The 144,179-nt window shown below is 42.5% G+C and overlaps 1 long non-coding RNA gene across 1 annotated transcript; it reads left to right on the forward strand.

Moving 5' to 3' along the window:
* The first annotated feature begins 16,071 nt into the window (after nucleotides 1-16,071).
* LOC129062784 (uncharacterized) lies at nucleotides 16,072-111,003 on the forward strand. The gene is made up of 3 exons (XR_008528306.1): nucleotides 16,072-16,183; nucleotides 78,168-78,288; nucleotides 110,103-111,003. It is a non-coding gene; the product is annotated as an uncharacterized LOC129062784 (long non-coding RNA).
* Nucleotides 111,004-144,179: the final 33,176 nt, after the last annotated feature.

The raw sequence follows: 144,179 nt of genomic DNA on the forward strand, positions 1-144,179 counted from the left end.
TGGCAAACCTCTCCTCTCACTAAGCTTGTCTCCTCCAACTTCCAAGCACAGATAGGCTGGAGCGGGTGACAACCTTCTCTGTGGCCTCATTCCTTCTGTCACAAGAGAGCATTTTCCCTGACTTGTTGAAGAATTTGAAGGCATACAAGTGCTGGGGGGATTTTATTAAGCAGGCAAATATCAATACACGTTTACTTAAAGTTGGTGGCTTTTCTCTCTCTCAAAGCAGCAGAGTTTACACTTATTTCTCCTCTGAAGCTCTTTGGCTACGCAACTCTAGGCAGGGAGTTTGAAGGGTATTTTGTTTCTAAAGTGGGCAGTCTGTAAAATAGTGGACCTTTTAACATCGCCCTGACAGACACTTTCAGGCCTAATATAATTGATGTATTCATAGGAGCTTAAGCAAAAGAGCTTTCCAAAAGGGAGAAAAACTTGTCTTTTCACCTCAGCGCTGACCGATTTGTGGTTTGGATGCTTGCACGAGATATTAAACAGACTCGATGGAAAAGGTTTGTTCGCCTCAAGTTTGACTTTCCCTCGTCTTGTAATTGTTGGCCTCGTGTCAAGTTTTTGTCCGTTCCCCTGCTCTCCTTGGGTCGAGGCCAGCGCCACGGGCTTGCTCTCTCCATGGTGTTGACAGAGTGTTTTTCAGCTGTACCAAAGGCCACAGATTTTATGTCAGACTTCAAGATGCACAGCTTGATAAACATGTCTGCCTCTGGCGATTGGCAGCATTCTTTCTGGAAAAGAAAACAAAAATTGTTTTACATAAATAAGGAAAGTGGCATGAATAGCATAGAATAACATGACTTAGAAGGTGCGCCCGGGTCTTGAGCTTCGTTGCAGTGTTTTACTCTTCAGATCGATTTATTTTTGAATTCGCTTTTCACCCCACCACTGTCTGATTGCTTTCAGCAGCTGCATGTGTCTGGTTCTGTAACAAATAAACAAATCAACAACTGATTTGTTTGGAAAGTTGGAGAGTGGTTAATAACTTCAGGATGGAGATTTTATTTTTCATGCTGGGTGAAGGAGCTGACACAAAACACCTTCCACCCACTGTGGTTTCAGAAACTCCGTGATGCTACGTCTCTCTGATACTTTCTAATAGGATTTTCTTTACATTCACTTTTTTTTTTTTCCCTTGGCTGGGTGTCCGGCCAAGAAATTTGGGTAGGGGATCAGCACACGTGTATGACACAGAGCTCAGCTCCGTGCTAGCTGGAAAGCTCATCTTTTTAGGCCTGCAGCCAGCCCGTTGCTGATTCCCACAGTCGGAGGACGGGATCACTCCTGACAACTTTCGATAATCGGAGAGGGTTCTTAGCTTGCCACCTGGACTTCAAAGTCTCTTGATGAGAAGGAAGAGGGAAATAGACTCTCTGATCATCAGCGCCCTCTTCCTAAGCTGCTTTGCCTTTGAGCAGATGCCCTGGGAGCCTGGAGGTGACGCTGACTGCAGGGTGAACCTCCTTTTGGAAGATTGATGAGATGCTGACGGGCTCTTCGGCGGGCCTGTGCGGACAGGCGGCTCGGGGCCCAGAGGGAGCTGCCAGGAGTGGTGTCGGCTCACCCGGGTGCCGGCCGCGGCTGTGGGGATGCTTGGTGACCGCTCCCGGGTGCCTCAGTGGCACTTCACATGGACCACCCCTCCCCCAGATCCTGCTGAAAAGCCCAGCGCCAGGCTTCTGATGTCACGCACACCAGTGATTACACACCAGCTCAGACAACAGCCCGGTGACAGGAAGGGCCATCAGTAATGGGTCTGAGAGGGGTGTCAAGGCCCAGGGTAATATTTTATTCATTATCCATGTCGGCTGAGGAGCTGTGAGTCTGCTTGTTGGGTGGTAGCCCTTTATCTGACACCTCTCCAGGGTCAATGCCAGATTGCAGTTTTTGTTTGATGAGTGTGTGTGTGTGTGTGTGTGTGTGTGTGTGTGTGTGTTTGTAAATACCCGCTATTGTCTCTTATCAGGTAACAGAGCTGGATGGAGGTGAAACTATTCATCAGTCTTAATCAACTTGAGAGCTGCATTAAACATAAAAATGGTTGATTCCTAGACTTGGTAATTCATACGTACCTGCAGAGAGAGACACATGTATATGTATGCTTGTATATATACACACATCATATTGATGCTGTTGTGTCTTGATGTTTTAGAATGGCCTCTGAATGCAGGACGTCCTGTGTGACATCTTGAAGAGGCCTGTGTGCATCGGTTCTGTTTGCAGGGGGCAGGTTCCTAACCTGTTTCCGTGCCCAGTGGTCCCTGGGTGGGCCTAGGGAAGGTCTGGGAAGCCCTACAGCCATAAGTACATTTTTGCAAGGAGGCTGAGGCAGAGCTACTCAACCCCTCTAGGATTTTTAGGCACCTGTAAGGTGGGGGAAATAGTGCCTGGCTCATTGGGTTAGTGTGAGGATTCAATGAGAAAATGTCTGTAAAGCGCTTTAACACACTACCCAGCCCCAAAGTGTTCTTTAAATATTAGACACTGTTGTTATAATCAGTGTTGTTACTGTGATGTGCCCATGTGAATTTTTTTTAAATAAATATAAGAGCCATAGATTTTTACTGAGTTTTCAGAGGGAGCTTTGGACCAAACACAGTAAGAGAGCCACTGTCTTTGACATTTTTGCTGTCAGAGAATAAACTTTTCAGAGTCAAACTCCCCTTGTCAGAAATGGAAGAGGAAGACATATGATTTGTGAGGTTGACCAGCCTGGGGAATGTCCTGTGGTCCCCAGGAAACAGGAAGGCTTGGCTAAGGTTTTATGTCACTGCTCTTTTCCTTCTACTTTTTATTAATTAAAACAAATTTTTCCCCCTTACTCTCTCCATTTCATATTTTTCTGAATAAAGTCCATAGAGTCCTCTCTTTTGCACATAAACAAATCCTGTTTTCCCAAGTCTTTCTTTCTTTTGTGACAGGAAAGGCTGTCAGTTATGGGTCTGAGAGGGTCATGGCTATGCTACTACTATGATGATAATAACACGCTTTTATCATTTATTTCATTTCATAATTATTAAAATAATTTCCACTGGAAGCTGTAGTTTTCCCTGAGACCTAAGGAAATGTTGCTATTTCCACTTTACGGGTGTGCACGTGGAGCCAGAGCAGGGCCCATTTTTCATATATAAACGAAGTCAGAAATAGTTACTTTCAGTTCAGGTTATGCCAGACTCAGGTGCCAAGTAAAACATCACCACGGGGACTTCCTGCGGTCCAGTGGCCCCAGGAATCTATTTACCACAAAGTCTGTTGGGGAGGAAGTGTCTCCCTCCTGTCATAAATCTGCGGACCCTGAACATATGGCCGAATGGTTGGAAGTAGAGACCTTGCAAGCTCTGTGAGTTTTCACATAGACATGAAGACCCATAGCTGTGAAAGTTACAGGATACCGAGTTCCATGCAGTAAAAATGGACAGTCCAGCCCTTCATCTAAAAATTAACTTAACTGCTTGAGGAAAGATATGGCCATAAAGTTAAATGGCGTAATTTCGTGTATGGAAATGGCTGTCCTTTCTTATATTTAAAATGTACCTTAGGACATAATTACCTCTCCACAAAGCCAATTTCCAAATGAGAAACATTCCTCTGGCTGGATGTTCTTTCCATTTCGTGGGGCCTCGGCGGAATAGCACTACTCAGTGATCCAGGGAGCAAGTGTCAGAGCTCAGAAGCAAACTTCCTCAATGAAAGCCTCGCTGGAAACGGGCCTCATTCATTCATCATTATCTGCTCTCATCTCCAGGCAGCATGCCAGCTCTCCGTCCTATGGAACCGGGCGAGAACGCTCCTCTGAGAAGAATGTTCTAGGGGGTGAGAAACTGACCCAGTGAGCAGAGGGGCCTCTGTTGGAGCTGCCAAGGAGGAGGCCAGAGGGTTCCCTGTTTAGACAACTCACTTTGGCTTCCCTGGTATCTTCTAGCTTACGTTAGGGTCCAGTGCTGTTCTGAAGGCAGGGCCCTAGCGTGCATAAGCAAGACACTAATTCAGGATCATTTTGCAAATGGCATTCTGTTTTCCTATTTGCAAGTACGCTCTTTCTGAAATTCAGTTCATCAAGACATCCTCGTTTCCATAGCTCTTCCTTAGCCCCATAGAAAATCTGACATTGATGTTGTCTGAATTTTTCTTATTATTCAGAAAGTGGAGGTCCTCTGTGTTCTTCTAATCATAATTGGAAGGGAAATCCCAGGTAGTAACATTACGACACCAGTGCCAAATATTTGTGCTTATGCCGGTCTCCTGTGTCCCAGAGACAGAGGTAGGAGCTGCTTTGCTCATTCCTGACATAATTTTCCAGCCCCCACTTGCTGTGAGACACTGTTCTGCGTGCTATGGAGACTGTGAAGATGGATGGGACCTGGATCCTACTCTCAAGGCTGTAAGTGAGGTGGGGAGGATGGGGCATGTGTGTAAGCAGAAGGCAAACCCGAACGTAGTGTATTGAGAGGTACAGAAGAATTCTTATGGGTCAGAGTCAAGAGAGATTGTGCCTAACTTTTTAATGGGGCAAGACTTCCTGGAAGAGGTGGTATTTAATTAGGCGAATACTGTGGGCAGATCCGGAAAAGATGATACAAAGTGGGAATGGAATTTTGACTTTATGTTCTTTGAAAGAATAATTCTAGGTACTTTTATTTTTTATAGAAATTAGGGTTGGATGATGATCAGAATGGACCTTATTTCATCTCCTAACCTTAGGTTCTTTTGTATAAATAATGTGACTTTAAAGCAAGAAAGTGTATAAAGCAAAAATGCAAGGAAAAAGAGCAAGTCACCATGGATGGTATGTATCATAAAGGGCGTCTCTTCCTTGCTGGAGTAATTTGTCAAGTCATTGTGCCAGATATATGAGGTCTGTCTGGAAAAAGTCCAACTGTTTTTAATATAATCAGAATGCTTGTCCAACATTGATGTAAACTGGCAGCCAAGGAGAGTGGACTGGAATGTGCATCCGTGAACAATGATGACTTCACTGTACCAATCAGTGGGGGTGGTAGATGCCACTGAGTGAGCATGTGTACTGTGTGGTCATTGCATTCAAAATGACTGAGTGAGTAGAGCAATGAATCTGCATAAATTTTGCATTAAGCTTAAACATTTCTCCAAGGAAACCATTTGTATGATTCAGGAGGCCACAGCTATGGGCAACTGATGATTGGAAGCTTCATCACAACAATGTGCCCGCTCATGCATCACATCTTGTGCAGAGTTTTTTGGTGAAACATCAAATTATCCAGGTGACTCAGCTCCTATACAGTCTAGATTTGGCACCCTGTGACTTCTGGCTTTTCCCAAAACTAAAATCACCTTTGAAAGGAAAGAGATTTCAGACCATCGATGAGATTCAGGAAAATACAATGGGGCAGTTGATGGCTATTGGGAGAACTGTGCGAGGTCCCAAGGTGCCTTCTTTGAAGGGGACTGAGGCATCATTGTCCTGAATACAATATTTCTTGTATCTTGTTTCTTTTTCAATAAATGCCTCTATTTTTCATGTTACATGGCTGGATACCTTCTGGACAGACCTCATATATAATCTTGGGAGTTGAAAAACATGACCCAGGTTTCAAAGCCATTTCCAAGTGGCTGTCACGTGGCCTTTACCTGTTTACAGAAGGAATCACAGTGGAGTACAGCAATCACTTTCCCGGAAAGCAAGAAGGATGCATTTCCTGGTGCTGTCAATAGAACCTCTGTGAGTCTGGCCACCTCCTCTTCTCGGTAGACTGCAGACGGTGGATGGTAACAACTCCCGTCTTTAGGGGCAGGAATAATTAATGGAGTAAATGTAGGTTTGTGGCTTGCGAGCAGCCAGGGTGAAACTGCTTGTCCATTTCAGCTTTAGCTTAAACCACCCGGACACTTACTTCCTGACTCAATGGTGATCCTGCAATGCTAACAAAAGACCCCCATTGATTACTGCCCTCTGGTAATTACTGTCAGTGTGAGGCTGTCACTCACAGCTTGTTGACATCTCTTGACAATTTAAATATGGCCCATGCTAAAGGCCTGAAGCCATGATAACTTAGGGTGAGGAATGAAAAGGCAAATATGGACTTTTCCAGGAAACTCAAGCTCAGGGTGCAGAAATATATCTCCAAGGATGAAAGTTGAGTTGTGAGTTAGAAGGCTTTTCAGGGAAGCTCCCAGGTTCTGCTTGTGCCGAGAGGACCCTGGTAAGCTTACTATTTGTAGTCTCTATCACATTTCATAAATAAGAAATCAGGAGGTGGTGATGTGTCCGATGGCACATGACTATCCCCTTGGATATTAACACAAAGGTGTGTCAGGAACCACCAGAAGGAAAGGTTTCATAGCAGGGGTGGGATAGAAGTTGACAGCCTGTTCTATGATTCATCTGGGCTCCACACTCAGCTAACTGTCTCGGTGGCTCAGCAAACTGTGGCCTTGGGCCAAATCTGCCCAATGTCCGCTGTAAATCAAGTTGCTGGAACACAACCACACCCATTTGTTTACTTATTGTAAAGGCTGCCCTGGTTGCTTTTGCTCTATAAGAGCAGGGTTGAGTAGCTGTAGCAGAGACTGTATGACTTGCAAAGCTGAATCTATTTCCTCTCTAGTCCATTACAGAAAGTTTGCTGACTCCTGCTCTAAGGAATGAGGCCCAAAGACAATCTTTTCTTTCTTTTTTTTTAAAAAAAATATTCTTTTTATTTATTTTTTGAGAGAGGGGAAGGGAGAGAGAGAGACAGGGAGAGAAACATCGATTGGTTGTCTCTTGTATGTGCCCCAACTGGGGACCAAATCCAGGCATGTGCCCTGACCAGGAATCAAACCAGCGATCTTTTGCTTTTCAGGACAACGCCCAACAAACTGAGCCACACCAGTAAGGGCCTGACGACAATTCTATGAAGTCACTGAGCTGAGTGTTCAGTAGGATGTTCTTAGAGAAGGGGTGTATTTAATTGTGGGCTTTGAAGCCTAGAAAACTGGGCCTGAGAGATATGGGACTACAGTCTAGCTCTATTATGAGAACATTAAAACTCTTTTGCAAATCCCGATTCTATTTCCCAAGGACACTAGTGCTTAGCTAACGGGTCTGGCTTCCTGTGACTTCAGGGAACATGGGAAAACTGGAGGAATCTGATGTCCCTTGGAACCCGCATGGTCTACACTACTGATTTCTTAAATAGAGGTGTAAAAGTTTAACACAAGCTTTTGATTGGCATTTAGTTTGGAGGACTATAAACATTTCCAGTGCCACAGGTAGATGGAGTAAAAGTTAGGCATGCTTGTTCTGGCATTCCGTAGTTAAACATAAACTTTCTGGACTGCTTAGAGAAAGAATTCTTTATAGCTGGGGAGGAATTAATTTTTAAGGTGCCAGATTGTGATAATTATTAAATTTTTAGTAGTTGTTTCGGTTGAAAACTCTCTAAAATTTACTATACTCTAAAAACTATATATGTACTCTGTTCTTAGTGTGAAGTCCCTGATTTAGGTCTTTCACCGACATGGGCACCGCATTGAGATCCAGCACCGGAGGCTCCCCTTCCTGTTTTCTTCAAGACTGTACTTCTAACCGCGTACAACTTTTCACCAACACAGAGAAGTCCTTTGGCTTGGATTGAAAGCCAGAGGGTTGTGTTGAGAAGGATTCTGAGGATGCATCCAGCAGCAGTAGGCAAGAGCAGCATAATCTATGATTGATGTCTATGATGATTCAAGAGGGGGAGTTACACAGCTCATGCCGCATAATTCTTATTCTTGCTCTGTGGCTTCAAGGACTTTGAATTACAGAGCAGTCTTGTTTCTCTATTACCAGGTCTCTTCTCTGTTGTCAGCAAGTCTGAGACTCAATGTTCCCGCCACTGGGACTTATCAGCACCTCATATTCTGTTACCTCTGGTTACTTCACTTCCTCCCCACCCCTCACCCCCAGCTTTCTATATTTATTCACTTCTTTTGGCTCCTCTGATTTTAATGACTTCTCCCGAGAAGCCTGTCTTTTGGACACTTCTGGTCAGTAAGGGTGCTTCTTTCTGCTCCCCAGGGGCACCGCACAGAGGTGTGCCGGTGCTGGCCTGGGCAAGGTCTCCTGGACAAAGGGTGTGAGTGAGGGCTGAAACCCAGGGTGCACCCCTTTCCTTTCACATCTATTAGTCTGAATTCCCTTCTCCTTCTCTCTCTGTTTTATCCATTATTCATTGATTCCTATTTTATTAAAAGGACTATAATCCATTTGTTTTAATGCTGAAGTTGCTCTAGACTTGGCCAGTGGGAACTCTTTCAAGCTGGTTCCTGTATTCTTTTGACACATCTCTATCATTTTTGTGAGCACTTCTTTCCTTTCTGGCACAAGAAAATATTTCAACTTTGTCTTTACTTCCCCTGCCCCAGCCCTGGGGTCAGCCATTTCTCCAAGAGCTTCGGTTCCTTTTAGTTGGGGATGACATTGAGAAATCAAAACTGGGGTACCAGCGTGCTCACAGATAACTGGAGTGTAATTTCCTTTTAGAAGTCAAAAAAATTTAAAAAATTATTAATGATATCATGAATTGATATTGACACTTCTAATTCCAATCCAACCCCGTAGGTCCTTCCTTGCTTTCCTCATTCCAGTTTTGATATATTTTTTCTCTACAGTTAGAAGCCTGACTTCCAATAACACCAACCCATTTACTGATTTAATCAATTCCATAATGCATTTAATTTCCATTTGAGTCTATTCTCCCTTGGGCATCTTGTAGTTTCTGTGATGGTTTTTTCCTTTTATTTTTATTTCTGTCTTTAGTAAAATAAATTCTCATTATACTTCTTCCTGTTTCTCATCCATTTTTATGCTTAGTTTTTGAATATAGGTATCAATATGTTCTCTTGAAAATACTCAGTTCAACATATAGTATTATGTTATAGGTAACTGCTGCATGGTTGGATTTTTGGAGAGAGTTTTTATTCACTGGAATATTTGTACATTTTTGTTTCCTTCTTACAGGAGTGTTATATGCAGTTGGTTCAATTTTTTTCTATTCCCATGCATTTTGTGGACAAGTTTTATATATCAAAAGCACTGTATTCTGTTACTGTAATAAAGTTCAGTACCTTTCATAGGTGATGACGGTGGTGGGGTAGACCAGGAGTGCCTGAGATGTCTTATTTCTTTTTGTTTCTGCAGGCTTCTTGTTTTCACTTCCTTACTTCTTTCTTGTCCTTTATGCTACATGCCCAAGAGATACTTCTCCTTATCTATCTTCCTGGTTTTTTCTATAAACAATGATTCTTCAAGGCTGATACCTCTGTCCTGCTCATTTCAGGTCCCTTCTGAGTAACAGGTTCCCTGAACTACCAAGTGCCTGATCACTGTTTATAATATTTTGGCAGTTATTGTTAGATTTACTGTTTCTGGGACTTTTTCTTTTGTTTCCAGATCTGAAATTTTCTAACATTACTTTTTGCTCCTAGGTCTGTAGGTCAGCTCTAGCTGGACTTGACTCTGTCGAGTCCCGCATTTCTTTCCACTGTTGGATCTAGATTGAAGGGCCAGCCCCTATTTGATTCACACTCTGCTCATGGCAGATAACAGGAACAAAGAGGTTGCCCCAAATTATTCAAGCACTTTTAAAGCTTCTGCTTAGATATGGGGTACATAATATTTGCTCTCATACTCCATTGAAAAAGGTAAGTCACATGGTTACACCTCTCAATGGGGTCAGTAAGTCTATTCCTTCCATGTGTGAGCAAAACAAAGCTGAGGAGTAGATTATACTCTCACAGGGAAGGGAGATGTTAAAACACTCCAGTGCTTACTACATCTTCAAGTGGGAGATTTTATTTAGCAGAATTTCCCAAATAAATTGGCCACAGAACCCATTCTTTGAGGTACGTTCAAATTCCCCAGAGAACACTCTGGGAGATGCTGCTCTGGTCCATCTTGAGGTGTTAGAACTAATCCTAGAAAAGGCATTCTGAAAATCTGAGTTAAATGGAATATGTAGAATTCTGAAATTTATGTGTCAATAAGTGAGAACCAGACATTAAAACCTTCCCATGTCAGCAAATCCAATGCCTCTTTACTAGCTAAAGAGCTGTGAAAAATAGATTTAGAAAATAATGCTTTAAGTTCTCCTGTGTTCTGATCCTTATGGGTCATCAGTGGTCTTGTTAGGAACCCCAAGCCCCACCCCCACAACCATCTTTTTTTGTTCCTCAAATAATCTGTTGCTAAGAAATTACCATTTGTCTGTCTTTAAATAATAAAATCAAGTATGTTCATCTGGTTTATGTCTCTTTCTGTGTGAGTATTGTCTTTCCCAGATTCCAACATCAGTCAGAACTGGTTTGTTCAACTCATTAATTATAACACCCAGCTTGGTATCAGATATGTGACTAATAACTTGCTTTCAATGATGAAAAATTGCTAACTGAGCATGTGGTGTGGGCAGGATTCCTTAATTCTGTGGGCTTTGGCTATATGGAAAGCAGAGAAATAAAACCTAAATTAGGAACACATATTTTTTTATAGCATAAGGTAAGAGTCTTATAACCTTGAAGTTATGAGATACAGATCATTGGGCTAAAGGGATAGAAAGAAGGGAGTCCTCATTCCAACGCCAAGCTTGGGGTTAACTTGGGTGAATTATTATTCTTTAGTCTTGTCATCTGCAAAGTCAGAGATACTACCTGAGATCTTGAAGAAATTTTGCTAATGAAGGCTGAAAAGGCGAGTTGTGTTGTAGAAAGATGAAAATGTGCTACACAGTATTAAGTTGCATGAATTTTATTTTTATCCCAAATAGGTGATCTTCAAGCCTTTTTGCTATTTACAACATAAAATTTATTATTTTAATAATTAAAATTTAAGTGTAAAGTTCAGTGGCATTAAGTATATACATACTGTTGTGTAACCATCACCACTATCCGCTTCCAGAACTTTTTCATAATCCCAAACAGAACTCTACCCATTAAACAAAAAAACGAACTCTCCTCATTAAACAAGAACCCCCCATGGCCCCCTACTCTCAGCCTTTGGTAACCTCTATTCTACCTTCGGTCTCTATCACTTTGCCTTTTCTAGGTACCTCCTGTAAGTGGAATCATACGGTATTTCTCCTATCGTGTCAGCTTATTTCGGTTAGCATAATCTTTTCACAGTTCATCCATGTTGTTGCCTGCATCAGAATTTCATTTACTTTTATGGATGAATACATTCCATTGTATGCATATAGCACATTTTGTTTATCCAGCCATCTGTTGATGGACACTTGGGTTGTTTCCATGGTGGTTGGGAACAATGCGGCTACGAACACTAGTGTGCAAGCTAACCCTTTCCTGGAAGGCGCAGGCCCACCTCTGCACTCTTAAAGTCCAGACACTCAGCTGGGTGGAGGAACAGCGTCTGACAAATAGAAAAGAACAACTGGCAGCAGGCAAAGGGTTAAAAATCGGCTTGAAATTTTATAAGCTTCGTTTCCCTCCCTTTATTTTCTCAGGGCAGACCTTTTCTTGGAATCGGGTTCAGCTCTCAGAACCACCCCATGGGTGGCTGATGGACAAAGCAATAAAGCTGACCCAGCCCTGCTCCTTTCCATATTAATGGGGCCATTTGCTCTTGTGGGATTGAAAGTCTTACAACTGAGTGACAGTTGTTCAATATTCTAATTACATAAACTTTATGTGTTATGGTTTTGCCATTTGACATATTGGATTTCATAATACGATTGAATTTGTACGTTGGAAACATGTTTATTAATGGAGACTGACACGGTTCTAGAAACAATTTATGTTAAGCTGAGTGAGTTTTATGGGAAACCCACAGTAATAGTATGGGGAAACCTAGAGTACAAACTGACCAGAGTCTTTTCTGTTTAAGTGTCACAAGAAAATTTCTTGGAGGTGAAATACATGTTTTCACTCATTTGCACACATTGTGCAATGATTGGATGTGAGATGAGGGAAGACTGGCTCAAAATAGGAACTTGCTGAGGTCAAAAGTCAATGGAATTGCTCTGTAGAGATTGTTTAAGGGTGGGGGTGGGGCACCGAAAAGCTCTTAAATAGTCTGATTTTATTATCTTTTTCTTTCACAGTGTTTTCCTGGCTGTGGCTTTAAATATTGTACTAGTTAGCAGAAGCTTCAGGCTTATATTTTTTTCTGGAAAATGACTAAGGTCTGCTCATTCCGATCTAGATCACTGGGTCTGGCACCATTTTTCAGGGCAGGTATGGCCTCCAAAGCGGGAAACGTGAGTTTTGCTTCTACTCAGTTTAGATCTGAATCAAACTGGGGCCCAGCCAGGAGGTTTCAATAGTTAAGTGAGGTTAGGCTTGCCCTGTCTCAAAAGGTGGTTTAAACTGGGTTTAAACAGATTTATGCAAAACTCCAGAGCAATACTAGTAACATCCAAATAAATCACAGAATGATAGTTATTTTAATCTTCTAGGATGTTACGGTTTTAAACTAGCAGAGAGCATTTGTATGCTAGCAAGGTTAACATTATAAAGCAAACAGATGGGTCAATTTAAAAAATGATTATATATTAATTTTTAAAATTATGAAGGTAATATATTATGTTATAGAAAATATAGAAAAGAAAAAAGTCTTCTCATAATTCAACACCCTAAAGCAGCTACTAATGTATTTTGGTATTTTTTTCCATAGTCTTTTCCCTTAGCATAACTATTTATTTTTTTTTTACATCTTTGTCATCATAACTTAAGGACACATTTGTTATCTTATTCTTTTCATTTAATATTGCATTAAACACTTCCCATATTTCTGTAGTGTCTTCATAGCCATAATTTTAAGTGGCTTAATTGAGGGAAAACATGCAAGGCAGAGCATTCACCTCATTCCCAGTTTTAGAGTAAAGTAGACTCTGGACATTTGCAAATTTATTATTCAAGATTGCAACTGTTCTCAAGCAATTCTGAAGGCCTAAAACCTGTGATAATTAGTAATTATATTGAAGCACTTGAAAGAATTTGAATCACAAGATTGGAGTCCAGGAGCTTGCCAGCCACTCCATGAACTGACTGCTCAATATCAGGATATTAACTTAGTTTGTCTATTCTCTATTTGTCCCATATGCATTTCACAGGGGAAATTCTTGTATTAGTTTTTGCTGCATAACTAACCACTAAAAATTTGGAGGCTTCTAACAACACCCACTTATTTTTTAGCTCATGATTCTATGGTTGGCCGAGGTGGCTGAGGGAATTCTGGCCGGTGACTGGGTGGGGCTGGATGGCTGGCCCTGGACGGATTTACTAACATATATGGGGGTGGCAGGCTGTTGGCCAGAGTGTCTTGGTTTTTCAACACGTGACCTCTCCAGCAGGCTGGATTGAGTTCATGGTGGGGTCTCATGCTTTCAGGTCCAGAAAGAGAAAGCAAAATTCATGTGCAAGCATTTCTCAATCATTTTTCAGTGAGCTTGCACCATATCTGCTAATGTTCCACAGGCCAGCCGTATGGCCAGGGCCAGACCAAAGGATAGATATATAGATGTTACCCTCTTGATGGGCAGAAAAGCAATGTCACATTGCAAAGGGGTGGGTATGCGTATTGGAGTGGAAAAAATCACTGTTTGCAAATAAACTAACACAATTTCGTATAAAAAAATATGGTTCCATTTGGGAATCTGTGCAAGTCTTTGACAGATTCATCCAGCTATCCAAGGGCTACACCACTTGTGACTTCTGGGAAGGGGGAGCTTCTAGATATGGGCAAGAATTATAAATAATACTTTAATGAACTTCTCTGTGTATAGTTAAAAATATTTTAAGTTACTTGGTCATGCTAGATGATTCCCAGAAGAGGAATGAACTGGGGCAATGAGAATGAGAATTTTTGTGAATTGTGTGCTGTCAGCAGTATTATGATTATAGATGTGATTACCTGTTTTACTACACTTCAGTTAGCACCGAATGGTATCATTAACAAAATTTGCTAGTGAAAAGTTAAAAAATGTTTCCTAATTTCTAGGGGTGTTTATTGGTCTTCTAGGGCTACCGTACCAGAATACCACAGAGTGGGTGGCTTCAACAACAAGTACTCATTTTCTTACAGCTCTAGTAGGTAGAAGTTCAGGATCAAGTTGTCGGCAGGCTCCTGAGACCTCGTGCCTGACCTTGCAGATGGCGGTCTCCTCGCCGGTGTCCTTAGGTGGCCTTTCCTCTGTCTGTGGGCCTCTCTGATGTCTTTCCCTCTACTGGTAAGGACATCAGAAGCGCAGTAAAACAGGTAATCAGGGGCCCGCCTTTAGAAATTCATTTAACCTTAATCACTTCTTTAAAGACGCTATTTTCAAATACAGTCACATTTGGGGTTAGGGCTTCGACACATGAATTTTGTGGGAATTAAATTCAGTCCATGGAAGGGCGAACCTAGGTTTTTTGGGGCCTGAAACTTTTATGGTTTTTGAGGGCCTCTTTACAAAGAATATAAAATCATGAAGGCCAGGTCCTTTCCCTGGGTCTTGGAGGGGCCTGTGCAGCAAAGGGCCTGAATGAAGCCTGGGCTTCCTGACCACACGGTTAGCCCGCCTCTGCTTATTGCAACACCCGCCCTCCCCCGCCCCCTAGTAAAGACACATGCTACTCATTTGTATTTGCTGGGTATTTACTAATGATACTGGTTTTGAGTAAAGAATGGCAGGAGAGGGGTGTTCTCACTTAGCACAAAAAGTTCTCAGCTTTAAAGCTTTGGGTTTAAGCAGACATGGAGGGTTTAAGGAGAAGCAAACCACTTTTGTGTGCGCTTTGGTGACAATGAATGTGTTGTATTGCCTGTAATCTGACCTCTGCCATCTGAGCACCAATGGCTGACGTGTGATTAAGAGGGGACATATCTTTATTCTTTAGTTAAATGTGGGGCTAGAATCTAGGTTCCCCTCGGTGAGGGAACATGCCAATTTAAGTTTACATTAAGAAATAAATGTTCAATTGGTGAAGAGTGTGGAAGTTCAAAAAATTAAATATAGAACTGCTCTATGTCCCAGTGATTCCACTTCTGCGTATATATCCGAAGAAACCCTAATTTGAGATTACAGGCACCCCTATGTTCAGCGCAGCATTATTTACAGGAGCCATGAAATGGAAGCAGCCCAGGTGCCCACCAATAGATGACTGGATAAAAAAGCTGCCATACATTTAGACAATGGAATACTACTCAGCTGTAAAAATGAATGAAGTCTTACCATTTGCAACAGCATGAATGGACCTAGAGGGCATTATGCTCAGTGAAATAAGTCAGTCAACGATCAACAAATACCATATGATCTTACACAGAAAACAAAATAAATAAGTGAACAAACAAAACTGAAAGACTCAGAGATACAGAAAACAGATTGCTGGTTGCGAGAGGGAGGGGAGCTGGGGAGCTGGGTGAAAAGGTGAAGGATTAAGAGGTACAAATTGGTAGTTACAAAATAGTCCTGGGGATGTAAAGCACAGCACAGGGAATATAGTCAATAATACTATAGTAACTATGTACGGTGCCAGGTGGGCACCGAAAATATCAGGGGGACCACTTTGTAAAGTATATGATTGTCTAGCCACTATGCTGCATTCCTGAAACTAATACAAAATAATATTGAATGTCAACTGTAATTAAAAAAAAAAAAGATGTAAATGCCCCATGCTAGATTTTCTAAAAGTATTCATATAGGGAAGCAAGATGGCATTGGGTACCTTCCCAGTGTATTTGTAGAGAGGTACTGAAAAATGGAGTTTGGGGTGCCAATGACAAGTTTTGCTCTTAGAAATTGTGGATGGGCCAGGGCTGGCTGTGGAGAACGTGAGTCCTATGTCCCAGCAGAGAGTTTGCGTGGAGAATCTGCTGTTTTAGAAATGTGTTTCTGCTGCTACTCTTGCTTCCTTCCCTGTTGGATACAGGGACCTGAGCACAACTTGGGAGTTGTGGGAAGTGGGGGGAGGGGGGTGCGCGGCGGGGGCTATCACGTGACAGGCATTGCCTTAGACCAATGAGAACGTAGAAACAGAGGAACCAGGCGGAGATCATTAGCGTTAATGGTTAATGAAACGTGGGTCTTTAAGTAGAGGTTGAGGGGAGTTTGGAAAGTTGGTTTGGCAGTGGGCTGGATGGAAGGCGCAGGAGAACATGGGAATGGAGGTAAAGGAGAGAGAAATTAAGAAGAAACACCCTCATGAAATGATACATTTAAACGTACATTGATTACCTATAGAAAAGGTAAGTCTAACTTTTTTTTCCTCTTGCTAAAAAATACAGATAACTCACATAGCTATGGAGATCATTATTCAAAATTACCATGAACCTTCTGGCTCCTGGAAGTCGGCCAATGAGATTCCCAGAGCTGAAAGGAGGCCTGTCTTAACCACTGCCCTGAGTTACCACTGACACCGATACAAAACATGTAGAAAAATATTAGCATTTCCTATTCAAACAAATAGGATATAGTCTGGGGACATAGGGTTATCTAATTTTCCTTTGAAAAGATAACATTGAAGAAAGCACAGAGTTTAAACAGGAAAATCACTTTGCACAACGTGACCACCGGTCCGAACTGGAGTAGTTCCCATTGCGTGCCAAGAACAAGCAGAGTATTGTCTCAACGATGAAAAGAAAAACAGCATCTGATTTTCTAAGTTTGTCCTGAACCAAATTCTTGGTGAGAACCTAAAGATGTATTTTCTTTGTCCTTCTTTTGCCTCCCTTCTTAATTTTTTTAACCTCCCATTTTTTAATGAGGCTATCTAAGTGGATGTTGAAACAGCCTGAATGTTCAGAAAGAGTACATTTCCTACGTAAACAAACACAACCCAGCTTAGGGAGAAAGGAAAGCGGCCTTGTCAACCCTGAAGGATCCAACACATGGTAATTTTTGTAATTGAAGTATTCCAGGGATTCCAGAGTACAGGAACAATCCATAAAACGGGGACTGGACCACACAAAAACACACCCACGGCTCCAGGCGGGCATGTTTGAAAATAAGCAGGCCTTTAGCAGTGGGAAGCAGGGGGCTTGCATCAAATGATCTTTATAAATGTGCCTCTAAATGTAAAAATCTCGCCAAGCTTCTTCCAGGTAAAGATGTTGGGGGCTGGGGGACTAGAGGCTGTGAAACCCTAGCGCTGTGGAGAGGAAGACAAATAGACTGCTGAGGTCAGGGCCAGAATGACACGACCTTGGGGCTTTTTGTTTTCTTTCTCAAGGTCTTTTACATGCCTCGTTAGATTACAGTCTCAAGTCTGGGATTCCAACGGAATTCATATCCATTGAGAATTTGCTGTGCTCTAGGCACGGAACTAGATGGTTTTATTTTATACATATTCTCTCATTTGGAGTCTTCAAAGACAACATCTTATTACCCCCAGAGAAGTCGTGGCTGAAAAGATAGGATGGTGAGAGAGGTCCTAAGTTGATATGAGAGATAGTTTTCTTTGGAAGTTTCTGCCACAGTCAAAGGTGCTTTCTTGCTCACCTGTTGGTAAAATCCTTGACTGTCCAATTCTCTAAATAACTGTAATTGGGTCATTCAGATAATTTTTACAAACAGCAGGAGAGTTGTGTTTTAAAACACAGTTTATCTGTGATTTCTGTGGCGTCCATTCTAATTCCAGATGGAGTCCCGTGGGTGCCAGGATCCAGATGAGAATTTTGGCACCTCCAAGGATAGGCAGGACCTAGGAAAAGAAAGACCCTGTTATCTTTCCATAGAGGCGGCCATTTAACCTCTCGGGGTTGGAAGGCAGGATTTCCTTCGGTGTAAGTGGTAGCTTTTGACTGGCTGCAAGGGCTCCCTCAGTTTGTTTAATTTGGAGTAAAGTTTTATGAGTTAATCTCTAGTGAGGCAGAGCAGCAGTAAACACAGAACATACTGGTCATTATTCTAAGTATTTCTACATTCTTTCTCATGCATGAAAAGAGAAAAAAATTTCCAAAAGAAAATGGGGAGGCATAGTGCTCAAACATGTGTGTGTGTGTGCGCGCGCGCGTGTGTGTGTGTGTGTGAGATTTTTGTTTTGACCAAACCATCTGGTGTACAACATATCCCAGGAGTATGAAGGCAAACATTTACCAGGAGATTCACATGGTTTCTGCTGTGTATAAACATATTTGTGGAAGACTCTTATGTTTCTAGAAAGTGGAGATAAACATAGATCTCCTTTGCATATCTTAGCACAGTTCAGTCCTTTGCAAACCGGACTGTTGTTTATTTTAGTGGGCTTTATAAACTCAGGTGGGTTCAAATGCCAGAGAGACGCACACAGGCTGGAAACGATCAGCGGCATACCCAAGGAAAACTACCTTTCTCCTCAACTTTAATAATATGAGCAAGCAATTCAGGGATATTGTGATACGATTGTGTGCTGAAAAGTGGATTAAATCTCTATTAAGTCACAACATAAATAAAACCTAAACGAAGAATCTTAAAAGTGAACTTGAAATGCTCCTAAAAACAAAGGAGGTAATTTACCTGATTTATTAGGGGAGAGAAAAAATAGCTTGGTGTGTGTTCTGTGGATTTCGTGTTTAATGGGACAGACTTTAAGGGAAACGGCTGGGAATTGGGGAAGCTAACCCAAGAGCCCCTAGCATGCCAGCTGGATTTTTAAGGCAACAGAAGGAGGGGAAAAAAATCATGCGTCCATCTATTCAGTCAATTAACCAAACAACCAATCCACCAACCAAACAAACGCACGCTGAGTGCCCAGACCCTTGCGAACACGGCTATTGTTTCCCAAGGGGATCCTGGCGATCAGAACGCCATCCTGTAAGGGAGCAGAACTTCAACTTCAAAAAGGCAAAGGGAGATTTATTAGGAGGCACGCAGGAGGCTGGAGGGGAAGGTTGCTTGTAGCTGGACCTCTGCTCTTCTCATTCCCAGGACTTTGTATTGTTGAAAACCCTCCAGTGAGATCCAAATGCAACTTTGGTTCCTGTCACCTTAGCTGCCGCTAGTGCATTTTGCACAGCCATCTCTCTGAAAAGTTCAGGATGGAAGGCACTCCCTTTAAAGGTCTCTCAATTCTCCCTAAAGAATAGGCCACCTCTTCAGCTTCGTTGTGGGGTGGCGACAGGGTTGCTGGGAGGCGTGCTTTTGGCTGGTCATGTGTCAGTGGGCAAAGGGTGTCACTGTTTCCTCATCAGTAAAGTGGGGCAGCTGCACTGTAAGGCCCTTTCAGCTCTGAAGTCCTGTGATTCTCAGTGGACCAGAAAACCTAGCTTCTGAGCAAACACACTTCAGTGGAGTGGAGTGGGAGAGCCTGCCAACGGTCATGCTGCAATGGATCGTCACTTCCAAAAAGGATTCGAGACAGCCTCTCTCTTCTGACAACTGGACTCTGACGTCTGATAAGGCTGTGGGCTTTGGGAGGGCACCGGCCATGCTGTCTTCCTCACTGTCGTATGTCCAGTGTGCCAGGCACAGAGCAGGCAGTCAAAAGGTGTTTATTGAGTCAATCAATAAATGGGTGAATAGAAACAAGGGACTTGCTAAGAGGAACTTTGTTTTGAGAGTGCGGCTCGCTCAGTTCTGTGGCATGGAACCCCGTGCAGTCAGTAAGCATGAACATCACAGGGAGGTGGGCAGGTGCGCCAGCATGTTAGAGGAGGGGCTGGTCACTTGCAGGTCCAGGACAGAGGAGCTGAGGGCTCTCTTCATGCAGCCTTCTCTGAGCAATGGAAGGAAATCTGCCTCAGAGGTAATCTCTTGGCCTGGGCTTTCTAGGACTTAACATTGGCTCTAGCCCCTGAATCAGTAGCAGCATCTGTTCATACTAAAATGAAGTGCCAGTACCCTGACTCTGTTAGTGGACAGACCGTCCAGAGCGGACAGACTGTGAGCCTGGCTATCCCATAGAGAGCTATGTATAAATTCTCCAAAACCAAACCAGACTAAAACAAACCCCCCACACCGTGATACTGCCTCTTAATGACAATATTTAAATGTGTTGTATTATGGGAAAATTTAAACATAGACAAATGTAGAGAGAAAAATATAATAAACTCTCTTTGTACCCACCATCCAGGTTCAATAATTACAACTCATGGCCAATCCGGTTTGGTATATAGCTCCCCAATTTTCCCCATTCCCTAGAATATTTTGAGGGAACTCTCAGACTTGATATTATTTCATCCATACATATTTTAAAAGGCCATTTAGAATATTGAACCACAAGGTGAATAGTAAGAGAGAGAAAACAAAACAAAACCCAACTGAAAGTAACCAATGTGCCTGTGAGCTAATGAGAGGCCTCTATAAAAAAAAAAATTGGTGGAGAAATATCCATACTCTACTCATTCTCCAACTCTGAGGCAGCTCTTAGGGATGCCTCTGGTCCCGAGTCCCCAACTCTTTGAAGCAGTAAATCAATGAAGAGGTAAACTTTCTCTTTCTTTTAAAAAAATATTTTTTAAATTTATTTTTAGAGAGAAGGGAAGGGGGGGAGAGAGGGAAAGAAACAACAATGTATGGTTTCCTCTCATGTGCCCCCAACTGGAGCCCTGACCCACAACCCAGGCATGTGCCCTGACTGGGAATCGAACCAGCAATCCCTTGGTTCACAGGCTGGCGCTCAATCCACTGAGCCACACCAGCCAGGGCAAAAAGTGCACTTTTTGTTTCCAGTGTTCTATTGCACTTCAGTAAAATTACAACGTGACGAAGAACATGTTAACGGAGGAATAAGCTAAGCTAGAATCTGGGATCCTGGTTATTGTCTGAGAGGGGATTCTGATGTTCCCATCAGCTTAGATCGTGCGTTATTGGCTCTTGGAGTGTTAGAATCAGTTCTTCAGATAAATCAGCCAGGGATTTTTAAACTTCTGGCAAAAAATTACAGGATTGGTATAGAAAAAATACTAATGACTAATTTGCCTTCTAAATAGGGATCTGGAAAAGTTTTCAGTGGCTTGTAATTTGCTTTTAATTGTCATCCCATATAAGAGGTCCATCCCCTTCCTCACCTCAGCATGAGAGGTGCTGGGGACAAGGCACGTGCATCGGTTTTGAAAGGTTGCCAACTCCTGACAGAGATTCAGCCTTAATAAAGAATGCCCAGGGTCATTTAAAAAAAAAATCCTCACCCAAGGATATGCTTATTGATTAGAGAGAGACAGAGACAGAGACAGAGAGAGAGAGAGAGAGAGAGAGAGAAAGAGAGAGAAATATTGATGTGAGAGAGAAGCATTGACCAGTTGCCTCCCACATGTGTCCCAACTGGGCATCAGACCTGCAGCCTAGCTATGTGCCATGACCGAGAATCAAACCTGCAACCATTTGGTGCACGGGATGATGCTCCAACCAACTCAGCCACCTGGCCAGCGCATGAATCACTTCTTTTGATTTTGTTTTTGTTTTTGTTTTTGTTTTTGTTTTTGTTTTTGTTAGGAACTTGAAATTCCTGAATGTTTTATCCTGCATTTCTACACATTCATTTACTTCTTGGAGATCCTAAACGATTTCTTTATATTACACATTTTTGCTCAAACAATTCTATTCTTCTCTATTACCGCTATTCTAATATATCAGGTTCAACCTCCTTTCGCTTTTTTGTTTGTTTGTTTTGTTTTAATAGTTTCCACTTGGTCATCAGTGCCACAGGAAAACATACAGTTTTAACAGTAAAGCATTTTTTTTCTTTCCTTAAGGACAATGGAAAGGAGAAAAAAAATATGCTTTTCAAGAGCCATTTTTTTTTCTCTCCACTGTATCAGCTCATTGCAGATGGCATATGTACAATTCACTTTTGACTGAATCATAATAAATGTGAGACAATATGCTATTAACCACTTTTTAAAATGCAATGCTCGCCAATAAATTCTACTCATAGCCTTAAATCAAATTGGTGCAGATGCAAAAATTATGTAAAACTGGTGGTACCTGCTCTCGACCTTGTGCGAGCCCTCCCAGATTCGACTCAATAAACTTTGTCTTCCCTAATGACCTGGCAGTTATTCCTATCAGGAGAATACAGTGGGGGTGCCGAGAAGTGGGGAGATGCAGCAGCAGTGATTCAGAGACCACGAGGGCCCTTAAGGAGATTAATTTGTATGAGGTCCTTGAGAAGTTGGAAAAATATCAATGCACTCTGAATACACATATTCATTTTGAGCTGATTTCTGTTCCTCTTGTGCCCTGTAAAATTTCAAGGAATGTAGTTGAGGTCTGGAGAGTTCCACAAAGAGACTAAGAGAGGCTATAAACCGAAGAAATAGTGGTTTTGTATAACTGTTGGGCATGAAATATTTTCAGTACCAAGATGTCCTAATTTTCAAGATAGAAACTGAGTAAACACCTTATAAACATTCAGGGTACATTTCTATGGAGGCTCTTAATAAAAGGGCACATGAGTTTCCGTTTAAAAACGGCCTGTATCTGTTATCTTGACTTGGGAAAATGTGCATGTGGACTTTTAAATTTACTTCACAAACTAGTCAGCGAAATGGCTAAATTCTCTGTAACATTTAGGCCTGATTTTGTCATGTGTTTAGGAACCAACCCATTTTTAGGCGCTCAATAAACACTGTTATTTCTACTCACTGGATTTCATGATACAAAATACTTATCATCTCTTTACTTTGAAAAGGAATTGTGTCCTCTTAGCCCATCTGAAATTCTGAAATGGCAGGCAGCCAACTTTACAGCAGGGCTAGGAAGACATTTACTGGATCATACTTGTAATCTAGATTCTGGACTGATTCTGCTACCACTTGGAGGGAGGTGGGGGAGCTAATTTATTTAACAGTTTTGGCTAATGAGACATGGAAGATGTCTATGCAGACAGATTTACTTCCCAGATAAAAAGAACATATTGAGGAACAACCCTCGGACCATCCCCTTCTTTCTAACTGCAACATTTATGTGAGGGCATGATGCTAGAGCACTAGCAGCCATCTTGCAACCATAAGGCAATTACCAAGAGGATGAAAAGCCAAAATGTTGAGGTTGGAGAGGCTGAAAGAGGAAAAAAGCATGAATTTTCAATTGTAAAATTGAGCTGCTGAAACAGTGTTGAATTCACCCTTCCTGGACTTAAAATTTGTGGGTTTTTTTTTTTTTTTTTTTTTTTTTTGTTTAAAGCCACTATTAGACAGGTTTTCAGTTATTTGTACATGAGCCCACTGGATACTATATGCAATATTCAAAGGGGAGCATAAGAAGTGTGATGTGGGGAGAACAGAGAAAGCCTTTTTGAAGTTAGGAAGGGCGAACAGTAATTCAACAGGGAAGGAAGAAAGGTCAGATGAACATTTCAGTTGTAAGGAACAGAATATGCAGCAATCGAGAGGCATAGTATTGTACGGAGTGTTTTAGAGGCTGTGAGTAGTCCAGCTTAGTTAAATGCAGTAGTTCCCAGCAGGACTACCTCTCAGGGAGAATTAGGAAGTGTCACGATGCCCAGGAGGCGATTCTAGTGTTTTAGTGGGATGTCCTGCAGTGTGAGTTGTGAAACTGATAAAAATATCAAGCAGGAAATCACCCATTTGAATGCAAGATCTGGGTTGTCTTCCTTGTTGCTGTAATGTCTCCTTTTGAGGCAAGGGGGCTTCCTTTGTTCAAATGCTGAGGAAGAGAGGGGGTGATTCCCTTTCTTGAGGAGAGAGATTGTAGCCATACTTTAAGAATGGCTGGGGCACTCTGACAGCTACCCTTTTGAACATCATTGGAATTGTCTTCCTAAACACCTATTTCTCATTCAGAAATTTGTCATTCTTGTCATTAAAAAAAAACAACCCAACCTATCAACAAGAAATTAACTACCCACATGAATGAGAATTTGTTTTCATGGTGAGAATGGATCCAACTTTTCACGTAGTGGATCTCTTCTAGTAGGAAACTCCCAAGCACAGCTGTAGCTAGCGCAGCCCGATCCTTCAGAAGCTTAAGGACTAAAAGAGTGGGCATATTTATAAGTGTAAAATAGGCTGAAAATCTATATTTTCCTGGTTACAAAATAATATGTTCACATTGTAAAACCATAAAATCTATAAAGTGAAAGTTTCCTACGATTTCTTCCAGATAAACACTGTTGATAGGTTGATGGATTAAAATATGTTTCTATTGATAAAGCAACACATTTACTTCCATTTTTGAAAAAGCAATATGTTTACTCCCATACAAGAATGAGTAAGACCTAGTTTTTCCTTTTTTTATTGTATTTTTTCCATTATCATTTAACCCCCTTATACCGTCCCCCCTGCCCTGCAATCACCACGCTGCTGTCCATGTCCACGAGTCCTTTTTCCTTTTTGTTTGGTCCCTCCACCTCCTAACCCCCCTTTCCCTGCCCCCCACCCCGCCCCCGAGCTGTCATCCTGCTCTTTATGAGCCTGTCTCCATTTTGCTTGGTAGTTCAGTTTGTTCTTTAGATCCATTTTTAGGCAATGTGCTATGTAACAGAAGCCATCTCTTACATGCATGTAGGAGATTTTTTCCAGAAGACCAAGAGGAGGACTTTCGCTTCTTTTGTGTCTTCCAGCTGGCTTTCTGCTGGGGGGCCCCAGTCCCGTTGGCATCCGACCAGATTTGGCAAACGTCTGCTCTGATAGGGTGCTGCCTGCGCCCAATAGTTAAATTGTTTGAATATTATTTCTCCACTATAGACTGAATTGTGTCCCTCATCCCCATTCATATGTTGAAGTCCTGACCCGCCAGTGTGGCTGTATTTAGAAATAAGGTCTTTACAGAAGTAGTTCAGGTTAAATGAGGTTGTGAAGTTGGGGTACTGATCTCGTAGGATTAGTGTCCTTATGAGAAGAGATGTCAAAGATTTCCTTCGCTCTTTCTCTCCCCTCGCCCTCCATCATGCGAGGACACAGCTAGAAGGCAGCTATCCTCAGTCCAAGGAAAGAGCACTCATCAGATACTAACGCTGTTGGCACCTTCATTGATCTTGTACTTAACAGCCTCAAGAACTGTGAGAAATAAATTTCTGTTGCTTAAACCACCCAACTTGTGGCACTTCGTTGTGGCAACACAAGCAGGCTAAGATACCCTCTTAACAAGTATTGATTCCCCCTGAAAATTTCATTAGTTCATTTAGTTATCTTTAGGGTATGGTTGCCTGAAGATTTTTTTTTTTTTTTTGGTGGCCATTTGCAGCTTATCTGTCCATATGCAATTACATGAAAGCAGATTCCAAGTTCAAATTTCAATAGCCTCTGCCTTTCAAGTGCAGTGTATCCAGGGTGCCACTGTGCCTTCTCCGATACCCTCTGGGAGCAGGAAGTCCTACTCAGGAGGGTTTCCTGGCTTAATACTCATCCAGGGAGAACCCAAGCCACAGCCCACAGACATCTTTCCTTTTCTCCTATTCTCAGCACCCTAAACCTTGGGAAAAGGAACAAAAAAAATCTTCCCCTTGGAAATATTGCTGCTCACACTCCCTCTCATCCAGATATAAGCCAGGCAATCATTTGGGACAAGGGTGTTCTGGAGTGATCCATAGGAGGAGAAGCGGACAGGCAGGAAAAAAATTAATTCAAGTCATAGTTGTTGTAGGGATTTTTAGTTGTCCTTAATTTTTTATTCAAAATATTTGGTTCTGGTTGTCCATGAAAGGTATTTTTCTTTGTATGTTGAGAAACAGGTGAATGTGTTGACGTAACAGGGCACTTAGAAGAGGGGTGGTGTTGGAGCTTCTCGTTTGTTTTGTTTTCAATTTGAATTTATTCAAAAACTTGAGGCTTGCCAAAAATATTCTCAGAACGAAATTGCTTAACTTTCTTAAGAAAAGTTGGTCTTCTCATGTTTCCCCGAAGATGAATTTATTTTACAACTTATTAGAGTTCTTTCTGGATATGGTTCTTCCATATTTTTTATTAAAAAGTTTATTAGTTCTTTTATTTATTTCATTTCAAATAGCTTTTGAGAGATTCCTTGTGTAGATATGAACTCTCCTTGGTTACACTGAAATTTGTTTTAGTACATGATACGAAGCTACTTTTTACTTTTTATTGGGAAAATCCAAAGAATAGTTTACTACATTGGCATCCCCAAGTCTTCCTCAGTTGGGTAATAGAAAGTCCTAATGTTTCCTTGCCTATGTTTATACTATGTGTAAATTAGGATTTGTCTACAATGCATTTAAGAGACCTGTGCACCTTGCTCCCCCAAAGGACCACACCATATCTAGAATGAAGGGGAATATTTCTTTGCCCTGCAGGACAATGACTGTTGGACTTTACTAGTGTGAGAAGGATGAAGGAACCAGGTTGAGACATGGGGCAAATGAAAGGTAGCAACTGAATTGTTTCATGTCATGGTGACTTCACTGGGATAATCCATTGTCCATGTCCCTTCTTATGTAGCACAAAGCCAGGGAAGACCCCTCCCCCCCATTCCCTATTATCAGATGGAAGTGTTCCCACATCCCATTCCAGACTGATTATATTTCGTATGTTCCCTTTTTGAATTAAAAAAAAAAATCTTAGTTGAAAAGTCATATTTACAGGCCGTTTATCCTCTCGAAGAAAACAAAGCCGCAGAATGTCAATGCTGTGAGCGTGTGGCCTCAGACCATGGTGGGTGTTTTGGGAAAGTGCCAGGAAGGTTGTTTCTGGAGTAGAAACATCAGCATTTTTCCTGTGGAACTTTAATTGCAAATAGAATGGTGGTTCAGCCTAGACAAGAGATCAAAATGAAACGAGCTGGTGTTTTCATCCTTGTCCCTTAATGGACCATAATTCTGGTCATAAAAACCCACCACTTAAACTTTGGCAGTCTTGCTTTCCCAGGAAGCTTTATTACTAAGTATTAGCTTGACTCAAGGCATAGCTTCTCCAAGCCAGGTTTGAGCCAAGGCCACGGGTGAAGAGAATGTGTTTGTGGGCAAGTCAGGGCTCCCCTATGGTCCTGCAATAAGCTATGCAGTGGTCTTCTGAGGCCTCAGGATATTTTTCTGGGTGGAGAAAATATGCTTTAGCCCATTCCATACAAACCATACCTCTGGCTTGGACACAAAGGGAGATGGAGAGAATTCTGAGCCTCAGGATTTTCCGAGAGTTGTAAGCCAACACATAATCATAAACCACTACAGGAACTACCCCCCTACTCCCAAGTGAATCCAGCGTACTCTGGATAAACTCATGCAAAAGGGTCAGGACCTGCAGGCCTACTGGGAATGGTGTTCCTAACCAGTCGTTGCTCACTTATGCCTCACGCTCTGTCTATTTATCTTTGTGCCAGTCAACTTCGGACGCTCTTGACCTTGGCGCTTGGCCCTGGATGTTTTATGATCAGACTGATCTGTTCCATCCGCCCTGCCAATCAAGTCTTCTCCTATGTAGGCAGTTGCATGCTGAGCAAGCATCTGAGGTTCTTGCTATGCTTCTCAACTTCCCCCTCTAGTATAAGAAATGAACTCTACACCAGCAAAAAAACCATCCATGGCTGCTTTATGTAGCCTTGGTGTCAAAAGCGGACCCAGCCCAAGGGCTACCTAGTCTGGTGATAAGCCATATCTCTATGATGCTAATAAAAAATAATTCACTTCCAAATTAAAACTTTTAGGTACAATAAACTTTTTATCCGTCTTGTAGCTTAAAAAATGGGAGACGAAGTGCTTCCTTAAGATGACTAACTCTTATTTTTCCAAATATAATATTAAAACAGATTTATGCCGCCCACCTCCCTTACCCCAGAGCACTTTGTAGATTCCCCGGAGGAATATTGCTTCACTACCCTGTGTCCATACAACAGCACTCAGGTGAAAAGCCAGCATAGCCCTGCCTGGCTAGCTTTCAGAGAATGAAGTAAAAATCATTTCTGTGTCTGAAGCGAGAGGGGGGATATTGTGTAGTCAGGAGGCAATTATCCAGGCTGGACTTGGGCCAGGCCAGTAGGGTTCATTTGCTCCTCTTGCAAAAATTACCATCTGGTCTTTAATGACCCAGAGCGGTCAGGCTGGCATTAATTTACACCTCATCCCAGGAAGGCACCTCTGAGAATGAGAATGCCTGGTAATGCAATACTGTTCCTTGGCTTCCAGGGCTGGTGCTAAGTGGAGATGAGAAAGAACTGTTTGCTTATAAGACAGTGTATTCCAGAATGAGGGCAAGAGTTCACAAAAAGGCTACCCTTTGAAACAGAAGCCTGTAAGAGCCAGCACAAAGGGATGAACCCAGACCCTAGTCATTTGACACATCCTAAGTTGTGCTGGGTCTATTGCATCCTTTACCTAATCATTTGGCAAAGGATTCTGGGAAGCTCATTAAGCACCAAGTACCAAGCACTGAGCACTGTGCTAGCCTCTGCTCACAGCCTAGTGGGGATGTATATGGATATAAGCATGTGCTTTCATATGCCTGTTCAAGGTGCTATCACAGTGCGGTAGAGGCAAGAAGGGATATTTTCTGGGGGGCGGGTGTAGAGTGAATTATAGTAAGGTGTTTTTCAACATCCATTGAAGGTAACCCAAGTGTAAGGTTTATACAGTATTTTTAAAAAGCTGTAATAATAGTTTACATTCATTTGAGCTTTACCAATTGCTATTCTAAGCACTTTATACTACTAGATTAACTCTCCCAAGAGCTCTATGAAATAGAGGCTATTATGATTTCCACCTTCCAGTTGAAAAAAATAAAGCACAGAAAGATGAAGCAAGTTGGCCAGTGAGCCTTGACTTGAACTCAGAACAAAACAGAATTATATATAAAAGGATATGAGAAAGAAATCGGTGTAAACCAAAAAATTACTTGTAAAACAGTGACATTTTGGTTATTAACAATGAAGTATACTTTCTTAGTATTAAATATATTCACAAGGAGACAAAACTACTTTGTCATTCTGTCCTTTTAACCAATGGAATATTTCTTAATATGTTGCTATAAAGAGAAAATAATACATGGTTACTATAACTTTGAAGAAATCATATTTTAATAGCTGTTAAAAACTTATTCCCAATATAGATTCCTGCAAACTCTACAAGTCATTGAAAGAAACTAACTTTTAATAAGTCAGTAAATTTGGAGAATTCAAATGAGTTTGGGGCATTTAGATAAATGAATTATTTGGCAGTTGATTTCCTGTGGGTTACGAGAGTAACCTGTTTCTGAGCACAGTGATTGATGCTTCACGTGGCAACCGAAGAGACCTGCCAAAGTGACATGATGACAAAGTGACGTAGGTTCTGGAATGGGGAATTTCGTGTCTGCAACTCTTTATGACTTGTGCAGGTTCAGAATTCAAACCTACTGCTAACTCCCAGTTTCATGTCTTTTCTACAATGCTCTGTTGCCTCATGAGTACATGATCGTATGCACATCAAGATCCCAGAGATATTTTCAGATCAAGCTCTGAAGTCTCATTATGGCTCCTTCCTGGGATAGCTTTGAGGAACTATACTGTAGTGCTTTATCTCTTACAAATTTCAAGCAAGAAGCCTGGAGGCAAATGTGAAGGAGATAGAAAATGAAACAAAGCAACTAACCTATCTACAGTCTTGCAGTGAGTAATAGATGATGTTAAAAAATATGGTACCAAATCTCTTGACATCCTACTCGAGGAAGCAGGAGATAGGCTGGGGAGTCTCCATCAGTCCCTCCTGGGGTTGTGAGCCTGACAGCTGCCGGATTTTGTGTGATGCTTGTTGTTTGTTGGACCAATGACTTGGCCATACTCTCTGTAAACACTACTAGGTATATGGTCTTCCTGACATATTTCCATAAGATCTTTCCATGTTAGCATTTCCATACCCACTCTCTGTGGAGTTTCCTAAAGAAGTTCTTTGGAATATGTTCTTCTGGTTTTCCAGCACATCGTTCCCATGTGCCCAAGGTGTGCCTGGCACTGCCACACATCAAACAGATGTTGTTGCCATCTCGGCACAAAGTTAGCCCTGCCCTGCACGGACCGCACATGCCTGCTTTGTAAACATAACAGTGCAGAGCTTTCATTAGGGTGGAAGGCACTCACTCTCCTGCCAGAGGCTGTGATGGTAATAACATCGAGGTATTAACATCATCCTGGTTAGCATCTCTAGAAGACAAACCTCCTTCCAAGAATGTTTGTAGTGTGTGGGCCTTTCTCTTGGGTATTCCTGCATTTCATATCTATTATGTGTGCCCCGTTGTTAATCTCTCCTTTTATTTCCCCCATAAAACTTTTAATAAAGGATGACGTTGTTAAAACAAAGGATATTTTCTCCAAAATCTTCTTTGGTGGCCATCTAATAATTTTTTTAAAGCCTAAAAGTGGGCTGTTAATATTGGACACATTCTTTAAGCAGGGCTGCCACTCACCAGGGACCCTGGTGAATTTGTATTTCAAATGGCAGGACTGTAAGGGAGGAAGATTTTGTGGCTATAAGAGCTATTCTGCTTTATAGTCGTGAAAATTTGTTTTTGAAACAGGTTTTATGGATTAATAATACCGCATCAGCCTGGCAACCAGGACCTTATACAGTTTGGTGAGAGTTTGCTCGCTCCCCTTCTCCCAATACCACCTTCATCACGGGTCACAATAGCTCCAGGGTTCCCATTTCTACTGATGTGGCAAAGTATGGTACAAATTAAACTGCCCTGGTGGTATACAGAGAACTGCCAACTTTTTTTGGGGGGTGTTTTTAGCTTCAAAGGGGCAGAATTGGCCCTAACCATGTGTATTTTATTTATGTCTTATACATACATGGACAGGAATCATTAACCAGAACTAAGCCATAGAGTGTTTTTCCCACCACAGACTTGGCAATATACACAGACTGTAGCTGCCTATAGGTCTGTTTTGCTTTGTAAGATATCTTAGTGGACAAAGTCCTATTTTTTTTAAACCCTCACTTGGGGATATGTTTTTTATTGATTTTAGAGAGGAAGGGAAAGAGAAAAACATCTATATGAGAGAGAAACATCGATCAGTTGCCTCCCACATGCACTCCAGCCGGGACCAAACCTTCAACCTAGATATGTGCCCTGACCGGAGAGCAAACCGGCAACCTTTTAGTGTAAAGGATGAAGCTAACCAATGAGCCACCCGGCCAGGGTACAGAGTTCTATTTTTAAGCTAACACTTTGTTTTCATTTGTCAGTGCAATTTTGGCCTTCTAATAATACTTGTAATAAAACTGAAGTGTTTTTATAGTGTTCCAAGAACCATCAAGAAAATAATTGCAACTTTCAAAAATCATCATGGGCTTCCAGTCCCGAGAGAGTAATTAATTAATGTTACCAACTTATTTTTCATCACAGTAACATTCGGTGTGGTTGTTTGGCCATATACTGATTATTTGAAAACAGAAATGGTTTGTGCATGGGGTGTAGCATCTTTTGGAAAGAGATCTTCCTATGGGTGATCTGGGAAATGATGAGTTGGTGTGCATTGCAAATAAATAAGTCAAAGGATGAAAAAATGTTTAATGTGTCTGTGAAGGAATAATTGAACTTGAGGAAACACATATTGAGAGTTTGGGAGGATAGGGAGGTAAGTAGAAGACCTGTTCCAGAAGAAGGGGACTTTCAGGCAAACAGCATGGAAATGATTTCATCTCAGGAAGTCATATAATGATAGACGCATAACGGAGACTGGTAGTATGAGCGGAGGCGTAGAAGGAAAAAATCCGGGTGTAGATAAATGTTTTAAAGCTGTGGTTGGATCTATTAATAAACCAAGAATAATAAATGCTCTTGTGCAAAGTATACGATGTGTTTGCAAAAGTCAGCTGTATATAAGCCACAGCTGTCCTCTAAAAACTTTGCTCTAGAAAACCAAGAGCAGGAATTCCTGCTACTTATTATTGAGAAAGGGACATTGGAGAGAAATGCAAAGCCTTTGTCATGCGCTTTAAGCATCCCTGGCTACGGCCCAGCTGAAAGGTGGAGGGAGACTCTCTGGGGACAGAATTTCCAAAGAGATTCTTTGCCCATGTTGAATAACATCTCTAACCACAGTAACGCATCCCTACACTTTAAAATAGTCTCAAAAGAATGTTCATTTTCACAGCAGAAACCATTTTTGCTGAATTGAAACACAGATTAAATCACTATGTGTTTTGCTCATGTTTTATGGTCAATCTTCTATGAGAAAATCCTGAAGTTACTTGCTGCCAGAATTAGTAGTGATCACATCTTGATACCATGATTGCCCGCTTTGCATAACACATGACAGTTAACTCAGGAATTCACCATGTAGGCATTCAGGTCGAAACTGTCCCTCTTAGGGAGTGAATGCCTCCGGTACTTACCGGAGTCTTGGAGAAGACATCCTGTTTCATCGCCATTTGGGTGTGGCCCTATAAAGATCTACAACTAAGAATGTGTTGTGGTGGGCTCTCCTAGAAACCTCCCCAATACAGGCACGTGCCAGTTGATGAGGGGGAATACATCCTGAGAAATGTGTGCTTGTGCAATTTCGTTGTGTACACTTGCACAAACGTAGATGGTAGAGCCTACTAGTGTAATTGCAGGTGCTATATTTCTATGTGTTGGCAGAGCAGTAGGGTTGTTTATACCAGTAGGATATTGTGACATTACAACGTTGCAGTGGCTGCCACCTCGGCAGGCGATAGGAATTTTTCAGCTCCGTTATAATTTTATGGGGTCAGTTGGATATGTGGTTTGTCGTTGACCAAAACATCATTATGCAGCACACGGCAGCATCCATCCTCCCCTTCTGACTTACTGGGAGGGTTCTAATCCTGTCTGAGGTGGCAGTGTACCCAGCCACTGGATGTCACAGCCTCCCCAGTGAGACATTAGTAGAAATTTGCTGGGGGATTTTGGGGAAAGATTTTGCTTTGCCACCGTAGGCTGCCATCCCTTTCTCTCTTTCCCCTTTTCCTTCTGTCCAGATGGGGTCCTGGAGTGGGCCGCCGCCTTGCGACCATGAGGTAAGAAGCAGGAAGATGAGCAGAGAGAGGCTGGGCCCCGGCTGGGGCTGGGAACTGCCATGCTTGCCCCTCGCTGCTTCGGGACTCCTGTTATGTTTGAGAAATAAAGCCCTTTCGATTCAGTTGCTAGAGTCAGGTTTCCGCGGTGTGCATGCAAGGGCAATTTCAAAAGAACACATGCGTAACATCCAGACAGTGTTGCTGTTTTTTAAATCACAATCTTGGGTAGCATCCCTTGAATTAGGGAAACTTTCTCAGAGAGACGTGAGACCAAGACTCAACCCCCAGGCAGTGCATATGCTTTTTGAAAACAGCCCATATTTTCTTCTAAGGGGGCACTGAAAATGTTCTTTAGAAAAAAAAAGGCAAAGGAAGATTCTCCTTCCGAGTCTGTGCTCACAGGGTGAAGCGGAGAACTGAGGAAATTGCCCAGAGAGCCCTGACTTCCTATAATGAAGTCATAAATGATTTTTAGATATGTCATGGGATCATCTTTCTTTGCTGGTGTAGATCTGCTTTTAATATTCATGTGCTTTGCATAAATGATCTAAGAAATTTAGATTTGTGGGGCTCCGTGTTTAAAAATGCTTTTGGTGTTTATCTGAGTAGGTGCCGAATGAAGGTGGCTTATTCTAGGGTAAAAAAAAAGCCAGGCATGGGATGGTCTCACCAAAGGGCCTTCGCAGGCTCAGAGAGAAATGTGTGTAGGAAGGATATTAAAGACTGGTCTTTTCGAGAAGTGACAGATTACCTAACACAATAATCCATGCTATCAGACAAATTGGTTTGAAAAGGAAGACAGCTGGCTTTGTTCCAACACCAATAACACCATCAATAGCAGCGACAGAGAGATGTGGGGAGGGCAGGGGAGTCCTGCGTGGCAGACCTGGCTCTGGGCCAGCTGCGGGGAATCTGCTCAAAGAACTTTTTGTCTTGTTTCTCTGTTTATATTATGGCACTCAGCAGCCACATCAGGGCTGTTAATGTTGGATGTTGTATAAATCTACACAGGTAAAGAACAGGACCAATGTTTAAGATAGAGAATTTTCCAGCAATTCATCTTGAACACAGAACTTCGGCATTCCTCATTCTCCTGCTCCACCAGATAATTTATGACTCCCAGGTCTTGGCATTTCATTAAAACCCCCAAGCATTTGACAAACTATATTTTAAAAAAGGTTTTCCATTAGTTGGTCTTCTAGCTGGAGGAATTTATGATACGTTGACTTAATCCTTGTTTTTTGGAGATGTCTAAAAAGGGTTCCTTGTGTAAACAACGGAATCGCATGTAGGGGATCGTAGACCAAGCACCGGGTAAGATGTTAGGGTTGCCTCGTGAGAGAAATTCCACCAAATGACTCCTTAAAGGCCACTGCATGCGGCCCAGCTTTGGAGTCTGCCCTTGGAGCTCCGTGCGCTGGGCTGCCTGGGGATTGGCGGGCTTCCAGCCTTACCTGGACCAGTTCCGCTCCTGAGCCCAGGTTGCCTGCCTGTGTATTCACTTATTGCAACTAACCACTGTGAAATCATTCACAGACCTGGGAAATCACATATGTAAGGTGATTTATTTATATATTTTGACTAATAATCTTAACTTGTCATTTCATTTTTAAAATTTGATAAACGGACTGAAAATTTGAAGAGGGAGCTGTTCGTGTTAAATTTACAACCCAGCTTCCTGGCATTTTAGGATTGGTTATTGCTTTTGGATTCCTTTTTTTTGACAGAGGTAAGTGTGTGTGTGTGTGTGTGTGTGTGTGTGTGTGTTTGGGGGTCCCCTGCTCACTCCCTTCAGTTTTTTCCCAATATTTCAGCATGATGTTACACAGAAATATTTGGAGAGGTATTGGTTTCACAGAATACATGGTATTTTCCAAATTTTGTACATTAACCAAGGAGAAAACGGAAATCTATTGTTTTTTTTAAAAAGACTTTATTTATTTATTTTTAGTGGGTAAGAGAGGGGAAAGAGAGGAAGAGAAACATCACTGCGTGTTTGCATTTTGTGCACCCCCTGCTGGGAACCTGGCCTGCGACCCAGACCTGTGCTTTACCTGGGAATAGAACTGGTGATCCTTTGGTTCACAGGCCAGTGCTCAGTCCACTGAGCCACACCAGCCAGGCCTGAAATATATGTTTTATGTGCAACCTTTTCTTTCTCTTGCTACACTACCCAATATAAAATCAAATGGGGTTTCAGCTACCCTTTGGCTATTTGACAGGCGAAGCAGAAGATTCAGGCCCCCAGGTAGATTTCCTTGTCTGTTTCATCATCTACTGCTATCTACATGGAATTCAGCAAGAGTCACAATTTCACTTTACTTTGACCTGAAAAGACATCAAATCTTCATAAAACTTTCTTGTTTATTTCTATAAGCAGAGAGAAATGAATGGAGAGATGTGAGATAAGTGTTTGGATATCTCATGTTAAGGTTGCAGCTGCTGGGGGGAAAATATGAGTAATGTGGTTGGCTACTTATTTTGACTGAATGCCGTTGACTGATGGGTTTCCTGCTCGTCTCTGCCTGTGCAGACATAGGTCCACGTGGCTTTGGGTCAACAGCAATAGTGCTGGCAAAGAAAAATTAGAGAGGTAGCAATTATCTGGATAATTCAGGTCTAAAACTATTTATTTGAAAGTGTTTCAAGGGAAAAGTGGTTTTGTGGGGACCTTTCTGTAAAGGGCCAGATATAAATATTTTAGACTTTGCAGGCAATACAAACTCTGTTGCAACCACTGAACTCTGCTTTGTAACACAAAAGCAGGCATAGGATATACTTAAAAGTATAGGCATGACTGTGTTCCAATAAAACTTGATTTCTAAACACAGGCAGTGGTCTGGATTTGGCCTGTGGGCCAGTTTGCTGACCTCTGATTTAGTCCTACTTCCTTATTTTACTGCTGGGCAAATGGACCCAGTGTGATGAAGCACATCACTCAGAATCTTTCTGCCAGTTAGGGGAGGCCAGATTCCTTTGCTCCTGGCTCCCAGATGCCACGATTCCTCAGCTTCCCTTACCCAGACAGCTTCCCTTAGTTACTCGCTGAGGATCTTCATTCTGGAAGTTGTGTAAATCTAGGCAGCGGGTGATTGTTCTGCCTGGTGGAAGTGGCAAATACCTGTGTAGGTATGTGTACACAGAGATCGGATCAATGTTATTTATGGATGTTAAAGTGAATCAAAATGTAAGAAATCTGGAGTGTCTGTAAGCGACTTGTTTTTCAGATTCAAAAGTGTTTTACGTAGTCTTTTCTCCCGTCAACCTTTTTAGTTGTTCCAGGGCTTCCTGTGTCTGTGCCGGTAGAGCTCAGGGCTCAGGACCGGCTCCGAGTGTTGACAGTCTGTGGGAAAGGTCTCAGAGGCAGAGGAGAAAAATGGAAAACTGACACCTTATAGAAATCGAAGAGGATGACATGATTATGTCTGGAGAAGTGAATAAATGGGGTGTTAAAGCAGCATTACATGGAGAGACCTTTTTGTGGTTCTGAACTCATCTGCTGTGCACAGTTACAGCTTTGTCTACCCCATGCCTGCTCCATGGCCATAATGACATGGGCAGGTGACCTAGCACGAGCCAGGTGACTCTGAGGCCTTCCTCAGAGTGTGAGAAGGTGGTTCTGGTAGTGAGGGTGTCTCACTGTCAGGTCTAAACGGGAAGGGCACAAGTCAGAGCTGTCTATGTCCATGGAACGCAAAAGACCCTTGGCAGGTAGAGAGAATGGCCCCAGCAGATACAAGACACAGAGAGCCGAGATGAACAGACAGGGTTCTGGAGGCCAGATCCCCCTTTGGGATGCCCAGGTGAGCTCTGTGGACCAGCCCGGTACCTCCTGATTACCTCCCTTTATTTTTTTGCTTGAGTTATTGTTCGGTGAGTATTTGGCACCCACAATCAAACAGTCCTGTTTTGTTTTTGTTTTTTGTTTTACCATCTCACTGGTAAAAGTATCTGTCTCCATATGTCAAGTTGTATATAAAATCCACATTTTCATAGGAAATAATGTTTCTTTTTAAAGAAAACCCATGCCTCTGTATTCCTCTTACATTCATTATGTTCCCAAGAGAAACAAAGGTACCATTCAATGTCTTTTTAGGAAGACATGTATAATTATATCCAGAACTTTAAGAATTTATGTACACACGCTCACGGGACACACATACACAATCACACGTACCGCTCTCTCTCAGTCTGTAGGACAGGTTGCTATTTTGAGCCACAGCTACCTTTCACAAAAAGAGCTAATAATAGAACAAATACTAAAACTCTCACAGAGCTTAAAGCCACTATAGAGGAATCCAGCAGTTGTTTTAAGAGTGTTTTCATTGCTTTGGGGAATTCCTTGAACTTCGGATTCATAAACCAGTGTGGCTGGCATCCTCTGATAAAGTGAAACAGAAGCTTCACAACAGAAAGTCAGGTGGAGAACTGGAAATGAATATAACCAGCGTTCACAAAACAATACACTTTGAGAAAAATGTCTTCATTTGATATGTTAATTTCTGTAAGAGACAGTCCACAACAATCTTGATGAATAGCCTATTTCAAAGTATTTAACTGACTGTGCCATGGCTGTGCAACCAACCCAAAACACACACATTTGTGACAGAGAATTTCAATCATTTTGATAGTCGATCACCATGATATTCTTTTGATTTTTAAGAACTTACATACCGTAAAGTTCACAAGTATTAAGTATAGAGATCAATGAATTTTGATATGGAATCACCACCCAAATCAAGATTTACAATATTGCTAACATTCCAGAAAGTTCCCTCATGCTCACTCTAAATAAATTATTCCCACCAAAGGTAATTGCTATTCTGAACTCTTCACTACAAGTTAGTTTTGCCAGTTTTTAAACTTCATATGAATGGAATGATTCACTATGTACTCTTTTAGGTTTGGGTTTTTTCACTCAACAATATTTTTGTGAGAACCATCCATCTTGTTCAGCGTAGGACAAACTATTGTTTTTTCTTCTTTGTAATATTCCATTGTATGAGTATATGATGATTTATTTAACTTTTGTTAATGAAAATTGGGTTGTTTTTAGTTTGGGGCTATTACACATTAACATGCTAAGTATATTCTTGTACCTATTTTTGAGTGAACATATGTATCCTTTATTTCTGTTAATATATCCAATTCTTCATAATATCCTATCTTTTTAATATCCATAGGATTTGTAGTGATGTCCTCTTTTTAATTCCTGGAATAGGTTACTTGGGTTTTCTTTCTTTTAAAAAGTCAGTCTTGTTAGGTTTTTTATGAATTTTATCAATCTTTTCAAACTACTAACATTTGAGTTTGTTGATTTTTCTTCATTGTAAGTTTATTTTACATATCATTGATTTCTGCATTTATCTTTATTATAGCTTTCCTTTTATTTTGGGGAGTTTAATTTGTTGCTTTCTCCCTCAGCTCCTTGAAATGGAAACACTAATTTTCAACCTTAAAATATATGCAATTACTTCTTATATTTATTTATGTATTTAATATATGCATTTAGTTATATAAATATCCCTGTAAGCACTGCTTTAGTTGCAGTTTTGGTATGTTCAATTTTCACTTGTTTCAAAATACTTTTTAGTTTCTGTTTTGGTTTCCTCGATGGCCTAGGAGTTATTTAAATGTGTGTTGCTTAATTTCCAAATGTTTCTGGTTTTCTATTTATCTTTCTGGTATTGATTTCTCATTCAATGCCATAATGGTCAAATAAAATATTTTGATTGTAATCTTTTTAAAGCTGTCGAGACTTATTTCACAGTGCAGTTTATGGTTTATTTTGGTAAATGTTTCATAAGCACTTAGAAAGAATGTGCATTCTCTAGAGGTTGGGTCAAGTGTTCCGAATAGGCTGATTGGGTCATGTCGGTTAATGATGTTGTTTCACATTGTCTGTGCTTTTTACTAGTCTTTGATCTGCATGTTCCTTTGGTTACAGAAAGAGGTATGTCACAGCTGGTGGCAGTTTGGTTCTGGAGAAGGTGGGCAGGTCTTCATTGTGCAGGGAGCGGTGGGGTCCGTAGGTTCGGAGGCTGGTCCTGCCATTGCAGAATATGTGAATGGCACACCCTGGAGGCATAGGTCTGAACTTCTGCTGAAAATAAGTGTCATCCTGGACCTGGGCCTCAAGGTGACCTCAAGATGGGCCAGAAGCCTGTGTTGAAAATTCAGTGCCATATTTGAACAACAACAAAAAAAATCAAACTGTCAATTACATAACTGACTTCTGGTTGGGTTTTTAATTTCTTTGGCCTGCAGCTTTTCCTTCTTTAAGTCAGGTCGTGAAAATGCTCACTTTTTCCAGGGTACGGGGCACACACTAAGGTCCTGGCTGAGGTCTGCGGGAAAACCCTGAGCGATGTGGATGTGGCAGGTGTAACACACGCAGGGAGGTCCATGGTAAATACTCGTACCTTTTACCTGTGGAGATTTGCCTCTTCAGCAATTTCGGATTTTGGAAGTGGGGCCTGGCTCTGTCTGAGGCTTGAGTTCAACCATCACCCTAACCCACGTTTAAGAGGAGAGCCTTTTCTGGGTGGTCGTGTGTGCTGACTCCAAGCTCTCTATGACTCTGGGCTCAGTACTGCTGAGGGCTTAACTAGTGAGCGTGGACTTTTTTGCATTATTGGGTTCAGGAAGAACAAATATTTTTTTTTTTTTAAATTCAGAAAGTACAAGAATTGATTCCTATTCTTGTACTTTCCAGCTATGTGGCAAAGGAAAACCACAATCTCTCCAAGCCTCAGAGTTTCCCTCTGTAATATCTGATTCATAGGCTTTACCATTAGGATAAGTAGGAAGCCCCTGGCACTGTGTCTGGCTACACAGATAATCAACACAGGCTAGTTCCTTGTTCTCCTTTCCTACTCCCTCAAGCAAAAGAAACAGGAGATGGGAGGAAAAGGGAAAGGGATTAAGGAGTATAAAATGCCAGTTATAAAACCAGTCATGGGGATGTAACATACAGCGCAGACTACACAATCAGTAATATAATAACTAGGTACATTGTCAGATGGGTAGTAGACTTATCGAGGGGATCACTTTGTAAGTTATATAAATGCCTAATCACTATGTGTACACCTGAAACTAACAGAATATTGTATGTCAACTGTAATTGAAAAATTTTTTAAAAATTTAAAAAAGAATTCCATGATCCCGATTATGGGTTTAGCGTTAGAGACTGAGTTGTGGAGTTGGCCGAGGAGCCTCGCACTGGGGCGAGGCTGGCATAGGGAGGGTTGAGGCCCACAGGTCCAGGGCCTACAGTCCAGTGGTTTTCATCACCATTTAATCATCACCAAAACCTCATGAGGTAAGTACGGCTGAGTGCCTACTAATGACAACAGATGAGATGATGATACCCCGACATAGCTTATTCCACTTTTATATAGAAACAGTTTTACTCTTTATTTTTTAAAAAAGATTTATTTAATTTTATTTTTCAGTTACAATAGATGTTCAATGTTATTATTTTATATCAGTTTCAGGTGTACAGAATAGTGGTTAGACAATTATATAATCTACAATGTGTTCCCCCTTATAATTCAAATACCTACCTGGCACCTACAGAGCAATGGTACAGTTTTCACACAAAATGAATGGATACTGGTTCATTAGACTCTGTCTGTTACCCTCAGTTTACGCTGATGTACTTATACATCCCAGGAGAGCTGTAAACCAGCTAGGAAAGATATGACTGGCACTTCAGTTCTTGCCTAAATGTAGACAAGCCCCTCACCCATCAGAAGTGACCCAATATAATTCCAACATTTTCCTTTCACACAGGACTGGGATCTGTTAGCACTCATCGCTTTCTGAGATTCGCAGTAAAGCACATTGTAGGAAAATGTTATTGCCAGTGGCTGAAGGAAGGCTGGTCGTGTTGGCCCAGCAGGAACTCCGCCAGAAATGGGAGCATTGGCTCACGCTGGTGGGAGGGCAAGTCAGGAGTGCTGGCCTCCCTCTGAGGGCCGGCAGGGGAGGTTCTGGGAGCTATAGCGACTCTGATAGGTCATCCAGGTGGACTGGAGTAATGGAGAACAAGAATTCTGGGCGGACAGGCGCCCATCTAAACTGTTGAGAACAAGTCACAGGTCTTACCCCAGGTTGGACTTTATCCCTGCAGGCCTGCAATGAGGATTCCGGAGGCCTCTCCTGAGTCGATGGGCGATCAGACTGAGGCCGACTAGTGATGTCTGCCATGAAGCCTCGAGGGGTTGGTTGACTCATGTGCTTCTTCTTTTCTGACTTCTTTTAAAAGTTGGTATTAAATTTTTTCAAAAGGATATATTTACGTAAAGGGAAATGCAATGATGACGCAGGGCTTTAATGAATACCCAGTCCCTGGCCTCACCTTGCCCCATGCCCAGGCCCTGCCTTCTACCCCGTGGTCCCTTCCCAGGAGCAAATTCTTTCAATTTTTAAGGGCTGTAGATTCTTATGCCCCTCTTTCTTTTTTCTTTTATTCTGGAAAATTTCAAACATACGTGGACTTTGAAAGGGTAGTATGAGGAACCCCATATTCTATCACTGTTGTCACATGCCCGATCTTGTTTTATTTATCTCCCTCCCCTCCCAGATTCTTTCCAAGAAAATCTAAGTCACTGATTTATTTCATCTCTAAATAACTTACTATGACTCCATAAATAAAGAATCTTGTTTTTAACATAATCACATACCATTATCTCCTCAGTGTCATCAAATGTCCAGTGTTCTCGTTTACTTGATGATCTTATCATTTAAATAATATTTTACTTCACTACTTCTAAATAATATGCTTACATTTAAGTAATTTCTTATCGAATCCAATAGCCTGGATGCTCTATTCCAGGGATCCTCATCTCTATAGCGCCAAATAATTTATTTAAAAACAACAATAAATGACAATGGCCATAAGCACTTACATGTCAGGCACTATTCTGAGCACATAACATACCCATTTAATCATCACCAAAACCTCATGAGGTAAGTACGGCTGAGTGCCTACTAATGACAACAGATGAGATGATGATACCCCGACATAGCTTATTTCACTTTTATATAGAAACAACTTTACTCTTTATTTTTTTAAAAAGATTTATTTAATTTTATTTTTCAGTTACAATAGATGTTCAATGTTATTATTTTATATCAGTTTCAGGTGTACAGAATAGTGGTTAGACAATTATATAATCTACAATGTGTTCCCCCTTATAATTCAAATACCTACCTGGCACCATGCATAGTTAGTTATTACAATATAACTGACTCTATTCCCTGTGCTGAACTTTACATCCCTGTGACAGTTTTGTCACCACCAATCTGTACTTCTTAATCCCTTCACCTTTTTCATCCAGCCTGCTCAAACCCCCTCCCTTCTGGCAATCATCAGAAAACAGCTTTACTCTGAAAAAATTTTTACTTTTGTCATAAACAAGTGGATTTGAAGTGATATCACACCAATGCGCAACACCTGGCATTTACAGGCATGAATAGCTCAGTAAGCGTGACACCGGGAAATGCCCAGGCTCAAACCAAATCATCGCAGTAACTTCCATGGACGTCTTTCCTGGGGCCGTACCTGTCCAGGGCCTTGTTGGGAAAGGGGAGGTTGGACTGCAAAGAGTCAGTCTAATGTTAAACCAGTGAAACAGCAAGGCAAAATTATTCACAGAGTTTCCTCACATCAGCATAATCTGAGTGAACCACCCTGAAGGACAAGCTAAAATGGGCAGGCATGGTGTATGGATGAAACATAATCATCAGAGGTCGAGAAAAAGACACAAGAAATCAACGAAACCAGCTGAATGACATTTTCTGACCAACTTTGCATCATACTTTTGGCTACACTGTCCACAGGCACACCCCGAATCCTTAAGTCCTTGAAGATAACAAGGAAGAAACAGGATGTGTGTGTGTTTGTGTGCATACTTGAGTGTGTGTGCACGTGTATAAATTCATGGCCAGCAATGCTGTTGTATGTGTTAAATGGCTGAAAAATTAAGAGAGTGTCAGGCTCTGCTTTAATTGGATTTTCTAAAGCATAAATAAAAGGTAGGGGAGGGACATGCATTCTTTGATTGATGTCTTCCTTCAGAGCATGCACAGCTGGTCCAGAGTCTGTCTCTTGCCTAATTAAAGGGCCTTATTCTGCTCATGCTTGGAGCTGCTGCCTGAGTGCTGGTCTAGAAGCTGGCATTGAGCTCATTTGGCCAGAAATGCCTTCAGAGGTAGAGTGGGCTCAGAAGACTGCACCCCGAAGTGTTACAGAATATATTTGGGAACAAATGAGGACAATGCATAGCAGAGAAACGTGATGCAAAAGCTCTGGTCTGCAGAAAAGGTCCCTAGAAAAATGCCTTCGACTGAGACTTGGAAATACACCCAGGGGGCTAACTCTTAGGATGCTTCATGAAGATGAACACCCAGTGGCTTCCGAAGATCCGCCTTTGTCATGGGGGCAGTGGGGTAATGTGGGTTTGCCCAGGCTGGGAGAAGAGAGAAACTCATTTCTAGTTTAGCTCTCTATTGTCCATTTTCCTCACCAAGGCCAGGGCTATGGAGAGGCAGATTAGGCACTTGGGGCACAAAACTGAAGCAGATAATTCACTCACAGGGACCTGCAGTGCAACAGCCAGAAGAATCTTCCAAACATGCAAATATGAGGGCCACAGAGATGGGGTCCAAAGGCCTCAACAAGGCTTATAGCAACGTCGCTCCACTTTAATGTGCCTACAAACCACCGGGAGAGCTCCCGAACATAAAAATGCAGATTCTAGGTAGGGCAACAACTTTAGATACCTTTGTTTTAAGCACACTGAACAGAGAGAGATCTTGACATTCCAGAGAAATTTAACCCATTCTCTTTCCCAGTACTGGCCCCCTTGAAGAGGACAAACTACTCAGTGGTTGCCTGCCTTGCTGAGGATGATTCTCTCTCTCTCTCTCTTCCCCTCTCCCTCTCCCTCTCTCTCTCTCTCTCTCTCACACACACACACACACACACACACACACACACACACACAAACACACAGTTGGTTTTCAACTCTGGTTCCTGGGTCGGGCAAAGAACTTTCATACCCTTTGAGATGAAAATATTTGTGAATTGAAGAATGGATCTAATTTTTCCTGGAATCTTCTGCAGTGGGATACTTAAGAGCTGTGGTAAAAGTTTTAGCCAGGGGGAGAGTAAAACTCTTGCTTCTAATGATTCCTGGATTGTCCTTATCCCCAATCCCCCTTAGCAGAGAGAATGGAAATCCAGTTCAATGGGCCATTTCAAGAAAGTAATCAGCCATTAGGTCCATTGCCTCTTTCAGGAAGCCGTGGAGTGGTTTTCAAAAAGCTCATTTCCACTCAGCAGGGCCAGGAGAAGGAGAAGGGCCAGTGCCTGCCCAGTGAGTCACTGTGGGCCAGCCTGGGGTCTGGCCACTGAGGACAGGCCCCTGTAATTCCCTGAGATTCCTCCATGAACAGCTCAATATGCACTTCCAAGGTGGCCCTTCCTCAGGAGGGAGCAGGCATCCAGTGGCGAGGCTTAAAGACTTTAAGCCAACCATCGATTGAAAGTTGGTAAGATTATCTGGCTGAGGTGGTCTGAGCTCACCAGGTGCACCTCAAACCACTGGTTCTTTAATTCTTCCCTGAGACGTTTAAATCATCACCACAATGTTTGCACATCACAGAGCATTTACCTCTTTTCCTCACATTCTTTATTTCTGCTCATTTATGGTCAGTCCCACCAGGCCCTGTTCCCTCAAGTGCCTAGTGAACGATCAGAACCTATGTACATCCAATGCCATTGCTTTTTTGTTATCATGGATGAGTACTTATGACTTTTTAATATCATAGGCATTTCCTCTGCAATCTCTCTCACTTTCTTTTTGAAGCGAGAAAAAAAGCTCCTTAGGAGAGATTATGTAACTCTAGAAACAACAGCCAGCATTGGAGAAATCCTGTGACAGTGAAAAGTCAAATTCCAGATGTTGGGTTTTGATTCTCCAAAGTAATGTGTGCAAGGAAGGGAGGCCTTGGAGCCGGATCAGGAACTCATTAGAGATTTTCCTGATTTCCTTCTCTGCACAGTTAAGAGTTCAAGGCAGGCAGCCGAGGAAAGATTTGGGAGGCAGGTCAAGGCAGGCAGCACCTTTAGTCCCATCTGCTGAGCAAGTGACGGTCCTCTAATTTTCAGATGCTTGGCCTAGTTTCCCTCCTGATGCTCTCAATAAATGTTTACCGATGACCACTTGATCTAGGACAAACAGGATGGGTCCCTGGAACATTTTCCTTTGTGCACTCAGGATACTATATTGAATGAGTAACCTCTGGATTTTTTTGAAGTCTGACCTATTTTATTCCCCCCACCCCACCCCTTTTAAAACAAGAAGTAGCTGCTCATTTCTCTGTTTTGGTTTTGTCACAGTTGGGATTTTTCAGGCCACACACAGACATACTTTTAGTTTTGGCAAGAGGTAAACAACCAAGGCTCATAAATTACATTCATAAATATTTAGTGTACTTCGATGTGTTGAGGGGTTTTAAAGGAAAGGAAAGAAACCCAAGACTGGTTAAAAACAAGTTTTACCCAGAGGAAAATGAAATCCTTTATTTTATTGTTTGAAGACTTGAAAGCCGTCATCAAGAAACAAAAAAAATGAACTTTTGAAGTTTTCAAAGGAATCATATTCTGCTCCCAACGTAAGGGCAAGGAAAATATCTCTCGATTTCAATACAATTTGGGATTAAGTGTCCCACAGTGACAGGGTGAAGAAATAGTTCCATTTAAGAGTCGATGAGTCATGAAGGAAAAGAAACCATGATCCTGGAACCAATCAGTGACCGAACATGGAGCTGCCCCAGGGTCAGAGAGTGGGCAGGAGTCAGGGAATCTGGCTTCTTCCGTTTCTGGGGGAAATTTGCATTGCCCTCCTGCATCTGGAAGAGAAAATCAGGTCACCCCTTGTTAAGAGACTCGAAAGCACAGCTATCTGCATTTATTAGAACTCATTCTGGGTAGGAACGATCCTTGCATTGAGAAAGGATTCTCTGCTTTACAACAGTATTCACCTCTGGATTTATCTAGTAGGATTCCAGAGCATTTAAAATAGGGTTTCATTTTTAAAACGTTGAGTGCCAAAAAGCTTTTTAGGAATCTCCCTGTTGCATAAAGTGAGATAGCCTTGTGCTGGCTAACTTCCTGTCTGGTTGATGAGGGTACTGGCACCAACATTATTTGTCACTTCCCTGCTCAGAAACCTGCGTTCGGTGTCTCTCCATTGTCTGCTGCAATCCTTCTCAACTTTGGCATTCTTGATATTGGGGCTGGATAACTCTTGTTGTGGGGAGCTATCCTGGGCATTGTAGGATGTTTAACAGCGTGTCTGCCTTCTACCCACTCTTCGCTGCCACTGTCAATATGGCCCTCATTATGGTGCTGGGCTCTCCCTGCCCTTGGGGCCATCTGATCGGGTGCAGAACATTTGTTGTCATGAGGTTCTACAGTCATGCGGAATATCCATACAGTCATGCGGAATATCCATACATTTGAGTGAGTAGGCAAATGTTCCTTTAGAAAACACCTGCGTTCCAGATAATTTAGGTGGTTAATCAGGGTGCTGTAACAAAACAATATGAGCCAACAAAACTCATTTAATTGTGTTTATTTGAGTATTTAACCATGAAAATGCTTGTACTGAATTCTAGTCTCATACATTACAGACAGGCCCTATAACTGCATAGCTCAGTTAATGCTCCCCAAACACTGGCTTTCTCATCTGTAAGACGGAGGTAATAGTGCTCAGTTTGTATCAAGTGAGGTGAGAGCATTCTGAGAAGTGCAAAATGTTATGCAAATTGAAGTCTCTGTACTGAAAGTGCTTTCTTTTGTTGACTTAAAGAAAAGAATATTATGTTAACCTTATCCGGGATTTGTGTTCAAAATCTTACCATGCATTAGCACTCAATTTCATATATGTGGTATAGTTGTTATTTTTGGCTAATGTCATCTAATTCACTGCAGTCCTGAAGTTTGTACCCCGAGGCAGCACATGTGGTGTGGAGACAATGGAATTTTCTATCCTTGAACTCATTACCTGCCATGGGCTTCACACAGTGGCCCCTTGATGGTAACTCTGAGCCTTAGGGCTCCAAAGAATAAACTACTACAAAGTATTTAAAAGCCTTATTTCAGATGGGCAGAGGCGATGTCACCTAAACCCAACCTCAAAATTCAAGCTCAAAAGAAAACCATCAAACTATACTTCCTATGTGATGGTTCGACCTAGGTTACTGGGCTAGGTGTCACATGGGCTGTAGGGCAGGGCCTACTTCCCTTTCTTCAGTAGCATTTGTGGTGTGGAGGACATCATGGAGGTCATTAGGGTATGTATGTGTGCATGTGTGTGTGTAGGGGAAATGGAGGAGTGCAACAGCTTTTGAGTTAGACTAACATGGGTTCAAAGAGCTCTGCTCTTTACCTGTGACTTTGAATGAATAAATATTGAATTAGTAACAAAGATAGTAGTAATTATCTTATTATTCTGAGATGGCAATGCTGTCTTTACATCAAGGATGCCCACCTGGGTGGCTCACGATAAAATAACTCAGAAGGATGCTTGTGGAAAGATGATTCAGGACAGGAAGAATTCCCTTTGGCCTCAGTCTATCAGCTTGTCTCTCCTGTAGGAGAAGAATCAATTGGGGAGTTGTGGTGTGGAAGCCTGGTTCCCAGTGAGGTCGATTGGTAGAAGGAAGGACAATAGAAGAAAATTGTCACATAGCATTCCATGCAAAGGTGAAAATCCCTCAAACTGTGTGAATGGAGAGAGTTTCCAGGAGCCATCTGCAGCCAACCCAAAAACAGGCCTGCGGAAAGATGGAAGGTGGGCTTCAGGCGGATGCCTATTGCTCCTCAGGAGCCTTGTCTTCCAACAACTCCAGATTGCTCAAGTGTGTCCAGATAAAGCATATTCTAGGCTATGGATAGAATGCCCTAGTCTTTCTGTTCCCCTTGTACCCTCTCCAGGATCCATCCACATCACAGTTGCTCTCATTTGTTGGAAGACAGCCCATCCTTTAAGGCCCCCTTTCAGATGACTCTTCCATGTCATCTGAAATTTGTAGTGACCCAGCTGGAGGGTTCTCTTCCCTCTCCAGTGATAGTGCCCAGACTATTGGAGTAAATGTAAAAAAATAGAATTAAAACAAAAGAAACAAACAAACAAACAAAAAAAACAACGTGGGGATTTGGGAAGGATAGATTTTGGATTGACAACTTTTATTTCTCTAAGTAAGGATATTGGAAAAAATGTACAAACAGAATTATTTTCTTTTAATTTTATAAACATGAATATGTTAATTTCAAAGGTAGGAAGGGCATGTTTTTAGGAGAAACAATGACTTTTGAAATTGAAGAAATTTAACCTTACAAAGAAATCTGTCTACATTATTCTTTCTTTTTATATTTTTGCCTCATTTCAGCTTTGATTTCTGAAAAATTCACTATGGCCTTAGATCCTTTTGCCGGTCCCTATTATGCTGGCATTTTTTTTTTTTTGGATTCATGCCTATTGTATCCTAAGCTCCCTTAGGGTAGGGCCCAATTCTTTCTTGTTTCTGTATTCTTTGAAGCTCTTGGTCTTGAGTCGGTCCCCAGAAAAGTTTGACTATGTGGATGCATATGCTATGATTGAATGAAGTAGACTTCAGGGCGGGCCAGAACAAATGACAGGGGCTTTCCCAGGTGTCCATTGCTGTCCTAGTTTCTGAGTGTTCCAAACTGGAACAAGACCTATTGTAAAGTGGTTGCATTAACTGCCCTTGACCTGCAATCTTGTAATGCCTTACAAGGGGCCCAGCCATATGGCTTATTTGGGATAATTAGATTTTAGCAGATATGATGCAAACGGGGCTTTAGAAGGTACCTGTATATTCCCACTTGGGCTCTTGCATTCTGCTATTGCCTTGAGAAGAACATGTGTGAGCTACCTGCTAGGAAGTGAGATAAGTGAAGAGAGCCAAGTTATCCCAGTCAAGACCAACCTAGATTAGCCAGCAGATAGCCACATGAACAAGAAAACCATTATTATTGGTAGAGGCAACTGGTCAACGAGTAGCTAACAGTAGCCTCTTGAGAGAGTCCAACCAAGATCAGCTTTGATGAAAGCTGAAGTAGGCAAAAAGAATACTGAGCCAGCAGCGGGGTTTGGTAGAGAAGGAAATCTCCAGGGATGTGAGGGGTCAAAGATCACCTCTGCTCACTCAGCAATAATCACTGACCCTGGACTTAGCGGCAGCACTTGTATTCCTGGGGGCCAGCTGGGACGAGTGTGTCATTTAGAATACAAACTCAGGCTCCCAGGACATACTCATGTATTCCCCAGGGGTCCTATCCCTGTAGTCCCATCCTCCAGCAAATGATTTTGCTGGTTTAAACTACACAGGTGAGCAATCACCTATTTCTGACATTGTTAGTTAGACACATATAAAATGCATCTAAATTTTTTTTTTAAAACAACACACAACAAAAATACCAAAGTTTTGATCCTTAAAGCTAAATCAAACAAGTCAGGCATCTTGCCTCTTAATGCTCAGCCACAAAATGCTTTGTCTTTTTAAACTTTCTCAGTCAACAGCAGAGGGGGAGGTCTTCTAAAGTTTGTAAATGTATTACCAGCTTTTCTTAATTCCCTGATATAGAAAATGCTTTGCCCAGCTCTGGCCACAAATTTTCCTGCCATCTTGGTGAGATGTATTGCTTTCAACATAAGCCTCCAGTATCACTTATCAAGCCATAGGTCAGGTGCAAATGAACCATTTCATTCTGCCTTTTCCCAAGTTTTAAAGATTAAACCTCCCATCTAAGATAGGGAATTCTGCTTTGAGAGGGCTTGGGAAGAGAGTAAACAGTATACATGTTGGCCATTTATCAGAAACCATTTGGACCCTGCACCCAAAATGTGATTGCTCTACCTACTTTCTAGAAAACCTATGAATGTACATCTTGCCTATACCAACAACTGTACCTACAACCAGATGACCCACCTGGCAGATATTGGACTTACCAGAGTCCATAATCTTGTGATCCAGTTCCTTAAAATAAATCTCCCTCCTTATATGTACACACCTTATTGGTTTGGTTTCTCTGGTGAACCCTCAGTAACACAACAACCATGTCTGAGCCCTGTTCTCCTGTCATTCTGATGCACTTGGCCTGGGATGGGCCAAGGCAGTATCATTTTTACAAGGTCTCTGAGGGACTCTCATGCACCCAGTGCTGAGGACTAGTGCCAGAGCCTCTCTCTTCCCCTCAGATAAAGTAGGTCCTGGTTCAGTCATATCACTGTCATTTGAGTCTTGACTTTACCTTTAATTAGCTGAATAACCTTAGACACATAACTCTTAAACTTTCTGAGGCTCAGTGCTCTTATCTATAAAGGAGAGATAAAAACACCAGGGCCACCAGATTGTTGTGAAGATGACGAGATGTCAAATGAAATGAGGTATGGAAAGGCACAATGGTTCCCTTTTATTAGGTGGGAGTGAATGTGTGTTGTATGCCTGTTACTTTTGTAGTCACATGTTAAATGAAAAACAAAACACAGGGCTCTGTAAGTAGTGTGGGGCTTTTTTTCATCCTTACGTGTTAACCTTTGGCCTCTCCTCCCTGATGGACAGCTCAGTCTCTGCAGTTGGCCTCATGTGGCAAAAAACCCTGGATCTGATCTGATTTCAACATAGCAGGGGGCCAAGTCAGGATGGGTGGGACCCTGGATATTCAAGATTCATCAATTGTAGTTGACTTGGGTTCTCCAAGTGGGGGCTCTGTGAAGGGGGAGTAGCTGGGACTTTGGATAATGTCATAGGTCGCTCTGCAAATGTTGGTGAAACAAATTGAAATATTGTGGTCAAATCGAGCAGTGGTAAGAGACCAGGAGACACATGTAAGCGATTTTCATGGTTAGCTGAGATGCACACTGTCACCTGGGGTGAGAGGCCTCAATGCATGCCTGGGTGAAAATGATCCCCCTTTGGCTCTGGGAGGCCTGCTGGCGCTGGCGTGTTACTTTCAGGTGGCCACGCTCCCATTCAGGTATGGGAGGCACGCTCCTCGATGCAATTTCATACCGGGACATTTGAAACGGTTATGGGAAACCATGTTTCCCTTACTCTATCATCCCGAGTGAAATGGATTCAGAACATGTAAAAAGCATGTCCTTTAATTTATGGCAACATAAACAAACCTGAGCAGTCTGGTACAACTACAAAGACGAGAGTGATGGGGGAGAAGCCTGGGCGTGGATAATGCGGTTAACATCCTTTCACCTCGTGTCACGTGAGGCAGGGTGGATGGCTTTGGCATTGAGGCCAGTAGCTCTACTCACATTAAAATTGCAAAAATAGTGGGATTTGTTTACATCCTGCTTCATAAGAGGGCATTTTTAATAGCTTAAGGAAAAAGCTTTATTGGAAAGGCTTAAAGAATAGGAAACGAGCCTATATTCAGAAAAGCTTAGACCGAGTGTGCAAATTTTTTTCTCACTGGGAAAATAACCTATTCAATGGCCAGCAGTGGAAACCAGCTGCAAGGTCATGAAACTCTTGATGGTTTCAGATACAATCATTCATTGTATCAGATACACATAGGCTGCCTCTGGGTAAGGCTCTGTGCTAAAGTCTGAGCAGGTATAAAGATGTGTTCATCCAATGTGAACCCTACAGGGACTTATATTAAAATGCTGTGCAGGGCAGTGATTAACACAGTACACAAAGTTCCATATTTTACTAGTGGTGTAGCTGCTTTAAGACTCAGTTTCCTCACCTGTAAAATGGATCTGATAATGGTAATGACCATGTGCTAACCATCATGTATTGAGCACTTACCATGTGCCAGACTCACAATAAGTTCAGCTGTAAGAGCTTTTCATGAATTCTTCATTTAATGCTCACAATAACCTGATGAAGTAAGTTACTATGATCTCCATTTTTACTTCCTTTATAGGATAAAGTGACAATTAAGTGAGTTAACATAGCTAAAACACTTAGCACAGTGCCTGGCATTTGGAGACTTTAGTGAATGTTAGCAATAATAATAATGATGAATATTACATTTTCACTGGTTGATAGAAGACAGACCCCAAATAACTGCAATAGCTGCGCTAAGAGAGGCTTAAGCAGAACGCTATGAGGGTTCAGAACGGGGAGCGAACACATCTGGGAAGGGTGATGTCTTCACGACAGAGGTGCTGGATCTTCCAGAAAGGATGTGAGCACAACAGACAGTGCGACCACAAAGGAATGAAAGCAGAGACACCCGCATGAGCATGACCCAGACGGCGAGCAGGCAGCCGGACAGAGCAGGGCATGTGTGAGGCAGCTCTGACTAGGCCGGCTGGCCAAGGGTGGAGGAAACATATAAGTTAAGACTGAAACTGTTAAGTCGGATTGTGGAACACCTCAGATGCCTCCCAAGAGTTTACACTGAATCTGGTAGGCAAGGAAGCCGCGCAAGGATTGTAAGTGGCAACCGCCATGGTCAAGGCTGTTTGCTTCTTGAACACAGTGACGCTCCCAGAGTTACCCAGCAAACACATAGGACCCTGGCAAAGCCATCGGTCCTGGGATGTAAAAGGAACTCAGAGCCAGGCCACAGTCCAAAGTGGATTTGAGTTTGGCTTTAAGAACGAAGATTAGATCAAGCTTGAAAGCTCAAAGGGGCCAGATTTAGCCAGCCTGGTCCCGGCAGCAAAGGCAAGTGCCAGTGTTGTATCTGTTTTTGAAGTGATTCCACCTATCTTGCTTTTGCCTTTTTGCCTGCCTGATAGAGACACTTACAAGGAACATCAGGGAGCACCAGCCCAGAACCTGAGACAGGATCGTGATGGCAGGAATTTATATAAAACTTGCCACTAAACACTTCCGCATTTTCTCCCCCTTCCCTGTTACTTCTAAATGGGACAAAGGGGGATGCAAGGACAATCAGTTTCTTGTGTATTTCTTGTGTGCTTTCATGTGCAAGGCACGGAGCTGGGATGCTGTGTCACATGGTCCCTGTCCTCTCAGCTTCGAGTGTAGTGCAGAACCTAAGGCGCGGGCATAAGTAACTGTGAGGGAAAGTGAAGAACAGAGCGTGTGAGCAAGTGCAGACAGTGTGCTTGGGTGGTGATGGGGGATAATGGTGCAGAGGATAATGATGGCTTTTCTTTGGGGAAAGACAGCATATCTCAAACCCCTTTATTTCGCCCTTTGTAAGAGTTCAGTGTACTCTCTACTACGGGCAGTTTTATATAGTGTCTTGAGGTTCAAAGAGACCTTGGTTTGAATCTTGGCTCCACCTTTTGCTAGCTAGGACTCCTCTGGTAATTTTCTGAGCTTCAATTTCTACAAAAGAGCGACGCTATTAGTTACTTCCTATAATTGTTGTTGGGGTAAACAAGATAACATATCAGTTAAGACAGGCAGATACCTCTGCCTGCAACTAGCAGAAAACCCAATCCAAACTGGCCCAGAGAGGGAATTCACTAGCCTAAGAGTGGAGCAGCTATAGTGCTGAATCATCTCGTCAAGAAGTAGCCTCCTCAGTCTCTGTTCTGCCACCCACAGTGGCTGCTTTCCGCAGACCTACTCACTCGTGTTCATGTCAATGTCCATGTGTCCTCATCTATTTGCGCTTCAGTTGGGCTAACTTAGGCCAGTGCCTGCCTCTGAGCCAGGAACAATCATCCTTAGTTCCTGTGTGAATTGCTGGCAAGTTGTGTGCGACCTTATGTAAGCTGCCTAACCTCTCGGGGCTGTTTCCTTATCTGCCACATGGACTTTATGATACTTCCTCACAAGGGTGGTGTTAAACTCTAGTGAATCATGGTCACCTTAGATTAGTGCTGTTTTCCAGACTAGCTATAGTAACCTTTTGGTAAGTGATGAAATAAATTTAGTGGATTGTGGCTATCTTTAAAACCACAAAATAAAACAGTAGTGAATAGAGAATCCAAGGGCACGTTGCATGTGCGAAAGGTAAGTAATGTTTCATGAAACTTTTATTTAAGTTTTATGTATATTCGTGCATGTATTTAGTTGGGATAGAAGACATATCTCATGGACTTAATTTATGAAAAATAATAAAAAGTTGAGGAACATTGACTTGGGCAAATCAGTGTGAATGGCTGAGGCTGGACCATTCCTGTAACTAGGGCAGTGGGAGAGAGAAATAAATGTTGGGGAGAAATACAAATCACATGCCAGGCATTGATTTAAGAACTTTACATATATTAACACATACTACTTTCACAGCAACCCTACAAATTAGGCACCTTTATTAAACCCATTTTCCAGATGAGAAAACTGTGGTAGCGAAGTGAAGTAACTTAGACGATGTCTCACCACAAGTGGCAGTGGAGCCGGGTTCAGACCCATGTGATCTGGTTCTAGAGCCCACGTTTTCACTGTGCTGCCCTGAGAGTCAGCACTCAGGGTCCCCTCCCTTGGACGGACAGTGCTCTGAACAGCACCAGGCACGTAGAGCGAGCGTTCCATAAACAACAGCCGTCATCAGGAATATGATTTTGGAAAGGCTGATTTGCAATAATGAAATGCCCCTCCTTGATGTTCTCCAGCCTGAGGATGTGCAGGCAAGGGAGGATAGAAGAGCTGATTTCCTATTCTGCATTGCAGGCTTAATAAAGGGGATACCTTATTGTCCTCAAAAGATGTTTAAGGGCACAGCCAAATTTTTCAAAGGCTATTATATGAATGGGGTGGCACTGGTCAGGGACAAAGCCCATTTCCTTTGAAACAGGCCACCTCTGTCACCCTGAGGTATGTTAGGTGACAGTCTCCATGGTACATCCAGAAATACACAGTACTTAGCCACTGATGGAGGGTCAGTTTGATTCTGGTGTTTAGATGACCATCTTATACCTTCCTGGGCTGTTTGGAAAGGAAATGGGAAGACTGAACAGAGTGATCACGTGCCCTGGTGTAGGTAGCAGCAACAAAGAGAGACCCGGCAGGAGCCTGACCTTATTTTATACAGGGCATCTTGGTGGGGCTAATCTAATACAGCAGATGAAGAATTTTTAAAAAGAGTCCCAAGAGGACTAATAAAATAGCTTTGAATTTCATTATGTTTGAGTGGGAGGCACTAATTCAATTAACCACAAAATGAGAATTTTCCTACCCCTTTTGCTTGAAGCACTTTTGAAGACAGACTGCACCCAAGGAAATGCCTGGGCTGTCTTTGAATATAGTCTTCCCTCTGAAGAAAAACAGTCCTGTCAAATTTCAGGCCAGCTTCTCACCCTTTACTTTTGTCTTCTGTAAAATTATTGGCAGTGAGAATAGCATATGAGTAAGAGCGTGGACCTTGGAGTGTGCTCTCTTGTGTTCCAACCTCACAATGGCTCTGCCATTTCTAGGTGTGTAACCTTGAACAAGTTGCTTAACCTTTTTGAGCCTCAGTTTCCTCACCCGTAAAGTGGGGATAATGAAAAGTAGCTTTCATAGTCATAGGACTTCATAAGTATTAACTTAGTTAATATATGTTAAAGCATTCAGAAGAGTGCCTGGGGCAATCTATTTAATGTTTGCTATTATTATTGAGGGTCAGCTATGCGCGAGGCACCATGCAGAGAGCTGGAGATACAGGCATGTGTAGGGCAAGGTTTCTGCTCCCAAGTCTTAGAGTCTGCAGTCATGCAAACAGAAGAAAATGCTAACAAAAGTGATCAGTGCTCTGACATGGCCAAGGTCCTGAGAAAGAAGCTGTAGTTTCTGAAAGATGTAGGGAAGGCTTCACAGAGGAGATGAACTTGGACCTTGAAAGACTAATAGGAGGCTGCATGGGCAGGGGAATAGGGGACAGGGGGAATTGGGGAATGGAGACAACATGCCAGGACTCAGAAATAGCTTGTTCAAAAAAAGATTTTGCAAGGCTGTGTGAGTCCAGGGATTGGTGGGCATTTACAGGGGGTGCCCAAGGCTTTATTGGGTGGCCTGGTGAAGGGTGACTCTGGAGGGTCACTGGGGGCAGGCAGTGAACAGGACTGCTTATTTTGAGTAGACAAGATGTTTCCATTAAATCTGGACTTCCAGGAGCTTTACAAAATTCAATAATTCTTGTCTAGGTTTTTCTTGGACAGAGGACTTCAAGTACTTTTGGAGAAAGCTCATTCCATAGCTAAATATTCATGTCTTGGGGTTGACAGGGATCTGTCAGCGGAGGCCGCTCCGGTGCTCCCAGCACCGCCCCACCCCCCATGGGGAATTTGTCATTCTGGTTAATGAGACTGTGTGGGGATCAGAAAGAAATGTCTGCAGTTTGTTGTTTCCAAACCTGCTAAATTGCTTAAATCGCTGTTGCAATTTGGTATGTCTGTGAAGTGTGTGGTTTTTAACTTTGGCAGACTGTGCCATTTTGGTATTAGAATTCTTCTCTTAGGTTTTTTTCATTTATCAGTTTCAGAATCCTATTTGCTGCACAACCCTGACTTGTAAATGGTTTAAAAATTTATTTTTAAGTCAGTTTGGATCACAGATTGTGTAGTTCCATAGAAATAACAATAAAATTGGTAAGTCCTCCAAGACTTAGTTAACCCAAAATGTAGCCGAATAGTAGCTAGTATTTATTGAACAAACAATACAGTTCAAATACTAATAGTTTTTGTGTTAAAAAAATAGGAAAACAGTAAAACTGAATAGCAAGTTGAAACCTCTTTTCTATTTAAAACATGTATCAGCCTTGCTAGATTGCTAGTCTATCACATCCTTGACAGTGTATAGAGCACCTTCTATACATTACCTAATTGGAGCCTCAAAACCACTTTGCAAGGTTACTATAGGTGAGGAAATTACAATTCAAAGAGTCCAATGGGCTTCTCCAAGAACACACAACTCTTGTCAAAACTTTCTTTTAAATGTACAATATAGACGAATAATGAAGTAGAGTTACCTTTATGATGTCAATTGCATGGAAATCTCACCATATTTTCATTAGAGTTTTTGGAAGGGAAGTGAATTACGAGATGACAAGATCTTGCAACTACCTGTCTAAACTATTAAATATTTATTGAACTCCTACTAATCATTCCTGGTTTGGGAGTGGGCAGGGAGTCACAGATATTTAAGGCATGGTTTCTGATCTTTATTAATTAATGCAGTGGTAGAAATTGTAGAGTAGGAGGCCCCTGATCCAATGCAGTAGGGCCTGGGAGTCTGTTGGTTAATCCAAAATCATGGTTTAAGGCAATAATAACTAGAATACAAAACATGCATGTCTTATATATCAATCACAATGCCTTTCCAAGTAAAGTAATTTAGCCAAAATAAGTCAATGCCTTTGAAAGAGAGAGTAAAAAAATCAAGTTGTTTTAGAGTAGAATAAGTATATCTTACCATTTCCAGAAGGCACAGAGGAGAGAGAGAGAGAGAAAGAGAGAATGCTAGACTGAGGCATTATAACAATGAAACAGTCAGCTGCTAATATTAAGCACCTTCCTCAGGCTTTGATAGCAAATTTTGTAGGACTTATTATCCTGTAATTTTTGATTTGCATAAATACTCATTAAAACCAGGAACCCTACTTTATTTTTTCTTTCTTTTTTTTATTTCATGGAAGCTAATCTCATGCTGGATACCTAGTGCTGGATAAATGTTTGATGAATGAATGAAGGGCTAATTAAACACATTGTTAGTTATGTTAGTAAAATAATATCCTAAATCTGCGGCCCAAAGGGTCAACTTTCCTTTCTACACATTTAACTGTCTCCTAGAGACGGCTCTTGGCCTCAGGAGATCAGAGAATCTGCTTTGGCTGAATTTCCAAATGACAAGGTCAGCTTTCTTAAAAATGTATTTCTATTCCATTCCATTACGCACTTTGTTATGATCCTTGGCTGTCTTCCTGCACCTTATGACAAATCCTCATGGAGCAAATACCTTCTACAGAGGGACATGTGCCAAGAAGAAGAGAGGCGGAATTCCACGTCTGCGTTTTTTGGGTTGTTTTCTTTTTTTGAGGATTTTTGAGGATTCTGAAAGGAACTGTAGAATACTTCAATTCTATCTGCAGGTTTTTTCCTGGGCTTTATTTTTGTTCTGTGGTACATTTAAATTCTACAGTTCCCAGTGTATTTATTTGTAAAGTGGATTTAATTCTGTTCTTGTAAAGCTTTTAGAAAGGTCTGCCAGGGGCATGCAGGGACGCACAATGCTTAAGAAAGATGTTAAAGTTTTAAGAGAGATTTATTTGACCCTGAGGCCAAATGGCAAAGCCTGCGAATGTGATAAATCTAGCCAATAAATAAACAAATAAATAAATAAACATAAATGCCTTTGAGGAGGCAACTGGCCAATAGGCAGCTCGGCAGTTGGCATTGACTTTTACAAGAGCACTTGTTAATTCCACATGCTCTGGACAGTTATAAAGGTTTCATTTCCTCCCCAGACCTTTGTTCCCCCTGGGGTGTGCGGAGTGGAACACTTTATTTGAGACTGGAGTCGTGAATGTACTCCCTACAAGGCGATGACTTCATGTATATTGATATTGCCAGTAGGGGTTTATTTTCTTTCTTGCAGGGCTGTGATCCTTTGAAGCCAAGAACCATGGCTTACACAGCTCTTTGCACAGAGCTTTATCCATAGAATGTGTTCAACAGTATTTGTTGAATGAAAGGATGAAGAATGTCCAATTCACTGCTGTTTCTCCAGCACCAAGTATCGTGCTAACACATGGGAAGCACTCTATAAATGTTTGTCAAATGAATGAACAATGGATGGGTTGTGCAAATCATGGTTTCAGCAAGTATTTCTATCTTTAGTATTTTTGTATGTCTGAAGAAGGCCATCTTAGCCTCTTATTGGTTGCTAGGATGGTGCATTGTTATTATTTGAAAAACTTAGTGTCAGACCTTATCTTAGTGAGGTAAGGTGCTAGATTGTAGAAGAGGAGAGAGGGGAGAGAGAGAATAAAAGACACAAATGCCCAACATATGTATCCATCTGTCTGTCCATCTGTCCGTCCATCCGTCCGTCCATCCATCCATCCATCCATCCATCCATCCATCACCAGGAAAGGAAAGAGTGCCACCAATACTTGAGTATGACTCCTCATTGATTGCAAAACACATCCCTATTTCCTAGCTGTTGAATGTGAAAAACGAGTGTCTGAGAATTAGTCAAGGACTGTGGGGCCATTAATGCAAGAGGCTTCTAGTCTTCTGAGTCACAGCCATGGTGGGTCCTGGGGTCTCTCTGTCCCCATCTCCTGCCCCCATCTTCCTTGCATATGTGTGCTGTTAGCCCCTGCTATGTTAAGTTACAAACAGCTGGCCTCCTGCTTCTCCCCGGAGGAGGAGCTGGCAGAGGCTAAGGAGGGTGAGCACAGAGCACACAGGCCAGGAGCCTGGGAAGCTTTCTGTTTTGACTTGGCAATGCCACCCCCTCAGTCCCCTGGTTGCTCTGTGAAGTCAGCATGGTAAGATGTTGTCCCAGAGGCAGACCCTTCCAGTTCAGAGGACACACATTGCTGGGCTTACAGGTTCTCTTATCCAGAGGCATTAGAAGATCAAGTGCCCACTTGACGTTCTCCCCAGCCCTGAGTAGCTCCTATTTATTTGCAAAGGCTTCATCTTGTGATAGGCACCTGCCAAGATGAGAAGTAACCTGATGCCTGAGGCCTAGGCCTAAGAGCAAAGTGGCTTTCTTCTTTCTCCAAGATAGAAACAAGGGCTGGAGGTGAGCAGAAGGTTCAAAGCTATTTGCAGCAAAAGGCATGATCTCTGCCCTTGCACATAGGATGGGGGTGATTGCCCACATTCTTAGGTTTCACTGCCAACTGCAGCTATTTCAGCACCTCTTTTCTTTCAAACATCTTGGATTGCAGACAGGGAGGTAACCAGATGCTTCACATTTGCTGTAGTAATGCTGTTTCAGTCCCTATTCCTTGACCTTACAAGTCACCTGTTCCTCTTGAGATATTGTCACCCTGTGGGGTGAGACATCTACTGAACAGATTTTGCAAATAATATTAGGAATCACCTGTAGCTCACACGCATGTCATCATTCAGTGTGAATCTTGGGGAAGCAGAATATGCCATTTTATTATAGCTGTGATATTGATTTAATTTCTTTTATTCCGAGTGAATTAGAAGGTTCTGTAGATTATTTCCCCTGGCCCCAGGAAGGTTATTTAATGTCTCTATGGTCTTTCTGTCTATGGTATAAATCTCTGCTCTCTAAGCATTGTAGAGGTTTCCCAGTCTTACATCAATAAGCCCAAATCCTTCGTGTGACACTTAGAGCCTTACTAGTCAGGACCCTTAGATCAAACCAGATCAAGCAAAAAAAAGAAGATAATGACTCATGTAACTCAGACGTCCAGGGAAAGATCTAGAGCTTCAGATGTAGGTGGTCCAGGGGTTCAATCAGTGCCGTCTGGTCTCTCTCTCTTTCGTCATCTCCTGGCTACAGGCCCCTCAATGTCATCGTTTCATTCTTCAGACACGCTCTTTCAAGATAATGGGGAAGACGGCTGCTCGTATCCAAAATTAAGATCCTTCCAACCTCAGAGGAAAGAGGCATTTTTTTCTTCTGATGTCATTCCATGGGTCCAGGGAAGCCCTGAAGGTCCCTGCTCGGATCGTGTGTCCACCCTGGGCCAGTCATTCATGCTGGCTCTGATTGGCTCCTCCTGAGCCACGTGTGCCTGCTCCCCGTACCCCGACTGTGGGTGCTTGGACATAGCGAAGACAGCCCACCAGGGCCACAAACAGTGGAGTAGGAGTGGCTGTCTAAAGGCAATATGTGTGGTGGACAGGCAGAAACTCCAGATGTCTTCTAGAGAGGCCTTTTACAGTTTGGCTTTTTCTCTCTGTCCAGCTCCTCCTAAGATTTCTCTATAGCTTCTTACTTACCAATCACATTGGACTATTGCCTTTGATAAAAACCTGTCTTCATCTTAACATCTCAGTGTTCCCTGGAATTATTTTCCTTCCCCTCTACACTTGCCAAAATTCTCCTCAGTCTTCAAGGCTTAATTAGAACGCTACTTTTTTTCAAAACACTTTTTTATACTTTCAGTTCTTCTACCGTGCAGCGAAAGGATTTGGCTAACAGCACTTTTAGAGAGTTTGCTTTGTCTTGTCTCAATTCAGAGTTACTTACTTATGTGTCTGCCCCAGAAATGCAAAGATTAACCTAATCATCTAGTATTCTTCCAGTGTCACATAGGAAACATTCAGTAAATACTGGTTAGATGGATAAATGTTCTCTTGAGGCCTCTTATTTTGAGAGGATTCTATGCATAGGTATTGGATCTACCCAAATATGCACAACTCGTACACTATCAGAACTTGAGTCCCTGCCTGGAGTATCTGCTCAATAATGCACACAAAGGACTTTTGTATATTTCCAGCAACACCTTTGGAATAACACAATTACCTTAGTTCCAAACACATTATCTTATCTGATGATTTTTCTATCTCTAGGTTAGGGAGCAGGATGAGTTGGGAATGGGATCTTGGAAGAAAATCTATCAAGCTAAAAAACCGGGTACGCTATAGGAATTACATCATCTCTGGAAAAAGAGCCAAAGCTAAGGGAGGTCGTGGAGCATAATGTGTAAGAATGCAGCCTCCAGGCTTGAAGTCGGGTCCCACTGCTTGTTAGCTGTGTGAACTTGGGCAAGTTAACTAATGCCTCTGAGCCTTGGTTTCTTTGTAAAATAGAAAGAATAGAATTTTCATGTGGGAGGATGGTTGCAAAAACAGAACAAGGCAAAGCCACCTGACACAGTACCTGGTTTCTGATAGGTGCTGCCCCAACTCGCAATACAAAAACACCAGGTGTGGGACAAATAATTGTGTGCGATATTCCTTCAGGCTAGCAAGCCACATTGGGTGGGTCACTGTTGGGAACGCATGAAAGAGTGCTGTGCTCTCTCTCAGTTGTGACTGTAGTTATCTGGCTAATATTGTCACTGTCTAGTGACCACATGACAAATGCATTGAAAGGATGGGATACGTGGATGGCGAGAAGCCAGTCATTTCTGTTGAGCTCGCAGGGGTGGCAGCGGCATCAGCAATGGATGGCATGTTTTTGTTTTCACTGCATCTGAAATGTGCAATTAGCCCAGAGAGAGAGAGGGAGCAGAAGCCCCGCTTTGGCTAGATGACACTCAGTATGTGGAGGACCCCTTGTCTCTAGCTGAAGGATCTTCACGGTGAGGGAAGGAGATCAAGCCATTTTCTGGGTTCACTCTGTGCCTATATATAATAGCCTTGTTGTAAACACTACAGGAAAAGAACCCCAGGATGCGGTCCTCTGCTAGAATGATGACAACGCCTGGAATTTTCTCTGATTCTTATTACCCCTCCTATGATACCCATCATCCCATGCATTCAAATGCCTTTCATATTTACATAGAACAGCTATGACCAATGCAGAATGCATCGTGGAGAAAGGCACATATGTGATTCATTTTCTTAAGCCTGAAGTCTGAGGATTTACCTAAGGACCCAGGAATGTCATGAGGTAAGTTTTGGAAGCGTCTCAGGTGGTGTGGTGATTATCAATTGGCAGGCTCACCTCCTTTTCCATTAATTGGCTATGGGTTTGCATTTCCAAACTGTGACCCACCATGTTAATCATCTGATGGAATCTGCAAGGAGGCAGAGCAAAGGACACTGCCTTACTGGCGAGCAATGCCTGAGAGCGTGCTTATGCCCTTGAAGCAATCCTGGACACTAGACACGAGGCCCTTGTGAGTCCGCGCTTCCCTGGACCATGCAATGTCAGGAGGGTCAGGGTGGGGGGCTGTGAAGCCTCTTTCTGCAGACCCAGTCGAGAGACCCAAAGAAGCAACACTTTCTGTCCCGAGCTTCCCATTTAGTTTTTCCCTTCCCTTGAAGATTTATCACATTGCGTTGTGATTACTTACATGTCTCTCTGTCTTCCTCTATCAGTTCTAACTCTTTCTGCTGCAAGTAACAGAAAACTCAACTGAAACCACTTTAAGAAAGAAAAGGGACTTTATTGCCTCGGTAACCAAGGAGTTCAGCTGGTTCCAGGGGCTCTAACAATGCTCTGGGGACGCAGCCTCTCTCCATTGCTCAGTCCTGCCATCCCCTGTGCTGGCTCTGTTACTCAGGCAAGTGGGGACACATGGCTGCCAGCAGTCCTACAAGTAGACTGCCATGGCTCCAAATCCAGAGGGAAAAAGAAGGCCCTTCTCTCTGCTGTATTGGGTGACACTGGCTCTGAATATCTTCTGAACAGGTTATGTGGCTCTGTCTGGCTGGGCCGGGGCACGTGCCTCTGGGAGCCGAGTGTGGGCACAGCCATGCCTGAACTGCAGGGACGGAGCCCGGGGGGAGGCTTGGCGCTCCCGCGCTGTGTGGGGCGCCGTTATTAGAAGGAGGAAGAGTGGAAACTGGGCATGCAAAGAAATAGCCGCTGCACTCCCCGACTAGGACTCGAGCTCTTCAGTGGAAAGACAATGCCCGCGGACTCTGCTCTGTCCTACTTTCCAGGACCATGACTGGCCCAGTAGTGATGTGTACATGCTGACGGGGGAAATGTGCTCGTTATTGGACGATGTAGGCCTAATTTCTCATGCAGTGCTGTCACCCCCATGTTACCTCCCATTGGAGACATAGTGGCTTCTGGAAAGGTTTAAAGTCTCCCACGTCCCTTCCGTGTAAAGTATTCTAACTTTGCTGTTCAAGGTAGAAAAGGTCAATAGTCTTGACTGCAGCCGATGTACTTTGGCAAATTGATTGGCACCTTGCTAACTCTTGGTAACTTCTTCACATACAAAATCTGTAGTGGTAGGAGGGGTTCAATTTGGCTAAATGTGCCTGGGCTGGACACATCTTCCTCAAATTTTCTCAGCTCTGTCTCCCAGCTCTCACCTGCTCCCTCTGTCCGGTCCCTGCTGTGGCTTTCACTGTCTGAGGGCCAACCCCGTGCCCCCAGCCCTGTGCCCCCCAACCCTGTGCCACAGCCGGACGCCATCCAGTCTTGCTCCCACAACTCTGGGTTCTCCTGCCCATTCCAGTTCTGGTGCAATGCCACCCTGCAAGGCATGGGCTGTGTCCCAGGGGCCAGATGGTGCAGCCTGGGAGTGTGGGGGTGAGGCTGACCAGTGGGGAACAGGAGACAGGTAGGAATGGGTGGATAGATTTCCTCTCCACACTCCCTCTGTGGACGCTTTGAGGCCCACTGTGAAGCGATGGCCAACTCACTAATGCATCACGTTGCATGGCTTCTTATCTTTCCCGTCTCCTCCTTTTTCCTTTCATTTCATCGCCCCGGGCTTGCATCTCCCAGAGAAAGCACCTGGACTTAATTCCTGCTTCAGGCTGTTTTCTAGGAAACCTGGTCTAACACATTATTTTGTTTTTAGCTGACATTTTCTTTTAAAGTTGCTGAAAAGGTTTTTAAGTTCAATAATTTTCATTTATTTTTAGAGAGAGGGGAAGGGAGGGAGAAAGAGAGGGAAACATCCATCACTCTTGTACGCCCCCAACTGGGAACCTGGCCCGCAACCCTGCCATGTGCCCTGAGAGGGAATCAAACTGGTGGCCTTTTGGTTCTCAGGCCAGTGCTCAATCACCGAGCGACACTAGCCAGGGCAAAGTTCAATAACTTGATTGGCTCTAATAAAACAAGGTTTCTATTCTTTTTTTCCTATTTGTGAGATGGGTAAACTGAGACACACAGTGGATGCAACTTGTTCAACATTAGAGGCTTAACCATTGACCCACTGAAGCACAGCCTCTGGGTTTCCTGTCTTCCCATTAAATGCTCTGCACTCAGTCACAATTTAAGTCTGGATCTGCACACACTAAGGCAGAGAATAATTGGGACAATTATCCCAATCATTCAAGCCAGGCAACCAAACCTAAAATAGCTGCATAATTGAGCTCAGTGTCTCCACTTCACACTGGGGCTCCGCAAACAGCCAAAGACATGTTACCCGAATCTTGTCATTATGTTGTTTTAAGGGCTACTGGTGGTGGGTATATATTTTTAAGCAGTTGATTCTATTTCTTGAAATATTTTGCATTATGGGCCAAATTCCTTTCCTTTTAACTAATGGAGATGAAAATAAAGTTCCAGTAAAGATAATAGACTTCTGACAGGAGGGGAAATGTCATAATTATAAATAAAACATTTCAGATTTGCCCAGAGGCATACTATAAACCTGAAGGTAAGGTTAATTAGTAAGTGGATATTGTATGCTCTGGTTTCATATTGATTTCAAAGCGACTCCTTGTCATTGTTTTATGTTTGTTTAAAATGAGGTGGTTTTTTTTTTAAGGAATTGAAATTATACTCAAATGCAGAAAACCAATAATAATGAGGCATCTATTACAAAGAAAATTCTGGTGATGGAATAAGTTTCAATCCAAACCTAAAATGAAAACGTTATCATTTCTGGGCTTTTACCTGTGTGGGGGTTGATAATTGGGAGGGAGGTTAAGGGGTGGGAGCTTGAATTGCCCAATATTTATATATTTAATAAAAATATAGACGTTTATTAAATTAATTATGGTGTTATATTGGGGATGCTACTCTCTTTCAGGTATTTTTAAAGCACCGTTGATAAACTGATGCTCAAAATGCGGTTGCTTCGTCATGTTGCTATTGTCAGATGCCACCGTGGACATTCATCTAAAAAAGGCAGTGCATCCATCTAGCGGGAAAGCCACTTCTGCACATTAGCAGCCCAAATTGTAAATGTCAAACCCATATTAAGAGCACCATAGAGTTTTCTGACACCTATTTAAAAGTACATGAGTGGGGACTGTTCTAGAAAAAGATCCAATTATATAAACATTACAAGTATTTAAAAGTAAAAAAAAACCAACTTAATGAAATGTACATCTAAAAGAACTGAAGAAATGTTGCCATTTGCTGGATGTTTTAGGTTCTTGATGGGGTCCAGCTTGGATTTTGACTTTCTCGGTAGCTTGAATCATGAGTGAAATGGGGAGAAAAACCAGGGCTTCATGGAAGATCTTTACTAGGAACTCAAAGAAAGCCCACACGGCATAATGTGCCATGGCAAGGCTGATATGAAACACTGCCCATGTTATGCATTTGGGAATTGGAGAAGGGACTGCGTCTTAGCCATGGTGTCCTTGGTGTGAGAGACTGTTAGAATAAGAGTGACATCCTTTAGCATCATGTGTTTGTTTATGGCTTAGGCCATTCTCTCTTGTCAACCTTTTGGTTGAGCTCCACATCTACATAGTCACCTATGAAGTGTCTAGGAAACAGGCCAGGTGTTGATCAGTTCTTATGGAAAATGGGGCATTTATTCTGGTCAAGTGGATGGAACAGATAAAAACCAAGATGAGTCTGATCCATCTCTTTTGATTCTTTCCTCTCCAGCGTCTTAGAGAAACTTAGACATTTCAAAAAGCTCCCCATTCCCAGGAAAGATAAGGAGGTTCCAGAAAGGAATAAGAACTGGCTGTTTAGCATTGTGAACTTGTCAGCACCACCAGATAGAGAAACAAATTGTGAAGGTCAAGAAAACTGAGTTTTGGACCTTGGAACAACATTTTACAACAAAGATCTTTTGCCAAAGATTCTTTAATTTCCACTCCCTTTAAAATTATAATAAAAATACCATGCAATTCAACAAAATACATTCATTTTAACATATACACTATGCTAGGCTTTTGGTTCCAATTAAAAGCAAACTATTCCAGGGAAGCAAACTATTCCAGGGCAGCAGAAGACACTGCGCTTTGTGAAAATTTGCTTTCTCACAAAGGGTGAAACAGCATTTTAGTACAAACTGCTCTAGTTTCTAAATACATAAAAGGCAATAGAGGGTTAACTTAAAAAGATTATGAAACAGAATTTGTTTGATCATTCTGTGCGCCATGGTACCCAACTTCATTTTGGAAAAAAGATCAAACTTTTCCTCATTGGTTAGTGTAAGCGTTAATTAAACATGAACTTATTGAGGAAAGTCGTCTGTGGCTGGCTTGTTCTTTGCTGCTTTGATGGATCTTAGGGGCTTCATGTCTTTCTTAACCCAGCTGATGAATGGGCATTTCAGAGGTGAATCACTGTCAACTTTAGTAACAAGCTTAGCCATCTTTCTTTCTCACCTCTTCCTTTGTTCTCTCCATTATTTCCTGACATGCCTTCTCTTTTTATATTTAAGAACAAGTATTTTACAGTTGAAGGGCACAACATTTTTTAAGCCAGTCAGTTGTATAAAAGGAATGAGATAAATCCAAAACATTTGAATTAAATGTGTTGTCCACTGCTATTAATTTTACCTTAGATTGACTTTTCTTAGCTAAGTTCCTTTTTAAAAAGCCAGCTTTTTCCTACATAATGATTATTCTAGTAAATTCATGATATTATAACCTACACGGTCTAGGAAAGTAAAGCAAAGATTAATGTGCCTCTATCTTTAATGCCTAGTCTAAGCTCATTGCTGAGGATCAAGGTCTTGGAAAAATTTAGCCTCATTACTGTTTTGGGATCTGACAGCTGTCTCTGTACTTTTAATAGATAAGTTCCATTCATCTTTTCAAATAAGCTTTTCCAGAATGCTTCCGCGAAGTGCCAAAAATATACTTCTCATATGTAATTTGGATGTTTAAGGCAGATAAATTGGGTTTTTCCCCCCAGTCAATTATTTTTGGTTATTCTGCTCTCTCTGCATCCCAATTTTCTTCAAACTTATTTCTGTTTTATCAGGAAAGCCGCATGTGTGGCTAAGAAATAGGGGGTGGTTTTAATAATAATAAAGCTGCATATATCTTTGAGTATGAGTGTATGTGATACTTTAGAACTTGACAATATTTCAAGGAACATGTTGGAGCCATTCTCACAGGATTTGTCTCAGTGAGGATTATAGGTGACCGTTCAAGTCCCTATTTCCTGTCCCTTTCTAGAAAGAGACTGAAGGATGCGCCCATCAGCACAAGGTGACACGCTATGCATTTATATTTCTGGCTCAGAATTTTCCTGAGTTGGGAGGTGGGGCAGACTTGACATATTTTATGTCAAGTGTCTCTTACCGAGCCTCATGGTTTGCATGGGAGTGAAAATGAGAGATGGAAGAGTGATGTTTGTGATGGATTTTATTGCTCTTTTATGTTTATAAGAGGAGTAGGCTAATTCACAGTGGGAGAATCCACTCACATAAACAGGAGTGAATTGTCTAAAATAGTATATAAAGACTCAATAATAGCCACTATTTATTCCATGGAAATTAAACTGTACTAGTTTTTGGTTTAAAGTTATCCATGACCGGTCATGAGGAAATATGAGAATAAACAACTCAAAGAAGATACTATACTACAGGACATTGGATGGCGATGTGGAACACCAGGATGGCAATCCCTGTTACCATTCAGCACCCAGGAGCTCCAAGCATCTGCTCATTTGGCGTTTTCAAGGGAATCCACCCTGAGCGAAATGCTCCCACATCTTCTGACCCAGTAACTGAAGTCCCTTTTTGGTGTCCCCAGTATGTAATGGGCAAAGAGCCCAGTAGGGCTCTTTCCGAGTGGATCCCTGCCTGCCTGCCTAGTCCTTTGGGTCTGTTTCTTCTGTGCTTCAGCAATGTGCAGTAATCACAGCCAAGGACCTGCAAAGCAATTTGGAAGTGTTCATTCATTAGTGAACTATTAGTGCCTCCCATGACTGCTGCAGTTTCTGTTGGTGCAGATGGCAAAGAGCTGGCTCCCAAGCGTGTCTTCCTGAGGCTGCAGAGCAGGAAGATGACAATCAAGTTAACCTCTCTCTAATTATCCTGTCCATTTGCTCCTCTACATCTACCCCCACTGCCAAAAATCTGGTTAATTCTGCCTTTCCCCAGGCATCGTCTTCATAAAGGTGGTATATGTCTTAGCCCCAGCATCTGGGTGCTTGAGACCAGGGCATTGTTCGGTGGCACGTCTCAGCCACCCCAGATGGACTTTATGCTCAGGCAGGGGAGAACCCCGGCAGAGCTTTCCGAATGAAGGAAGAAAGAAGTGATAGGAAAGAGAGAGACATCACAGCCCTGGCTTGCATGCAGACAGCTTTATGTGCACGTTCTTGCAGGATTTGGCTAAACATTTTGTACGGTTTCTGTGGAACGTGTGAAGCCCTATAATCCTCCCCCTGAAGTGAAGTGTTGCAACACGATGTCCCGCCGTGGGGCTTGGCAGCCGTGTTCTCCAGCGCTCAGTTTGGTACAAAGTGCTATCATTACCATTTGGAAGGAGCTCCCTGTAATGTGAAAAGACTACCAGGGAAACGCCAGCAATCACAAACACAGACATCACGGAGCATGGAAAGACAACCATGGATCTTTGCAGGTTGCCACCCGGGCTCTGATTGACCTCCCACATCTCAGGCAGAATCCAGAGAGAAGAGGGCAGGAAGGCATAGGGAATTTTTCCCAGCCAAGCCAGGAAGCTCAGGTGAAGGTACTTCATAGTCTTGGGCCGTCAACGTGATCAGCTGAGGCTGAGGAGGTTCTGGGGCAAACCCAGCTAGGCTTGTGTGAGTCGGGCCTTGGGGAAAGCAGAGTGCGGCAGGAAAACAGAGAAGTGGGAAGTGGTTGCTTGGTGCTGAGTTTGGCTTAGAGTTTAGAGCTCCATTTGAGTCTTCAGGCTCCAAGCAAAACTCAAGGGGGGAACGAAACCCACAGGAACCCAAACAAGGTTAGGGCTTGGCAGGAAGCTGTCTGTGAGGCCACATTGCTTTTCACACAGCTCTGCCTGTGCAGGCCTTTCGGCCCGTTGAGCCACCTCTCACCGCAAATGGGGTTTCCTTGGACTCATGTGAACCAGAGTCATTGAATGTGTTCAGTCAAGACTTCATTTTCCCCAGAAACAGAACCCCCTTCTAACACCCAGGCCCGTGTCCTTGGCTGGCGCGTCATTGTTTACCCCGTAGACAGGCCAGTCAAGGAAATCTTGGGTTGTTTTTGTGAAGAAATCCACATGGGGACTGCGGAGATGTGGAAGGTTGTAAAAAGGAAAATAGGAAGAGATTCAGAGCTGAGGCTCTCAGACTCCGTTGGGTGAGTCCCCCCTGCCCCCCCGCCCCGCACCTCCCTTTCTCTATAACAGTCCTGGAAAAACAGAGGTGATGTCGTCATAGCAGCTGCTGATGGCCTGACAGACAGTTTCCGCAGCGCTACATGAGGCCCTTTGGTGTCCCTGTCAGGAGATTGGCAGCTGAATGACACCAATGAGGCCAGGCCTGTATTCCCTCTGGGAATGCCGCCCTAATTGATAGACAGAAGGCAAAGAGAAGGATTGTTTTTGAACCTGAAAAGAATCCCCTTTTTTTCTCCCTAAAGCTCATGCCCCCGCTCTCCACAGCTCTATTTCCCCTCCCCCCACCAACACTTTTTTTTAAAGGTGTTTTGTTCCAGAGCAGTTACAGAGCTTAATGGAACTGAATGACTTTTACCCTTCACAATCTGTCAGTCAAAAGCCCGACTCCAGGACTGTTAAATAAAGTCCTTTCAGAAGCAGACAGGAGAGGAATGTGTCAGTCAGGCAACAGACCCTGTTGTGTTTTAATCTGTCAGAGGGGTGATGAGGGGGAGAGCCGTGGGCCCCAGGCAGGGCACATTCCCAGCAGCCGTTAAGAGGCCTTGACAAATCCAGGTGTGGAGCCAAAATGTCACCCAATCACCAACATTCTTGAGGTGTGGGCTCAGAGCCCCCAGGCACTCGGGTTTGCAATCAACTATGAGATGTTTGGGCAAACTTTCAGCACAGGTTTCATACTAAGCATTTTTAACATAAAACCAACCACTAAGTGCTGGGTATCGGTACAAGGCATGGCTTTCAAATTAATACACCGCTTAGCTTCAAGCACTGCAGACAGTAATCCTCTGGCTGAAGGGCCTTCAGGTAGACTCCAATTCCAAAACAATTTTGTGGAGCCACTTTCATTTTTTTCTAATACTTTCCCTTCACATTATATGACAATCCATTAATCTTGCCCATTAACTTAAAATTGCTGGGCAATTTTTTTTGAGGGTTCTGAACAGTTGCTTTTGTTCACTATGGATTTGGAGCTTTACGTAAAAAAAAAAAAAAAAAAATGTCCACCGTTAGACATGCTCACGATCTATTCCTTATGTTTCGGTGACAATTCCTTTAGGAGCTTTCAAAAACAGAAGAAAAAAAAAATGGAGAAGGATGAGGGTAGAATGGAAATGGGGTGGAAGGAGTGGAGACACTGATGTTTAAACAAACAGGGCTTGTTCTTATCAGAGTGCTACAAATTACCAAATCAGATATTTTTACCCAGGCCTGAAGTCCTGGGTATTTGGATAGGAAAGTCGCCCACCAGGCATGGCCACGGGCCGGCAGGGAAGGGCAGGGCAGTATCTCAGCTTTGAGGGTTGTTTCGGCTCAGGGTGAACTTGGGCATGTTGTTTATTGCTTGCTTGCTTTCCTCTCCTGGGGAGATTCTGCATAAAACAAAAGGAATTTCTCCCCGCCCTGCAACCCAGTTTCTTTCCTTGACACGCTACCTTTCACCTCCCCGCATACGGTTCCAAAATAGGCAGATTTAGCCAAAATTCTGTCTTCTCTGTTTACCCCACTCCTGCTCTGAGTTTTGGGGTGTCTATCTTCTGGCCCTTCCAGGGACCATCCGTGATACTTAGCGTTCTGTAAATTGATTGGTACATTAGGTGATGCAAAACAGCCCCCGCCCCTTCTATCCCTCCCCAGCCAACATGTAGAGGCTGTGTTTTCTTCTATCCATGCGCTCGGGCCTCAAGGGATAAGCCCGTTTTAGACAGACTAAACTGAAATTTGAAAGGCCGCTGGCATGGGCTGATAAACTCTGTCAAGCTGGAGTAGTTCTAAACATGGTTAAAATAAATATGGCACACCCTACATTACTAAAGCTAAACATTTTCCAAAGAAATGGATTTTCAGCATTTTGCCACCATATACAAGATTAGAGAGGCAAAATAGGCCAAACCTGAACTGCTAACAACAGCAAAACAAAACAGCTTATTTCGGCTCTGGGGCAGAGAACTCCCCTTTTTTCTCCGATGATAACGTCTGGGAGTGATCTTATAGCCTCCCGCTCCCCTCTCCTCCCCGCAGTTGTTTCCACGGGACTCTGGGGTACATTTTAGGCCCATAGGAGACTTCGAGGGAACGATATTCCTCTGGAATATTAATGAAGTCTTCAATTTTGGTCCTAGAACTATGTGCTGTGAGGCTTCCTGCGTCCATCCCTCACTGATTATTAATGATCTGCCACACTTAGAGAACAAGCCGGGTCTGGGCTCACTTTCTGCCCGCCTTCTCCTCGCTCAGCCTAAAACAAACACCGCGGATCTGGGGCACTGCTGGGAACACAGGGCCCTTCTCACCCAGGGAAGCAGTTTTTTCTCTACGCCTGAAACTGGAAATAAGCGCCGTGGCCTCTGTTTTTCACATTAATGGCTACACAAAAAACGTGCAAGCAGAGTCTTGCTTTCAGCTGACAGAAATACTTCTTAAAATGGCAACGTCTACTCAAGTGGGAAAAAAAAAATCTTTAGATGAAGAACATTATCCCTCTACATTTGTCGTAGGTGGCACTCAGTGAGTTGCTCTGGTTCAAAAGTAAATAAATACACAAACTGAAAAACAAAAATAAACCCAAATCCTACTTGGTGCTCTGGCAGTCACCAAATTCAGTCAGTTAGAACACAATTAGGACCAAACAGGTTTTCATTCTTCCTGTGCCACTTCCTACGGCTGTGGGGACAGACGGGAGCCTGTTGAGAAGTCAACGCTGACAGCGCCCCTTTTCAGGGTGGGTTTGCTTGTGCCTGCATATGACCAGCACCTCCTGTCCACTCAGTTCCAAGTACAGTCAGGCCTGTGGTTTGATGGTGGGTGGATGTAACGTTCACATATTGGCCGTAATACATTTAAGCTACGGAAAGCCACATGGAAAAGTCTGGTTGATAATGCAAAATTCACTTCATTTGCGGGGGACTGATTCGGGCTCAAAATTCCTTTTAAGAAATTTTGCTGTTTAAGTATATGGCAACTTTAGTGCCAATTCTGTAATAATACACTCTTGGAATTTCATCTGAAGATCTCAAAACCATGTCATCAAAAAGCCAGTCTTCTCTCCAGGCAGGGCTGAGGGAATTAGATACAAGTTTGTAAACCAGCACATCAGTGAAGTGGGGTTGGAAACATGCTCAGAGCCTTGGCCACCTGCTGGTCTGGTTCCTTTGTCATTAGTTCTTATGTGATCTTAGTCAAATCAGATCATCTTTACCATTAATTAGTTAAAATTATAATCCTAGTAATCAAAAGTATTAAATATAATGTAACACATTGATTTGGCATTCTATTATTAGTATAATATTAATATTTGCTAAGTGCATTCCATACACACTCTATATGCATTCTCTTCTTTAAGAGACAAAAACCTGTTGGGGACAGTGTTTATGACAGCGGAGGGTCTGGCCTTTCCTGATAAACTGCCTCCTTTCAAATGCTGGTACTGCCCCTCACTATGTGTGATCGTCATCTCTAAAATAGGAGCGATAATAGCGTGTACTTCACTGGATGATTGTGTAGTTAAGTGAGTTCACAGATGGAAAGCCCTTAAAACTGTGCCTGGTACATTATAAATGCTATGTAAGTATTATTATTAATTTGTTCCACTGTGCGAGGCCCACATTAATAGTTCAAGGGGTGGATTCAACCAACTAGGAACAGCATTCTGCATCAGGAGCAATAAGCACCCTACCTCGCCTCGCACCATCGCTCACCTTCCGGCCGTTGTTCTGTTGGTGTATAAAAAGACTCAGGGCAGGCAGCAGTGAATTTCTGGTGAGTGACTAGTTTTTTACTCTTTGTGAGCAGCTCACCCTGCAGGAAAGGCCATTTCCCTAGGGCAACGCTGAATCCACCCCAGCGTAGTTCAGAGTTCTCTGGAGGTGGCTGAAAATGTCTGAGGAGCCACAGGACAGCACCTCGTTCTCTGGATCCCTGTGCATTCTTGCCGTGGCATCTCTGAAGTGCTGGGCTCGGCTCTGGAGGGACGTATTCTTTCAAGATGTTTGACCCTTGAAACATCTCATTAAGCCTTTCTTGGTTCTCCCCCAGGCTACTCTTGATCTATACTGAGCAGTGCCATGGCAGGATATTAAAGTGGCACCCTCTGTTAAGAAAATCGTCTTGACACTAGAGAAGGCCTCAGACCAGGGCACACAGCAGAGCATGCTGGCTTAGTGAGGATATTCTTGAAAACCAAAGCGCCCTCCCTCGGCCCACCCCGGGGTGATGTCAGGCCATCTCACCCAGTGATGCCGTCACACCCTTCGCTTCAGCCACCGCTGACTTCTGCCAGGGCACGGTGCCCGTTGCTTCCTAACTGCCGCCAGATTTGCCCCTTTTCCTCCCAGGATGACAGCGAGCCCGCCAGCTGAGGCACGCTTCCCTATTTTATTGAGAGGTCAGGTAGCCCTTGATTTAATCCATTTTCATTCAACAAATACTCATCAAACACCTATATAGTCTGAATCATTTATTTTACTTCTCACAAACCTGTGGGTGCATATTATCATGAAACAAGAAAAATACGCTGAATCAAACAATTTTAACTTCATTTCCTGGTAACTTTAGTCCTCTCCAAATTCATTCTGAAATGCCTATAATTTTGTCCTCGTTCTAGAAATGCAGCTCTCCTCATTGGTAGGTGGATTTGCACGGATGCCCTCCAGCCTTTGTTTGCTTTTTGGCAAAATAAGGGACACCTGCTTTTGAACTTCGACGAGATCTGATGGGGCCACATTGTAATCTAAGGAGTGATACAGATGAGAACTAAGTGGCTCACATGAAGACCAGATCCATTGGGCACAACACAAGTGTACTAGCCCCTGTATCTCCTTGCCCCTAACAGGAAGCGAGCTCTGAGGATGTCCTGTGGGGGGTCGTGGGGGCGGGAGAAGGGGCGTTGTCCAAGTTAGATTAAGTAGTGATTTGGTCTTTTGGTCTCCTGAATACCAATTTTGTAATGAGGATGTAGTTTGTAAAAGAGCAAATAAAATGTTTTGGGGCTCTCAGGCAGAATGGTGGACACATGGGGATGGATGGACAAGACAGTCTGGGACAGCTGTGGTTTTGTTTGCCACTTTTTCTTTCCTTTGGGAAATTGCTTCTCTGTCTTAGATGGCTCTGTTAGACTATTAATAACAGAGCCTCATGCCCTGGCTGTCTCTGAGTCCATTCGAGTTATTGTAATGAAGTACCACATACTACCTGGCTTAGAAACAACAAAAAGTTATTTCTCAGAGTTCTGGAAGCTGAAAGTCCAAGATCAGGGGGCCAGCAGGGTCAGATTCTGGTGAGGACCCTCTTCCAGGTTGCAGATGGCTGACTTCTTGTATTCTCACATGGTGGAGAATGGAGAAGGAAAACAAGTTCTCTGGTGATTATCAAGGCACTAATCCCTTTTATGAGGGCTCCACCCCCATGACCTTGTCTAATCCTAATTACCTCCCAAAGGCCCTAGTCATACTGTTATGTTGGGGGCGAGGTTTCAACATACGAGTTTTGGGGGAACGTAAATATTTAGTCCATATAACTGGTCCTTGTGAGGGAGTGGGCCTGTGACCCTGGCCTAGCTGGATCCAATCTTCCTCTCCACAGGGACAGGGCCAGGGCTTGGACACGTGGCCTAGGTAAGGTCAATCAGATTGTTCTGTGAGAACGTTTATGTGGGCACATGGGGAAAATATGGGGAAAGCCTATGATGAGAGAGTATGAAGGCAACATACGATGGAAGAGAGACAGGGAGAACAAAGAGATGGAGGGGTGGGGGGAGACAGACAGAGAGAGAGGGAGAGAAAATATTGCTATTACTTGAGTCTCTGTCCCTGAAAAAAATTCCACTCTTTAACTCCCCAGTTTATGAGCCACTTTCCTGCTTATGGTTGTGACAATGGAAAGGCTTAGGGATGAATATACAAAGTTTGGCTATCCTTCAACTAACTTTCTGTTTATTTTTTAACTAATCCACATATCTCTTTCCTCACTTGTAAGTGGAGTTGTCTAACTACAATGGTGGGCACACAATAACTCTTAGGAAATGTTTGTGAAATAAATGAACTAGCTGATAGTATAGGTAGAGTTAGTAAATACTGGGTTTGACAATATCTAGTTGCCAGTATGTGACCATTTTTCACCTGCAAAATCAGTTTTGTGTGGTTAAACTAATAGCACTTTAAGCTACTGAGAAAGAACTGCATTGTCAAAAATTTGTTGAGAACCTTCTGCGTGCAGATCTTGTGTTGAGTGTTGTGAGGGAGCTAAAGATGGAGAATATAAGGCCCCTCTTCTTAGGGAGACTGTAGTTCAGTGAGGGACTTACAGCTTACTGAGAGACCATTGCTGCTATTGCATTGGCCTCACTCCATAAGCTAATGAAAAGAATGTTGTTTTTTTTTAAAGATGTCATTTTTATCAGTGAAATATGACTTATTACAATCTAAGAAGGACCTAGATAGTGTCAAATTCAAAAGAGGGTTCCGTCATTACACTTTCTAGAACCCCGCCTTTCTGCAGCCTCTCTCACTGAACCCTTTTGGAACTCTCACACTGCCCCCCAAAGAGTCAAGGACCAAGGAAAACATTGAACACAAGAGGCCTTTTCAGTCACCTCTGGGGTGATCCACCCTGTATGCATGAGAATGTTTTCCTTTCTTACCTCTTGTCTGGGAATCCTACATGTGCTGCCTCCAATCCCCAGTTCACATCAAGCAGAGCTGAAGAATAATCATGGGACACAGCCAAAGGGTAACAAAAGTTTCACTGTGCCTTCAACCTGCGAAATGACTGGAGTCTCCCACTCAATGACATTTGAGATGATCTTTTATGCTTTTTTTGTCCATATTTTTTTGTTTTGATTTCTTGATGTGTTGCAGCCATCTGCTGTGATGATTTATTCTAAATATCTCAATTGCTGGGTGTCTGCCCACCAATTCCCCCACACATATGTGTACCAAAAGACAGCCAGAGCCTTACATTTGCCTAATCAAGCTGGCTGCTGATCTCATGTGAAAAAAGAATTACCCATGGAGAACATGGTCATTAACCTCCTTTGAGTGGTCATTTGATTACCCTTCCTTTGCATTATAAGGAGCCTTGGGAATGCCTTAGTGGACCTAAAGAATAAGTGCCCTGATGTGTGTATGATGGACTTAAAGAGTAAAAATGCGTGTGGCGAAGGCCATGGTCACTAGTACACAACCATGATTCATCTTCTGCAAACAGGAGAGGAGTTTTGCTTCTAGGCGTACGTAAGTACAGCGTTCGGTGCAATCCACGCTGTGGGATGTGGCTGCAGAGCTCTGTGGTGTTGCCAAAGCCTCACGCTTGTCTACACACATTTTGCAAGGGGGCATTCCCGTTGCTAAAGGAGCTCAAGGCACTTTTTCCTGAATGACCTGTGATTGGCAGGAATGCTGCCTGTCGTATCATATTGTTCTGTGGTGGGGAATATTTTTTATTGCTAATTCAATAGCATTTCACAGTTATTAAACCAGAGTCATTGTCCCTGGAGGCTCCCAAAGATGCAGAAACTTTGGCGCAGGGGGGAGAAATACACATCCACAAAACCTGTCAGTTATCCCCATTGTTCCAATGTGGCTGTCATTCTCTGACTGTGGCCTTTAGGTGTTTTGGGGGGAAATGTTAAGAAAGTGGCTTTTCAAGCATATTATTTATAGCCAACTTCTTTTCATATGCAAGAATTTATGAGACCAAATTCCATTACAAAAATTATTTTGTAATGTTTAAAAATAAAAACACTCAAGAAACAGCACACCTATATTGTTACCACAGCTCATTAACAGACATAAGGTTTTTAAAAAAATGTTTGTAGTATTTAGAGATATGGCCAAATATCCCATAAACCCCAAGATAAATGGCTGCCTGAAGCATTGCTATGCCCACGTAAAATGCTCCAAGAAGGCGATGGATGTGTTCAGGGAGCGAACACATATATTCCTTGGTGTGTAAGAGCTCCCCCAGGTCATTTAACAGATAATGAAAAGATCCCATCAGCAAGCTGGGAGAATGACCTTGTGCGACTGACAGGTGTTAGTGACGATCGAGGGCTTGCCAGGAGAAGAAGGCAGGCAAACTGAAATTTTTTAGAAGGAGAGTACAGGACCTCGGGCTGGTTCGGCAGGGCTAATAGGAGGTCCGAGCGGGAGCACTTTGCCTTATGTGGGTTACCCCAGGTAGGAAATGCTGGGGTCCTTCTCAAGCACCCAACTTTCTGGGAATTGGACTGTCTCATCATTTCTCCTGACAGCATTGAGTCAGTTCCCTGGAATTCACTCTCCTCATCTCTTTGTACACTGTCCGCATTGTTTTCTTTTTCTTCTTTAGAGCGGCCTTTATGAGGCCTGGAGGACCACACCAACACCCAAGTCAGCGGACGCACAGTTAACCTTCCACAGAAAGAAAAATGGATCCTTATTTCTCTTCAAGTGTCTCTGGCAACAAGCAGGTAGGGGCAGGAACTTGTGTTCATCTAAACAAAAGCAGAAGATGTAGGACCTCTCAAAGCCCTTCTCTGGCTAACTCTTTTCTGAGGATGCCCCTTAATGGCTGGTTTCTGAGAATCTTCCATTTTTCTAGAACAAATCGCAACTTTAGAGAATACCCTGAGATACTGTGGTTGATGAGTTTGCAGTGGTTGTATTGGTTTTGTTTGGACATGGTTTTCTACTTCTCTTTGTGAAAAGATCTCCCTTTTTCTGGAAAGTTCTACTAGTTTCTCTTCTCCCCCTGGCTTCCCTGCCCTCCAATTCCTGCCACTCTTTATTTCGCCCCAAGGGGAGTTAGGGCCCCCTTCACTGGTGGTTTGGGTAGCTTATTCCTCCCTGTGATAATGTTGAAGGACCATTTCTCCAGACCAAATCTTTTCATCATCCATCTTTACATTTTTTATAGGTCATCTCTATGTCTTTAGTCTACATCTTATATTTTAATTCCAAACATTCCTACGGCATCACTCAAAATGAGTGTGCTGAGCTCGGACCTCTGTTTTAACATTTAAAAAAGAGAAAATTTGAAGGTTAATTCTAAACTAACTGAATGAAACTGCTTTTTGAAGAAATAAACTTATTGGCTGATCTGTTCTCATTGGCAATACAATTTCAATTTCATCCGTGCCTGGCCCCTCCTCCCTGTTAGTATGCACTTAAGGAGATTTGTGAGAGGATTTGAATGCACTGGATCATCATGATCTGACCTTAAAAGAATAACCTCTTATAGAAAAAAGCCTGGAAATACATATACCCAAATGGTATAGCATGCTTATCTTGGAGGGGTTTGGGTCATTTTTCTGTCTTTTTTTATACCTTTCTCTATGGTGTGAATTTGTATGGATACTAAAAAAGGTATTTTACTAACAATTATCATCAGCATTGTGATGATTTCTTAAGGGGCTATTTGGAAGGAGACTGTGCCTCCACAGAGGACGCAAGTACAAAACTTAGCCCACTGCTGCCTACAGCAGGGTGTCACTTTGAACAATGCAGGGTTTCTCGTGTGTGAGATGAGGACAATAACTTCCACTTGTAGGAAATAAGCAAGAATCTAATGAGATCGTGTATGGAGAGAAAACTTCAATACATGCAAAGTGCTGCCCATATAGGAGAAATAACAATAGCAATTGTTTGGGAGGAACTAATGGGGCAAAGGAGGATCAAGTCACCTGAAACAAAGGAACGTGCACACGGGTGACCGGTAATGCACAGTGTTTTGACTTTCTTTAGCATGAATGGAGTAACCCTTCTGGAGCCTTCACAGTGGCGTGAGCTGTTTAATATCCTTAGTGGCATGTCCAGCACTGTTTTGTGAAGGGGAAGAGTGTACGTGTGTGCACGTGTGCATGCGTGTTGGTAACCAAAGTGCCTGCATGTAATATGCAGCGCCATCGAACTTTTCCATGGAAAAGCAATCATCGTAGTGCTCATGTGACCCCACCGCCTGGCTGATTCACGGGTCTTTACAAGACGGGCTTGAGGTGCGCTTGAGAGTGCCAGAGGTTTGGTACGCTGTCACAGAATGGTAAAACTGTTAAAAAAAAGAATCCGAAACCACACAGAAGCAACAACACTCTTTCTCAGAGCACCCAGCTAACCCACTAAAAACCCCAGTTATCTGGGTGACAAAATGCAGTGGCGTTTTCCTGCTTCTCTAAGGAAGAAGTGGGTGACGGGGCATGGCACTGGTGACAATGAAGTGACCTTCTGGAGGCAGAGGCGGGTTGAAGAGGGGGGGGTCGGGGAGACCTTGAACACCCCTGGAAGCACTGGACACCCTGGATCCTGGCAACGATGTCCTGTCTGCGGAGGCTCAGAATCATTTCAGCACAGCTCACCTCGCAGGTTGGACTGTTCAGCGTGGAAGGGGTTAAGTGTAAGGGTGATCAAAGATTTAAACTGTCATGTCGACAGTAAGCCGGGGAACAGGCTGTGCAGAGGCCTTAATAAATCTGCCCTTGACTTATGGCCAAACCTCATTCAGCAGAAAATTATTTCTGCAGAATATTGAGTGCTGTGCTCTGATGGAGACAGAAATAAAAGAAAGGTGGAAATGGGGAGAAGAGATGGAAATTCAATCCACATGCGGTGGGGAGGACTCTTCGGTAAATTCTTTCTCAGATGAAATAAGAAACAGAATGTGTAAGACTCTCCAAATATGGTGCATTCCTCTGATTACTAAAATGTCTTAGGGAGAAGAAAACAGACAAGGAGTGATTCTCAGGAAAGATTGAAAAGGGGGGGATCTTAGTGATTTAGACATGATTGCTCATTCATTTGCTCATTGAGTCAAACAGACTTTATTGAGTGCCTACTGTGAGCGAGACGCTGTGGGCATTGAGGTGAGCATGCCATCTTGAGGCGTTCACAGCTCACGAGTTACAGCCGCACATTCATTGTACACTTAAAATTTGTCCAGCACCAGCCTGGTTCAACAGGGCACAGTGGAGGTGCCCTGTGGTCCGGAGGAGCAAGGCACTGTGGGAAAAAAAAGTGCTCTCAATAAAGCGTGAGAGCGTGTAGTCTCATCTCAGGAATCGGAGAGGAAGCAGCTCCTTTCTCCCAATACATTTTTCCACTTCAACACAGGGATAGAACTTTTATTAATTTGAGAGGCTCATTAAAAAAAAGACCTCTCTTTTTCAGATGATATGTTATTTGAATCTTCTTATTGCTTTTCCTGATGATATTTTAGAAAGAGAGGAAAGAGTTAAAGATTAGAGGAGTCCGTAATTTTCAGTCTGGTTCATAAAGGGAGGAAGAATCCTTTCAATCCCAGACAAGAGATAATTTGAAATCAAGGGATAATTTAAGAGACAGGACTTCTCTTTTCACCGGTTTTGAAACTATTGGGAAAAGCTCAGGAACGATGCAAGAAAATGATGAAAGCTTTTCCTCTTTTAAATAATTTATTCACTGTTTGCTTTTTTTTCTCCCTATACTTTCATTCCCAGGGTTGTAATGAGTTTCAGGAACATAAGGTGTCAGATATTGGCTTTTTGTTGTTGTTTTTGTTGAGGTCTCTAAATTCATGACCCCTCTGGGCATTCTAGACATGGATAATATATAATTTACAGAGATCTGAAGCTTTCATCTTCTCTTACCTCAAAGTTTTGAAGCTTTTTTGTTCAAAGGAGTGATTTGTTTTGCTGTAGTGGAACCAGCTGTGTCTCCAGAAGTTTTAGCCGAGGACCTGGTACCCACAGCTTTGGCAGCGTCTCCCTTGTTGGGCTATATGCTTCCGTGAGTGAGGAACGTGAGTTCGTCCTGTCTAGGGGAGGAGAGAAACCACAACAGAACCAGGTGGCTGTCCTAAGGCAAAGGTTTTAAGGTGAAGGCTCAGTCCATTTGTGAAAATAAAGATTCTTGTCTGCTAGTGAGCATGGAGGTTGGGTGAATGGGGGTAAGGATGTGGTGGGCTGAAAGGGAAGAATTATGCTCATGTTAATCTCTCAGTGTTTTAGGGGACAAAGATACAGTTAGCCCAGGGATTGTTTCCTGAAGCACTGGCCTACCAGTTAACAGGCTGGGTTAACCATCCAGCGTGCGATACCTCAGTGCAGTTTGTCTCCAGTTAAGAGTGTACCCAGGAGAGTGTAGGTCCTCAGAGGGGGAATCAATTTGAAGGATCTTTTGTGGCCTCTCTCCCCTTCTCTGAGAAAGGAGAGTTGAACTCTGAGTGGCCTGAGGAGGACCGGGGAGGTGGTTAGCTCTCCTGCGAAAGCTGGGTAGAACCTTGGGGTTGCAGACCTGGAGGGGCTGACGAGACCGACTATCGCCAAGAAGACTGACCGCTATTGATCAGCTTCTCTGAGCATGTTAAATATTAATGATGTGTTTTTTTTTTATTTGAAAGATGTTATTCATAAGCTCAATTTAATATTTTTTTATGCACACATTAAAAAAACCCTTGCTACCTGTTTAACTGCACAAATATATTTTATTCTAACAGGACATCCTGGTAAAGACCGTATTACGTATGAGTGCATAGAACCTTGCAATTGCTTTCGTCCCCTGCATAAGTTACGCCATCGCTCTGCTCATGGTTTCCCCAACTTGTACTTCTATTTTCCTCATAGTATGTAAAGACTAAGATGATCTTCCTCCTCACTGGATCCCACCAGGACAAGCACTTCTCTGGGAAGCTTCTACAGAAGTAAACATAATGATTTTTCCTTTATTTTAATCCTCCTAATGTGCTCACCTCCATTTAGAACCAGGAGCAAAGGTGTAGCCACTGGATGGTCTCATGAACTATGTAAGTTAAATGATCTACTTTAATTCACACAGGTGAAGAAATTCATGCTCTCTTTCCAGGAGGTTGTATATCTCTTTTGGCCCCACTCCTGCTGTATATACCAAATAATTCTTGGAGTTCTTTTCTCTCTCTGCTTCAGAGGTAACGTTCTGAAGCACCTAGCCCCTTCTCCTTCCCCTTCCCCCATCCAGCTTTCCCTTTTCTAACCGAAGCCAAATCCCTTTTCTTTACCCTTGAATTCAGAAAGTTCACGCTGGACAAAGGGGTTTGAGAACTCAGAGGAAACTTTTGACAAATGTCTTAGCTTGAGGGGGTGAGGATGAGGTGGGAGAAGCTAAAGGAAAAAAAAAAAGTTAGGCTGAGAATGAAGAGGAGGAGGCATCCGTGATCATGAGGGAGGGTTTGGTTATCAGTTCCTTTCAGCCTTTAGCCCCAGACAAAGGAGACTTGAAGCATTTCAAAGAAAGGCAAACCGTGGAACTCAAACAGAGCTGGTAAATTCGAAGAGTGTTTTAGGAGCGCGCACAGGGCCGGTCAGAATATTCTATCAGAGGGCACAGGGAAATCCAGAGATTGGCTTGATTAAAACTCAGGAGAAAATGAAAAGAAAGGAATGTGCCTGACAACTTTTCAAAAGAAGCTTGTTTTTTAGTTCGGTCTATCGAAGATGGAAAGTTAGCCAAATAATTGCTGGGGAAATGTTTGGTTAGGTTTCGAAAGGCTGTTTGGAGAAACTGACCAGTTAGTTGTAAAACAGAATATTTGGAACGACTGTCTGGGAAAGATAAGCTTAAAAACTGGAAAGGTGAGCTCAGTGGCCCTATGGGAACAAAAAGGCCTCAGGGAGGGCTGGGTATTTTGTGTTTGCCTGGATGAGAGTGAAGGTGTATGGGTAATAGTTAATTTGAGTTGGGAATGTTTTTTCTTGATGTGGTTTCCAGGAAGGATTCTGACTTTCATCTTTCATGCAGAGTGATATCTTATTATAGAACAAAAAGCAATAGTCTGTGGTCACCGTACCTGAACTCTTGCATTCTGCTTCAGGCATCCATCTAGTTAACTGTAGAAATAAAATGGAGGGAATATGGCCTTCAGGGTATAGGGCTGGAAAATGCTTTGAGAGGCCTTCTGGTTGGATTACTTCTAAACCCTCCCTGACAGATGAAAATTTATCTTATTTTTAAATGTTCCCCAGAGGGAGAGTGTCCACAGACTCCCTTAGTAACTCATTCCAGTTTTTAACGACCTCCACATTCAGGAAATTCCTTCTTTCTGTCTTACCTAAACCCACTCGGCTGCGGCTTAAGTCCATTTTCTCTTGACCTGCCCCATAAGAGATGGAAAAACGAGGTCTCCCTCTTGCACAAACATCCTTTCACGTAATTAAAGATTAATTTTTAAAATCCCAAAAGTTCTCTATCTCCTTTTTATTATCCTATGGTATCTCCCCCGCTTGCTTTAGTTTTTCCTTGGGGGTTCTGTCTCCCAACCTCTTATCCACCTTTGCTGTACCCTCAGAAACTTCCTGGTGTCTGAAGTCTAGCTGTGGGCTGGGACAAGAGAGAGAATGAGGCAATTCTTCCCCATCCCTTTTCCTCCGGGCTTCAGGGCTAGATCTAATAAACAAGGCTAAAGCGGTATTGATAATGTTTTTAAATTTTAACATGTTTCTTGCCCACATTATATTGATTTTTAAAGTTGGATTTTGCTCAGAAAATAGATCTAAAGATATTTATAGGGATATATATCTTAGGCGTTAGAGGGGCAAAAAGAAGTATGGCCGTCACTGAGTGTAACGGCATGGAGTCCCTTGGTGTCATGCAAGGGGAAGTTCAGTGGTCGCCCCTAGAGAGGCAAAAATCTATTTTTGCTCCTGGTGGCCTTTTGCCAAGTATAGGCCTTTCAGGACGTATCCTTTCAGCTCTGCTCAGTTGTTATTTGAGATTTTCCGTGAATCAGTTTCTGGTCTTTGGGTTGAACCACTGATCTTGCCCTCGTTCTTGGTGATGAGTCCCTAGAACCTAACTAGATACCATATTTGCCAGCACTTTACACAAGAACTTTTAGGGCAGAGCAAAGTCTTGGCTTAGAGCAAAGTCTTGACTTGTTTTCCTGGGCATCAAAGATGTTAGCTAAATAAAGTGAAGAACCATTTATCATTTATTTTTGCATCTGTTTCTTATTCACTTGTGTGACATTTCTAACATATTTAGATATTTGCGGATCAGAGAATCACAAAGATCACTTTCTTATAACCTGCATTTTCCCCCTGATTTCTGAAAAAACTTTAATAAACAATTTGAAGCATTCTCAGATTTCCCTGTAGATTTTAAAACACGCCTGTGAGGGTGTTAAATGGAAAACAGGTGCTTAAAAAAAACCTGTTGCTATTTTTGTAAATCACGTATTTACTCTTACTTGTGTCTTAGCAACAGATCACAGAAGAAAGCGAGACATGGAGAGAGTGAATTATTCGTCAATCATCATAAAGAATGAGCTCATGGCAAATCAGATGCTGTGCTGGTCAGGCAAGAGGGTCCTAGCATCTAGGCCTTCCAATATTCACCCATTCTTATTTTTATTTATTAAAGGACCCCTGGCAGGGGCCAGGCATTTGTCTAGGTACTAAGGTAGGGAATGAAAAAAGACCAAAACCATGGCCTTTTAGAGGCTTAGTTTTGGTTTAATACATTTATCTCCCATGGCACCTAATAGAGTTGGAAATTATACCTTTAAAAATGTATCCCTGATTTTGTAGCCATTAAAAAAGACTATTTATGAGAAGCCTATCATAATGTGAAAAATGTTTCCTGGATTATGTTAAATGAAAAAAAAAACAACAACATACAAAGTTGTGCATGCATTCTGTTCTAAGTCAAAATCAAAAACAATGTAATTAATCATCCCTTTTAAAAACATACACAAATAAAGGTCACCATAAACAGGCCTACAGAGAAGACTAAAAGAGAATACAACAAAATGTTCATGGTGTGTTCGTTTACAACCTGGCACCCTTACTTGGTGGGCGAGGAGAGACCGGAGAAAGAGGCAGGGCACTCCAGGTTGGCAAGTGGAGGTTCTGGAAACAAGGGAACGTAGGAGGCTCTTGTCTTGGGCAACCGCAAGACAGGTAGATCTCCACATTTGCCCATGGGAATCTTAAAAGTTTATGTAGAGGTCTTAACTGGGTTCAGTCACATGTATCACCCAGATGGTCTCAACCACACCTGACCCCGTCTAGGCTGAGTCCATGGAAGAGCTCCCACTGCAGGAACGGTGGGTAGAACTGTACATTCCAAGAACAGGGGCAGGGGTGGACAGCCTCCAACTGACCATGTCCAGCTCAAGGGTCAACTGGCGGTCATATCCGCTTGATTCCCTCCTCCAACAGGGTGTGTGTCCTTGGGTACCAGGATGATGGGTAATTCTTCTGCTTTGTACTTTTATGCATTTTTTGTAGTAATTAGATATTACTTATAAAATACAATGACACATGCTCATTAAAAGAAAATTATCCCCTTCAATCTTTAAAGGCTTTAAGATTTTGCAGAGTCTCTCATTAAAATGTACCTGGGATGAGTGAGTCCCTAAGCCATTGTCCGTGAAGACTTAAAAGACAAGCAACTCTGGAAGAGAGATGGTGCTGAGAGGGAGGAGACAGGGGCGGGGCGGGGGGAGACAAAGTCAAATTTCAGCGACAGTACATTTGCACATCCTAGACAGTTACTCTCCAGGCAATCTCGTGGTTTGAGGGGCACAGGTGTTCTTGTAGTTGGGGGTAGCATAAAAAAAGGAAAATTTAATAAGTGCATTAAGGATTGTACTTTGCATTTCATCATATGGATGAGGAGGCATTATGGATTTCCTTAAAGAAAGTAAGAGGTGGAGTCAGGATTCAAACCCAGGTCCTCCTGGCTGAAGAAAAGTGATCTGCTTTCTCTGATCTGCTAGAAATGCCCCTTAGACTTTCAACTATGTGCCCAGAGTGGTCAGGGTAGTCCTAATTTAAAAGAAATTTTATTATTTTCAAGAAAATTTGTTAAGTGTGCAGCTAAATGTGACTATAATTGATAGCTTTGCCTGAATATTTTCTATGAATTCATTCATAAATCAGAAAATCCTCTCCCAGGTCACACGCCTAGTTTTTGATTCAGAAAACACGGCCAGTTTTGATTGCAAAGGCAAAGCAGAGAACGAATTGGGGTTCCAAGACATTTTCTCAAGAGAGAAGGCATGTTTACAGGAATGATTTGGAATACATATATTCAAATATATACATATTTCGACTGGAGTTCAAGATTTATACTAAAGTCTCTTAGTTCTCGCAATCTTGCTATCGTCACAGCATCTCTAGGATTTGCTGGGTTCTGAATTTAGAGTTTTAGTAAACTCAAGAGGGTATTTTTCTAAGGTTTGTCTTCTAAGAATGAGACTGTAGAATGATCCAGCTAGCATCTTGATTACTATTTTCTTTCTCAACCTAGAGGCCTTAGAGGTTACTGAACCCTGCCTTGGAGACCCCCTTATTTACCTCTATACAGGAAGTGAAGTCAAAGAAGGTCAAGTCAATTGGTTTTGTGTTCGATCCTCCAGTGGTTACATAGCATTGGGTATTAGTAAACTAATGTGCTTTCTATTTTGGGAACTCAGATAAAATAGCTGTGTAGCATACTCAGTGTGGGTCAGTCTGGATGCCAGCGTTCCAGAAGTCCTTGCAAACCCCTGTTGTTGGAATGTCTGAAGCCACCGCAACACCAAACACTGGATTAAAAAGAGTTAAGGAGGAAGTAAATGCTGCCTGGGTGAATTTTTCTTCTTCTCCTTCTTTTAAAGAAGGAAATTCAATCAAACTTTTGCATAAAAGTATGATAAAGTTCTGTTGCTTAGCTTTTAATGATAGCATGGAATTCTAAGTAAGCATGGATGAAATACAACTTGTCAGCACAAAAATACCGCCTGTCATAGTCATTTGTGTATAAAATATGACCTGCAGGTTTGAACCATATGGTTACATGAGTTCTAATTTACGTGGCATCAAGTCAGCAGGATGCGTCCTGGCCTGCCTGTGGGAGGTGGAGTCAGCACCTCACCCAGTGAAGTGCAAAGGGCTCCCCGGGGCTTAGGCCACGCTGGGCTGCTGTGGTGGAGATGGGCGATTTGCAAGGCCAGTGGCAGCTCCTGAGGACAATGAGGGCCCTTTCACACTTTGGCATGGCTGGCCAGGCTGACCCGAGAATCAGCTTGCAAAGGCGGACATGCAAAATTGAAAAATATTAAACATCACAGCTTGTGACTTAGGCGTTCCTTCTGTTCCCACTGTGGGGAAAAGTAACACGATCCCCTGTAGACGTGATGGGGAGAGCGGACATTTGGATGCCATTTTAAAGCAATGTTTAATGAAGTGAGAAAATGCATTTGCAGCGTTGTGCTTCGTGGCACATATACGCAGGCCCAGGAGTGCACAATGGCCACATTTTGTGATTTAGGCGTGAATTGGAAAAGCCAAGGAAATGCCATCGAAATAAAAATCAGACTCGAAAGCCTGAGCTGAGCCAGAAACAGATGTACTTTTTGCTACTTTAAAAAGAAATTCTGTCCTCTTCATCCCCCCACCCCCAAGCTGTGCCCTGTCACCATCTTAAGATGACCTTTCCAGCGGGTCTCTCTGAGATGCTTTCAGTCAACTGTTGGAGCAAGTGACTCTTGACCTTTCTGCAAATTCTCGGGGAGCCCCAGGGTTCTCTGGCTGCCCTCTGGGTGGTCCCCGAAGACACGTTGCCACAGATGTCTGCTCCTGATAAGTCCAGAGACCAGGCGCGGGAGGCGACCCATCACAGCTCTGCTGGAGGGTGCGGCCCGAGCAGCTGCTCATGCTGAGAGACTTGAGTTTTTTGTTTGCTGGCAGGTGTGGGGGAGGTTACTCTTGCTTTTTGAGGATTCCTTTTTCACTGCTACTGTCAGCCGACAATGAAATCTCTTCAGTGTTGACATTCTGCTAAAGGATACTATCAGCATTAAGACCCAAAATAAGGCTCAGATACTCATTCTAAGTAAGTCTCAAAATGGAGATTGCTAGTCACATTGCTTTAGAAGAATAAACAGAGCAGCCTTCCTAAGAAGGAATGTACGTTTGGCAGGTATAAAAGGGGAATGACTGATTAAGTACAAGGGTAACAGAGAAAATAAATCTAGGTAAATCTTCATCACGATAGAGAAGAGACACGATCTAACGTTTCTTGAGTATCTGTCAAGTGCCAGGTACTGACCCCATACTTTCCAGGACGTGTGGCCTCATGTAGTCTTCACCACAACAGTGTGAAGGTGGTATTATGCTCCTCTTTTAAAGATAAAGAAACTGAAGTTCATAGAGATTCAGATGCATGCGCTGGGGCACAAAGCTGCAGTTGAGTCAGATGACTCAGGTCTGTGCGAATCTGAGTCCCATGCACTTTCTCTCATGCTGTCAAATTTACAGCTGCTCTGAGCTGGTCCTACATGGGAGAGTTTTCTGGACAAAGAAGTTCATCCCTTTCTGGTCACTTTAAATAGACTCCCCTTGTCTGCATATAAACATGCTCACCGGGGCATGGGGACTCGCTCTTCAAAATCCATCTAGCTCCCATTCGATTGTCTGTTCTGCTCTTTTTTGCTCTCAGAGTTATTGGCTCTCAAACTTCTCCTTCTGGTTGTTTGGATTCTGTATCTTAGCTACTGTTCTCTCTATGCCCTGGTCCCAGCAACTGGGGGACTTCCTCCCTGGTGCCGACACAGTTCCTCGTGTCTGCTGCCAGGTCTCATGTGTGGCTGTGATGAGCAAGTGGTCCTTGTGGGGGCTGCCTGACCTCCCTTGTCAGTGGGGAGCACCAGGCTGCCTTTTATCTGTGCCATAGCTTTAGTGCAAGGGTTTCTCTTTTAAACAGAAATATCCTGATGGTACCATACATGTTACTGCTTTTTCAAGTAGTTGTACTGAACATTATTGCAATACGGTAAAGCTGCCAGGCAGTGGGGAAACTCGAGACCCAAAAGTCTCTTGATGGTTCTGCTATTTTGTTTGTTTGTTTGTTTACCTCTGTTTCTGGCCTTTGCAGTTAATGCTGGTTTTGTTTTGTTTTTTTCCTATCAGTATAGCTTTTTATGCACAACTGTCTTTGTTAAACCTGAAAGGGCTTTTATCCTACCCAAGGTATGAAGGACATTGGCTTTTTGAGAAATTTTCGTTTTTTAAGGCTTACTCGACTCTGTTCTCTGTTCTGCATGACTAATGTTGCCTGAAGGGGGTGGTGTGCTGCCAACTAAAAGCCCTACCTTGAGGAATGGATCAGTGGCTCTCAACAGTTTGCCACCCAGAAGTACTTTATTATTTTTTTTTCCTCGTAGATCCAATGTTTTGAAAGATTCGAGCTGCAAATTGCTTTTGTTTTTTCCATTATTCTTTAACTTTCCCAGAGACACACAGGTATTAAGTGGCAGAGTGAGATTTGAACTCCAGTCTGTCAACTAAAACTTCACCTCTTGACCCTATGCTACAGGTCAATTTGAGATAAGCACTAGGTTGAACCATATGCAATTGCCAGTGTTAACTACTTGAAAAAGCAGTAACATGTATGGTACCATCAGGATATTTCTGTTTAAAAGAGAAACCCTTGCACTAAAGCTATGGCACAGATAAAAGGCAGCCTGGTGCTCCCCACTGACAAGGGAGGTCAGGCAGCCCCCACCAGGACCACTTGCTCATCCAAAAATGGCAACTGCATATACCAAACAATATTGTTAGACTTAGTACAATTTCAGACAGAAGGAATGCTTTCTATGTCGCTCGGCCTAGATAGAAAAACACACAACTTTTGGGAAGACTTTTGTAATAGTGGTAATAACTCTAACACCACAATCCCTGCCACATGCCCCTTTCCCCTCATCTACCTGGCTCTGCCCAACCCTTAGATTTCCACAGGCCCCTTGGGGTTGGGGACATTAGCTTGAGAAACACTAAATTAGGTACAAAACATGAAGTGTGTCTGATGTGATTTAAAAAAAAAACTTAGTAGTCATGCATAATTAGTGTTCAAATAGGACTTGAGTTCACTTTTATAGTGTCTGGAGGTTCTTTGTCCCCAGCCATGGAGTAAAGGAGAAACTTCAAAGAAGAAAGGGAGAGCATACAATTGGAGAGAATACCTCATGAACCGGGACTGTGTACACTCTGAGTGAAGACTGAGACTTCTTACCATTTCTAATTATCCAAAGTCTTCCTCTATAGAAGTCATTAATTGTTGTCATCATCGAAATAGCTAACAGTTATTTGTTTTATAGCTCACAAAGACCTCTTAAATACATTGGATTCTCCTAATATTCCTGTGAGACAGATGCTATTTTGCTGATAATGAAATTGAGTAAAGCTCAAGTTCTTAGCAGTGGGATCTTTGACTTTAAAGCAGAGCTGTTCCATAGACCCATCTGTGATGATGGAAATGTTCTGTACCTATGCTGTTAAAAAATTTTTCCAGCCCTGAAAGGAAATGTAAGAAGTTACCCATGAACTTTGCTCAATCTCCTTGTGTGAAGGCTGCTTGGCTGTGTGATATTCTGATTTGTCTGGGATTGCTAACTATATTGTCCCCCCAAAACCTACAGAACAGGCTAAACCAAATTCTCCCAGTTTCTTTCTAGCCATATGGTCTTATGACAAACATGACTAATTCCTGCTCTGTTTGGTCTGAATCTTGTTAATCTGCCAACTGGTTAGTACCCATTATGAAGCAGCGTTCATCTGGAGATTCCCATTAGCATGTGAAATTAGTCTAGGCCTAAACTGCATCTTGCCAATCTCCCTCAGTCTGCTCTTGAAACAGAGTCTGTTCACAACAGAGGTTTTGTTTCTTGAGTGTCAGGTTATGAGGTCAGATAATTTGCTTTAAATTTTTCTTTTTATTATCTGATATTTATCACTGTTTGCTGCAGCCTAAGTTTTGATAGAATAATATACATATTTTTAAAGGTTTCCCTTCTGCAATAGACAAAAAAAAAATCTTTTGTTGCCCAACAAACAGATGCTTTTTTATGGCTTCATAAAAAATTAATCTTAAAATATTTTGTTAAATTTCATTTTACCCACTAATGCATCTAATTATTCTCTTGTCACTAAAATCTCTCAATATTGCCAAGAAACTTTCTTTTCTACACTCTTACTTCAGTGATGGTAAAATAAAGAATTAGAAAGGAAAGGATTGGAAAAACTTAAAAATAAAGTTTTAATGAGGAGGATAAGTATGTGTATGTGGTCCTCCTAAAATTTATATATTTCTTCCAAAATAACTTTTTATTAAGTTTTATAAAACAATTTACGCTAATCAGAAAAATTAGAAAAATTAGAAAGAATTATCCCAAAACTTTCTTGAACAAGTAAAATTGAAAAAAATTTTTTTTGAAAAACTGACATACAGTGACCAACTCTTAATTTGATAAAATAAAGCCAACTTTAAAAAGAGAGAGCCCTGACTGGTGGATCAGTGGGTTGAATGCTGGCCTGCAGACTGAAAGGTCGCGAGCTCAATTCCCAGTCAGGGCACAGGCCTGGATTGTGGGCCAGATCTCCAGTTGGGGGCGTGCAAGAGGCAACCGATTCATGTCTTGCTTGCACAGCAATATTTCTCTCCCTCTCTTTCCCCTTCATTTCCCTTGAGAATAAATAAATAAAAACATTTTAAAAAAAGAGAAAGAAAATGAACATTTTCTATCATCATCACTTCTTAGAAGAAAGTATATCCTAAACCTAAAAACAAAACAAAAACAAAAAACCTCAGAATAAAGAATAGCCACTTAATGTGAACAAATTTAGCTGTGCAACAATCATTGCAAAGCCTTCTTTTTCTCTTTTGACCCAGACCTGGGAATATGCCTTGTTGGAAGGCATTTGTCCCCTTGAATCCCACCTGCGTGCTTTTCAATTATTTCATGACACTTTATTGGAATAGTTATGACTATGTCTTTGAAAGATGAGACTTGCTTTTTCATTGGTATTTCCTGCCACTCCCTGCAGTGTCTGCTTTTCTGTAGTGTTTGCAAAGCCTGCCTAAAGGCAAAGCAAGTGACATGTTATCAGCATGATCTTTAGACTCTTAAGAGTCACATTCATTTTTTCCATCTTGTTGTCTCTCCTAAAAAATATTTATCAGTGCAACCAAAATAAGATGGAAGATAACAAATAGAAAATGCCTGTCACTCAAACCTGGCCAAGAACAGTCACTAAGCAGTAGGGAGAATTATGACACACTAGGTAAGAGCTGGGGCTTTGGAACCTGCTGTTCTGGGCACATCCATTTCCTAGCTTGGCAAGATTCTGAGAATCAGTTTTCCCACCTGTACAGTGGGGATACCCACCTATTGAAGTTGTTGTGAAGATTAAATATCAGTTGGCTAACACAGGATCTGGGCAACGGGAAGGGCTCTGTGAATGGCAGCCATTATTTCTATCTGCAGGACATTGGGTCGGGGGTGGAAGGTAAAGGAGCTTTTGTGTTCCTCATTGTTCATGGCACATTGTCACTGCTCACTAAGTATCAATACCAATCATGATGAAAGTGGGTGGATGTTCTCCCGAAAGGGCATGAAGGGCCTGTGCAGGGCAAATGTCAGACTCTTTGATGTGCTGCTGGGCCATAGCTGGCTTCTTAGAAACCCTGATGGACTCCAATTTTCCTCCTGCTGAATGTCGATCTTCTCTGAGGCTCAGGGTCCAGGCGGGAGAAGTTGAGAGAAAGCTCAAGTGTGGGTGGGACTCCCCACAGAAAAAGCTGCCCCAGGAATGCAAGGGGCTGGGACCCGAGTCCTCAATTGCCTTTTGTGAAGGGGCCCAAGATCCTAGATGCTCCCTGTGAGGGCTTAGCTTTCAGAGAAGACAAGTTCTAGGAAAAAAGTTCGACTGTTGCTTGTGGAAAACTAAATACATTTTTACTTTTTCATTTTTATCCTGACTTTGTTACTGTCGAGGGGGCAGGGATGGGGGTGGGGAGAGAGGGAGCAGGCAATAAGGGAACTGCAAAACTCTTCTAAATCTACTGGGCTAAAGCAGCTGTCGTGTCTCATGTTCTAAACAGGTTGTTGTTATTATTATTATTTTATCCATCAAAACTGGCTTGGAAAGGACTCTCGGCCCCCCTCAGGGCTCCGGACGGTATTGTTTGAATGGAGGAGCTGAGAATGACTAAAATATCGGGGCTATCACTTTGGCGAGTTATTTAACATTCCTAAGCTTCATTTCCCTCATCATTAGAAGGGGAATAAAATTAATACCTGGTTTAGGAAGCATTTGTGAAGCACAAATGTGATAAGACAAAAAATTGAACAGAGGGCCTGAGTCAAGTCAGCCTGAGTCAAGGCTGAGAGTGTGATGGCTGCAGGCTCCACGGTCACTGTTGAGGGTGCCGATTTCTGAGCTTTGGACACCACCAGCCCGTTTCCTTCTGCCAGTTTCCTTCCTTAAGAACTTGTGGGGACATGTCCCCCTCAGCCCTCCATCCCGATCAGAAGCAAAACTAGGGATGGGGGTGAAAGGAATTATCATTCCCCCTAAACACAACCTTCAAAACGGGGTACCTTTTCCACACATTTTAAGATACTGTGTTGACTGAGATTTGTTATATTTTTGATGAAAAGATAAGAGACAAAGCCATGAGAAAAAAGTCATTGGAACACAATGGAGGTGGTCAAAAGTTGGAAGCTTTCTTACATGTTCATTTCCTGCCTTCCCCATGGTGTAGGTCCTTGTTCTCTAGCAACCCCTCCCCCCACTCCCACTGTTATTTGAACATTTCTGCCCCTGTGCCTCCCAGTATTGTGGGTCCAGTCTCCCCTTTTCTCCCTGGATTCTTTTTAGGGTTGAGTCACGCTTTATTTGGAACCTAAGGCTAGGTAAGCCCTATCTCCCACAGTTGTAGGAACTGAAGGTGAAATAAGGCAAAGGTGCTCAAACACAGTAACCAAACTCAAGAAAACGTATTGTGTCATTAAGCGGTGTCTTCTTTGAATATTCTGAGCATGGTTGTGTTGCATCTTCCACAGCTTCACCTTTCTGATCAACACTTCTTAAATGGGTGGGTCGGCTCCAAGACGCATTCTGTGGCTAGGCAGCGGGGCTGGTGTTTTGTCTTCCTTTTTAGTGTTCTTATTCAATGCTAATTGCTCCACTCTCAGGACACAGCACTCGCCTTTCAATCTGATGAGTATCCTGTTTTCCCAGTGCCGCCCAAGCTGACTGTGTAGCAAAAGAAATGGGGGCCATGGTTGTCAAACAATTCTGGGCCTTGACCTGGAGGATGATTTGGTGGATCTTGACTTGACAGTCCCCTTATGGCCTACAGGGGCCGGTTTTTACCACCCATCCTGGGAGATTCTGATGCGGCCAGTTCCCAGACCAGCATTTAGGAACTGCTCTATCAGGGGTAAACACACACACACACACACACACACACACACACACACACACCCCCTGTGGCTCTCCAGCAGGTAATAAATCCCTCCAAGGGATCAGAAGCTCAGGGCCTCCCTTCTCCATAGGAGACAGCCCTAAAAAAGATTTTGAATGATAGGAAGATTTTGAATGATAAGAAGCCAAGTCTGGTCAAATTCCCAGGAATGGAATTTAACAGTGACTGATTACTCATCATCTGCTATTTGAGTGTCATAATAAAGACAAATGGGAGTTTGGGAAAGGATCTCTCTATAACTCACCTATAGCAGTCAGTGCATTGTGGACCACAGGGTAGGCCTCCAGGCCCCGAGAAGAGCAGTTACTAGTTAATAGGTACGCACTGAGCTTATAAAATGTTTTATTAAATGACAAAATCCTAAACATTATACAGGGTCCTATTTTGTGGTCTGTTTGCTGACTAAATTCCCAGATGACTTTAACGAGCAAATGGCAGCCTATTAAAATTACAGTAGTTTTGCAAAGAAAATAGCTCCCCAGAAGAGGAGAAGAAAACCACCAAGCTGCTACTGTGTTGATAGTTGTCCCAGGAGCTCCCTTCTCTTGCCCACAGCTCACTGGTGGAAGAAAATCTGCTGTTCTGAAAAATGTTCGCTCCTGTCTGGCCCGTCCTCCTGTGTCTTAGGGACATCACTTGCTGTTGCTGATCAGTCCCCAGCCTTGCTGACCTTGTAATGATGGGGAAAAGAACACTTTTGTGTGCATTTTGCTTAAGGAAAAAACATCTATCGTTAACCATGGGGAAAGAATGAATTTGCTTTTCCAATTTGGTACAGTGGTTCCCCCTTATCCATGAATACGTTTTCCATGGTTTCAGTTACTAGCAGTCAACCACGGTTTGAAAATATTGCATGGAAAATTCCAGAAATAAACAAATCATGTTTTAAACTGTACACCGTTCTGAGGAGCATGACGTAATCTCATGCTGGCTTCCTGTTCCATCCTGTCCAAGGCATGAATCACGTCTTTGTCCAGGGTATTCACACTGCACGTGCTACCGGCCTATTGGCTACTTAGTAGCTGTCTGGGTTATCAGAAAGAGAGAGAGAGAGCCCACATTTACATAACATTTTTTACAGTATGTTGTTATAATTGTTCTATTTTATTAGAACAAAAATACAGTATGTTGTTAATCTCTTACAGTGCCTAATACATAAATTAAACTTTATCATAGGTATGCATATGTAGAAAAAGCATAGTGTATATAGGGTTTGGTATTGTCTGCAGTTTCAGGCACCCACTGGAGATCTTAGAATGTATCCCCCGTGGATAAGAGGGACTGCTGTATCGAGACCTCAGCTTTCTTTCTAAAAACAATACTGTAAAGCAATAACCACTTAGTTCTACTAAGGTTTCAAACTGCAACCTTTTGTTTAGGTTAGAGGTCGCTGGACTTTTTGCTTTGGAGTATTGCCCTCAGAAAAGGCACTGTTTCGTGCAGACCAAAGGAGCAGCTTCTGAGCTCCTCTTTTTCTTCTGTATATTTCTGAGCGCTCATACAATGTCCAGGCATGCTCATAACATGGTTCTTGCTGTCTTAGAGTTTGCTCTTCAGTTGTGAACTCTGGCTGATTTAAGCAGCAAAGAAATCTGTGGACAAAATATTGTAATAACTGTGTATGATGCAGGTGAGTACTAGAATTGTCAGGTGGGTCATTTCATAAGTTATATAAAAGTCTAATCACTATGCCGTACACCTGAAACTAATATAAAATAATACTGAATGCCAACCCATAATTTAAAAAAAAAAACCCCACCTTTGCTGCATTCATTAAAAAATAAAGTCATTGACAGGTCATGGCGGGTGGGAAGCATCGAAACCCTAGGGAGGCCGCAGGAGCTGCTCAGAAAGCAGTCGGAGCCAGGACCATGATCAGAACTGTGGAACCAGCCACTTAGTGAGACCACTGCTCCTGCCGTGGTAAAACATGCCAGGCCACTGTGTGCTGACCACCCTGCCTTCTGTGAGGGGCTGGACCCTACTCTGAAACCATGGCCTTTGTTGTCCTCTGGAAATTACAGCATTTGACCCATGGCCATGTGAACACTACAAGCCACCAATGAAAACTGGTCCTGTTACTGTGTAGTCACACTCTGTCAAGGACACAGTTGTTGTTTCCTTTACATCCTGGAGATGGTTATGGTGATTGAAAGGCAACTCTTGTCCATGGAGGGATAAGTTTTCAGTCAGAAGAGGGCTGGGCAAGGGTGAGCATGCTGGGCCTTCCTTGGTCCTTGCCATCCTGGTTCTTTTTGGGTCCATGTGTAGCTCTGCTCTTGTCTGAAGAATGCCTGGCTGCTCTTGATACCAATGTGTACCTTGCTCCTAACGCCGTCACCTCTGCCCATCATCAGTTTGGGTAACTGTAGGCCATGGGACAGAGTTGGGAGAGAGTGACAACACAACAGAAAATCTTATTTTATGAGTGAAATCAACATTCTAAAGGATAAATGGAAGAAAAGGATTATTTTCCTCTGAGGAAACTTAATACAAAATAGACGTAGGGTGGGCAAGCTGGTATAAATTCAGTTCCCAACTGTTTATGAGAAGCTATCATATTCTGGTCACAGCGATGAGCTGGGGATACAAGATGAATAAGGTGGACAAGCCAGGAGCCCTTTGGTCAGTATGTAATTAGAAGTAATGAAGCTAAAGGTCTGCATTCTGTTCTTTCAGACTTCAGAGGAGAAGTGCCCAACTTAACCTGGAAAGTATAAGTGAGTGATCCGAAGGGATGATGTCAGGCATCAGGAAGTAAGGCAACAGATCCAACTCTTCAGAAGGAATTAAAAGTAAGACCCAGGCAGAGGGAGATGGGATCTAAATAGAGAGAATAGCACCTCAAGGGAGTGAGTTCAAAGCAGTTCCAAGGGATTGGTCCAGAAAGTGCAAAGTTGGAGAGAATGGAGAGGAAGTGATGTCATCAGAGCTGCCAAACTTTCTGAAAAAATTAACATGGCAGCGATGAGTGAGGTCTCAGTCTGGTTGGAGATCCATGAAGCAATTATGCTGACAATAAGCTCACTCACAAGGGCCAAAAACAAGAAGCTTGTCACATACATCAAGCTCATTCAAACGTGCTTCGGGGGAACCGAGAGACTTAAGTCCAAGCAATATTGTTAATATTCTCCATCAAATGTTGGATCAAGGCCAGAGAGGGTGTTCTGTAATAAATTTTTTTCCATTGGATTTTATCCTGTGTGATCTATAAAGCTTAGGGCTGTCTATTGCGAAGCCCTGTTTAACTAGAAGCGACTGACATTTCGGTCTTGTAGAAGCTGAGTATGTATGGCTCCAACCTGAGAGGGATGGAAATTACTTTTATTCAACACTGTACCATTGTTGGAAAGATTATAAACCATACGACAAACCTTAAGTCTTTGAGCCTCCCTCTTTGCATGCAATTGGGAAATTTACCCAATTGGCCTCAGTAGAAATCAGTTTTCTTGCTTGAAATGGCAAAGATGCACCAATACAAGAATTGAGCTTAAAGGGTTTGGAGACATACACCAATCACAACCAGGTGCTTTTCTAAAGACTGCTGACCAAGTACTGTCCTCTCTAACACACCAGGCTTATCGGTCTGCAGTAGCCATTTGGCACCAGCAACCAGGCTCCGCACCAGACTGGGGTCATGGTAACCGACAGGACAGAAGCAGGTCTCTACTCTCACGAAACTCCCGTTCTGGTCGTGGGACTCGACAATAATCAGATCACAAGCAGGAGAGGGTTCGGTGGGGACTCACACCGTGAAAGCTATCTATCAGGAGCATGGAACAGAGAATGACTGGAGGGGAATGGTAAGGGAAGGTGTCTCTGAGGAGGGGACGCTGGGCAGAGACTTGAGTGATAGGGAGGCTACCATGGAAAGATCCAGGGGAGGGAAGAGCAAAGGCCTTAAGGAAGAAATGGGATTGACAACTTCACCAAGTGCTGGGAGGCAGGGGTGGGGGGGAGATTCCAGCTGAGGGTTCGATCCCAGCTCTGCCACCTGCAAACTATATGACTTTGGGTATGTTCCTTAACATCTCTAAACTTTACATTTTTTCTCTGTAAATTGGGAAATATTATAGTGTCTGCTTTTATGTGATAAAGCAAACAGAATACCTGACAAAGCGTGAGTTTAAATATATATAACCCTTCTTCTTCAGTAATGCGATTAACAACTTTTTATTGAGACCTCCTGTGTTTCAGGCATTATGCTGCAAACTTATTGCTGGGGTGTTTGCTGCTGCTGTCACCTAGTCCTGAAGTTTGGGGAAGGAGTTCCCTTTTTAGGCTCTGACCTTAGGGGAGAAGCTAGTTCTTTCAGTATTACAGGTGGTACTTGTGAACAAAATGCTGGGTTATTGTAATACCTCAAAAACACTAATTTCCCCAATAAATCCTTATTGTGTGCCTGCTCTATATTAAACAGTATTTTAGGTACTGAAGACAAATTGTGAATAAAATCAAGTCTGTGAGCTCATGGATTTTATAGCTGAACACTCTTGAAAAAGACTTTTTTTTTTTCTTTAAAATACTTTATTTATTTATTTTTAAGTTTTTTTTATTTACTTTTTAAATACATTTGTCTCTGCCTCCCCCCCACCTCTTTCCCTTGCCCCCTCCCACCTTCCCTCCCTCAGCTCTTCCCCTTTGGTTTTGTCCATGAGTCCTTGCTATATGTTCCTTGACTGAAAAAGACTTTTGATTGTCTAATTTGATTAGAGGTTTCAACAAATAATCCTGTAACCATTCCTTAGGTACAACTAAAATCAAGTGTTTGGAAGAAGGATTCTATTTGACCACCAAAGCGCTCACCACTCTAAAGTGGGGCCACATTCTCAAGAGGTGTTCGAGGGGTGAAAACACAGGAAATCTGAGTAGAAATCTAAGGCACACGCTGCTTTTCGCAGTCAAGAAGAAATCCAGAGGAAGCACGTTGTATATATTGAAAGAGCTTGTGTGTTGGAGTCAGGTAGACCAGGGGTTTAAGTCTGCTTCTCAGTCCTTAAACCTCAGTGTCCTCCTCTGTGAAGTGGGACTTGGACCCACCTGAAGTTTTATGCAAATTAAATGAGATAATATAAAGTTTCTAGTGAAGTAATTGATGTAACTAATATTGGCATACAATGAATGCCACCCCCAAACACACACACACACACACACACACACACACACATTCAGAACAGTTTTCTTCACCACCAGCAAAGCTGAAGTTATGTTTTAGACTTATGGTCGATCTCAATGATAAAAACTTTGTTGAGGCTGGAGATCTGAGATGTCATATTGGGAACTGTTATTTCAGGTGCCCCCTACCTGCTCACCAGAGATGCAGTTTTCTCATTAGAAAGAGAGAGAGAGAGAGTGATGGTTATGGGCAGAAGTCACATAAGACGGTGTGAGGATTAAGTGAGATAATATATACAGAGAGGTTATAGCACAGTGCCTGACATTAGGAAAACAAAAACTGCGGCGGTTATTCATATGGCATTTTAAATTGTCCTTGCCAGGTGGTCTTGGGAAAAAGCCACACTGCGGACCCAGAACCTCCTTGCTTTAGATTTGAAGCTGAGAGCAGGCAATGCAGGCTTTAACCTCATTTGCTCTTAGACAATGGCAGTACTCTGTCTCTTATGAGAAATGTGCATACAGCATCACTTGGGACATTGGACAAATCCGTCGGATAAGTGTGATGAACCAGAAACGCATGGAGTGAGTTTTCCACTAGGACACAAAAAGGTAAAAAAAATATCAAAGAGAATAAGATTACTAAAAAAAAACCCCAACAATTCACACTTTGTTTTGGTAAACAGAGAATGTTGAGAATTTGAATAGTATGAGGCTTGAAAAATCATTGCAAGAGTATAACATGCTTTATATATACATATTCATCCAACAAATATTTATATAACACCCAGTATATTCAGGCCAATATTTTTTGATGTTCTATTCTAGAATCCTAGACCTCAATTTCATTGACTATCTTGTGTACTCATCTCTAGCTTTCCTGAAAGTGTAGCTAAAAATTTACCCAAATTCCAAACAAATCAGCATATTCATGGGGGACATGTGCATTTTCTTTCAATTAAACTTTGAAATTTAATTAGTAGGTCTCAGGAGCATGCAGTTGACATTATCGTCAACATTATGCAAACGCTGATCCAAAAGAACCATGGCCAAATTTGTACTCATTGTAGAAAATGGAGAAGGCTGTGGGCTTTGCCAGAGTCAGCTGTCCCCAAGTCCCATCTCTTCTTCAGCAAATATCAGAATGTAGTTTGAGCATCAATTGTGAAATGATATAATTCAGTTCTTAAAATTTCACATTTTAAAAAATCACATTGCTTCATCTGATGCTCTGATTTGCATTATTCAACCTCTAAAGTGATAGGCACTCTTTAGAGGTATTTTTCCACCATTAGCTATTCCATTTCTATAGCCTACCCTTACTAGTATCCTTACTAGCACCAAAACCAGAGATTACAAGAAAACCACATACTAATATCTCTCGTGAGTACAGATGCAAAAATCCTACCAAAATATTAACAAATTGTATCCAAGGAAATAAAAAAGGGTAATACATCAGAACCAAGTGAGGTCCATGCCAGGAAAGCAAGTCTGGCTGAATATTCAAAATCAGTGGATGTGCTTCACCATATTAACACACTAAAGAAGAAAAGCCACTTGATCATTACAATAGATGCAGAAAAAGCATATGACAAACTCAACAATCATCCAAGATAAAAACTCTCAGCAAATTAAGAATAGAAGAAAAATTCCTCAACCTGGTAAAGGGCATTTATGCACTCTCTATAGCTAACATCATATTTGGTGGAAAGAGACTGGAAGCTTTCCCCCAAAGACTGGAAACAAGGTAAGGATCTTCTCTCTCCCCACTCACATTCACTGCAACTGAGGAGCAAACGAAAGAAAAGGCGTATGTATTGGAAAAGAAGAAATACATTTGTCTCTATTTGCAGACATGGTTGTCTATAAAAATGCTCCTAGAACTTAAAAAGTGAGGAAACATAATCAATACATAAAGTCAATTATATTCCTCTATAACAGCAATGAGTGATTGTAGATAGTGAGAACTAGCTTTCTCACTGTGGAAGAAAAGAGTTATAGTTAACAAGGGGGCAATGCTAGAATGAACCAGGTGGTGCTACACTGGAGTCAGAGATACCAATATGGAGTCACTTTATTTTTATAGGTACACAGATGAATAGATACAGAGATAAATATACACAGGCATGTACACATAGCTTAGTATATATGCTTACATATCCTAGCTCTGCCCACTAAGAGGGCCTGGCAGCAGCAACACTCCTTGGCATCAAACACATCCTGCTCCATATCTTTGTTTCTAAATATCATTTCCCAATAAAAGGAACCAGGTGTTCTTGGAAAAACAGCTAATTCTAGGGCTGCAGCAGTGCAAAGGGCACACGGCGCTGTGTTCTTCCTTCCAAAAATCTATAACTCGGTCTAAACACCACACAGACCCAAATGGATAGATCTGCTCCAAAATATCTGACCATTACTTTTCAAACACGCCCATGCCACATTACACATGGAAAGACTGAGGGACTGTCATAGGCCAGAGACGACAACTAGGTGCAGCGTGGTATCCTGGATGGGACCCTGGAGCAAAATATAAAAGGGACAGTAGTGAAAAGACTAGAAAACTCTCAGTAACGTCTTTGGTTAATGGTATCATACCAATGCCAATTTCTTAGTTTTGATAATTGTACCGTGATTAGGTAAGATAGTAACATTAGGGGAAACTGAGTGGAGGATATATGGGAACTTTATGGGTTTTTTAAAGAACTTTTTCAAAGTCTAAAATTATATTAACATAGAAAATTTAGAAGAAGAATAAGAGGAGCGGTGGGGGCTGATAGTGAATGAAATTCTCCCTCCCTGCTGGGAGTTGGTAGTTGTTGCCTAAAGTTAGGCATAGCATTTAAAGCATAGTTTCGAGCGATGCATGGGTAACTCTTTGAAGGTTAGAGCTAAGAGAGCGAACGTGGGTGCCCCTGGGGATCAGGCCCGGACTGCAGGCCCGCGGGCCTGCGGGCTGCTGCTCTGCACTGCAGGCCTTTTTAAAACACTTACCCCAACCTTGCAAAAACAGCACAAAGATTTCTCCAAATGTTAACATTTTACACAAATGTAGTACAATAATCTAAAACCAGGAAATTGATAGGACACTAGCAACGACTTTACAGATTAGCTGTAAACTGCTATTAATTAATCTACAAATGTCTTTGTTCTGCTAATGCCCTTTCATGGGGCGAGGCAACCTACACTCTCACGTTGCCTGAATTCGTTACCATCTCTTGTTACTCTCCTCCAGCCTCTGACCCTTCCTCAGTCTTCCTTTGCCTTTCAAGACTTTTGGAGACTCCTGGCTGGTTATATTGTAGAATATTTCTCAATTTGGGTTTTTCTGAATTTGGGTTTTGTCTAATGTTTTCTGCTTTTCTGATCACGTGCACATTGCTCTGGATCAAAATAAAAATGCATAATTCAAACAATTCCCTGCCGATCCCCAATGGACATTACCTGGGTGATCCTTTTCTGATGTAAAATACAGCCTCCTGTCAAGAATTAATTTTTATATATTAAGCCTTTTCTAAGGCTACTAATGTGGGCCTTTTTTTTTTTTTTTTTTTTCCTGGTTCCGTCTTTGGTGGAGGTGAAGAATAAGCCCAATTTCTGGGCCCCTCCCCAGGATTCAAGCTGGCAGCAGGGACCAGGTCTGCTTCCCTCAGGTCTCAGGAGCGGAGCAACTGCTGAGGCAGGGCCGGGCTTTGGACCAGGCAGAGGTGCCTGGGGGCTTGTTAGAGTGAGGGTAAGCCTCCTCCCCAGAGGTTCCGGCAGCCCCTCTGAGGCCCCCCTCCTCCCCACTGTCGCCGGACACTCAGGTGCCGGCCTCTTCAGGTCTCTGCCTGCCCAACACTTGCCTTTGGCTCAATCTTAGCATCTCACTCCCTTCAAACAAAGGGAATGGAGACCCTCGGCATCTCCAAATGCTCTCCCTGTCTTTTGAAGCTTTGAGAGAATTTTTGCACTGGCATAAATCAAAGGAGGGTGAGCTTATTCATTTAGCTCGTCAAAAAAAAAAAAAAAAATCCCACTGTCATCATGTCACATTCAGAAGTTTTTTCTTTTAATAGCTTTATTCTTTTCCCGTTAAGAAAGGAATTGTTCCAGGGCACTCATTCCATACTGTATATTAGCCATTTCATTTTTCACGGAGGGGAAAAAATACCTTTCCACACATGATTAATACTGCAGTTGAATACCAGAAGAGCCGGCCGTGTGCTGGCTTTGGGTCATCCATCAGCAATTTAACATCTGTAATCTAGCCCCAGTGAGTCAACGTTAACATCATGAACAAATCATGGCTGGTCTGTGGTTGCAGCAGTTTATGGACCTTGTGTGAGCCGAGCATGCATTCTTCCCCGGGGATTTGAAAATGAGGATGATCTAAAGTACGGAGGGCCACATATGAAAAGAGGACCCACAGATTTTTGTCTTTTCAATTCTTGCCAATGGGAGTTCAAAGCCCTGCCCTTTCCTCTCTAAGGGAAGATCAGAAAGAGAAGAGTGAGGCTCCTTTTTAAGAGATGAGGGGACAAGCATTGTCAGAAAGGTGCTGTTTGCAGAATCAGAACTGTGGCATAAATATGCTTTTACTGTTTTTTTCCTCCCATGGATCTGAATTGTGAGCGCATGGAATTCTCACTGCACTGCCTTGTGCAAACACTTTCCATCCGAGGCTCAGACATGGTGGAAATAGCACAATGTGTCTTGAGGTGAGTGGACTGGGTTCGAGTCCCTGTTCCCAACTTTGCATTTGTCTCTGGATGGGTTGCTTACCCTCTCTGACCTCCCTGGGATGGGTTTTCTCTGGGATGTTGACATCCACCACCCGGGGCTGGTGTAAGGCTCCAGGGAGCCACTCTCATGCGTGTGCTGGCTCCTAACACATAGTAGGTCCTCCAGGAACATGTGTTTCTGCTCCTCCCTTCCTCTCTCCTCCCCAAAGAGAGCAAGGTGTCTCGGCCAGGATTAACCGATCAAGACAACTTTTCTGGAAGTTAGTTGAAGGGCAGATCCTTTAGGGGAACACGAATAGCTTTATAAATTGCCTTCAAAAGTCACACCAAATCCTTCAGCCAGTTTTAAAGGAACTGTTTACCGCTGCATATGGCAGTCATTATTTGGAATAATAAACCCTCCGAGAATCTGAACATTCATGGGCCAACAGATGGGTCAACCTGCTTCGCAATTTAACAAAGTAATTTATTTCAATCACCGGGACAGGGCATGTGAAGATTACTAATTCAGTTCACAAGCAAAAGGAGCAAACACCACTACGTGGCTGAATTGTGCAGCCTTTATGGAAATGCACACCTGTTCAATTGGTTTGGAGACAGTCTTCATTTCGATTAGTGCTTCCTTTTCTTGGAAGGTGTGTAGTAAATTGCCATGGATTCCTCTGCTGAAACTCATGTGCTAATTGGTGTCAGGATGAGATAAAGATCTCAGAGAAAATTTATACCACAGCATAGGAAAAATTAAGGTCATCAAAGTCGGCGTTGGAAAGTAAAACAGGTGTATCAGAAGTATATTCTTATAATAATTGGGCAATGGGTTATTCTTTTTTCTTGAAGCAATCTACACAGAGTTTAATGGGGAAGAAGAAAAATCAGGGTCATTTTTCCCTCATCTTCAAATCTGCTTCAGTCTCCTGCATCTTGAGTCCATTTCTCTCCATCCTTACTCAGAAGAGACTCCACCTCTCTCCATCCATCCTTCCTCACCATCCCTCCAGGGAGCGAGGAGTAGAAGAGGAGGTCAGAGAGCTTCTTGGGAGAAGTTTGTAGGCGCTCACAAGTGAGATTCAAGGTGTTAAACAGAGCTGTCTGGCAGCCCTGATCTTGCCCATCTCGTCACCCCACCTCCTGACACTGAGTTTGATAGAACATCTACGATGATGTCAGGAATCTTCACCAAAAGATGGTGCCTGGTTCACATTGGAGAGCTGGCATGTGTTAGGTACGATGACTAATGCTACAAGATTGTGTGGGTGCCCTTTTTGAAAGGAAAATCCTTTTCTTTCTTCTACAATCTTTCTCCACTTTGATGTCTGCAATTATTGCTTCAATATAACCGACTTCCTTCTTCCTCACCATCCTTCCCAAAATATTTATTTATTGGCTTGCTCTCTCTCTGCCAGAGGTCAGGCTAGATACTGGGGTTCGAACCTCACTCCATCTCTTGGGCAGTGGGGAGATGGGCAGGGATGCAGCAATTATAGTTCAGTGGAGAGATTACCAGCATTGGAGGTAAATGCAGGTGATGAGGGTATCCAAGTAAGAGCTATGAAAAGACACCTTTATTTTTTTTAAAGTCTCCATGTATATAAGGAAGGTCAATAAATACCCCTATAGGGGTGCAAAATTGTGGTACATTTGGCATGTTTATCAAATTTTCAACACAAATTCAAGAACTGTATATATAAGCTCATTTAGAGGCAATGTCCAGAGTCTCAGTTTCAGAAATTTCGTGAGTATGAGGCCAGGACCCAGTGGCCCTTCCCACAGCCACTCGACGACGCCTCCTGAATAGCTGTTAGTCCCATTTGGTTGTCCTACCTTCCCAACCCCCTGCCCTGACTCTCCCACCCACTTTCAGCTCAAAATGTCTCCAACTCAAATTTTCACCTTCCCCTCAATTACCAAATCAGCGCATCTTCCCCAAGTTCCTCTTGCAGTGACGGGCAGCAACACACTGTCACTCCCCAGCTCTCCTCCTGGTCATTGTCCCTCCAAACCTGACCAGGTATCAAGAGCTGTGGGCCTGATGTCCCAAACTCCTCCAGGCCTGTCCCTCTTCATTTTTCATTGCCTCAGTGAAGGCCCCGTGGCCATGCACCTGCATCGTCATCAAGCCTTGCAAGGGGTCTCTCCCTTTCCTGACTCTCACCCACACATCCATCGCCTACCCAGCTGGCAGATTGATCTTCCTGGTACCCAGACCTCCCCCAGCTCCCCGTGGCCCACGGAATTACATCAAAACTTGCCAGTGTGAGAATCAAAGCCTTTTCTGGAATAGCCACAATCTCCCTTTCCATTCCTGTCTCTTACCCCGCCCCCCACACACTCGAAGCACAGGAAGGATACGAGCCGTCCCTCCAATGCACCTTTACTTCTCCACCTCTGAGCAGGTAGGGATGCTGCCCCTCTGCCTGCAGGGCCATCGCTGACATTCTGCCTGTTGAAACTCTACCCTTCCTTTAAAGTCCACTTCAAATGCTTCAGGAAATCTTCCCCCCTCTCCCCGGCCCCCTTGAGCCAGATGCGTGGCTCTCTCTTTTGAACACGAGCAGCTCTTTGATTTTTTTACTGTCTTATGGAACTTATCTTTTTCTAACTTGCATTCAATTCAGTCCCATTCTGCACGTATTTAGCGAGCACCTCTTAGGAGCCAGAGACTGCGGTATGCGCTGGGGATAAATGAGATGCAGAAGCCCCCTCTCCTCATGGAGGAGTTTACAGTCTAATAGAGGAGGCTCACAGGTAAATACTCAATTATAATAAGGTGATGGAGTAGGAGCATATCTGGTGGTAGCACATAGAAGAGCTGCCCACATAAGCTGGTTAGAAGAAAAAGGCACAGGGTGGGAAGGAAGAATCCACAGGTGACCCCAGTTATTTATATTTTAATTTATCTTTTCTAGGTGGGCATGTTCTTGAGGAAACTGGCCCATATCACTCGATCTCCTTAGGTCTGAGCATCGTGCCTACACGCTGGCACTTAAACAACTGTGGGAAGACTTTTCTGTAGAGTCCCCAAGTCTTAAATATGCATGAAGTTCCCTGGTGGAGAAATAATGGTCTTGGGAGAAAAGTAAAATAGAATAAAATGCAAAAAGAATTTTTGACCTCAAAGTTGTACTCTTCGCTGGAGCTTGGGTTGATTAATGTGCTCTCTCCTTACTCAGTCCCATTTCACAGCTTTTACAAAGAAAGGTACAGACTTTGGCACTGAACTCAGGCAACAGTGTCTGAAGTCGAAAGGCTTTCCTGTGCCGTCAGTCACTTCAGAATTACCCCAGGACCTGCAGTACAGTGACTTCTGTAGAAGCCCACAGGTGGGGCTGGAGAAGCCACTGCTCAGCACTGAACATTCTGGAATCTGGAGGAAAAAAAGACTGTCATCTTGTAATGTGCTGAGAGGGACATTCTGACTGGCTAGCAGTTACTCAAACTCTTTCCTTTTCCTTCCTGGGACTGGTCTGCAGTTCCCTCCTCCCTGGTGTTTAGAGAGGTCATGTGACCGCGGTCTAGCCCACGGGATGTAGCGGGCTTAAGGGCCACTACCGAGTCGCCCAGCTCTCTCTCCTGTTGGGAAGATTCCTGTTGAAGATGCAGAGTCAGGGAGGGAAGCCCTAGGGCCCCCACGTGTCCAAGTGGAAGCTGCCTGCCTACTCGGCACACCCACGTTGGACTAGCAGGTGAGTGAGAAAATATCTTCCACTCTGTTAAGCCACTGAGATTTAGGGTTTATTTGTTTGAGCAGCTGGTGTAACCCTAACTAATACGATCCACTTTACACTGTGCTCAGAGAAGTGAGGACAAAGAAGCAAAGCCTCCCTACCAGTGCCCTGGGAGACCCGATTTTCCGGGAGGTGGCTGCGTTGCTTGTCTGTGGGTGCCCTCAGCGGGCCTCGGGAAGCTGCTGCTTCTCGATTTGCTGCTCGGTACTATGTTTGAAGTTGTTCTGCATTAAATTAAAAAATCAGTAGTTTGAATGTGGATGCAAATTCCTAATAGCTTTAGCAACTGAAGAAAAATTTCCAGATGTTTCACAAAAGCACTAAAATACAGTACATTGTGTTTTTTGTCAATGGGAAATTATTCACAGGGCAATAAAAAGTTGTTTTTTCAGTAAACAGATTATGTTTCAGTCTGCGGTGTGAACACTTAAATGGAATGATGCAATATGCCACTTTTTAAAAGAGGGTTTTAAACATGTCAGTACGAACCTTTCAGTCCTCTGTCCCATAAATTCAACTTTTAAAAATGAAATCAACCTGAGCCCTGTGAAAGCTCGTACTCCTATATCAAAACCAGTGAAATTTGCCTGTTTATTGCCACCTATGGAATGTGGCAAAGAAACATTCTTTTCACCTGGGACAATTTCTTCAACTTTACACCAAGTGAAATTTAATTGCTTTCACTTCCTGGAATCATTAGGTATTAGTCCTGCAGGAGGCGGAGCCAAAAGGAAAAGCTGAAAAATACGTCTGTGTTTAATACATTTCACCTTGGAAGTGTATCCTTCTTCCCTCTACTACTGGTTATGCCACAAGTTTCAGCTGGGGAAGCCACTTGAGAAGGACTTAAAGAGGAGGGAAATTATAAAGGAAAAAAGAAGTAACAGGTATCCTGTCGGGAAGGGGTGAATTGGCACTCGACGCAATTACTTTTGTTTCAATCACTGCTATCAGTTAAACAATTGGAATATCTGATTATTCTGAGGTTTAGTTTTTTTTGGTATGTTTCTGTCTTCATTTAATAAAAAATAGTAAGTATGGTACCAGGTAAGCATAAGAAACCTGGGCAATCCTTTGTATGGGCAACGATTGTATGACACCCAGAAAAATAAGAATAGTACAAAACGAGTATTGTCTGATAATCTTGTTCATGTTATGACAGGTTGTTTCACTTTTTAAAGGGATTCATGGATCCTTTCATATTTAATTATAAATCATATATTAAAGTTCCTTATAGAGTATTTGAATAAAGATTATGGTAATTACTTGACAGACAGGATGAGAAAGGGTAAAATTAAAGACCCTTGTTAAAGTCATGGCCAGAAATGAAGATGACCCATCTCTGTACAGACAACGTGAGACAAAGGGAAGGTGGCAGCCTTGGGACACAATACTTTCTGTTCACAACCATTGTAAAACAAGGTATACCTGTGTCCCTTGTTGTAACTGTCCTTCTTTACTTTTCAGGATGCTGGGCACATGATACCCTGTGAAATGCTCATTGGAATCACACGACAGGACACTGTTAATCGCAGGCTGAGACTTGAAGATCCTTCATTCTTTGAACAGCACCACGCATGAAATATAGAGTTGGAAAATGTGCAAAGCAAGAACATAATATGACTTTTCTTGGGATAGATATGAACGGGGCAAGACAACTAAGTGAGAGAAGCAATTTTTCTATAGGCAGGAACTCGCATTTGTACACACGATGGTCTCAGAAGTTTAATAGCATTGGAGTCTAAGCATCCTCTATAAATCTTAGTATTTTTTGTCAAAACAATAGAAACCATTCTTTCCTAATGGATCACTATAAACTGTGTGTGTGAATTTAAAAAATGAAGAAAATAATTATTTTCTGCTAAAGAATTTTAAGAAGTGGATAATTTTGGTGCAGAAAATTCAACTTGATTAAAGCCTCTATATTTCACTCTTTGATTACCCAGACTTCCATTTACTTTGAAGGCATATTTTTCAAGATAGGAGGAAAGAAGATATTTCATTTGACTGTTCATTAGCTTGATTTAAAGCTTATAAATATTTAGACCAGTAGTGTTCAGGCCTCTGTCTGCACTGTTGAACCAGACCACACCGCTGTTAGGGGAGGGCCTGCCCTCCTGTATCCACAAATCAACCTAGAAATCCTCAGTTTCTTTACTTTCTCTCCCATGCACATGGCAGACGGTAAAGATTTCTTTGCCTGTGAAACACCTCTTGATGTTCACGCATTTCACTGCCTTTCACCCTAATGTAAGGCTGGCCAGGAGGGGTTTCTCCTTCGGAATTTCCTTATGCAAGGAAGGAAGGCTTTCTGGGGCCTCCATATCGGGTCTCTTCTAGGCTCTGGGAGGTTATACAAGTCAAACAGACCCAGTCCATTAATTTTTAGAAACTGTTTAAAGGCGGAAGGAGCCAGTTAAACCTGAAGACATTAGATCTACCTGATGGCTGTTCAATCTAACAGCACAGAACTATACTCAAAGAGAATTGAACTCAGTATTAGTGTCTGACTTATGACTGTTTTGAACCATTTAATTTTGCAGTAATCTCACTTCTAAAAAATTATATTCTTAAAAGAAAGCCATGCTGAGAGGAGCAGAAGCTAACGCTGACATATCAGTCTTTGATATGGAGGTACAGTAGGCAGACATGAATTTATCCAGATTAAAAACAAATGTGTAATGGAAGTTGAAATATAAAGAACTTCTCCATTTATCTTCTTGACTAAAGGGGGAAAAAAAACACCGTACACATTGTAGATCATTTGAGTTTTAGGCTGATGATTTGAAACATTTTTATAATAATTCAGTGGCTCTTTTTGAATATCCAGATGTTAATAATGGTTCCCTGCTATGTGATTAGGAATGAATCTGCCAAGGAAAAATGAAGGCCTTTCTCTTGGGGAAAGTTGAGTTACTTCTGTTATTTTCCCAGGCTTCCTGGGGAAGTCTATCAACATGTGAATAAATGATGGGAACGGGAGTCTGGCTGGTCACCATGGAATTATCAGCCTTGTTTTCTGAGTTCGACCTTTATTATTTACACAATCAGCTTGAAATATGACAAATGTAGTGACTTTCCAAGGATTTTATTTATTGAAATCCAGCAGTCCTTACAGGTTTTGAGGTTGCAAAGTCTGCGTTGTTTTAATAAGAGTTTCTGGTGTCCCTGGTTTTGAAGGCCAGGACTTTTGCCCAAATTAAGAAATGATATGAATAACAACTGGGGAGTCCCTCCTTTAAATTAAATTTTTCTTAGGAGGAAGGTAGCATTCTTTAAAAAGAGAAGAAAGGAGACATTTAAAATGCATAAACCTCTCTTCAAGATGCCTAGTATACTTGGATAATTTTTATTTTATTGTTCTCTGCCTGATAGGAGACCTGCTTTAATTTTTCTTTAGTAGTGCAGGTGTTATGCTAGGGTTGTCTTGGGTCTAGAATCTCAGAATAATTATGTGCAAGCATTAACATAACTTTTGGTTATTGGGAAAATAACTCCTGGTCTTTATTTTTATATACGTTATACTTAGAAACTGAAGCATTTCTGGTGGAATATCTAAAAGTAAAGATATCTACACTGACCTCTTTCTATACCTGACTCATTATTCACTCAATAACCACTTATTAAGGTTGTCCTTAGTGATTTGTTGTGAAATTAAAGGTTTCTTTTGGCAAAACAACAACTTATCATCTGAGAAATGAGAAGGTCATTACATTTTTAGTAGCATTTATTGGGCATTTAATATGTGTAGCATTTTGCAAAGGAACAGAAGGTAAAGCAGCATTAATAACAACAATAGACAGCCTGCAAAGCTAACATTTATTGCATAAAACAGGCCAGACACCGAGGTGAACATATTACCTGCTTGGCTTATTTCTTCCTCGAGCACCTTTGAGGTTGGTAGTATAATTATTTCCATTCAGAGAAGAAAAAGTGGAGGCTCACTGAGGTGCAGGCATTTCCTACCACCACCCAGCTGAGGCCAGAGCCAGGACACAACCCCAGGGAATCTGTTTCCGGAGCTCTTTTCAGTAGGAACCTCTAGGTCCGAGGCCCTCAAAGGGTGGTTCACGGACCACCTTCTGGGGACCTGCGCGATCAAAGCACTAACAGTAAGACTTTATTTGCCCTTTTCACATGCTGACATTTACACTGACGGGGTGAGAGCAACGACAAGGAAGCCGACTGGTCCTCAGCAGAGGTAAAGCCCTGGTGTCGGGCTGTACCGGCGTCACTGTGTTCTCCACCGCCATGTGCTCCCAGCGGAGAAGAGCCAGTTTCATGTAAGAGTGTCCCTAGGGAAGGAGTAAGCAAAGTATTAGTTTTATTAAAGCTTGACTGTTCCGTACGCATTTCTTTAATACTCTGTGTGACAAAAGCGGACATGGGGATGAAGCCCTTCTCCTGCTCCTGACGGTTGTCTTGAGGAGAAGCTCTTGAGTTGTGAGCTGAAGAGTCACTGCTTTTCATGGAGCTCCTTTTTCACTTGAAAGAATTACAGGCGTACAATGGATATTTATAAAGACAGGCTGACTGAGTAGGTCTTTTTACCAGAATAAACAAAGGAAGCGTATTGTGTGAGGAAACCACAGATAATATTTATGGCTAATGATAAACTTGAGCTTTCAAGAGAAAACTAGAATTTGGAAAAATTTGTATTCACCATCATGAGCTCAATAGCTTTAGAATCCTTCAAGACTTTCCTGATGACGTCAGAGGTGATGGTCACATGTGATGTTTTGATATTATAAAATCAAATGTGCCAATATTTGGAAGAGTGTATAACTTAGTGAACCAGTATTTCCCCAATAATCAATGCTTGATGTTAAAAAAAAATCATGAGTGGGTAAAAGATTCATTCAAAGTGCAAAGTACAAAATTGTAATGTAACAGAGTATCAAAAGTTAATTTGTTCTTTTTTTTCTTTCTTTATTTTTAAATACATTTGTCTCTGCCTCCCCCCACAAAAGTTAATTTGTATAGCTTCAGATTCCACACTATAAGTAACCTTTGAGAAACTACCACTTGTTGCGTTGGGGCGCAGTATCAAAGAAGAAGATCCACAATTACTGAAAGAGTTATCAAAATGCTCTGCCCTTGTCTAACCACTGAACTGTGATGCTGTATAATCTTCCTATACTTCAATCAAAACAGCATGCTGCAACAGATTGAATACAGGAACAGATATGGGAATCCAGCTGTGTTCTATTAAATTACGCCAAAAAATTAGATTTGCAAAACTGTGAAACCAGGCCATTTCTAAACTTAAAAATTAAAAAATAGTTTTAATTGTAATGAAATACACATAACACAAAACTTATCATCATCATAACCATTTAAAATGTACAGTTCCGTATTGTCAAGTACATTCACCTTGTTATGCAACGAATCTCTAGAACTCTTTTGATCTTGCATAGCTAAAACTGTATACCCAAATGATGACTCCCCGCTCCCCATAGAGTGAAGTGGGATCAAGCCCACCTCAACTCTCTGTCTCTCTTTCCTCTCTCTCTCTCTCTCTCTCACACACACACACACACACACACACACACGCACACTATCACGTCCCACTCCAGCACTCAGCAGCTTGGGTCACTTACAGAAGCTAAGGCTTAAGGGAGCACTCAGCTCCATGGCGATACCCCTTCCCGTGCCGCTTGTCAAACAGAGCCCACAACGCTATGTATGTGGAAGCCCTTTGTGAGGTGGAAAACACTCTACCAATGTAACGTAGTTTAAAGCAAAGCTCTGAAATGCTTTAGTTCACACAGGTTTGTGTAAAGGTATAAGAAATCTCACGAGACTGTGAATCCTGCCCTCTGTTCTCCTTTGCATAATTCACAACTCCGCTTATGATGTTTCTATAACCAAATAGGTAGGCCTCTCCCTTTCTCTCCTCTTCCCAGGCAGCTTTTTAAGCCATATTCTCAATTCCAGGCCTCACTGAAGGTCCCCTTAGGCCTTTGGTTTGTTATTTCAAAGCTTTGATGAAAAGAGTTTAAAGGTATGGACATGCTTAAAAATAATATACTTATGGCTTTGGGCCTTTTCTTTCATTCTGCAATATTTGGCAAGCTTATTATGCTTGGGAGAGTGGTGAGCTGGAGGTCAGGGGACTGGCTGGGTTTTGATCCCTGCTCTGCTCTGTGTCCCCTTGGGTCACTATGTAAAATAAGAAGGCTGGCTCTGATGTCCACATCGGGCCCCATCTTACCAGCTTGGGCTGCCATTACAAAATACCACAAACTGGGTAGCTTAAAAGACAGGAATTTATTTTCTTACATTCTGGAAGCTGGATGTCCATGATTGGGTGCCAGCATGGCTGGGTTCTGGTCACAGCTCTCTTTTTGGCACACAGATGGCTGCCTTCCTGCGGTGTCCTCACATGACAGAGAAAAAGAGGGACAGCAGTTTGAAGAGAGAGTTCCTTTTCTTTGTAACTCCACTTTTGATTTCCTACATGATTTAGAAGACAAATGCATACAAAATAATTATAAATCTATGTTATTAGGCACACAATATATAAAGATGCAATTTGCAACACCAATACCGTAAAGAGAGAGCAGAGCTTTATAGGAGTAGAGATTTCATATTCTATTGGGGTTAAATTGGTGTCAATTCAAACTAGATTGTTATAAATTTAGGATGTTAAATATATTCTCCATGAAGAAAACATTTAGCAAATAGACAGAAAAACAAATGAGAAGGGAATCAACATGGTTCACTATAAAAAAAAAATCACCTAACACAAAAGGCACCAATAATGGAGAAAATAAGAGACAAAAAAGGTGTAAGACATAAAAAAAACAAAAACCAAAATGTCAGAAGTCCTTCCTTATATTAATTACTTTAAATGTAAATGGGTTACACTCTCCAAACAAAAGGCAATAATAGGCCAAATTGATTTAAAAAAAACAACAAAGTAACAAAATACATCTCTTTTCTTAAAAGGGATCATCTAATTCTGAGATCTCGACACCCAGGATCCCATTTAAACTTAATTATCTCCCCAAAGCTCCATCTCCAAATACTATCACATTGAGGGCTAGGGCTTCATTGCATGAATTTTGGAGGGACACAATTTAGTCCATAGCAGGCCCCTTAAAATCTAAATGATGAATCTATATTATATGTGAGGTATAATCTAAGTACTGTGAGTTACTAGAAAATTTTAGGTACAGAAAATCAAAAGAACACAGCTTGCTCCTAAGGAGAGCACATCCTGTAGGAGAGCAACCTTAATGTAAAGCAATGTGAGCATCACAAAAGGAACAGAGAAAGTAAAGTCTATAAAAGTTCAGAAAAAAAAAAAGAGAGCCCTTCAGGCTGGGAAAATCAGGGCAGTCTTCCTGGAGGAGGTGGTGTTGAGTTGGATTTTGAAAGATGGCAAGATAATCGATAAATGCTGATGGTTGTGGGATGTGTGTGCCAGGCAACAAGCACAGAGATGGAAAAGTGCTTCTTTGGAAAACAGGCAAGTTAACCCACTCACCTCAAGTTTAGTTGGGGATCATCCTGGAAATACTGCTTCAACCCAGACAAGTCTAAAAGCCAAGCTAAGACTTTTGGAACATATGTGATGACCTCTAGCTTATTAACAATCAGAGCAGGCTTTTGGGAAAAGGAACCCTTCTGCAGAGATGAGGGCTGCCTGGGGTAGGGAAGAGATGAGCAGAGAGGCCAGTGAGAAAGGCTAGTGAAGTGGTTTTGGGTGACTTCTCAGCTTTCTCTTAAACATCTAGGACATCTGTCCAAAAAAGAATGGACTTGGACTCATTCACCACTGGAACCCACAGCCACCCTTCTGGTTTTGGCTTCTGCTCTGGGTAATCAGATTTATTTCCTCTTGTCAAGTGTGATGTTCTCTTTACGTAATAGAATATCCACAATGATAGAATGGAGGCTTCAGTACATCCTGAGAAGTGTTTGTAGCCAAGACAAGAAGAAGTTGTTTCTAGGAGCACCTGACACTGAGAAGGGCTGGCATTTCACTAGTCCCTGCAAACTTCCTCTTTGGCAGGGCCGGACTTGGTGGGAAAGGAAAGCATGAGAGCAGACCACACTCCACATCTTGGGAGCTGTCAAGTTCAAACAGCGGTCTGTCTGCTTTTGTAACCCTGAAATTCCTCAGGCCTCTCCTGCTGGTGTGCCGAGGGGCCGCGTGGACGTGGATCCCATTGCATCAGTTGCCTGGCTTTCCTGTCCACTCCTGAGTTTATTTATGGGCATGTTTCACATGGGCTCACATGTTCATTTCCTGCAAGCCAGTTGAGAATGCTAATTCTCAAGCATTTATGCCCTCTGCTTTCAGACTGTCCTGAACACCGATTGTTGAAGATTCCGAAGGTTTTAGCAGGTTCCAGGCCCCCGTCGGCTCTCACTGTGCTGAGCTGCTCTGCGCTCAGGGAGAAATAGGGAGACATGGTCCACGGTCTCCCCTTGGGGCCTTCTTTATGCTTTGCTTGGAGTCTAGAGGCACCAACATTCCCCCTTTCAGGCTGTGCTCCACCTTCCGACAAAACCCAATCCCACTGGCTCAGAAGCTTTTCAGACATGCCAGAATCCGAATCCCAGGGCCTGAGGACTCTCACAACCCACACCAGCTTTTCCGGGGTTTGTTTTACTGCACTTTATTGCTGTAAGGCCTGAAGCTGGCTAGAGGGTGGAGCAGGTGCCTGGGCACAAAGGACAGCCACCCACAGAGTGTTGGGGGCTCTCTGCTGGGCGAAAGAGCAAGAGAAAGCCTCGTGGAGATCTGAAGTATCAGGCATGTGTGGAGGATACCCCACTGAACACACATTACATTTGCTTTATCCATTCCTCTGTCGATGGAATCTGCAACAACAGGGATAAACCCGGAAGGCTCTGCTGAGTGAACTAAGCCAGTCACAGAAGGACCAATACTGCGGGACTCCACTTATACGAGGTTATCTAAGAGAGTTCAGCTCACAGAAGCAGAAAATAGAATGGGGGCAGCCAGAGGCTGAGGGGGAGGGAGAGAGGTGGAGCTGATCAGCGCGTATAAATTTCGGTTATGCAAGCCGTCTGAGTTCTTTAGATCTGCCGCACCCCATAGTGCTTGCAGTTAACACAGTTCTGTGTTAAGGGGGTAGATCGCCTGTTAAACATCCTTATGACAAAAAAAAAAAAAAAAAAAAAAAAAAGGTGGGGGGGCGGATAAGGAACCTATCGGAAGGGATGGATATGTTTGTTACCTCAGTTGTGGCACGCATATGCCCACACACATCAAATTGTGTACATTAAACACACGAGGTTTTTTGGTATGTCAGTTACACCTCAATAAAGCTGTTTAAAAGCTGCTGTGGCTGAAGTGCCCTATAAACTGGCAGTGTGGTCGCCAGCAGCAATAGGAGACAGAAAATGATAAACATCCAAGGGGGCAGTTAGGGCAGCTTGTGGAGCCTCCAGGTGGATGGGTGGGGTTTGGGTGCGGGGACGTGGGACACAGCGTGAGAGACAAAAAGCAGCGGGGCATCCACATGGCGAGTGAGCACAAAACACCGCTAAGGTGACGCACGAAGGCAAGGAGCAGGGCCGTTACTCAGAGCGCTGCCAGTGGAGGCGGAGATGAGAAGCAGGCACAGCAAACGCCAGGTGGGAAGGGGGTCCTGGGGACTCCTGGACAGAGCCACCCAGCGTCCTCTGCAGGGACCTAGTTTCAGCGTGTGTGTTCCGAGATGAGCTCCCTCAGTTTAAATGGGCTTCAGAAGCGGCCGGGCCTTGTGGAAAAGACCAATCTGACAACAGGGGCCTGCCCCCTCAGATCTCTGATTTAGAAATGTGCCCTCTTAGAAAACTTTTTGAGTGTAATTATTTGAGTATGGAATATATGCACGTGGTGCAGAGGATACCATGGCTGTGTTACCCACGCCTGTGGCCAGCTCTGTTTCCAGGCCTTGCATCTCCTTCCAGGGATATTTTATGTGCGACACAAGTTTCTCTCTCTCTCTCTCTCTCTCTCTCTCTCACCTATTATCTACCTAGCTCTCTATATCCCCTTTTTTCTTTAAAAAAAATTTTTTTTTTTTTACTTACTTAGAGAGAGGGGAAGAAAGGGAGAAAGGGAGAAAAACATCAACGTGAGAGAGAAACATCGATTGATTGCCTCTCGCATGCCCCCAACTGGGGACCTGGCCTGCAACCCAGTCATGTGCCCTGACCAGAGATCGAGCTGGTGACGTTTCAGTCCATAGGCTGGTGCTCAATTCACTGAGCCACACCAGCCAGGGTGCACATCACCCTTTTTTAAACATAAATAGGACACACAATATATTCTTTCTGTGCCTTGTTCGTTTCACCTAGAAATATATGTATATGGCTCTGATTCCACATAAGCTCATACAGAACTCCCTCAGTCATTATATCGTGTTATTATTCATTTACGGGTGTTCCTATCATCACCTCCCCTATTAATGGACATTGAGGTTGCTTTTACTCTCTTGCTGTTACAACGATGTTGTCATAAATATTCCTAACATACATCATATCCCATACTTGTAAAAGGCAATACTTTTTTCTACAAGTGGAGTTGCTGGATCAACCTGTATATTCCTCAAAATTTTAGGTAAATATTACGAAGTTGCTTTCTATAAAAGTCATATCTCTTTCCACTGGCACCAGAAAGGTCTGAGAGAACACTTGTTACTCCGCATCACCAAAGTTCTCTGTTTTTAAACTTCTTGGTCTTTGTCAAACTGAAAGGAGAAAAAAGTGTTTTCTCATAATAGTTACAATTTGTGTTTCCTATTATCTTGAAAGAGGTTGCGCATCTTAAGTGAGCACCTTTAAAAAATCATGTTCCACAGAGTCCTTTTTGGAGTAGGCGGTGGACAGAAGGGAGCAATAATTCAGAGACAAAAGTCTCAATCAGCTGAAGGATAATTGAAATAAGTTCCTTGAGGACAAGCACATGTCTTTTCCCTTTTGATCTTCGTTGGTGCACAAAACTCACTAGAAACGTGTGTCAGGTTGAATTTATGTCACTTTGGCGTAAGAGGGGGAGCCTTTTTCATATCTGTCCTTCAAACTTTGATGTTTCCCTTTCAAGAGTTTGAAAGTGCTTTCCTGAAAAATTCAGTTCAAAGAGTTCAAGTTTCATTTCTTATTATAATACTACTGCCTGAAGGTCCCATTAAACAATAATACTATTATTTCCATGACTTTGTTGTTGTCTTTCCTAAATCACTGTGTATCTGCGAAGACGGTTTCAGGACCACATTGATCTCAGCGTCTGGGGAGCGAACATTCTGCGAGTTGCCTGGACTCCAAAGCTTGAAGAAGAATTTCCCTACAGCTTGCATTTGCTACCAAATTTTTCATACTGCATCAGCCAGTATTAAATGTCAGTGAGTTACAGCCCTTTGGTGCATTAACCTTAACTCTAGGACATTTACCAAAGGAGTTCTGATCCCATGGGAGACATTAGTATTATAATCTACATTACAGCCAGTTTTGAAAATTTTATTAGAATGCAGCACGATATATCAAGATCTTTTAAAAATGAATCATTTTTGCAATTTGACTTTGCAATCATTAAAACTTTCTATAAACATAGATCTATGCATCCAATAAAGACGTGAGGCTTTTTGTACACCCCAATATTTCAAATTTTAGGATAAAAGGGTTAGTGGCAATAAAGCTGTTATCTGTGTTCTTTGTCCTGCCCCTCAAGTTCCATGCTAGAAGCCATGTGAAAAAAGATTAGGGATTAGAGCTCATTCCTGTTCTTCCTCCCTCCATCTTCTTCCCTTTCATCATGTAGTAAGCAGCTACCACATGCCAGTCACTGAGATAGTCAAAATGTATGTAATTGTGCTTATAAGTATCATCATAAGTTTTCTCAGCCTTTGTACGGGCAAATCAATTTTTTTCCTGAAAACCTTTTTGTTGGCAACAAACACTAAGAAAGTAGTTGATCTCACAGGCCAGAACTAGTGATGAAACACCATTTTCTTGTGCAAAAACATCCCTTTCACAGAAGTGCCAGAGTGCTGGAAATTATCTCATTAGGTTTTTAAAAAATCTATTTGGTTGAAAGCCTTACCCATAGTGTCCCTGTTTAAAGGCAAATGTATAACTTGGAATAAATAATAAACTGATATGTACTAATATATCTGGGATTTAAAAAAATTAGGTATCCAGCCCTGGCCAGGTAGCTCAGTCGGTTAGAGCGTTATCCCGATGCACCAAGGTTGCAGGTTCGATCCTCAGTCAGGGCACATGCAAGAATCAATCAATGAATGCATAAGTAAGTGGAACAACAAATCGATGTTTCTCTCTCTCAAATCAATTTAAAGAATTAGGTAATCAGCCATCTTCTAGCAGAGAAGTGACTCCCTTTAGGTGAGAGAAAGGGGTACATCAGAGCATGAGATGCTGCTGGGGATTGGGGAGGATGTACACCCGCCTCCCAGCCCGGGTGGGTGAACACAAGTGCTTCCTTGTCCCTGGGTGCTGAAAAACCTGGTTGTGGCTGGTGTCACATATTCTGCCTCTGGGTGGCTCTGTCTATCTCTGTTGGGCAGTGACAGGCTCCCTGCTGTTTGTAGGCCAAGCCCTGAGCTCCTCGGCTGGCCTGTACTCCAGTTCCAGCTCCGGCCCTCACCCTGCTCTCTGCCCCTCAACCAGGGGACATTGCTTGTCATTTCCTCCAGACCAGCCTGATACACCTCTTCCCATTGCCTTGTCTCGCATGGCCACTTGTCTAAGGAGGGTCTGTCTGACAAGTGTGGGTTCATTTTTCCAGGCCCAGTTCAGAATCTGTTCTTCCTGGAAGCCTTTGTGACTTTGCAGTCTTTAGCTCCTGATCCCCCAGCTAGAGCTGACACCTCCCTTCTTTGGGGACTCACTGATTCTACAGCACTTCTAGCATAGCACCCACAACTCTGTAGCGTCACGGGCTTACCTGTCTGCCCCTCTTCTGCAGCCTGTGCACCTGGAGGGCAAGGGCCAGGCCATGACCCTCTCAGTGTCCCCAGCTTCTCTTCCAGTGCCTGGTAGATGGTGAAGTGCCATACATTTTGGCCAAATAAATAACAAATGACTGAATGTCTTAGAGAGGGGACCGGATGAGGTACAGGGGAATCTATAAACTAGAGAGATAGGGTTTTGCTTCTCAATGCGTTTCTTGAGCACCTAATACCAGGTCACTGGGATTTAGCCACGGCACTCATTTGCTGACACTATCTAATTTAATCCTCAACAGAAGCTAAGAGGTGTGAGTTGTCATCCCTAATTTTTAGATGAGAAAATTAACTCATGGCAAGATTAAGTCGTTTCTTCGGAGTTACACAGCTCTTCGAGGTTCAAAGCCAAGGCCGTCTGACTCCCAAGCAATTTGCTGCACTAAACAAGGTGCTCTGGGGGATGCAGAGGGCCCGTGAACCTTCCGCAGCTCAACGGTGGAGGGCAAGCACTTGCCTTGAGCTCTAATTGGAGGTATCAAATGACTGCTGCAATAAAGGTATAAACAAAAAGGTTTATAACCAAATGCTTGTGGAGTTTTACCCTCATTGTATAAAAATAATTTATCTCTATTGTCCGTGTATCTTAGAAACAGAGATGAAAAAAGCTTCATTTCAACTTTAAGTGCGCATATGGTGTTGCATACACATTGTCGCACTTTGGCTTCTCCCAGCAAAGCAAATTCCAGTTAATGGTCATTGGCCCAGGGCTGGCCCAGCTCAGGGGCTGTCTGTGGGTGACACAGCCTGCGTATGGCCTTTCTTTAAAGTACTAGCCTCGGCACTGTGGGTTTAAACATGGAGTAGACTGTGGGGTCGTGGTCATGGACTGGGCTATTGTGTTAACTCAGATGTTGTGTGAAGTTGAAGCCTATCAGACTAGATGGCGTGTATATACTAATGAACCAATTGGACGATTCATGTGGGAAAGGCACTAATAGTGACTGGAATGCAGCCAAGCGAACACATGAGGAGCAAAAATTTGGCAAACTCGGGGAATGGTTATTTGGGGAAAAGAGTGGTAAAGCATATGGCCACTCAGAGCAGACCACCCAGGTTGGTGCAGAGGCTTGCTGTGCCGGATCCCATTTCCTGCTTCCGTTGGAAAGGTCTTGGGTGGGAGAGGGTCCTGGATAGAAGGGGCAGATGGTCATCAGGAGACTCACTCCAATGTGGTCACCCTGATGCTAACATCTTCCCAGTCAAGATGGCTTTCTGAGACTTTGTTCCTGAAAACAATCTGGGCTATTAGCTTACTCTTGAGGGATCTGAGGGGTTAGCTGAAGAGAGGAGCCAAAACAGTAAGATTTGATTCTGCTGAGGTGGCAGAAAGCCCCAAATAACAGTGGCTTAAATAATAATTAAAAAATATATTTCTAGTTCACCGAAAAGAAATCCACATGTGTCAATCTGGAGCAGACATCTTACTCCACAATGTCAGGGACCTACTTGCCTTCTATCTTGCTGAGCATGTTGCTTCTACTTTGTGACTCAAGATGGCTGCTCAAACTCCTGCTTTCATATCCTTATTCCAGAAGCAGAGTTGGGGAAAAGACAAGGAAGAGCATGCCCCTTCTTTTAAGCATCATTCCTACATGCTGCACACAGCACTTCCAATAGTTGTGTACTTAGCTGTAAGGGAGGCTGAGAACTGTAGTTTTATGCACAGTGGCCACATGTCCAGCTAAAAATTAGAGGTTATTTTAGTAAAGAAAAAGGGGAGAAGATATTTTTCAGGACAACCTCCAGTCTTTGTCACTATAAGGCAGACAGGAGGAACTTCCTGTAAGTCTTTGAGTCATCGGGGCTGGGATGTTACTCTAGATCTGTGTCTTGGGCCTTACTAGGAACTACTATATGCTTGTGGGTCAAAAAAAAAAAAAAAAAAAAAAAAAAGGCAAGGAAGATGGCAAGGAATCATGTTTCCTGAGGCATGGCACAGAACAAGCACTGGGACCCCGGGTAGACCTAGATCAGTGATGTTTCCTGACACAGGCCCTTCAGACAGTAGAAGGCATGACTCAAAAGATAAGATTCAGAAATAATTTTCTGTGGCACCACTTGTTGTTTATTAAGCAGGCTTCTTTATGGTGAGAAGTCTCAGGACCTATAGTGTGGGTTAATGAGTACCATGAAACTCCCAGAGTAGAAGGCATGCGGCATGTCCCCTGTCCACAGTGCAGGTCCAGAGTCCTGGGCAGCTTGCTTCATGGACTTCCCAGAGACAGACAGGACAAGGGACTCTGCTTTTGCATCTCCTGATGCCACCTCTGACCACAGGAATGATAGGAGGTTGGTGAGTTGGTGGAGCATCAAAGAGAGCAGAAGATGCCAAGGTTCAAGCTGAAAAAGGAGGAAGTTATTTGCAATCTGGATGAGACGGAGAAGGCATGAGGACTAAAGTGGAAACTCTCAAACAAAGTGGGTGTGGGAAGAACTCTGGCTGATTCTTCTTCCATGATGGCAGACAGAGAGAGGACCTGACTGTTCTCAGCATAACAAAGATCAGCAATGAGCTCAATCCTTTGGCAGTGAACTCACTCCATCTGTGACCTACAGGCCAACTGCCAGAGAATAAGAGCCTAAGAGCCTGATAAAGTCAGAGTAACATTAGACACATCCTTGCACAAGCTTCAGTTACCCAGGATAAAGAACTCATCATAAACAGTGCTTGCAAGCTGAAATGTTGTCCTTCAAAAATATGTAGGATTGTTTTTCCCCCAGATTTAGAACTTCTCTTTCAGGTAAAACTGTCCCCTCCCCCTACAGGGTGTAGGGAAAAGAAATTTCTATGGTAATGGCTTGCTGTTGTTGGCGGTGTTTGTGTAGAGGGAGAAGTGGGACTAGTCTCCCTGTCTTTCCCTTTTCTCTATGTGGGCTTATCCACATTGGCTCCAGTACGCAAGCAGGTCTGTTTCTTTGCACATCCCACCTTTTGCAGGATGCAGGAACAGAGGGGAAGGGGCAGGAGATGGGGAATGACGGAATATCATTTTTCTTTTGTAGCATCATACACCTTCATCATTCATTCTCTTACTTCTCACTCTATCTTTCCAAGAAATTGCTCGCTTGGCACAGTCTTCTGGATGACCCTTCCCCCTGCCCATGTGACGCTGGCCCTCCCCAGTGGACCTGTGGTCACGGTCCAGGCTGGGGGCGGGGTGCCTGTTCTGGGCTGAGAACGAGGAGCAGGTGCTAGCACATGCCTGAAGTTCCTACGTGTGCACACACTCCCAATTACCTTCACTTTCTTTAAAGCTGCCCGGGATGGTTATTTTAACCAGATTTTACTGGAGTAAATATGCTCAAGGTGGAAGTTAGGGCTAGATGTCAAATAACGCTCATTCTCCCTTCTCTTTGCCCAGCTCACTGACGCCAGCCACGTCCTGCAGCTCCACAGAGTTGAACAGAAAACTCCTCAATCTTGTTTGTCTCCAGGTCCAAACAGAGGACAATTAAGTTCTGAGATGGCCTCTCCTTCCGTATGTGAAGAGAAGTACTATAGCATGTATTTCTACAACAACTTGACATGACCTAAGAAATGTTACAAGCACTTCCTTAGGGATGCTAGTCCAGGCACAAGCATGTCTCACGTGGTGTGATAATTTGCCCCAAAGCAGAAGGAAAGCCGCCAACATATAATTTAAATCTAGGTAGATATATGTTAGCATCATAAGGCTGAGTTACTGATAAAGAGAAGGGGGAAGTAGAGGAAGTGTCAGTGGCATTACTAACCTGTGCCAAAGGGTAGAGGCACCTATGCATGTGAGGAGGGCAATACAAAAAACTCACGTGTGGAGAGATGGCGTTCAGTAACTTCTGGCCAGTGCAGCTCGGGTCCATCTACCCTGGACCCCAAACTTGAGCCTCTCACATTGAGGCCTGATAAATGTACCACTTCATTTCTCTGAGTCGTGTATTCCATATGTGGCTACACACTTCCACACTCCAGACCACATCCTTCCCGATTTCAGGTTTTCTTCCAAACAGAGAGGGTATTAAACACTGAAACCTTGGATATAAGAAGAAAACTTTTGTGGACGGACCAAGCAAAATGTTCAGCCGCCTGTGGTCGCTGAGCAGGAAGACAATACGGGCATTTACGGGCCAGGCCTTCTGGAATGCTCGTTGAGAAGTGTTTGCTGCCTTCCGCCCAGGCCTCGCCCCAAGCGTCTTCCTCTTTCAAATATCACACGTCGGCAGAAGCAGAAAGCTTCTTTCTTTCCCTGAAAGGGAAATATAGTCTCAAGTTTTGTGACTTGTATGGAGGAGGAGTTTGTTATTTTTCAATTTCAATATTGTATTTGCGTTAAGCGTTTGGGATGCAACTGACATTTAGCTCTCCCCGCCCCCTCGTGCCTGTCTCTGTGGCTGGCACCTCATCCCTGGGTCTGGAATACTTTCGAAATCCAGGAAAGACTAACTTCCACAAGCACTTGGTTTTCAATCATAAATGTCACATGCGTAAACAACATATGTAGCACTATCCCACATAACACAATTAAAAGATGTAAATACAGAGTCTTTCAGTCAAATCATCTGTGCGAATAAATATACTATCAAATGTTTTACATATGTGCATCTTTAAAATTATAAACATACACATCTGTTTAAGTTTTGTATATACAAAGTTCACATACAAGTAAAAAAGTTGGGGATCCTATTTTCCCTCCTCAAACTGTTAAAAAATGTGTGGGTTTGTATGTTTGAAAAACTGGGCATAATCTAAAAACGATGTATCCTTCTAACACATGCTTTTATATATAATGAAATGACGCATCTTGGCACTGAGATTCACCTTCTTCATGAGCAATATTCTGAAAGGCTGGTCTTCTTCTCTGTACCATGCCTGACGAAACCTGCTAAGTATATTGCGACTGTTGAGGGATTTAGGTAAAACCAGACCTGTGGTAAAAGCTCAGGCCTCGTCCTCCCCTGGGGTAGCTCTCGAAGTGGGCCGGGCAGCAGCAGGAAAATGAGGTGAGTGGGGAGTCAGTGACACCAGAGGCTGCCTCTGCCTGTAAATATTAGTACATCTGCACAGGCCACCGAGGGCTGCCAGTCACACTGTCATTTGCATGGCAGCTGGGTGGCCGACACAGGCCAACTTTCTGTCAGACAGCTCAGTACATAAGCTCAGAAGCTGGGTGTAGAAGGGAGACATTTTAATTTTCATGTCTGCTCCCTTAAAGTCAATACATTTTGTGGTTGCCAGTTTCTATCATGCTGCAGAATCATTTGCATTAAAAAACACACTTAAAAAAAAATCTTTGAAGGAGGTGGGATTTGGTACATATTCTAAACAAACAAAGGCCACAACCACAACCACATTGGTAGCTGGGTACCCCGAATGCAGAATAACTTCCGTGGACCTAAGGCCCAAGCACATTGGATCTCTCACTCTTCAGTGAAGGGAGAAAACTGGGCCCATGCATGTTTTCTCAGAGTTATGGGATGTCCCGTGGTGGTGGGCAATGCAGTGACCTTTCGGTCTGTAAGACCTCAAAGAGCTGGCTGGTGACAAAGCCAGGTCTAGAATCTGGGTGTAGTCCAGTAACCTTTTGTTTTTAAATCAATACTCCTTTTTTGGAGTAGTTTAAGTTTGTAGGAAAAAAATGAGTGGAAAGTACAGAGTTCCCAGAAGCCCTGTCTTACATCCACCCCTACTGTCTCCTATTTTTTTTTTTTTTACCATTTTGAATTAGTGTAGTTCATTTGTTACAACTGATGAGTCAATATTGACATATTATTTTTAACTAATGTCCATAGTCTCTATTAGGGTTCACTCTTTGTGTTACGTTCTATGGGTTTTGACAAATGTATAATGACGTGTGTCCACTATTAAATAGTATCATACAGAATAGTTTCACTGCCCTAAATTTCCCTGTGTTTCACCTATTCATCCCTTCCTTCCTGTCGCTGAAACCCTGGCAACTGACTTTCTCCTGTCTCCATAATTTTGTCTTTTCCAGAATCTCATATAGTTGGAATCATATAGTGTGTGGCATTTTCAGATGGGTTTCTTTCACTGGTGATATACATTTAAGGGTCCTCTATATCTTTTGGTGGCTTAATAGCTCATTTCTCTTTATGGCTGAACAATATCCCATTATCTGGATGTACCAGTTTGTTTATCCATTTACCTGTTGAAGGTGATCTTGGTTGCTTACAAGTTTTGGCAATTATGAATAAAGCTGTCATAATAGGATCATTTTTACTATAGTATATTTCTTCCACATGGACTCAACATCAAATGTCAAGACTTTGCAAGACTATTCCTAAAAGTGATTGCTTTTGGCAATGTTTGGACCCAATCGAACCTTTCCTGTAGTACCTGTTCTGGAAAAACCTTTGTCTTCCTAGGAGACCCCTCTATTCCATCTCTGAACCATCCCTAATATGGCATACCTGTTGCAGTATCCATTCTTTTATAGCTGTTTCTTTGTCTTATTTAGAATGCTTTCTTCCCTCTAGTCTGACGATCGGAATCTTACCCTTCCCGTCCCCTTCCTATCCTGCCTCTTCTCTCGACGTGGAGAGAAGAACAATCAGGCAGATGTGGTCCTAATCCCAGCTCCTCTGCCTTCCTAGCTGTGTGCACTGAAGCAACTTTCTTAACTTCTTAGAGTTCAGTTTCCCATCTATAAAAGAGGTCGAATACTATCAACATTTCAGGTTGTTGTTAAGAATCTACGTAAAGTGCTCAAATATTGTTTGACACGTTAATATATGATACTGCCCTTCTCCTTCTAATTATCATCATCTCCTCCAAACCCAGAAAAGATTTCTTCTTCTTCTGGATTCTCATCACCTCTTGTGTGTGTCCCTCTCATGTCTCCAAACTGGAATGCATGCATGTGTGTGGGGGGTGGCGAGGGGATGCACAGGGCCAGGGGCAGGGTTTTTGAATTGCATTCCTTTTGATATTAAATCGGCGAGGGTTAAACAGTAATCACTCCTGTGTTTGTGGAATCCTTTCCTAGCTAACCTCTTTGTGTCTGGCTGGGTATGAGCAAACATTCCTAAATACCCATTTTTTGTTGGGGAGGCAGGAAGATGCTCTTGTTGAGCACCCAAACATTTCTGGAAGAGTAATAGGATGTTAAGGATGTCAGTTTTGGGGAAATGGAGCCTGCGAATTTGTGGCTAGTGTGCTCTTATTCTTTTCCCTTCATTCCTCATGGTTAAGGATCACATTGGAGGATGATCTCCAGGGTTGTCCAGTTTTTGGCATCTCTGGGACACATTGGAAGAAGAAGAGTTGTCTTGGGCCACACACTAGATGCATTGTGACACACAATTACAAAAAAGATCTAATAATGTTTAAGTAAATTTATGATTTTGTGTTGGGTGCAATCACAACCATTCCGGGCTGCTTGTGGCTCATGGACTGCGGGTTGGACACCCCTGATAGACCCTCCTGCCTCCTTTCCCTGGTTTCTTATCCCTGATTAAGGCGAAAGCTGGGGCCGGAGACTGAGGAGAAAGCTCAGCTTTGAACCCATGGTGATGAAAGTTTTACACAGGGCGAGGAAGTTATAATGAATGAGAAAATTAGAAAAACAAATAACTTGTATTTAAGTGGTCCCCCACCAATCTGATGATATCTGAGATTATTGCATGCAGATAATGCAACATTATTTACACATGCATTCTGGTCCTTGTGGGACCTGGTATGTCCAGGAATCATTGGGTCTGCTGTGCATGCCACATAGTTGAGTCAGCAAACCTTTCCTGTAAAGGGCCAGATAATAAATATTTTAGACTTTGAAGGCGATGTAGACTATTTACAAATATTTTGCCACTGTATTGCAAAAGGAGCCATGATGATACATAAATAAATGGGCATAGCTGTGTCAGATGGAAATATAATTTTTATATAATTTTCACATGCATAAAATATTATTATTTATCACCATTTAAAAATATAAATACCAGTTATAGCTCACTGGCTCTCCAGAAACAGATGCTGCCCCATTAGGCTGTAGTGTGCTGACCCTGCTTTATAACATTGCAGAGAAAACTGGCTTGAGCAGAATTGGGATGAATCACGTACAACTCTTTGGTGGGTTGAAGTGGAGTTGATGAGAGAGGATCATCTGTATCCTCTCAGAGGATCAACCTAAATCTGTAGTTCCACTTTATTACCTCAAATGGAGTTGATCAAGTTGGGGTAATATTTCTTAACCTAGGCACTATTAACATTTTGGGTCAGATAATTGTGTATATCGTTGGGAGAAATGTCCTGTGCATTGCAGAACATTCAGCAGCAACACTAACCTTCACCACTAAATGCCAGAAGCGCCCCTTCTCTACCCTAGTAATGACAACCAAAAATACTGTCAGACATTGCCAAATACCTGCTGAGTCAAAATCAGCCCCACCTGAGAACCACTGAGTTAGTGAAACAGCCTCAGAAGACAGGAAATTCAGTGAATCCTTAGCAGCCAACTAACTGGGGTAAAGGAGAAGCATATGTGAGTGCGTGTTTGTGTGAATATGTGTGTGCATTCCCTGATGAGGTAGCCTTTCCTAGATTCCCACTGGAAGAAGGTAAAGGGAATGGGTGGTCTTCACAAAGACAAAAGTGTAATCCCAAATACTCCTTCTGGGGGCACCCATGAGGGACAAGGACTCCTCAAGTGCACCAGCCCAATTATTAGCAGGGAGTTTCTAATTATCAAGTAATCAAGTCATGCTCCACAGTAAGTAAACAGGACTCTGGGCTTTTAATAAGGCCTTTATTGCTGATTACTCTTTAAATAGCAATTAAAAGGCCTTCTGTTTTTAGTGGGGAAAAATACTCCCTCTGTTCTATGGAAAAGGAACCTCAGCAGAAATGGAATCATTTCACTTTTTGGCAATGAGGGCAAAGAAAAGATAAAAGAAAGTAGAAAAAGGAAAAAAAAAAGGATCTTTCTTAGGTGGTCGTGGTGGGGAGTGTTTAAATTCAAAGGAACGTTTGCATGAACTGATTTAACCTCAGTTTCCATTTAGTAAATGTTGACTAAGGACTGCTCTGGTGTAGAGGTTGAACACCATTCAGGGTCTGGCCCCTGCTGTATTAACAAGAGATTTCCATGATAGATGTTGTACTAAGAACTTGTTTAAACAAACAGACAAAAAGAACAGACCAAATGAAAGCATTGGCATAGCTTTTCACTCATGGGACACCCTTCTGCACTGGTCCTTTGTCATTTCCAGTGAAACTGACATAAAGATGTATAAGTATTAGTTTTGTCATTGAAACAAGTAGATGCTTTGTTGGCCTTGCTATTTGCTTTTCTTCTGGGACAGCCATGGATAGAAGCAAAAGCCAAGGGTCAGTGATTGCCAACAGCCCCAATCCCACTCCCTACCCCAAACCCTAAAAATCCCAAACTCAAAACCAAATTCAAATCATCCAAAAGCCTTTCCATCCTGTGGAGGAAGTAAATTGGAATCAAGAAGTGGCTTACCGGTCCTCCTTCACTCATTTGCCACAAATCAGCTTGTGTTTATTTGCCTCAAAACCCCCATTAAATAAAATTTGTCCCATAGCACAAAGATCGTTTCCCATGACCAAAATGCAGATCTGTCTCCTTTTCCTAGTAAAGAATCTGAGATATGTTTCTTTTCAACAAATCCCTATTCCCCAACCCGTATTATACATTTCACCATGTTTTGTCTACTTGTCTTCTGATTCCAGCTGTGTCATTTTAGTCATCATGCCTTTGTGTCTCAGGACAAATGTCGTAGGGCATGAGCAAGGCAAGGATGCCAGTGATAGACTCTTAACCCAAACTCGGTTCTTGTAAGCCAGCATCCTAACCAATGACCTACACCCCCTCGCTGTTGACAGGAGGGTTTTTTTTTTCCTAATGCATATTTTAGTCTTGATTGACCATCAGCCATATGGCACAATTGTCCTGTGGGTGAGTTTATTATTAACAGCTCACAGCTGGAGTTACAATAACTACACACGGCTGTGACATTGCACTAATTGACCAAGACACATCTGAGAACAAGATGCAGAAAGTGGCCATTGCAAATTACTTCAAGCAGAAATGGAGAGCTTAGTGGGGAACACCAGTTTCAGATTAGAGGTTTCCATGTTAAGACCAAATTGGTTGGGGGCCAGAGGCTGGCTAGAGGGGAGGGCAGAGAGGAGGGAGGCGAGTTGTGCACAGGTGTTCTTCCGAGCCTCCATTAGGTCTTTATTCAAATGAATTATTTTAAACAGATTTCTGGTAATGAGAAAGAAGCAACTGCACATAAAGTGGCATTAAACCTGAATTTTTCAGTGCTGAGACAATGAAATCACTGAGTCCACTGTGTGCCTTCCATCTATATTTCCCTGTCTAACCTGCACTCACAGGCGAGGCTGGGCAAGGTTTGAAAGCAGCGTGTGCTGTGTTAGCTCCATCACTTAGCATTAGAGTCAAAGAAGCCGAGTGTGGAGGGGACCCGGGTGTTGTCTGCACCAGTGAGTGGGGTGACGAGGGGCAGGGACACTAGCCAGGGGCTGTGCATGAGTTAACAGGCTACCACTGGGTCCTCTGGGGAAGGCTCCTGAAAATTATGAAATATGAATAGGCTGTCTGTGCATCTCTCAGTAAATTTCTTTCTCAGATGTTTCCAGCCAGTGCAACTCGATTGAGAAATGACAGGGGGAGAGCAGAGGATAAAGCCAATGAGCTCAGTGTCTTATAAATCAGCAGCACCGGGCTGGACTGCAACTGTCAAACCATGGAAAACCCTGCTGCTGTGCAAGCTTGTGAGTCTTTTCAAAAACAAAACCTAACCCTTGTCTTGCTCCCTAGATGGGAGAGGGCTTAATTAAAGTTCACGGAGGAATGAGTAGTGAAAAAAGAAGTATGGTTCACTAAGAAAATAAAAAAGAACCAGCTCAAGGTAGTACATATATAACATGTCCCAATTCCGATCTTGGGTCAGGAACAGAATTACAAGTGGAGTCATGAAAAATAGCTAAGGGCTGTCATGACTAAATCCTGCCTAGAGGTCCAATGATACTCTGCTCCAAAGTCAAACTAACCAAATAACCCTCCACCAATATCATCATCCCCATCTTAAGGATGAGGAAACTGAGGCACAGGAAAGGTAAGTACCTTGACTGAGGTCACATAGCTACTTGGATAAAAAAGTTAGGATTTGAACCTGCAAAGTCTGGCACCAGAATCCATGCTCCCAACCATATGGCACTGGTCTCTCTTTAGGGACAGGCTAACAGTCCCTGCTCTAGGCAGTAGGCAGGTCTCCTACAGACAATTCACACCCTGAGAAAGTCCTGCTCTGCCCTTCTGTGCCTCACGTATTCAGATTCTGGATTTGTGCCATGTGACCTAGTCATTCCATATTTATACATATCTGAGATTATGTCATTACTTTTTTTCCCCCTTAAGTCTTTATATTATTGAGTTGGCCAAAAAGCCTGTGTGTTTTTTTTCTATAAAAAAGGACACATTTTTCATTTTCTCTAATAACTTTATTGATTTGGATATTTCGAGTATGTCCGGTATCTCCCACGTGGTATAACGTTCATTGTTCTCAACTAATGTCTCAATTTGATCACTATCAACTTCAACTGGTCTGTCTGATCATGGAGCATCGTCCAGCGAGAAACCTCCAGCACAAAACTTTGCAAAGCACTTTTGATAACATTTGATCAGTCACAGCATCTTCTCCATACACGGCATAACTTTTTGTGTGTGTTTCAGTGCTGTTTTTACCTTTCTTGAAATAATAAAGCATAATATGCCCAAAATGTTGAGTATTTTCTTCCATCTTCAATATTAAAATGGCTACACAAAAATTCACTAATTTTGATAAGTCTTTTTGAATGCACACTGATATGACAGCTGTCACAATACAATGTAACAAAAATTATTTCAAATGAAGTTAAAGACAACTAAGTGCTACTAGAGCCATCATATGGAAAAAAACCAAACGAGCTTTTTTGCCAACCCAATAATTGGTGAAAAACAGCTTTAAGTTTGGAAGAACAGCACAGGATTTTGGAGGACCCAGTTAGGTTTCCAATGGCAATTGTAAGTCTGGCAGATTGCATTGTCTCCGACATGGGAAGGCGTGAGGGACAACCCCTAGTGCACCAGGCCCATAGTTGTGTTCCCGTTGCTGGGGAAACCATAATTGCATTTCCTGAATTATACACAGCACGATAGAACATTGAATAACCATATTTATTTGCCTTCTAGACCCTGTGGCATCTGTTGTTTGGCTCACAAAGCTCCTATTGACTGAAGGAAGGGGTTCGTTGATCTAGAAAGTGGCGATGGGCACATGAGATGGCAGGAGCTCGAGGACTCCTGGGTGGGGCGGAGACTCCTCATTCAGTGCAGCAGCCGCCAGGCAAATGGCTCTGCCCTGGAAAATCCAAGGATATGGCCTGAGAGCCTGGCGTGAAATCGATTCTTCTCCCTAATGAGCTCACTTCTTGACTTAGGGGAAGAGAGAAGCAGTGTGGGAAAGGAGTGGCAGGGGGAGGAGAGGAAGCCGGAAGGAGGCAGAGCGATAGGAGGTTATTTAAAGACAAGTGGCAGAATAGGGTTGGGAGGCCATGGTGGAGTTTGCCTATGTTGTGGCCACTCCACACAGGAGAGGAAGGCTGGGGACAGGGGAAACCTAGGAGATGGATACACAGGAGGAGACACATTCCACCTCAAAGAGTTAACCACATAGGAAGTGTTCTAGATATTTAAACATATTATAAAATGTTTCTGTGCAAAAAAACTGGAGAAATCAAAGGGAAGGAAGGGTCCTTTAGCTCCGATGAGCAGGTTGGGTGGGACAGGATCTGTGAATTTGGTGGCATCTACGACGGGCCTGAAAAGATGAGCAGGATTTCAGCTGGTGATTAGCTTCTTGAACTCAGGGAACTGGCATAAATGAAAATACAGATAAGGAGGGTGTATGTACCTCAAATGGATTCCCTGAACTTGCCATCCCAGCCACTAACTTTCTGCAAAGACTAGTTGGTACCCCTGAGTTAGCAAACAAATGGGTGACTTCTCTGGAGCAGAGGAACATGGAGCAAAGGAGGGAGAAAGGTAAGAGCACCGGGCTTCACATCCAGGGACGCTGAGGCGCAGGGCTCTCCCTTCAGCCGGCGCTCTGAGTCAGTCCTCTTGAGAGTCACAGGGATCTGCTGTCCAAACTGCAGTCTGGAGTGTCTTCAGCTGGAAATCCCTTTCCGGCTGAGACAGTGTGGAGTTCTTCCCTGGCGCTGCCTTCAGTTTGGTGTTTCAATAACTGAGGTAACGGGACAGTCACACCTCCATCACCCTGGGTCACACCTCTTCTTATTTACCTTTGTGGTCAGACTTTCCAAATCCTCAGTTTCATCCACTTTGCTAAAGAAGGCATTTCAGAAATATTTTTTTTTTTCCAAAATCACAAGGTGACAAGGAGTAACTTTTTCTTTCTATTTGAGGCCTTTTCTTTAAAAAAAAAAAAAAAAAGAAGGGAAAATTTCAATCCTTTATAGAAAGTAGTGAGCATGGCCCATGACCCCTTGGGTTCCCATCTTCCAGCTCTTACAACTTCCCACTCATCTCTCCCCACACCCACGCCCCTGCTCCCCTAGGCCCACCGCCCCATTTAGATGCAAATGCCAGACATCATATTTCATCCATACATACTTCAGTACTATCTTGATAAGATAAGGACTTTAAAAAATATATCATTACAACACCAGTATCACACCTAAAAATAACAATTCCTTAACAGAATCACATTACTGGCTGGTGTTAACATTTCTCCAGTTGACTCATAAATGCTTATTTACTAATAATAAGCATTTGGTGGTTGTGTCTCTTAAATCTTATTTCATCTCTAGGTTCCCCTCCCCTTTCTCCTTGCAATGTGTTGAAGAAACTAGTTTATTTGTGCTGTAGAATATGCCACTTTCTGGGTTTTTCAACTCCTAATGAAATAATAGATCTAGGCAATCATAGCCAATGGCTGAAAAACCATTAGGTGAAAAACCAACAGGAACTTTATAACAGATGAGAAGGCTGATGGTCCCTGTCTCCACTGATCAATCTCAACACCCCAGAATGACCTGAGGTTCACATCACCTCCTTCAGTGCATTCCTACTGAAAAATTCAACTAGAGTCTCATAGAGCCTGCAGCTCTAACTACCAGTTTATAGAAAATACAAGGGACAGAGGAACATAAAACCACACTATTGGCTTCTTTTTCTATTTTAATATAGCAAACCTTTATTTAAAATTTATATGATTACTCCATTATTGTCAGGCATTATCCTGTGATGTTTCCCCCAGGATTACTGAGGAATAGGCTGTATTTATGCCTTACTTAATGCACTCAGATTGCTTGTAGTGCTTTTGTTGTTTTGCCTGCTTTTGTAGATTTTAATCTACTTTCTAGGACCACTGACTGTACAATATTTGTGTGCCTCTGTGATCTCCACTAGTCTCTCTCCACCCCAGCCCCTCCCCACAAGTTTTTTCCATTTCACTGTGGATTAAGAAACAAAATATCAACTTCACAGAACTTATAAAGGTTCTAAGTGAAAGCTAACTATGGGATCTATTAGTAAATATGCAAATATTCATGACCAGATCTTAGTAATCATCACTGAGTTTTACAGAGTTTTTTCCCTTTTTTTCCCCCAGGTCTTCATTGCATTGTGGATAGCAGAAGCTTCTGGATAAATGAAATGTGACCACTGTTGTTGTATTAATCAAACTGGGTAGCAAGTTTGGTCACAGCACCCAGCAATAAGTGACAGAACTCATAGGAAAAAAGGGAAAAATTCCAAGCTGAAAAAACCTAAGACTGCACATCAGCCTGAAAACCCCATAGAAATGTCACCTGAATTAGGTCATTAAAGATAAGCAAATGTAATAACTTTGCTGTTGACATCCCCTTCTTCTCAAAACACCCTCTTCCTTTGGATTCCATGACCTAACACACTCCTAATTTTCCCCTACCCCTGGGGAGTCTCCTCAGTCTTTTTCCTGGCTCATCTTCTTCCTACCGACTGCTAAATATTGGAAACTTTCAAAGCTTGATCCATAGCCCTCTTCCCCTTCACATTCTACACCCTCCCTCTGTGATCTCGTCCATGCTTATGGTTTCAATTATCATCTATATGCTGATGACTCTTACATTTATATCTGCAGCCTAGACTCTCCTATGAGTTCCCAGTCATAAATCCAATTACCTATTCCACATCTCCACTTGGCCATCTCACAGCACTTCAAACCCTGCATGTCCCAAAGCTGAACTCATACCTTCTGTCTCAAACCCATTCCTCCCCCAGCGTTCCCTCTCTCAATAAATAACACCGCCATCCAAAAATGAGCAAGCCAGACACTTGGCGGTCATCCTGGACACCTCCTTCTCCCTCATTGCCACATCCATTGGTTCAGTAAGAGTTGTTGATTCTCATTTCCGAATCTATTTGTGTCTCTTCATCCTTGCAGCTGCCACTGTAGTCCAAGTTCTCATTATCCCGCTCCTGGATCCCCTCCAGAGCCTTCTGTTCTCCCTGTGTCTACTCTGGGTCCAATCCATCCTGTGGCCAGTGTTCTTCAAAATTATACAGATCTTTTTATAACTATATTATCTTCCCAGTGCCTTTAGGATGAAGACTGAAATTCTTACCATGGCTTACAAGGCCCTATGTTACCTGGCCCTTACGTCCTACACCAGCTTCATTTCACAATCTTTTCCCCCTGTTTTCTGGGATCTAGTCATACTGGTCCACAGGAATTTGAGCCTTTGCACATGCTGTTGCCTCTGGTAGGATTGCTGTATTCTCTTCTCCTCTTTTCCTTAGTTTATTCCCATGTGTCTTTCTGAATTCAATTCTTTTAGAAAGTCTCTGTTGACTGCTGGTATATCTCCCTAATTCTATGTTCGCAGTCCTTGTTCTTTATGATCAAAACAGCTAACAACTTTACAACTAAGAAAATTGAGGCCCAGAAAGGTTATGTGACTTGCTTGGGGATTGTACATCCAGGTAATGGATGTGCTGAAACACACACTGGAATAACCTTGCTTTATTAGCAGCTAGATCTGTTGTCAAGTGTTAGAGTTCTGTGTCAAGTTTTTGGTCTCTAAATAATGTGTAGAAGCTGGAATGAGTTGAGAGAAAAGGAATATGTTAATTAAAGGGAAGGCAAGTAGGACCTTTGAAGAAAGGGAAGAAAAGGAGATTTAATGTTTTTAAGTTTGGGGAGATTATTACAGTGGAGCGGGCAACAAAAATATTTTTTGAATGACAAAAGATTATATTAGGTCTTACATTTCTGTAGAGTTGAGAAATTTTAGTGGGCGAGGCTTGATTTGACAAAAGAAAAGGAAATTAAAGATTTGAACAAAATATAGAGTTAGCTCCTGAATGACTTTTCGAGGAAATGGTTAAAAGCAGGATCAGTAATCACCTAACTTACCTGGCATTTTGGTAGTGACCTACCTCAGGCAGGAAGCAAGGCCAGCTGACCTCTTGAGGTTTTTGGAATGAATGGAGGAAAGAATGAATGTGAAAGGGAGCCTCGCCATCATCAGTCATGGGCTAGTTTGCGCCCCCATCCTGCCTGGTGTGGAAAAAGAAATATTGAGTGGCATGTGTCCCCAAGGACTCCTCAGCTGATCACACTCAGTTGGCCTTATCTGGCTCCCAGGTGTTTCCATTTATCTCTGATAAACTGTCAGCCAAGAGTCAGCTTTGGGGTGGGAGGTGGGGGATGCAGGGAAGGGAGGGTAATACCCCAGATGTTCTCCGAGAAGATGGGAGAAAGTTATTCCTCAGTACTAATGCATTTCGTCATCCTCTCTGCTTGCAGATGTTAAATTTGGGAATACTTCCAGGTTCCCTTTTCTCTCTTAAAATAAAATTAGTTTTGTATTTAAAACACCCAGGACCCCATCATCCTCAGGATGTATCTCTTTTGCATATGGATGAAGCTTTGGAGTTTTAAGAGGGCCCTAAATGGTACTGGCCCCTTTTCTTCCAGCCTAACCAGTCCTGTGGCTTTCTCCTTCAGAAATCAGGAAAAATGATAATAATCGGAGGTAGTGTTTACCGAATGCCTACTGTGTGCAATATAAAATGAAATCCCCACGGCAATACTCCCAGGGCTTAATTCCATTTTACAGATGGAGAAGTTGCCCCAGAATTGTTGTTTTCCCAAGTTCACAAAACTACCAAGTAGCAGAAAGTGCTCAAACCCGGGACTTTGTGACTTAAATAATAATTGCAGCATTTTTAGAGCTTTCTTATGTACCAGTCACTCATTAAAGCCTAGGATGCAGGTACCATTAGGTACATTTTGCAAGTGAGGCAACTAAGACATAGAGGAGTCTGACAGGCTGTCCATGTTCCCACAGCTAGTAAATGACAGAGTAGAGAGTCAGGTGAACGACTTGACTTTGGAGCTTGTGCTCTTAACCATGACTCTGTGCTAATTTCTGTCCCCTCTCTGCACTTCATAGAGTTAGGGTTGACTAGGTGCAATTTTTTCTCAAAGTAGCTGATCTGAACTTTCTATAGCTCAACGTAGACACTTCTCTCCCCTCCGTTGCCTTATCTCTCCCTTGATCTTCTGTTGTTTGAGCAGCTGCAGGCTTTGATCTGGGAAAGGATGAGCCTTGCTGCAGAGCTGTCTCCCTGCTTTGTTTACGAGAGCGTCTTTCCAGGACTCTGTCTGCTTATGGGGTGGAAGTGCCCTGCCAAAAACTCCAGCTCTCCACGCTGGCTGTGTGGCCAACATACCTCCCGTCTTTTCGATGATTCCTCTGTCCTGGAGGGAGAGCAGTGTCTCATAACAGTTTGGAGACACTACAAAAGTTTCCCTGGCAAGATGAACGATTGACTCGGCAGCATGTTCTTGCCTTTTGGAATTGCCCTCCAGTTTTTCCAGGCTCGATCCTGTAAATCATTTCATCTGGTACAAATACTGGGCTGTGAGCACAGATGATCTCAAAGGCAAGGACTATTTGAAACTCCATTTAAGAATCTATCCTCCTTTCAACAGGTTAATGTAGCTTGAATTTGTGAATTAAAATTTTCTTCTGTGCATGCCAAGGCACAGGTAGTTTTAGGGTCTTTGAAAGGGAGTAGAATACATGTCTATTCCAGGAGGCTGTGGAAAAACTAACTTGTCTGTGTATTGACAACTAATTTATTAGTGAAAGCATTTAAGGCCCTACTCTATGCAAGTGTTCATGAGGTGACTGGAAGTTGAGGGGGGTGAAGTTGGAAAAACTGTGAAATGTTTTGAAAACGATGCGTAAGCCAGAAAGGTCATTTAGAATATCCTCTTGCTTTCTGTCATCCCATGAAGATGGAAATCTATTGTGGTTTTCAAGATAAAGGTAAGTCACAGAGTTGGGTAACTATCTGAAATATTTCATGTTGCAGTTTATGCTTGTTGGCCTTATCCCAACAATGACAGAGAGTTGGTTGAAGACAGGGTATGATAGCAAAGGTCCAACAACCACAAATTAGTGCATGTTCCATCAGCGAGGAAGCTTCTTTGACCTCTCTGCATTTCTTTAACATGGCAACAAAACAGTTGCCCACATGCAATGACTGTATGCTTTTGGAATGCGCGTTCCTGAATGTCAAATGTTAGAAATGTTCTTCCAATATTTGGAGTGAAGGCAGAAGTATTTACCTTTTCAGTGTACTTAGAATAGAAGGCCTAACTTGTTTTTTAGGGTTAGAGCACATGAGATTCATTGTGACCTAATGAGTTCAACAAAAATGTAACAAAACATTCTGTTTAAACTTGAAAAAAATAAAAGACAGGAAATGCCTTCCATCAAACTACATCCAGGGAATGGAATTTTATAAGTTGTTTAGTAAAGTTATAATGATAACAGCTTATCACAAGGTGATATAAACTGATTAGCTCGTGAAGGAGAAAAGAAGCTGAGCATCTTTATAGGCTTTATATTACAAAATGTAGGTTTATAATGTTTCATTTAAATTCCACAAAATTTTCTGCTTTTCACAGGTGAGGAAATGGAGGCTTAGAGAGTCGAGTGAATGTTTCGAAGGTACAGCTGATCAGTGGTTGAGCTTATAAAGAAATTATGGCTTTCGAACTCTGAAATAAATGCTTCTTCAATTTACTAGGCTATGTCATTTACCACGTAAGAGAAATAATAGTGGGAGACTTCCCACCTGCCCCTTTCCAAAGACTCTTAGGAGAGCTGCCTCCTGACCAAGGAGAGGAAGTTGACTGGATCTTGAATTAGGCTGCCTGAGCCAGTAGTCCAGCTCTGCTGGTCACTAGTTGTGTGGTTTGGAGCAAGTTACTGAAACTCTTTGTATCTCAGTTTCTTAATCTATAAAAAAGGGGATAACACACATGCCCAATTGATGGGCCTTGGTGAGTATTACATGGAATGGAAAATGCTTTACCCAGTGCCTGGGAAAAAAATTTTCAACATGACTATGCATTTTTTCATTAGATTTGGAGCTTACATATGTTTTTGCATCTTTTATTTAGCATAAAACCACCAGAATAAAACATGGCGGTTCTTATCCAAGGCAAAAGCAAGCAATTGTGAGTGTAATTGGATATACCAAAGAATATGTAGATGATCCTAGGGAGCGACATAAAACGGCTAACCCTATTTGCTTTTCAAAAAAATTAGAAATTCAAAATTAAAGAATGAGACTAGAGCAAAGGTGAAAATTATGAGCAATCGCTATGAACCCTAATTCCGTTTAGTGACCAGGTACCCAAGAGCAATTAAGGAGAAGGAACCAGACTAAGGTAATGACTTTGTGGTAGTTAATTTCACCACTGCTATTACAACCAGCATATTTTTTTAAAGGGGGAATTTAAAAAAATGCTCAATCTGTTGAAAATTGGGTGTCAGATAGCCTCAAAAGCAAGCTAAAATATATACCCTGCACCAGAAAAAAATAAGTTAGCCATCTTATGAGAGTACTCTTAAAAAGAAAAGATTAAAAAGAATAACCAAGTTTCTTACTAATTATTGGATATACATTGGACATTTTGAATTTTTCATTCTATGAAGGGTCTAACATTTTTGCCAAGAGCAATGAGAATCATGGGAAGAAAAAGGAGCCAACAAAATACCCCTTTGTATAACTTTCATCAATTTCTGCACAGTCAGAATGCCTATTAGTTTTCCTCGCACCCATAGAAAGCGCGCTGACCAAGAGAATCCACCCTGGGTATGTCAAAATACCACCTTTCCCAAACAACTCAGACAATTGAAAATTTCTCCTTAAAACAGAAGCTGATTGTTTTTCTTCTAGATTTTTCTTTAGGTGAGTTAAGCTCCCGACCACGCTCCCTCTGCAGCCCCGTATTTCAGGTGTATTTTATTTAGCATTTCAACCTTCAGTGGTGATATCATTGTTCCCTGCGTACGCGTACGCGGCGGGAGGGGGGTGGTTATGGAGGGATTAAGGGAAATCAAGGTTAGCCCTTTCCCATCTCCACTGGGGCCATGTTGTCTTAGTTTTGATCATTTCTCCCAAATTAAGATTTCTGCATAAAACTCCCATGTCTGTGTTGGGCTGGCAGTTTTATGGCTGACCAAACTGTGCACTGGCCAGTGTTCTGGTTGGCTGAATGTTTACACAGGCTGTTAATCAGATGGGGAAGGGGGATGGATGTGGGGACTGTCTGCGAGCCGGTGCGGTCCTGCTTGCTGTCGTGTGCAAGGGCCTGCACTTTGTTACTACAAATTACATAATGACATGTTACATTTCAAAGTGTATTTTTACTTCAGGGAAAATTAAACCAATAAACAAACAACCCTGATGGAAAAAAAAAAAAGAACGAAAAAGGAAAAAAAAAAGATCCCTGGTTTCCAGATCTTCCTTTTCCAAAAGGTTCTTAATTAAAGTGTAGCTATAAACAAATCTTTGTTTTATTGAAAAGAGAGCAATTGCATATAAAAGCTAGTTTTAAAAATTAGGATTTGAACATTTGTCGGACCGGGGTCTGGTCGGTGTTATGTGTTTTATGATCTGTCCAAAATGAAAAGGCAGGCTTGTGTGGTGATGGTAGATTTTCAATTTTTGATTGCTAATCCCTCTCAAATGTTGCTCCTGCCCTGCTTGAAAGGGGTGTGTAAACACAGGAATTATCTTAGTTTTTCCAGGTACTGATTCAAGCAAAACTGCTTAGTGTAACATGATGTTGCCAACTCTGGATTTTTAGTAATGTAGAAAATTGAGTCTCCTCCGTATTCTGTGTACATTTTAGCAACTTTGAAACAGTTAAAAAAAATCCACCCCTCTAAATCAACTTCCAGACCCTTCACTGCACACTGACAAATTCAATATTAATTCTTTTCTGTAAACTGTTGAAATTAAGTGTATGTTCAAGAACCAAGGTTCTAATGATAGCCCTTTTGGTTAATAGTTATGTTCATATATTATTCATTTATGCATATATGTACTTGTGCAAACTTTTTTTTTCAGCATAAATTGTGTTATCAAAAGAAAACCTGTCCTTACTCTCTTTTCCCTGGCTAAGTGGAGTACTGAGAATAAGAGCAACTTATGAAACTGAAATTTAAATGAGTTATTTTCACCAAATCAATCCTGCCCAAGATCTGCTGTTATCAGAACCATTTGGCCTGGAATTCACTGGGTTTGTTCAGGTGTTTGGCTGCTAGGAATAGCAGCAGCCCAGTAAATTGTTGGATGAAAGATTGCCCCTCTTATATTTTCAAAATATCCCGTGATGCTTACATTTCTTAGGCAAAATTACGATGTGACTTAGGTTAATTTATCAGTACAATCCACAAAATGAGAAATCGCAAAAGCAATTGAGATAGACTGTCTACATCTTCCTGTTCAGTTTATTTATTTTTAAATTCAGGATGATTAAAAAGAGACCCTTTCTCTTCAAATCTTTGAAATAAATAGCACAGTTTTGAACTTCACAGTTAAAACTTCAGATTCCTCAAGGACTGAAAAAAAAAACTTAAGAAGGAAGAATAGCAAAATAAAGGCCAGACACATAATGTAGATGATGTTTTTCCAATAAAATGGGACCATGTTAAACAATGCTATTTTCTAACACTAGCCATCAAATGCAGAAGGCACCTCTATTTTATTTTGTGGCAAAAATAAATAAATAAATAAATGCTTTTCCCTATCTCATCTTGGGTTCTTGACAGTTCCATTTGAATAATTAATTAAGATTAGTTTATTATGTAGTAAGATTCTTAACTCTGACCTAGACAGACCATCCACTTTCCAAGTGGTTTTGTTTTTGCCTTCAGGTATCTTAGTGTAAAGACTGTTGTCTGGAAGATTCTGACAGGGCTTGACTCTGACTTTAGAGGGAACAAAAAAGACTGGATTTTTCACTGTTGACTGAACTTGCTTTCACTGTCAATAAATTAAACAACAGTCCAAAGTGAAGAGTCCAATATTAATCCAGGGCTTTGATTCTGTGAATGACTAATCCAGTAAGAAAGGAAAGTTGGAGCCAAGCAATAGTCTAGGAATTGCCTAATAAGCCAAGACAGGCCCATGAATGGATAAGTCTTCATCCTGGTTTTTGG

The sequence above is a fragment of the Pteronotus mesoamericanus genome, unplaced genomic scaffold, assembly GCF_021234165.1.
Source record: "Pteronotus mesoamericanus isolate MK-2021 breed Mesoamerican mustached bat unplaced genomic scaffold, CSHL_Meso_final scaffold_85, whole genome shotgun sequence".
NCBI lineage: Eukaryota > Metazoa > Chordata > Mammalia > Chiroptera > Mormoopidae > Pteronotus > Pteronotus mesoamericanus.